Source organism: Plecotus auritus (assembly GCF_963455305.1).
Source record: "Plecotus auritus genome assembly, chromosome: 14".
Classification (NCBI taxonomy): Eukaryota; Metazoa; Chordata; class Mammalia; order Chiroptera; family Vespertilionidae; genus Plecotus; species Plecotus auritus.
In genome coordinates, this window is record NC_137780.1 from 7,857,055 (window position 1) to 8,001,233 (window position 144,179).

The 144,179-nt window shown below is 47.5% G+C and overlaps 1 protein-coding gene across 1 annotated transcript; it reads left to right on the top strand.

The window, feature by feature from the left end:
* The first annotated feature begins 39,352 nt into the window (after nt 1-39,352).
* Nucleotides 39,353-76,229, top strand: DUSP10 (dual specificity phosphatase 10). Its single transcript, XM_080651226.1, has 4 exons — nt 39,353-39,486; nt 41,659-42,512; nt 71,459-71,827; nt 74,959-76,229. The coding sequence occupies exons 2-4, from the start codon at nt 41,702-41,704 to the stop codon at nt 75,222-75,224; spliced, it is 1,446 nt and encodes a 481-aa protein (XP_080507352.1). The 5' UTR covers nt 39,353-39,486; nt 41,659-41,701; the 3' UTR covers nt 75,225-76,229.
* The last annotated feature ends 67,950 nt before the right edge of the window (nt 76,230-144,179 follow it).

Sequence of the window (144,179 nt, forward strand, 5' to 3'; positions counted from 1 at the left end):
TGGGTCCCCGGGTCAGATCCGCCGCTCCCCAGGCCCTCGTGGTGAGTGCATATTACAAAAGTGTCAGTTTCCGTCCTGGCCTCCCTCGATAGGGAGATCCATGGATCCCCGTAACTTCAGGCCTCACCCCCCTGACCAGTTTGATCTTGAGATAGAAAGTACTCAAGCGGGTTCAGTACTTGCCTTCCCCCCGCTCCCAGCAGTGGTCCCTCAGTATCGAGTCATTGTCCCAAGAGGACTGCACCAGTGACCTCCAATCACTTGAACGTGTCTCCAGGCACGAGATGCCAGTCAAAACCAGTCAGGCAGCAGAAAACCATCCATTTCAGCAAAATCCCATTACTCTGTTTCGCTCAGCATTTCTCAGACCTTGGTGTGCATCCTGGTCACCTGGGGGGGGCTTGTTACACTACGGGTTGAGTAGATCTGCGGCGGCGGGGGGGAGGGGGGGGGCAGAGCCCAAGTTCACAAGCAAGGCTGACACTGCTGGTCCAGGGGCCACACTTTGAGAACCACTGGCTAGTGGCAATATCTGAATTCTTTCTGATTATTGCACCCTGATGCCCTGCTAGTCTCAATGCAGTGTATCATTTGCTCCTATTTCATTCATTCCCTTTACAGCATCGTATCTCTTGCAAGTTGCCAGGCAACTGTGACCTATTGTTTGAACAAGCAACGTTAATATAAATCTCACCATCTTCCCATCACTTTTATTGGGGACGGTGAACTGACATGTGTCCAGGAAAACAATTCACATCCTTGCCCCCCGTAAAGTGTGTAGAGGGTGTTAAAGCCACACAGTATCCTTTAGAAACTTGGGGCCTCCCGGGGCATTTCCTGTTAGACACACAGACACATGTAATATGATTATAGATCATCTTCATTTAAGATAAAATTTGCTGGAAGAGATTAGAATTGCTCCCTGTGGGACATAAATTAGGTACAAAGCAACCAAGAAATTGGGTCTCTAGAAAATTCCATTTCAAAAAAGTTCTTGACTGTGAGCTCGTTACCAGTTACCTTCACTGTGTAGGCGCCAAACACGTCCCAGGGGGTAGGGCACGTGCACTGGATTTTTGAGACGCTTCCCCCAAGATGGAAATCCATGAAGCCTCATCTGACATCTCACAAGCATCAGATGTTTCTCCAAACTTTCTAACTCTTTCATTTATTCCCATGCCTGGAAATGGACATCTTTCCATTACTGAAAACACATACATTTGGATTTCACTTCAGACAATGGGTCAGTTGCCCATTATTAAGTACATTTGATTTCTGTCTTTTTTTTAAAAAAATATTTTTATTGATTTTAGAGAGGAAGGGAGAAGGAGAGAGAGATAGAAACATCAATGATGAGAGAGAATCATTGATTGGCTGCCTCCTGCATGCCCCCTACTGGGGATCGAGCCCGAAACCCAGGCATGTGCCCTTGACCAGAATCGAACCAGGGACCCTTCAGTCAGCAGGCTGACACCCACTGAGCCAAACCGACCAGAGCTGATTTCCGTCTTCTTCTTTCCGAGTGTGAAAACTTTCAGGGACTTTTATTGAGAACCAGTAATAGTACATCAGCTCACTAGACTTTTCTTTTCACAAAGGATGCTTCTTTGCTTGGTTTATGGTAAGAACTTTGTAAGTGTTTGTCGATCAAAACATTAATGGTTGTTGCTTCATTAGCTGTTGAATTACTAAATTCGTGAAAGTTGTTCATTGAAGAATATTCTTATTGATTTCAGAGAGGAAGGGAGAGATAGAAACATCCATGATGAGAATCATTGATCGGCTGCCTCCTACACACCCCCCCCTGGGGATCGAGCCCACAACCCGGGCATGTGCCCTTGACCGGAATTGAACTCAGGACCCTTCATTCTGCAGGCTGACACTCTATCCACTGAGCTACACCAGCTAAGGCTGAAAGTTGGTCATTTTGATATATGATTATAAAATCAATGTCATTGTTTTAAAACTTGAAAATCATAAAAATATAAATAATAAATAATCCTCTAAAATCTCACAACCTGGAACTAACTTTTAATATTAACTTTGGAAACCTTCTTCCCAGCCTATGTGTCTATAGATGTGTGTGTGTGTATATTTACTGTAATTGTAACCATATTGACTATAAAATGTTGGATTCTGTTCATTTTACTTTTGTCATGGAAATTTCAAGTCATTAGCAATTCATTGCAAGCATCTTTTTCATGGCCACCCATTAATAGTCTCGGTTTAATTGCTCCTATTGTCAGCTGTTACAGTGTGTTTAATATTATTTTTTGAATTTAGATATATATGTTTCTAGGGAAATATTTTATTTTGAATCTATTTAGAATCTGTTTACTGGAGTCGTTAGGTCAAAAGATAGGAACATTTTTAAAGCTCTTGACAACTGTTTCCTAATTGCCTTCCAGAAAGTTGTCCTGTCATAGGCTGACCTGCAGTGTGTGAAAGCATCCGCCTCCCGAAACGTGAGTATCCCCTTTTCATATGCTACGTAAAATGTGTTTGCATTTCCATCGGTTGTTGTTGCTTTCCTCCGTGAGCTTAAACACGGCAAGTTTCACTGTCATTGGCACTCTTTTCTGTAAAGTGTCTGTTCATGCCCTTTGTCCGTTTTTCAGTTGGCATCTTAGAATATTTATTATCTATCTGCATGTGCTCTTTATACATGAAGGATATAAACACATGATAGATCATGTCCCGCTGTAAAATTCTGGACAAGCGATAAGGAGCAAAGAGCAGGGCCGTTTGGGGGATGTTGTTAAATATTTTTCTAAGATATAATCTGTACAGACTATTCCATGTCCCGTGATTAACGTAACCCATTGCCTCTTAAATTATTTATTCCTATAAATGATGGTGGGATGACGCTCTATGTGTACACGTTTTCTTCCGTCACTGGGGTGAGATGGCTGGACCAACGGGGTGGGAGATCTTGAACACTGTGAATTTATTTTGCTAAAATTTCTGAAGGATTGTGGTAATGAACACTCCTGGCAGCAGGCAGAGAGGACTGATAAGTTTGTTCTTGTGACTTTCTCAGTGTGTGGCGTGTGGGGGAGGAGTAACACCTGCTGATCCTGGGTCCCTGGGAACCTGTGTGTGTGGGACATGTCGGGGAGACTCTCCAGTCTCTTTTGGGGACGTTGTTGCCCCCCAACTAGGAAGGAAGCACTGAGGACACACTAGATGTAGGCATATGAAGTACCTCTTCCATTTACATGTCAACTTTCCTCTCTTAAGACAACCAGGAAATGAACTTTGCATAGGAAATGAATCAGAAAAGAGAGCAAAGATGAGCTAATCTCTCAAAATATGCTGTCTGGGAGCTCCGGGGCAAGGACAGAGGGGTGCCCACCCAACCCGGGCATGTAATGGGGGCCAAGCCAACCTTTGCTCCGGTGAAGGTGACATACTGCTGGTCCTCTCCTCTTGAATCAGTAGCTCTCTTCCTTTCTTCATTTATTCTTTAATTCATTTGACATTAATTGAGCCCAGCCGGTGTGGCTCAGTGGTTGAGCGTCCATCTATGAAGCAGGAGGTCATGGTTCGATTCTTAGGGCACATGCCCAGGTTGCGGGCTCGATGCCCAGTAGGGGGCCTGCAGGAGGCAGCCGATCAATGATTCTCTGTCATTATTGATGTTTCTCTCTCTCCCTCTCCTTTCATCTCTGGAATCAATAAAAATAATATTTAAAAAATTAATTGAGCACATGGAGCTAAGAGCTGTAAGAGAAAAGGGGGTGCAAAGGTGAGGGGCTCCCCGTCTAGTACTGTGTCTTTGAGTGAAGGATTGGAATAGGGACAGATCTCAGACACACAAACAATCCAATATGACCTCGTATCAGCGAAGAGTAGAGCAACAATCTGGGCATGAGTCTCTGAACGTCTTCTCAGATGGGGACACTTGTAAGCTATGGAGGCCAAGTCATCTTTGTCCGGGCAGAGGAAAAGGGAAGGGCATTCCAGGAAAGGCACAAAGAAGTAGATGAGTCTCACATGTTTGGGATTGAGCAAATCTATGGTGGAGGTGGGGACGTGGGGACAGAGAAGGGCGGGCCCACAGGGACAGGGAGTGAGGCTGTGAAACGAGTCTTTGTGTTCCATTCAAAGGGCTTTCACCGATCCTGTGGGAATAGGGAAACCAGAGAATGACACGTACGTGATCTCCCCTTCTGTTATAAAAAGCTAACTGGGCGCAGAGTTAATGAGCTGAAAAACAGGAGAGCCTGGGATGGGAAGTGACTAAAACCATGACATAAAGTTATGACACAACGACATCACCATGCATAGATTTTGTGGTTAAACATATTTTTGAAACAGAAGCAGCGGGAAGAAAGCATATGGCAGAAACGACCAGAAACCACAGATGAGCTCATGGCAGACAGAGATGGAGTTTGAAGCTGTCATTGTAGAGGATGAAACGCAGCCAAGAACATTCCAAATATTAGAATAATGTCATTGTCGTCCCCTTACCTGTGACAGCTGCCGGGCCAGCGTGATCTATGATCTTTTCTGGGCCTTTCATTAAGTCTCCATCTCTGCGCTGCCTTCCCAATTCGCTGCCTCAGGGGACTTTGGAGATTTGAGTTCGAAAAGGGGAGTCACAAAATTAGACAGTCTTCCTATTTTCTTTCTTTCTCCATTTTCGAACTGACTTCAAACAAAGGGTTGTTGAAGGATGAGGTCTTGGAGCCCTTTAACCTTCAGCTACAAGATGGGCTACATTTTCATTCCCCAAACACGCAGCTCAGAAATCTGTCCCTGTTCCTTTATTATTTGCAAGTATATGTGTGTGTGTTTCTTGCAAACCCCCTGGTGGAAGGAAGAGTCTTATGCCTGCTTGGGTGAGTCTTATGCCTGGGCTCTCAGAAAGTTAAGAGAAGGGTGAGGAAGCTTTGGAGGATGTTCTGAGAGCAAAGAAATCAGTAGTCATGATGCAAGGAGAGCGTGTTGAAGTGCAATCAGGCAAGGAATATGCAGGGAGTTCACTGAGCGCTCTGGCCACGTGAAACCAGGAAGTGACCTTTAGCTCATCATCTCTGAAGATGAGAGGACAGAGATGACACCCAGAGAGAGAATAAGTGGCAAACGTCACGGTGAGAAGGGAAATTCTAGTTTCTTCTTTTCTCTTTGGATCACGTGCCCTCTCACGTTAGATCTCTGTCCCGGGGGCAACTGGGAAAAAATAGTGAAACATTTAATTCAGGACTTGAACACCTTAGGGAGATACGGGTTTTGTGTCACCTAGGTAACACATCTGATTGGCGGGAGTGAACTTTCTCCTTTTCATCGATGAAGTGACTCTGTGGCCACATGGTACCTGTGAATTGCCATCTCTGTGATTCTCTCTGCTTCCTGGCATCTGATCTTGCCCAGAAACTTGAAAACATCACGTCTCCTCACCAACCACCCTTGCCCCCAACGATGACCAGTTGTGGGCCTCTCATACCTTCATAGGTTCACTGCCTTGGACGCCAGCCCATGTGCCAGCCAGCCTGCCACTGTTCTTCATGACAGACGCCTGCTTCATCCTTGCTCACAATCTGAGCTGGCCTTCAGGTCACACGGGTGTTACCCATGCAGGGTTGCAAGGGTGGAACACTGCACCTCCGTACAGGCCCCCACGAGCAGTTCCAGGGGCCTGCCATGATGCTCACCCAGGTCCCACCATTGCATGGACGACTCCCCCAAACCAGCTAGATACCTTCTAGGACCTCAGGACATTTCGCAGGTCCCCCACTGCTGACGCTTCCAGACTTCTGCCACCCACTTAGCAGATTTCTGTGTGACCTCAGGGCTGTGTCCCGGCATGGCTTACGCTGCTCTGAGATGTCCCAAAGGCACACAGTCATGACAGAAAGAAGGGAAGGTCTGGAGACTCGGGGAACAAAATTCCCTGGGAACATTGGTTTCTCCACACCAGGGGCTCCGGAGCTGAAATCTGTTACCTCCAAATGCCTGCCCAGTGTCTCATCCAGCCTGGACGCATTTGCACAGAGGTGACCCAGTGACCCAGGGTCACTCTCCCCTCTGTTCACCACCCCATCCCCCGCTCCATGGAGCTCGCTAGGAAGCTCAAGCAGTGAGCAGTTGCTCAAAGCCTGAGAATATTCAATGGAATGACATTCCCCAAAGGGGTTAAATGACGGAATGACATGGACAGAGAGCAGTCTCTATGAAATGTACAAGAAGGAAGTTTTCATTTGAGTTTTATTTGGGAATGAATTGTTCTTTCCCAGGCCTCAGTGCATCGATCCAGCGAGGTAGGATCGATGAGACTGAACTCCCCGCAGCAAGCAAAGTCATCTTTCTGGGATTCCAGACATTTCTGGTATCAGACACCCCCCCATCCAAGGCATTGATGATATGACTGACAATTCTTTCATTGTCTTGTGGTAAAATCCGCATAACAAACTTTACTGCTTTAACTAATTTTAAGTGTACGGTTCTGCGGCATTTATTAAATTCTCATTGTTATGCAGCCATCATCACCCTCCATCTCCAGAACTTCTTCATCTTCCCAACTGAATCTCTGTACCCCTTAAACAGCAACTCTCATCTGCCCTTTTCTCAGCTCTGGCAAACACCATTCTACTTTCTGTTTCTATGAATTTGACTATTCAAGGCACCTCATAGAAGTAGAATTATACAGTGATTATCTTTCTGTAACTGACTTACGTAACTATCAATTCTTTTAAATATTATTTTTCTTTTTTAAATACATTTTTATTGGTTTCAGAGACGAAGGGAGAGGGAGAGAGAGATAGAAACATCAACGATGAGAGAGAATCATTGATTGACTGCCTCCTGCATGCCCCCTATTGGGGATCAAGCCTGGAACCCAGGCATGTGCCCTGACAGGGAATCAAACTGTGACCTTTTGGTTCATGGGTCGATGCTCAACCACTGAGCCACACCGGCAGGCATATAACTTACAATTCTTAATCAACATTTTCCTCAGTTGATTTGTTTGTGTCACATAGACCCAGATGTAGTCTTGGTGTTGTTAGAGGTCCAAACATCCCTTTTCAACAACATAGTCTACTAGTAAGCCAGTCAGGATTTATCGCATTCCTACCACATGTTTAGGAGAGGGATGGATGCCATGAGAAACAGAAGAACTCTGAAAATGTGTCACCCTTCCTGCCCTTAAGAAATTTCTAATTTAGGAGCTCTGGAGGCTAAGCGAACACATATAAAATAGCAGGAAAAAGCAAGCGTCCACATGTAGGCAGAGAAGCACACACTTTCACACAGGTGGACATCTGTCCTCAGTACCGCATCTATGTTGTAATGAGGACTTTGAAACAAGTGGTACAAAGACGATTTCTGAAAAATCGGTCCTTATTAGGCAAGTTCGAGTGCATGTAGGGACACAGCCTTCAGTGAATTAATTGGCTTTTGGAAATTTTCTACGTGGGTCAGTGGTTTGGGGAACTTTTTATTTAAAAAAAAATCTAATAAATGCTAACTATGAAAGGATTTTTTTTTAAAAAAAAGGGAAGTAGGAACTTAGCTCAGACATCTATTTCTTGATGTGTCTATTCACTTTGGATATCTCACTGCATCCTGTTACAAAGCAGTCAGCTATTTGCCATCTGGAGCGAACAGCTGTAGCTTCCTTCCTAGCCAAGCACATCATTTTATGATAGAGAAATTGGCCTATTGTGTTGGTTACTTGCTTTTGCATATCTTTGGCCGTAGCTAGACTAATCAGAGAAGGAAAAGAATTCTCCTGTCCCAGATCCTAGCTGGGTCAGGTAAATCCACGTGACAGCATGTGTCTCCTCTTCACCAAGTTAGCGGCACCTTGCCTTGCTCAGCCTTGGACACATCTTAGCGGAGACATCTGTGCACAGTGTTCTTCACGAATGGGCACAAATGTTTGAATATCCACGGGACTTCCTGTTACATGTGTCGGATTGAATGCAAATATTTATCTCTGCTCTTTTGGAAATTTTTATTTAAAATGACCGTAGAAAGAAAGAGAGCTAAACATGAACAAGAAGAAATAGAACAGGAAAGATGCTCGCAGCAAATGAGAAATGTCAACAAAATTTGGAAAGCTGGAAACGGATGGATGACTAGTACCTAATTTATTAGAGCGGAGGCAGAATGTTGAGGAGGGAGGCATAATAGTGCTCATGTTCTTCACCTTAGCAAGACAGCAAAGAGTAAGATAAGAGGGAGGTGAATGATAAGTTGAGGTGAGTAGGTTTGGGACAATTTTCAAGATTTACGGAGTCCCAGCATGCTGAAGTGTTCTAGAAACTGCTGCTAACTGAATTTTTCTGTAGTATAATTTATCCATTTAAGGAAACATTACGTGAATGCAAACACAGCAAACAATAATTAGAACTGCCTTGAGCAACCTTTTGTAGTCCTTTGCCAATAAAGCTATTTTTTTTTTTACAAGTCTGTGGTGTGGCACATTGATAATGGGTTTATTTAATGAGGTTTTACCAACCATGTTATTTTCCTCCGAAAAACCCAAACCCATAATCATTGAATCATTCCCTCATTTATTCATGGTGTATCAGCGCTTGTTTGAAAAGAAGTTGATTCGATTATGCCAGCTTTTCTAAAGTGAGTAGAAAATGGAACACTTAATGATACCTTTACATAGCTAATAATCAATTAAACTGAGCTAATATTTCAGATCTGTGTCCTTGAATCAGAAGTACTAATGGGATCATTATGGTGTGTTTTGAGTCTATCAATAGGTCATTAAAAACCACTGGTGTGCACACTTGGCCTTTGTCACCGAAGACCAATAAAACCGGCCAGAATGACCTTTTTCCTTTTCCCCTGGCTTTTTAGCCAGACCAGAATCGGACTTGTCACCTGACTCTCCAGCTGGCAAATAATCGTAAATCAGCCTCATCAAATGATATGAAAGAACAGCGCACAATCACAGAAGTGGTTCCCAAGACAACCAGTACCTGCCAGTCACTCCATTCATTGTACATTTGAGGGCTGGCTATTTCTGAGATGGTATGTCAATTAGTCTTTGCTTTTTCCCCCATGGAGTCAGGGCCTACAGTACTCTGAAGGGAGGAGGACAGAAGACAGAAAAGTGTCAGCAGAACAGGGTTAGAGGTGGTGGTGGTGGTGGTGGGGAATCTGAGCAGCTTGTGGCTTTTGATACAAATTACCTAAGTGAGTCATCCTTCTGAATCACTCCTCCCGCCTTGAGGACCTAGCCCAGCCTTCAAAGACTGTTTACAGCCAAGCAGCTACTAAACCAGGCTATGTTGGAACCCGTGTCACCCAAACCCATCATTACAGGTGTCTGTGGTTAAAATTTGGAGCTCACTCATCTGGGAGATCTTAGGAGTCTACATTCACTGAATTGCTGAGTCAGGCCCAGTTGGCATAACTCAGTGGTGGAGCATGGACCTGTGAGCCAGGAGGTCATGGTTTTGATTCCCGGTCAAGGGCACATGGCCTGGGTTACGGGCTCGATCCCCAGTGTAGGGCCTGCAGGAGGCAGCTGATCAATGGTTCTCTCATCACTGATGGTTCTTTCTCTTTCTCTTTCTCCCTCTTCCTTACTCTCTGAAATCAATAAAAATATATTAAGAAAAAAATAAATGGCGAGTCAGTTTTGATACCCAGCAGCCTTTCTGCTGAACACACCACACCGTGTTCTGTATTCAAATGAGCCCCATTCACTTTCCCCCATGCCAACACCAGCCCCCCAGTCTACCCTCCTGTCCCCTCCTGGCGACTTCTGTCTTCGGTTCCTGTTCCCCATCTGGCCTGGCAAAATGAGCCGAGGTCTCTAAGGCATAATTAGCATTCTTTTGCTGAAGCAAATCCCCAAAACAACTAAGGGAAAAAGAAAAATGTCTGGTTTCCCCCCCCATATATTGGGTTGGGAAAGAGGGAAAACAGAGCTCTATGTTATTGCATGCTTAAAATAAGTGAGCCCTGGGCTGGAGGCTTTGCTTTCGTAATGCTCTTTAATCAAACAACTATACTCCATGGCAGCCAGTGCTAACTCAGGGGCCTGAGGCTAAGGTAGGCTGAGTGGTGGCCCAAAGCCACAGCGTCTGTTGGCGACGAAGGTCTCATCCAGGTCTGCCTGACAGCCTCACAGTCCCAGACTCTGAGCGTGGACACATATGTGGCTGATGGGAACCATGGAGATAAGTTGGCATGGTTGTTATTATACATCATGCACAGCCAATGATGTAATGCATTGGGAAGGGCTGGGTCCCTCTGAAGTGCCATACAAATATTATTGCCATTATTGTGGTTATACGTATTACCTCTTTGTTGGGGGTGGGGGTGGGGGGTGGGACTTCACATATCATACAATAGGCAAATATTTAGAAATTGGCAGTCCCCCATGAAGCAGGTTAAGATTATGACAAGGCTCCTTCTCAACAGAGCAGAGACGCACACCAGAGCACAGTACAATTTGAAGAGAGGTCTGAGCTTCATGGACCGGAAATGGTCTTTTTTCTGCCCCTCACATCATTGATGTCCCCCCACGTCTCTCACTCAGCTGAGTGAGGGCCATAGACTTTGCATGTGTGCACACACAAATGCATGTCTAGGTACATGTGAAAGACAGCATCTGAAAAGATGCACAGCTTCATCTTAGCTATGGTTCCCCCAGGGAGGCAGGAGAAATGTAGGCAGAGGGGAGGAAGGCTTTCACAGCTTGTTCATGGTATGTCTGTATTGTTCAAGTTGTGTAGAAGGTGAATACATGCATGCATTATGTGTGTAATAAGAAAGCAGCAGTGAATTTTAAAATTGCAAATTAGTTTTCAAAAGAAACAATTAAAATAGTGCTATGTTTCATTGTGAAAACTGACAAAGATTATTTTTAAAACAGAAAGGCCCTAGCTGGTTTGACTCAGTGGATAGAGCATCAGCCTGCAGACTGAAGGGTCCCAGGTTTGATTCCGGTCAAGGGCACATCCCTAGTAGGGGGGCATGCAGGAGACAGCCGCTCAATAATTCTCTCTCGCCCTGACCTCTTTGGCTCAGTGGATAGAGCATTGGCCTGTGGACTGAAAGGTCCCAGGTTCAATTCCAGTCAAGGGCATGTATCTTGGTTGCGGGCACATCCCCAGTAGGAGGTGTGCAGGAGGCAGCTGATCGACGTTTCTCTCTAATCAATGTTTCTAACTCTCTATCCCTCTCCCTTCCTCTCTGTAAAAAATCAATAAAATATATTTTTTTAAATAATTCTCTCTCATCACTGATGTTCCTGTCTCTTTCTCCCGTTCCATTCCTTTCTAAAATCAATAAAAATATATTTAAAAAAACACAGAAGGGAATAAACTACAAGAAATATATATATATTTTTAGAAATACGGGAACTAAAGAACTTGAATTTCTATAATGGAAGGACCCACCAAGTGCCTAGCTGAATGGATGGATGGATAGATAGATGATAGAGAGAGAGAGAGAGAGAGAGAGAGAGAGAGAGAGAGAGAGATAAATGGATAGAACATTCCAAGGCAGGTCAACATGAAATTTTAAAATACCATCAATAAAGAGAAGATTCCAAAAGCTTCCAGAGAAGGGAACAAATGGTGACATGTACAAATTCTGGAATTAGAATGGTATTGGACTACTTACAAGAACAAAACAAAACAAAACAGAAGCTAGAAAACAGAAAGCAAGGTCTTCAGAGTTGTGAAGAATGCTATACCCAGACAACCTATCCATTGATTGCAAAGGGAAAAATAAAGATATTTTCACATATGCCATGGTTCAAAATTCTACCTTTCATGCACCTCTCTGGGAGAATATGTTTCATCTGAATGCAGGAGTAAACCAAGAAGGAGCAAGATATGAAAAGAAAACACAACAAAACAGGAGACACAAAACACGAGAGTGGCAAAGAGAATTCCCGGGGTGATTATCCTCTGGACAGAGACGTGCACGTGGCCTATAAAGCAGTCGGTGAAATTGGAACGGGACAATCGAGGACTCCAAGCAAGATGTCTTTGGAAAAAACAAACAGAACTCAGATTAGTTGATGTATTTAAGCCATGGGGGAAGTTGAAGGAAAGTTTGAGAAGAACACATGATACATACGTAGAACGCTTGAGCCAACAACTAAAACAAAAATATTCAATTAATCATATAAAAATAAAATGTTGCACATGCAAAAAATTAAATTTAATCATAGCATGCCACTTGTCTCAGCAGAGAGGAATTTTTTTATGATCATCATAATTTCCATGATGACTCTTGACTTAACCGAGTTATAATTTTATTCTAATTAGGAGAGATGGTGAAAGCTGTTGGAATAAAAGTACTATATCTGCCATCAATACAATCACTGGCTTTGGTAAAAAACAAGACAAAAAGAAAACACTGATAAATTGAGAGTGAGGGTAGAAGCACCTAATTTTGAAACATTGAGATAATTAATAAAGAGGCAGTCAAAAGGTGGACCAAGTCTGTTGCTGGGAGTAAGGGCTCTAGAGTAAGGAAGGATGGGCCAGGGGTCTTCTGTCTTTTCTGAAAAGTTCTGTATTTGTCTTTCAACTTTTTACATAACTAAAAACTTTGTACATAGTTTATATTCGTTTGGTCAAAAGAAAAGTTAGTTTTAAGCAACTGGAATCACAAAGAACAACAACAACAAAAAGTCCAACCATGGACTCTTTTTCCTCATATTTTTATAGAATAGAACATTACACTATCTTTAACAGGACTTAAGAGTTTAAATAATTTTTAATGACAAAGAAAATGCCCATGAGATAAAGTTTTATGTAATCAGGGTACAATGGTATCGTTGGCATATGATCTCACGCTAAAAAAGAAAAGGTTGGAGAGAAATACTTATAATTACCTCTTGGAGTGGGTTGATCAGCAGCCATTATTTTATTTCCTATATGTTCCTATATTTCCAAGCGTTCACACAATAGGCATGTGTTACTTTCATGGGAAAAGAGTTAACTTTTTGAAGCATCCAGTGGTTCATCATCATGTCAATGCCTGCTCTTGTGTAACTCCGCCAGGACTTACTAACGAAAGAAATTAGTCTGCAGTGTGGGCGGGGAGATTCCATTTAGACATAAGGAAACAAGTGTCACTAAATTCTGAGACTGGCTAGCTGGGAAGGTCACAAAAATATTTTTAAATGAAATAGACTATATCTTAGAATGTTAGTGTTGGAATGAAGCACCAACTGGGGATTGAGCCTGCAACCCGGGTGTGTGCCCTGGCTGGGAATGGAATCGTGACCTCCTGGGTCATGGGTTGACACTCAACCATTGAACCACATCGGCCGAGCTTAAATTTATTTTTATTTTATTTTACCACTGACAGTATTACAGATGTCCCCCAATTCCCTCCCTTTTACCCTCCTCCTTTTGTATGTTTTTTGAATGAGCACAGGTATGTCCTACCCATTCCATCCTCTACACACAAGCTCTCCCCGGCTATGGGGTCCCTAAGGGGCGCATGGTTAGCTGAGACATGGCAGCTCTAGCCTCTGTGAGCCTATAGGGAGGGTGAAGGGGGCCCTATGGGACAGGGGAACAGAAGAGTGAGGTCTGGACCCCAGGTCACCCTGCCGCTGCATCGCCCCTTCTGGGGGACCATGTCCAAGTGCCCATCACCATCTGTCCTCCTGTTGCTCTCCTTATTGGGAGAAAGGCTTTGGGAATTGCCAGAAAGCCTTTTGCTCTGATTCCCTGGCCCGATGTGAAGTGGGTGAACGGCTGTCACTGAGGATAAATAGTGTTTGTAGCCGCGCGCCTGTTCTCAGGAGGCCCCCTGGTTGGTTTTGTGATTAGGTCATCAGATAGAATTTGGATGAGCCCTGCATGTTTACCCGGACCTCTGAACTGTTAGGTCTTCTCTCCGTGTAACTTACCACGGGGGAAGAAACACATGACCGCCTCAGGAAGGTACTTGAACTTAAAAAATGAATTTGAATCCAATGACCATGATTTCCCCGAGCGCAGCTTCTATTTAAAAGGAAACTGTGTTTGGTTGAATAACAAGGTAATCATGCTTACAGTGAACTCACCTTTCCTTCCCTCCCCCCTTCCTCTGGTCTCAGTGGTTTGACTCCCATTGAAGTGGCTTGGACAGAGCTTGAAGGCCCAAATGGGGACGCTCCCCAAACAACTCCCCTCGCTGAAGCCCCTTCCCAGCGAAGGAGGTCCATGGGGTGTTCCAGAAATTTCAAAGGCCGTGCCTTAAACCCTAAATTACAACTGGGGCTTCTGTTAGTGTTTGAAGGCACTCTGGGATTTCCGTGTAGACACGTGTGTCTATGTAGGTGGGGCAGCCACAAAGCAACAAAGCGGCATGAGGGGGCCACGGAGTGCTGAAGCTCTGCGCTCCTGGTGGGGCCTCCTGGCAGGCAGGTTAAGAGTGGATAATCAGCCCTGGCCGGGGTGACTCAGTGGTTAGGGTGTTGGCCTGCCCACTGAAGGATGTGGGTTTGATTCCTGGTCTAGGGCACATACCTGGGTTGCAGGTTTGATCCCTGGCCCTGGTTGGGGCACATGCAGGAGGCAACCAATGGATATGTCTCTCTCACATCAATGTTTCTCTCTCTCTCTCTCTCTCTCTCTCTCTCTCTCTCTCTCTCTCTCTCTTTCTCTTTCTCTCTCTCTCTCTCTCGCTCCTTCTCTGTCTCCCCTGTCCCTCCCTCCCTTCCCCTTGCTCTAAAAACCAATGGAAAAAAATATCCTTGGAAAAAAAATAAAAAACAAAAACAAAACAAAAAACAAAACAAAACAAAGGCAGGGACAAAGCAAATGTCCCAGTCAGAAGGCTGTCAGGCAAGAGAAGTTCTCTCTGACTTTGGGTGGGGTCCGTCTTTTTGTTCTATTCCGTCCTTCAGTAGAAGGGATGAAGCCCACCCACATGAAAAAGGACTGAATATCAGTTTTACTCAGTTTACAGATTTAAATGTTGATCTCACCCAAAAAACACTCTCACAGAAACACCCAGAATAATGATTAACTGAATATTTGGGCACCTCATGACTTAGTCAAGTTGACACATAAAATTAGCCATCACAGTGGTATGCAAGGTTTCTACCCCTGCTTTACACGGGAGAGTAGAAACAGTTTTGAGTATCTTATTCTTAAATTCATATGGCAGAGCAAACGAACTAGAATTTTTAAAGCTTAACAGATGGATATAGATTTACAGTACCACATATCAAAACACATGATATATAGAATATGATAACATTCAAGTAAATACATATTATAATAAAGATAAACCACACCTGCAACACCCTAAATATTTTATTTATATACATATACATATGTATATAACTGTATATCCTATATAATAAAAGCCTAATATGCTAAAAAAAAAAATCCTTGGGTGAGGATTAACAACAACAAAATCGCTAATCAATATTGGAGCCCAAAGATACACTTTTGTACAGCGCAGACAGGAGGAAGGCTCTCACAACAGCTGGCATTTTAACATGGGTTCATCAAGATTGTGTCTTTTTCTTTGAAGATACTACATTTAAGGTTTGTGTCTTTTTAAAGCGATGCTGAGGGATGGGCCAGATTGGAGGGCAGCAGCTGAACAGGGCGATGGGTGGGGTTGAGAGAAAAGGAAGCCACACTTGTAGCTCTGGGGGATTTTAACTTTCTAAACACGTCAGCGATGCCTAGGAGGCCCATTTCGCTCCAACCTCTGCTTTGTTGCTGTTCGTTTGTTTGTTTGTTTGTTGACTTGTCAGCTTTTGGAGTTCTTGTGCGGAGGGGATCCTGATCTCTAGACCTCAGACACAGGGAAGTTAACAGCCATAGCTGTTCTCTGCGCGTGTGCGTGGCTCCTTATAAATAAGTCTCAATTAACCAGCATTTTGTGACCTGCAGGAAGCCAGGCTGATCCGGGCTCTGTTAATAAAGTGTGCGCCCGAGCTGGGAGTAATTACACGGGCCAGCGCCATTGTCAGAGCTCCAAGGGCCGAAATGCTATCTTAGCCAAGGCAAGAGCAATAGCCTCACCCCTTTGTTGGAAACATAATGAAAGGGACAGGCGGGAAGAAAGCCCATTGTCAGCAGCACAGATAACTTGGGGGTACCTGGGATTTGTTATAAATGCATTTTGATGGTTTATTATGTCGGGAAGCATGCTTCCTTATCTTCAGGGCTATTTAGCGGGACAAAGGAAATCATCCCAGTGTGACATTTCCTTATCTAGATGTGGGTCCCTAATAGGACCCAGGAGAGGAGAGTGTTGCATTTACACAATCTTCTTTATTGGTATTCTGAGCTTGCCCGAGCAACCTATGCAGGAGGTCGGATGGGGCTGGTCACCTTTGGACATCTTGCAGACAGACAGACAGACAGACTTGAGGACTGTCATCTGAGACTTATCCCTTTTCGGATGGAGACTTTCCATGTGACGTTTCACTTCAAACTGAAAGGGAGTGTTTTCTTCTTTGCACTTGAGATGCAATGGCAGGTGATGGGAAAATAGTTCCCAGGATGAAAGAAACCCTGGGTTCATTGAAGCTTAGAAGACTTCTTTGCTCTAGACCAGCCCAGAGCTTGGATATGCTGATGGGTGTTACAACTCTGCAAAGGGGGCAGAGTGTGCATTCAAGAGCCTTTCCTGCCCCAGATGGGTAGCTCAGTAGGTTAGCGCATCGTCCTGATGGGCCAAGGTTGCAGGTTCAATCCCTGGTCAGGGCACATACAAGAATCAACCAGTGAATGTGTAAATAAGTGAGACAACAAATCACTGTTTCTCTCTCTCTTTCTCTCTTTCCTTTCCTATCTCTCTCACATCAATAATTATATTTTTTAAAGAGCCTTTCCCAAACGTTCTTGACTATAGGCCCTTTTAAAAGATGGCACTGCTTGCAAGACTAGTGTTCCATGGGGTATACTTTGAGAAACGATGTTTTTATAGCACTCTATTTTTTTCATCGCTCTTTGCATCTTTTTCTCGAGGCTGAAGTTCTACTTTGGCCAGTTTCTTCTAAATGTAGATTTGTGAACTATTCATATCTGTTTAGACTTGGCCAGGTTGGTTACATCCCTCAGTCTCTAAAAGATTCCGCCCTGGCTGTTGCCTAGAGATGAGTGATGGTTCATGTCAATCACTGGGCCCCTTTTCCTGTTCTTACCATCCACTCAGGCTATCAGATGGCCAACTTGGTTTCCTCAATTGCATGTCATCAAAGCTGGCAGTGGGGTCTCCATGATATCTGTCATCGTCACTCTCAGAAGCTGAGAGATGCCCTTTATCATGCTGTCACGGTTCCGGTGAGGAAGATCAGAGACATGGGAACTCCCCTGGAGACAATGGTCCCCATTCTTTTTACTTTTTTCCAATTTTTCCTTTTAAATATTTCTCCTTCTCTCTTGACATGAGTGTAAGAGTCATACTCAATATATCAAACCGTGGTCTACATTTCCATTTCTGAAGCTCTAGGAGAAATGTTCTTTCTAACAATCTTGACTCCTTGAATTCTTTTCTGCTTACTACATCCATGTGGCTTACCTTTGTATTTTTAAAAAAGACAAAGGGGGAAAGACAGTGGTTTGCCCAAAGGGATGAATCCTCAGGATAGCATAGTGACATCCTCAGCTGAGGTGCTGTGAGCACTTCCTCACCTGTGCATAAGGCTACCCTTGCATGTTAAACATCTCTGGGCATGTTATGGCCACATAAACACCACTCCAAAGTTAGTGGCTTCAAATGATAATAAGTTATCATTTCTCATGGTGCTGGCTGGGCACTCATGTTGCTGTACTTAGCTGGTCACTTGGCTGGGGCGGGAACATCTGAGATGGCCACATCCATGCATTTTCAGTTGACACTGTCCATATACCGAGGTGCTTCAATTCAGCCTCAGATGGCCTCTCTACCCTCCAGTAGTCTAGACCAGTGGTTGGCAAACTGTGGCTCGTGAGCCACATGAGGCTCGTGAGCCGCGGTTTGCCGCTCTGTTGACTAATGAGTTTGCCGACCACTGGTCTAGACTGACTTCCTAAGAACATGGAGGATGCATACCAAGAGAGCAAAGATTGAATTGCTTCCACCATAGTTCATTGACCAAGCAAGTGACAAGGCCATCCCAGAGCCAAAGGCCAGGGAAACAGTCCATCCTTGATGAGAGGAGCCACATGGCCGGAGGGATAGTTTATGGGCATCTTTAAAGACCGCCCACAATGCCTATCCTGGATGGCTGAGATAACGCATGAGGAGGCCCTCAGAGCACTTCACATCTACCTGCTGCTCCCAGTTTGCTAAATTCCAGAGAAAACACTGAAGAGCTCAGACCCATCCTTGCATTCTTTTGTGAGGGCCCCGGCCTGTGGATATCTCTGAATGCATTGCCAGTGCTCTTAGTTTCATTTCTCAGAGAGTGAAAAGAGAGCTCCCTGCGTTAGGGTGAGGTCCACACTGTGTTATCCCCACAGTTCGTTCTGCCAAAGAAATCTGTGACAACAAGGCCTGGTCCCCAACATCGTAATGCTTTGGGGCAGCAGCGTTTGACAGGTTTCCTCAATGACTCTCCAGATGTTTGGAGCACAGTAAGGCCCAGCTCGCAGCTCCTATTTGCTCCTGCACAGACTCAGGGAGCCTCCTAGCATTTCCCTGGAGCCGGAGGGTGAATCAAAGATGAGAGGTCGTGGCTAAACGGAGTGAACAGACGTGTGTGCCAGAACCTGGCTAGCTCAGGTGTCACTCTTTTTGGGACAGAGCATTGTGGGTAAAAGAATAAATTCTGATACCAGCACTGGCTCCATTCCCTTTAACATATCAGATGTTCAGAAATGAGGAGTAACTGTTACATGAACTGGAATAAGTAGCAAAAAAATCTGCCCCAATTATGGAAAAGGAGATTTCTAATAGATGCCAGAAAGACTATTGTGGTATAGAAGAGTTATGTGGCCCACTTAGCAGAGCTTTAAGAATATTGCTCCCTATGTTGACTTGGTTGATGGTCTAGAAGACAGTGGTCGGCAAACTGCGGCTCGCGAGCCACATGCTGCTCTTTGGCCCCTTGAGTGTGGCTCTTCCACAAAATACCACGGCCTGGGCGAGTCTCTTTTGAAGAAGTGGCATTAGAAGAAGTTTAAGTTTAAAAAAATTGGCTCTCAAAAGAAATTTCAATCGTTGTCCTGTTGATATTTGGCTCTGTTGACTAATGAGTTTGCCGACCACTGCCTTAGGGAAAAACACTTAAAAAACATTTTAATAATGTACAAATGTCTTTAACCTGAAGTCAAAACTCCTGGGTAAGGATAATGCCTTACCGCAGTGGTCAGCAAACTCATTAGTCAACAGAGCGGCAAACCGCGGCTCACCGACCACTGGTCTAGCAGAAGTCAGAGAGATATATTCTTTGACCTTCCAAATCATGGTTTGCTCTCTGAGACCATTACTGCTCCTAGTTGTCAGGTTTTCTTACCACCGCTTTCATTAATCTGTGCGGTGCCGAGATATTTATATTTATTTGCATTTAAATTGCTTTCCCCTTTCAATTTATATAACACCTGGGGCTTTCTTAGTGAGCTCATTAGGAGTGGCTGCATGTGGAGGTGACGCTGGCATGAGAGTCAGGTCAGCCTGCACTCAAAGCATGCCCACACCTGAGCCTGGAGAGTCTGCGTGGCTTTCTCCCCAGGGGCTTTCTCAGAGACAAAGCAATAATGCATCTCAGGCCATACCTCTGTGCATGACCACAAAAGCAGATCCAGTGCCGAACGAGAATTCTCGCTAGAGGAGAGCATTCTGAATGCCCAGCTCCCTGGATTATCAAAGCTCGCGTGCAAAAAACAGAAGCTCGACTTCTACTTTTTCGGGCCAACTTCATCCAAACAGCACCACTCCTTTCCGCTCCATGATTTGGCTTGCGGGATGCCAGTTGTCAAGTTTGCATGGGGTTTTGAGCTCACCCCTTTCTGTCATGCTTGAAAAAAGCCGATAAGTGGTCCGATTCAGGGGGCCCATGGGTGTTGGGGTTTTAGAATACCTGGCATTACCACCTACTCAGGGCATTAGGATTAAGCGGGATCCAGTGGCTCTGTTCTGGGCCTGGGCTCCTGCGTGGGCGATGTCTCTGTGATGCTGGGCCTGGTTCCTGGTCACTGCAAGTCCCATCACATCCAAGGAAGTCTCTGCTCATCTTAGGTCACTGGCCTTGCCTTCGCCGCTCTGTAGAGTGGAGGTCAAGGCTATCGCTTCCCAGGCCTTTCTAACTGGCTCAGATAGGACTGCATAGGCTGTTCTGAGTTTTTGACGTTGAGTAAACCTCTTTCCTCTCAGATTCCTCCCTCTGCCCCTTCCCCCTCCCACTGTGTAACCGATGCCTGGAATTCCCTTTGTTTTAAATATGTGGAATGGGTCCTGTGGTCCTGGGTGGACCCGGGCAGATCCAGGTGCCCTGGAGGGCAAACTACCGAACTCCCTGCCCTGTGCTGCTCCCTTCTCTGCCCCCGGGAATAGCTTGGTGCAGAACATGCAGGGGGGAGGGTCTAGATGGTGGCTGTGGTCCAGCCCAGGAACCACATGAGCAGTTAAACCGTCGGGAACTTGGGCTCACATCTGTCTGTCTACCCCGAATCCATTTTGTATCCTAGATTGGGCCATTCATTCATTCATTCAGTCAGTCTTTCATTCAGCCTGTTTTGGAGAGTCTTCTGTCTGCACAAAACATTTCGAGAGACCCAATTAGGGAGAAGCAGGATGTGGGCCATGAAAAGCACAGATGCCTCTTTGGAGTCTAATGTCACAATGTCCTTCCCCAGCTGTGTTCTGAGATGAGAGGTTGGAGGAACTGGGGGCAGGGAGGCAACCAGCTGGCCTCTCCTCCCCGGGGCCCCCGGGCCACTGACTACCAGGGGTCCGTTGCTCTGCTTGGGGCTGGATGCCGGTGGATTGTTAAAACGGGCACTCCAGCCCAGGGTTGCAAAAACTAGCCTTGCCCATTCTGTCTGCTGTAAGATGGTCACACTCCGCTGTTATCGACTGAGACATAGCCCCTCCAGTCCATCAGCGGTGACCTCTGCGGGTCTCGGCACAGAATGGGCCACTGGCGAGTCCATTGTGGCGCACAAGCAATAGCTTTCAGACATCGAAACGGGGGTGGGGGAGAGGAGAAATGCACACTTCCCTCGGAACAAGAATCCTCTTCATTGATGACCTAGTAGTCGCTGCTGCTCACCAAGGCCCATCAGGAAGCCAGTGTCATGAGTTTCCCCCACGTGTGTCCCCACAGCTCTGCTTCTATTTGCCTCTTGCCTGGCTATCAATTAACTAGAGACTAGAGATCAGCTCAAGAGAGCCTTTTGGCGGGGGTGGGAGGGTGGGGTGGGGGGAGAGGAGAAGGAGCCCAGGTGACAAAATGTCTTGCTACGAAATCGATTCTTCTGTAACGTTCGGGGCTCTGGAGCTTCCTCCTGAGGTTGACATTTTACACCACGGCCGTGCGCACACCAGCGAGGGAATTGGTGATGATGCTGCATTTCTGAAGCCCTTTCGCAAGACGGCCCAGGAGACGATTTATCGTGTTTATTGATTCCAGTGCGGCCGCTGATGGTGGGGCCTGTGTCAGGGCACACACTCGGTGCTTGGCTCCAGTTGGGAGGCCTCTGCCTCGCTCGCCTTTCCCCCTGGCTCCCCCTCCTGTCCCCGGGGCTCTCCAGGCAGCATCAGGTGACGGTCCCCTGGGACTGGGACCGTGATGGATGCGCAGTCTGCGGCTGGGCTGGGGCCAGATGACATCGTGCAGTTTCACTTCACTGTTTCCCCCAAGTGAACTGGGTCAAGAGTATTGGGGCATAAAGGCCACGTGTGGCTCAATAGCAGGCTGTGGCCCTTGAAGCAGAAATTGGAGCCATGGGCAAGAACAGAGGCCCGGAGCAGCCAGTGAACCCGGGGGCCGAGCCCTCACGTAAACCAGGCTCAGCAGGGCCTACCGCACGAGCCTCCTCCACCCCCTCATCTGTAAAATGGGCACATCTGGAAATGGCATTGCTCTTTCTACCTACAGACTGCATCTGCCAAGGGACTGACAATTGGAGGGAAGCCTTTATTTATGCTTCCTGTCTCTTTAAGTTCTCGCTGGGTTCCTCCATTCTTCCCCTAAGTTCCTTGAGCATCCTTAAAAGCGTTGTTTTGAGGAGCTGTAGAATGAACCAGGTTGCTACCCAGCCAGGCACTCTGGGGAGAGCCAGAGCAGTGTGGACAGGCATGTTGGTGGGAGTGCGCACATGTCTGGGGTCCCTGCAGAGTAGCACCTGCCTTCTTTGTGGGATGGGAGGTTCGGGAGTGGACCGAGGAGGTGAAAAGCTGTCAAGTTGGACTGGCTCTTGCACCCCTGCAGTGAGGACTGGTGCATGATAACCCTCCGATGTCTGTTCGCCATGCAAGGATCTTGGGCTCCCTGGCTTCCTCCTGGCCCACTCCTGGCCCGCTTGCAGGGAAAATGATCTCACGGAGGTTGGGAAAGACCTAGCCCTCTTGGAATGTCTGCTGCGTGCCAGACACGAAAGCAGGTGCTCCCTTCGGAACACTTGTGTGGGGTGGACTCTCTTAGCACTGTGTACAGAGGAGGAGACTTGTTCCTGGAGGCAAAGTCATTTGCCCAGGACCCCACTGCTCACCAGCTCTCTGATCCTTCTGGTCACACGTTCTCCCACCACATTCGTTCACCCTCTGGGAATGGGATCTGAAGCCTTCACATGAAAGGATAGTCTACCTTCGTGTAGAAATCCGTACAAGTGTAGCAACGGAATGTTCTGGGAAGAAAATTTTGTCCCGCCATGTTGCCCTGATGCCCAGGGCAGGAGAAGGGCGGGCATCAGGGCAACTCCTGGAGGTGGTGGCCACGCAGGGAAAAGGGCCAGTGTTCCTTTAAGGCACCACAGGGTGGTCTAGTGTTTCTCGGACCTCTCGCGGTGTGGGTGAATTTTTTAAGTTATGAAAATGTGTGTATGTCTGGTTTCGGTCTCACTTGGTAATTTGCGTAGGTAACCTCTGTGCCTGCTCTTGGTGGCCCTAAGGACCGGGATTAAGAGTTTTATGAACATCCTGCTGTGTTTAGTCTTTGATATCTGGGAATATCTATTCCACGAACCCAGATGGTGCCGTTACCACACACACATCCTGCAAGACGAGGAATTGTGTGAACAAGTATAACCAGTCAAACCACAGTATTTCGCTGTGGCAAAAGGGTTTCGAACAGGAAGCAGGTAAAGCCCCTGCTGCCCACACAGCCATCATTCTGTTCTCCCTTCTACGAAGTTCGAGGCTTGGGTTCTGCCCCTGGGGGCCAAATTGGGCACAGGGGGAACCCACAGGGCTCATAGTTAGCTCCAAACACCCCTGAGCTATCTGTGGGACCCATCACTTCCTTACTGTGGGAGAAGTCGTAATTTCTCTCCTCTCTCTCCCCATCTTTTCTCTTCTTTTTCTCTGGTGTTTCCTCTTCTTCTTCCTAGAGGTACAGTCTCTCCTGGACCAGTCTTTCCCACTGGCCTTCTGATGGCCAATGGTAGGGTACCTTCCTTATGTTGCCAATCTTCGGTAAGAAGGCTTATCATTGGTTTCCCTGGAGGGTAGCATAATATTTCAAGTACTTCCATGCTTCTTCCCCCCTCCCTATTCCACCACCCTCCATAAAAATGCTGAAAAGTAATCTATTAAGCAGTTCTTTTGATTATTATTATTTTTTCTTTTTTATAGCAAGTCATTGTGGGTGAGGTGTTTCTCCCCTTGTCCCCCAAAGATGTCTGTTGACTGAAAACCTCAAACAAGCTGAGTTGGGGTCAGGCCGGAAGCTGGGCCTCTCAGCCTGTCCTTCGTCTGACCAGGGCACCCCCAGAGGGGACACACACCATCTGTGACACACAGAACTAGGCAGCGTCTGTCTGGGCCCTGACCATTTTCTCTTACCCAGCCAGGCACATTGTGGAGTGAATGAATGAACAGGACGCTAACTTCCCAAATGAACTGAAGCTGAGAATCAACATGGAACTAGGTTTCCTTTTTGATGGTTGTGGTGTTTATAGCAAGAGCAGCAAGGAAAGGAACTGATGACTTAAACCTCTTCAATCATCATTGGAAACTCGAGTTGTGAGAGAAGATAATGGGAGACCCTGGATGCTTTCTATGCACACAGTCAGACCTCCAGTCTGGGATGGGGCGGGGGGTCATGCCAGACTTGGGGCACCTCAATAAGCAAAGCTGGTAGAGTTGCTCCTGTTGCAGAGTTTGTAGCCCAGTCGCAGAAGATAATAAAATTGCAAAATAAGAGGAAAGCTGTTTGTTCTCATCAGCGAGGGGATGAAGAAAGCTGGTCAGGAAAGTTGCTCAAAACATGCAGACTCTTCCCCAAAGTTCTATTTCCTAAGTAGCTTAGAATATACCTTCCTCCTCTTACTCTTTCGTTATTTCCTCTTCTTTTGTTAATTCTTCATTTATTCTCTCTCCAATCCCCTCCTGGCCTTTCTCAGAGCCTATTTGCTTCTCATATGGAGTATCTGACCCTTTAGACTCTCTCCCATTTGCACGGCCATTCTCTGAAAATAGCTTATCATTTCTTCTTCTCCTTCTCAGACATGTAAGAATACCACCGAGCATTTATACTATGTACCAGGCATTGGGAAACTTTTCACATTTAATTTGCACTCTACCCTATGGGATAAGTTCTGGCATCTTCCCAATTTTACAAATAAGAAGCCAGTTGCAGGGAAATGAAGTCACTTGCCTGAGGTGACAGAGGAAGTAGAAGTTGCCAGACTTGACCTCGAGCCGGTTGATTCTCAAGGCAATGATGCTCTTGACTATGGGGCCATGCTGTCTTCCAGTGACAGTGCTGTACCCAGAACCTCCGGATGACCTTCACCCAGGGAGGGGGCATTTCCGACTTTGCAGGGGTCCTGGGAACTCAGCTGTGCCTGTGCATAAAGAGGGCAGCTCTGTTCCCAGTGGGCAGTGGAGAGTCAGAGGACCGGCCACCGTGGATGTGGCATTGAATGGGAACCTTCTCCCCAAGTTGAGGGATGGAGAAAATGCCCACATCCTCTAGGGCGGGCCTACGCAGGTGGCTTTCAGCAGGAAGAGGAAAACCCTCCCAGGAGGCCTAGAAAATGGTTCTAGGAGCCACAATGGAATATAGGAAGCAGGGACCCGCCCCACTGGGCTGGTGGGCTGATGACTCAGCACCCAAGAGAAGGAGGTGGCAAAGCCTGGCTGTCTTAGGCGCCAGAGCAGCAGGAAAGGGGTGGTTTGTTATATGTATTATGCACTGTATTCTTACCATAAAGCATGCTAGAGCAAAGAAGAGGTCATTACAAAAATCACAAGGAAGAGAAACTACATTTACAGAATTTATTGAAAACAATCCACATATAAGTGGACCTGTGCAGTTCAAACCCATGTTGGCCAAGGGTCAAGTGTACTTGGTCATCAGATGGCTGTTGTGTACCGCCTGTGTTCCAAGCCCGAGTCTAATACTGGGCGTTCAGAACCAAGCAAAATATAGGAGTTCCTGCCCTGGGGAGGTTTACTTGGGGCTTCTTGCAACAAAGTGAATTCATCAGTGACCAAAAGGCGCCAGATGACGATAGCGGGGCGGGCGTGCCAGTCTTGAAGACAAGAACGGTTAGAGCTGACCCAGGAATTAATCAGCCAGTGACTATTCATGGGAACAAGCTCCTTTGCTTCAGAGAAAAAATTCTATTCTGGAGTCTTTTCCAGGATGCACCAGAGAGAGATCACCGAGTAAACCCAACATGGAATCTACATCATCAGAAATTCGCCTCACGTAGATAGCAGGGTGTGCCAGGGAGCAGGTGCTGATGAGGTGGCCTACTTCCTGTGACTGGCACTCTCTGATACCTGGCAGAGTTACTACTTGCACAGGCCATGGGGTTGGTAAGGCTATTCCAGACATTGTTCATTTTGCGACTCCCCTTTCTTATGACCTTGACCGAGTCATTTCACTTTTGTAAATGTTGTGCTCTGTTCCTGGCAAAAAGAGGGGTTCATTAAACAATGTCTAAGTTCCCTTCCCATCCTGACCCGGTATTTCTGGAAGGTTCCATGAAGGAGTCCGTCATTCCAGGGGATTAGTACCTATGGAGTGTGGCTAAATGGTTGTCAGGTGCAGGAGAAAAGGCGCCAAGTCAACCAGAAGGTCCCAGGTCTGAGAGCCTGGGTCTGTATCGGGAGCATTGAACAAATGATTGTATAGATTATAGACATCGCTCTCCTGGGAGATATTTTTATCCCCTGGTCACGTGTTGTCTGTGACCAGGTATGTGAAAGCTTCGGGTACTTTTAGAGCAGCCCACACGTGCACATTACCCCTTGGAGAATGGCGGACTTTGCCTGAGGGAACGCCTGGAGCACCCCGCTTATTTTTGCAGACATCCACACTCCCTTCTCCAGCACCCCACCTATGTTCTCCCTCCCTCCCTCCCTTCCTCCCTCCCTCCCTCCTTCCCTCCTTCCCTCCCTTCCTCCCTTCCTCCCTTCCTTCCTTCCTTCCTTCCTTCCTTCCTTCCTTCCTTCCTTCCTTCCTTCCTTTTCCTTTCTTCCCTCTGCAACCCACACTCTCCTTGCCCTCGCTTTTTTGTCTTGTTTTGCATCTGTTTGCTTGGTTTATATATCACTGCCTGGTTGAGGGCCCCAAGGCTACTCCATGCTGCCCCAGAATGTATCACCTGAGCTTTGTAACAGCTTGTCCCCCAGAGTAAGGCCTTTAAAACTTTCTATCAGGATGGCAGAGCTGCAACATGATCTGTGTATGGCTACTGGGTATGAAAATCTGTATTGAGCAATGAAGAATTAATTCCTGAAGTAAGCCGCGGTTCACTTGCATGAATCTTCTGTTTCAAGTAGGGAGGCCATGGGCACGGTGGGTGGACAGGTGCTTGCTCTATGAAATGTGAGCGACCGCTTCCCTTCTTGAACTCCATGCTTTTCTATCTGCAAAATGAGAATAGGAACATGCACCACAGAGCTCTCATGAAGGTCAAAGGCAATGCAGTGTATGAAAGCATTTTGTAAAGGACAACGTGAAATACAATTGTACCCATGAGTAGGACACAGCGTTGCACTATAGTTATGTGTGGGCATATCTCGGCCTCCTAACTGAAAGCTGTTTGAGGACAGAAAGTTTGCCTGTATCTAAGGGTGATAGTCAACATACTTAACAACGGGTGAGGCATCAGCCAATCAGGTTGCGCTAATCAAGGCAGATGCTGGCCTATAACTGGCCAGAATGCCTCAGCCACTGCTCCAGTCAGCCCTGCTCACACTGTGGGACCTTCCAAAGGGCCTAGTACAGTGCCTTGTGCATAAGGGATGCTCGGTGAATGAATTTGAAACATCACCTGCTTTGGGAAACTATTTTACTCACACAATTTTTAGAGGAACTATTGGCTGCATCTCTTTCTGTTTCCCCAACATTTCTTAGGGGCATGTGATCCATCCCTGCCCTACTTGGCTCCCCTGTAAAATATTTTTTTCCCCAAACTCAGTTCTAGGTACCAATCCCTGAACACCTGAAGCCTCTTTTCTTTTACCTGAGTTACAGATTCATTAACCCAGACGTTTCAGAAATGTTATTATTAGAGCTTTAATCACCCATGTCCTCCTTTTAAGTTCTTTCTAAAATTACTTTCTGGCAGTAATAATTATGTCAATCGGGGGCCAGCCAAATATAGCTGTGGCCCTTGAGCCAAATCAAGACGGGAGTTTCCAGCCATAATCTATTTATTTGGCTCCAAACGATTGTGCTACTTTCTCCCCACCCCCACCTCCCCTCCTCTCATCTCTGTCCTACCTGTCATTCTTCTGGCAAAAAGTGACAACATAGAAAATGAAGTCCTAAAGACCAGGGAAGATGGCAGAACTGGGTCCATCTTACCATCTCTTGCTGTGCTGGGTCTGGGGCCAGACTTTGCAAGTCATGGCTTAAAAGATTGCAAAGGCAAAAAAAATGAGATGGTAAGTAACTAGGGTCTAAGTCAAGGGCAGAGCCCCAAATGGTAGTGTTTGTTGGCGGGGGTTGGAAGGACATGTGGGTTGGGAGAGAAGGAAACCAGGAAAGCCTAGACATGAATAGTGGCTGACCAAGTGCCCCGGTGATAGGTAGGGTTTTCATCTTGGGAGATGGTCTCAGCCACGGCTGCTTTGATGTGACCCAGGTCCAGGAGAACTCGCAGCGGGTACTAGCTTCAGCTGGAGAAGCCACAGCAGAAGCATTTCAGGGACGGCCCTCCTGCCTCTAGCCCCCACGCCTCCACCTCCAGGCTTAGCCCAGCCCAGGCACTGAGACGGACTTGACCATAGGCAGCATTTTATGACCCACTTTCATCACCTCTGCTCAGCATGAGGTCAACCAAGCTGTCCCTTTCTGCCTTGAGTTCATTTATTCATTCAACAAACATGGAATGGGTGCCTCTTATTTTCCATGTGCTGTGCTAGGTGTTGGTCTTACATAGAGACTCTATTCCCAGGGTAAGGAACCAAGATGACAGATGGACATAAACCAAAACTCACCTCTGAAGGGAGTGACATGGGTGAATACTCAGAGGTCAAAGAGAGGGCTAATGTCCGTAGATCAGCATGCCTGGCTGTGAGGAAGGGACCCTAAGCCATTCCAGGGTGTGTACGTGGACTATGAGGAACCACCAAAGGGTTAAGCAGGGGAGTGAGTGCTTAGATTTGGGCTTTTGACAGCTCACTGAGGCAGCAGCGAGGAGGATGGCTTGCTTGTGACCTGTGGCAGTAACGAAGCAGGATTTTGGTAGCATAGATTGAACCGGTGATGATGAGGATGGAGAGAAGAGAGGGCTTTGAAAGCTACGTATGATTGATCAAGGAAGATGAAGTTGGAGGATAAACTATCCTTCTCTGTGTTTCTGGTTGGAGACCTGGTCCAGGGAGGCACAATTCACAGAGGAAGACAGTGAAGGAGCAGAAGGTGGTTTAGGAGGTTTAGGAGGGAAGGGATGTTACGGGACACTGAGGTTGAGCTGTCAGGAGGAGAATGTATGTGGCAGTGTTACCCAAAAGTGCCCACTCTGTGCACAGTGAGAAAGGGAGCCCAGCCAGAAGGTAGATTCCTGTTCTCCTTTCAAAGAGAGGGGAAAACTCCACTGAACTAAACAGTGTGCGTAGTGCTGTGTGCTTGCCGTCGGATGCAAACCCCTTCTCTAAATTTAGACCGGCAACAGGCTGCGATGAGGCACGGGTCCCTGGACCACACTGAGAAGCCAGCGTCCGGGTTAGGCGCTTAGGAGAGTCTGGGCTGAAGTTCAGCAGGTCCTCAAATAATGTCGTTTCGTGATGACGTTGGTGAGATGCCCTCGGAACTTAACTCTAGTTTACATCAACTACAATCTTGTAGAACTGGTGTCATTATGCGTCGTTTTGCTTAAAGTCACAGAACCTATCAACGACGTTAACGACTTACTGTAATATGAAATTATTAATGATTTATTTGATCCTTATTTTTTTCCTACTGAGTCTTCAAAAGTGGGCGTGTGTTTCATACGTAGAGCAGATGTGGATTTACACCAGCCACTGTTCAAGTGCTCCCATAGCCCCAGGTGGCTAATGGCCCCCGTCTCAGATGGGGTGGGCCTCGATATGCAAAGTGTGCCCTGTGCATCAGCTGCATCCGGGCACCAGGACGTCCTAGCCCAGACCTGCCAAAGCAGAGCCAGTCCTTTGAACAAGGTCCCCTGGTGACCTGTGTCCTCAGAGGTCACAGGGGAGAAGCTCTGGTCTAGGTAACAAGCAGGGAAGTCCTGGTCCACCAGGCCCCTGGGAGGAGGAAGCCAAGAGCAGTACAGTCACCGTCAGAACTCCACACATTCCTGATACAGAGCCAGAAAACTCGAAAACATTAGGCGGCTGCAAAAATAGAGCACATTTTTGTCTCGATGTGGTTTTGTGGACTGTGACCTCTTCATTTTGAGCACTCCACTCCTTAAGTAAGCCCTTGGGCTGCGACCGTGTAATAATTCAGCCGTATGTCGATGAACTTGGAGCAGCAAAAGTAGCCGGAAATAAATAACGGCCACGAGATGTCCGCATTAATTCTGGGACCTAAATGGTGTTCCTAGTTCACGATAGGAAATTGGGAAGGCAAATCTGTACTTACTGGAAGCTCCGGATGGGCTCAACATTCAGGATGTTGAGATAAAGATTAAATGTGCATGGAGGGAAAGCAAAAATCTTCATCTCTTTCCTCCTGCAGGCTGAATGGACACAAATCGGAGGCTCGCAAACAGATTGGAGGTTTATTTTTGTCTTTCCAATCTCTAGATTGCTTTAGAATCTCCAAGCCAGAAGCCTCATTTGCAATTTTCTATTTTTTTTTTTCTTGATAAATTGGGACGGGGGGAGGATTTTTTTTCCTTCTATATCAATAATCCTATCTTAGATGTTTTAAATTAAATTTTTTTCTAGCTTTGATTGACTATCACCTTTTCAGAGGAGTTTTAAACTCTTGGACATGAAGGCACTCAAAGATGGAGACACTCATTCAGTATCTTTAGTACCACAGGACAGGAATGGAGACACGTTGTCATTGGATACAATGCTCATCTCCCAGGCTTTGCTCTGCTCTGTCCACAAATGGAAACGAAGATGCATTAGTCTGTGTTCCCCAGAGAAACAGAACCAATATGATGTATGCATAGATAGAGAGGAAGTTACTTGAGGAATTGGCTGATGGGATTATGGAGGCTGGCAAGTCTCCAATCTGCAGGATGGGCCAGCAGGCTAGAGGACTAGGAAGAGCCAGTGATGCAATGGAAGACTGAAGGCCATGTGCCAGGAAGATTCTTTCTTGCTTGGGGGAGAGCAGTCTTTGTTCTATTAAGGCCTTCAGCTGATTGGACCAGGCCCACCCACATTAAGGAGGGCAATCTGCTCTACTCCAAGTCCATGACTTTAACCATCAGTCTCATCCAAAAACAACCCTCATAGGAACATCCAGAAGAGCATTTGACCAACTGTCTAGGCACCATGGCCAGATAAGTGGACACGTGCAATTACTCATCACCGATGGAGATCCCAGGGGTTTAAACACACAGAAGGGAAAACTCTGTATCTTCCCCGGAGGGAGGCACAATCTGCTCCTCTTGCTGTGGGATCAGAGAATACAGCGACTCTGGACATGCCCTGGAACATCCCAAATGTCCTTTCTCTCAGAGGAACAGCGACGGACTTCTTTCATCTTTGAGGCCCCCTGGGCTAGCGCAAGAGCGACCGGTCGCTGTCAGTCTTGGTGCAACTGTGCGAGGGGCACTTGTGACTCAGACATCTCAGGAGTGGGGCCCAGGGGCCGTGGGGGACAGCCACACAGAGCTTCAGTGCCATCACATTTTTTTGGTTACAAAGCATTCGACAACCCCTTTCTGTGGCCAGATGCTGCCCCGGTCCACTTAGCTTGTCAAACCAAAAAAATGTCTAGAATTGTCAGCATTTCCTCTCCTTGTCCACTCCTTGTCCTCTCTCTGCCCAGCCATACCCTTCCCAAGCCTGTAGTCAAAAATACAAGCAAGAGGGTCAAGGGGGGATAAATGGTGACGGGAGTAGACTCGACTTCGGATGGTGAACACACAATACAATGCATGGGTAATGTGTTATAAAATTGTACACGTGAAGCCTATATAATTTCTTTAACCAATGTCACCTCAATAAATTCAATAAAAATTAAGAAGAAAAACATACAAAAAAGAAGACATTTGCAACAAATTCAACAAAGAGCTAATACCATTAAAACATAAAAAATACAAGCAAAAAATTATAAAGTAAAAAAAAAAAATTTCATCCATCTCTGTCTCCCTTTTGCCTGCCTTCCTTCTTTCTTTTCATTCATCCTTCTCCCATCCACAAATAATTTTGATGATTGGAGGATGGGAAGTGGGAAAGAAATTTGACCTTTAGAAAAAGCAGTCACAGATGCTAAATGGAAGCTGCCATTGGGAGAATATGCTAGAATCTAGAGACTTCAGAGTCATCTAGCAGCTAGATGACCTTGAAGTCTCTAACTTTTCTAGTCTATATGCTGGAGAACCTGTGTATGACACGAGGATTGAAAAGGAAACCAGGATCAGTTGGCCTTTCTGTTCCGCAAAGAATATACTAGAAAAAAACCACGTCCTTGAACTGGTGGTGGCCACTAATCCAATTTAAAGTTCAGAATAGCAGTGTATCAAGTAGCATCAGTTGTCCTAGCATGAAAGTGGCTAAGCATTTCCTGTGAATTATCCATCTTTGTGTGTTAATGTAGAAAGGTGACACACCTTCTCAGTCACCCACACCTGCTATGTCGCAGGCCCTGGGCATCAACAGATGAATGAATCACACTCCAGCACTTCGCTTGGACACTTTTTGATCCAACCTGTTTATCCTCTTTAAATTCTAAATTTTTTTGTGAGCTGGAAGCTTATGGCATCAGCAACATCTCCTTCTCTAAGATTCCTACTTGAGCTAAAAATGTAGTCAATTGCCATAGGGGTCTTTCTCTTACCTGTTGAATGACTTTACTTGACCTGACCTGACTTGAATTCATTTGAGCACCTACTATGTGCCAGGGGTGATCCTGTGGACTCGGTGCTCAGCACACAGTGGATGTTTAAATTCCCTTGGAAAGGGACCATAGTTGTACATCCGTGGCCCTTGCAGTCTAAGAGTATACTTCTAAAGTGGTGGCTATATTCACCCCATAAATCAGGGCCAACACTGCACAGTCCCCCTGGGTGGCATGTCTAGGGGGACGTGGGTCACCTTCACAGAACCCTAGAAATAGGACTTCTTAGGTTTTAACCAGCCCAGAATTGGACCAGCATTTCCTCTCGGAGCACATCACCCAGCTCCCAGGAACGTGAACTTGACTCCAGGCACAGGTCCTTAATGAAATGCCTCTTTCAGGAAAAAAAAAAACAACAATAAAAAAAAAAACTATTTATGGGCATCAATCACGTGCTGGATAATAAACATTGGCCCAGCCATCTGTCAGAGAGATGAGCACAAGGAAATGGGTGCCCCGAGTGTCATAAAAGGGAAGGTGTTGGGAGAAAAAGGGGGGATACCTTTATACAACTGAAAACCAGTGAGCAAGAAGGGGGCACATTTCCTCAGCATGGAAGATGATCCTCATTCAAGGGGGATGCCAGATGCAAAGATACGAACATGGTGTGGCTTGTGATGAGGTGGGTTCCAGTAAGAAAGATGCTGATGTTTCCATGGATGCCAGGGGCAAAGGAATTGGAGTGAAACTATAAACAAGGGAATGCAGTAAAAACAAACAACGTAAGTTATGGGTAAACAATGGGGTTCCTCAGAGACAGAACTTGACTAATATCTGCATTTAGAATTCAGACGAGGATTGAATTTAGCAGCGTTAGAGGTCCCTAAACCTTTAGCTATTGCAGATGGCCCAAATCAATAGCGACAAAGGTATCAGATGAGCCAGGCTATGCACCTAGGAGAAAACAATTCAAGGGTGCATATATAAAAATGCTATGTTTATTTATTTATGTATATTTATTCATTGATTCATGGATCATTCATTCATTCAATAAACTTACTGAGCTACGTGCTGGGTCCTACCCAGGAGCTAGGGATAGGATGGCAAACGAGACAAGATCTAGGCAATAGAGGTGTGTAGGCTCCTCCTTGAATCGGCCAGTCCAGCCCGCAGCAGCCACGGAAACGCTGACAAAGTGTAGAGCATTGACTGGGAGGATTCTGGAAACGACGTGGAGGTTTGATCAAATCCTAAACAGGGAGGATGCAGTAGTGAGAGTGAGACCCCGTGGGGACGTGAGGACTCGGAGACACTGGGGAGAAAGCAGAGGAGAAAACTGCGAAGTCTTCCGAAGAGGCCGTTGAGAATACCCCGCAGTCCAGAGGCCGAGAGGGGTGGGAAGAAGTTTATAAACCCGCACAGAGAATGAATTAAATAACACATACTGGTTAAAGCAGACTCTCCGGCGCCGGACGGTCTGGGTTCAGATGTCCCCTCCGCTGCTTTCTAGCTGAGTGACCTTGGCCTGATGACTTGACCTGCCTGTATTTCTGTTTCCTCATCTTTAAGGCAAGGCTACTCAGAGTTCCTCCTCATCGCTTCAATGTGGACGTGAAGATTTCTATGAATGAATGCATGTAGGTTACTTATCACAGCGCTTGGTACAGAGCAAAACACTCAAGTCGTGTTACCTGTTAACATTTTCCCAAATGCTAGGGCTTTAGAATCTGTTCAGTGTTTGATTGTAAAGATAAAACAAGGCACATTACGACACACTTGGTAATGGAAAGGGTCTTATTTTATATCCGGAAGCAGTACAGTGTTAACCTACTCCGCGATGCTGACAAGGTTGGACGAATCCCTGTAGGACCTGTTGCAGGCGGGGGTGGTGGGGGGGGAGTGGAGAGAATGCTATGCATGCGTGTTTACCTTTGTCTAGCACCCACGACATCCCTCCGCAGCACAGACACAGGGGCTGTGGATCTGACCGCATGTCCTAATGAGAAAATGATTGCTTGGCTTGGCGAAGCGGAAAATGTTAAGTCTTTGATGTCACAACGCATAATCATAATGGGCCTCCGTCTCAGAGCAAGGCCTGGTGGAGCTACGGCCCGCAGCTCGCTCTGTTTGTTATTTTCACGGAGGAAATGAGTGTGTCAGTGATGCATGCCCTTGGGCCGAGCCAGGATCCTCTCTTGACAAAGAGCAGCAGGCCTTTGTGGGGTCTCAGGTGGGGGGTGAGTGGAGAGGGAGGAGAAGCTAAATGCCAGGAAAGGGAAGGTGCCAGCTGCAGCGGAGACAGGGACCCTATCAATCCCCCAAGTGGTCAGTCACCTCCTGAACATTAAGGCTTTGCTGGTTAGTTGTACTGTGACTTTGAAATGAGGTCTGAGGTCAAGCATGGCTTTGACCATGCTGCCTTCATTATCTTGGCCTCACATTGCCTTACAGGTGAAACGATGGGCTAGGACTAAAAAAAAAACCCAAAAAAAAACCAAAATAGCCCTGCTGGTGTGGCTCAGTGGTTGAGCGGCGACCTATGAACCAGGAGGTCAGGGTTTGATTCCCAGTCAGGGGACATGCCCGGGTTGCGGGCTCGATCCCAAGTAGGGGGTGTGCAGGAGGCAGCTGACGAATGATTCTCATCGTTGATGTTTCCATCTCTCTCTCTCCCTTCTTCTCTCTGAAATCAATAAAAATATATTAAAAAACAACAACACAATATAGAATAAGAAACTAACCAGAATCCTTTCTTCAAATGAGATCTTACTTTGGAGTCTCAAGAAATATATATATATATCAGGTGAGCAAGGGTGGGGGTGGGAGTGAGGTCTCAATGCTCTCTGGATGCTCCCACATCAGTCACGTGCACAGCGTCCTGCTCCCTCCGGCTCATCCCTAACACAATTTGGAAACCACTGGCCTAGATAAGCTCTCAAGTGCCCTCCAGGCCTAACACTCTGTGGCTCTGTTGCCTTTGGCACCAGAGTGACCTCAAATCAAAGGAGCAATTCTAGGTTCCAGAACAGCTCTGCCAATAAAAACATGTAAACTGCACAAGTCATTTCAAGTCGCCTAATAGCCACCTCTAAAAAGTGAAAAGAAAAGGGGCAAAATTCATTTATTACTTGTGCCAGCACATCCGAACAGTGCAACATGTGACCTACATAAACGTGATGGCGATATTTTACGTTTTTATTTGTCGTCAAAATCCAGCATGTACTTGAAACTTAGAGCGCATCTCAGCTCATCTTTGCCACACGCCCGGTGTTCAGTGGTTACATGTGGCGGGGGCTGCCACCCCGGAAAACACAGATATGGAACCTGAAATGCTCAGAGCCTCTTCCTCAGTTACAACCACACGCTGCCCATGAATTTAAAGGGAAAGACCGACGCCTCCTATGTCCATAATCGTGGGCAGTGAGAAAGCAGATGGGCCCCCTTTGATTTCCATCACCCCACCGAATGCTGCGGTGGCTGGCCACCTCGTTAGGGGCCCGGGGTCCTTTGATCAGCCCTCTCTAGGCCTGGAAAGTGTCACACGTTTCACCAGGTTGGCCTCAATGACCTCAGCTGCGTGCCAACTCACTTTTCACTCCCCGCTTCTTGCTGACTGAACATCGCCTTTATCCTGAGATGTATTTTTTCTAAGTTTTCTCGAAGCCTTTCTCTGCCTGAATTCCAGTACCTCCAGGAGTCCACCTTGACCTTGAGGATTATTTTGAAAACCTGATTCTCACTTAGTCCCCACCTTCTGCTGTTACCCCACACATATAATCATTTGAGTGCACATGAAGGGAGTTGGTTAATGAATACGTTTGTTCAACGTTATCCCTATTATGTCTTATATGTCGGCCAAAGTTACTTTCACCTTTTGGGTTTAACATGGTACTTTGTGCTGAAAGAAACAATATTTTCCTTATGATGTCTGTTTGTAGGAACAAGGATCTGGCTGAGTATAATGGTTAGAATACTACAACACAATGAAGATGCTTTGCTGTTTCTTTGGGACTAAAATTGAACATTAAGGCTTGGCTGGTTAGTTGTACACAGTTCCGGTTCGTAGTCATTGGCTGGCTTGGTATTACAAATTTAAATCCAGCATTTTCACATTATTATTCAAAAAATAGGAACAAAATCACCTCTTTTTGTATAAAAGAAGCTTAAAAGAGTAGCGACGGGAAAAATATCCATCTGTATAATCTGATTTTTTTCTGCCACTCTATAATTGGGATATAAACTGTATACTTCAGGATGCCTGATAATACAATAAGTACATCTTTGTATATGTTAATTTCATGCTTATTTCATGTTTCAGGTTTGATAAATGATGAGAAATGTTGCCATCACTTCTAATTTTTTAGCCTGGAAGGCTTAGATTCTTAGTCAACTAGTCAATTATCATCACTAGTTTGAAACTAGAATAAAACAATCATCTCATTAGATGAGTTACATTTCTTTCTGAAGTTCCTTTCCCCTTCTGGACCTCATAGGAAAAGCTTTTAAGAGCTCTTCTGCAATTCTGTAAGTCCCTACTTTGTTTGGGCCTAGATACTAGGGTGTTAGCAATGAATTTATAATTTACTAGAGGCCTGGTGCACGAAATTCATGCAAGGGGCTTGGCCCTTGCAGCCCTGGCTTCCTCTGGAATGTCGTCTGGAAGGATGTCCAGAAAGAAGGTCGTTCGGCTGTCTGGTCTAATTAGCATATTACGCTTTTATTATTATAGATAGATCCTAAGTACCTTTAACTAGATGCACCCGGTTCCTGAAACAAGGACAGTGCTTTTTTACTGATTGCCTTTTATCAGCAATCTTTTCCCCCGCCTGAGTACTTGCACCAGAATTTTTCCCCCGTTTTTGTTTGTTTGTTTTAGTTGGGATATTCCCATTTCACAGATCAATGAATGAGCGGTGAGTCTGGATGGACAGACACAACTGATGAGAGGCAGAATCAGGACCTACATTTGGAACTCTCCAACCCCGCGTTAGTGAACATTTCCCCCCAATAATGATCCAGGGTGAGCGATGCCTTAGCTATTTAAGCTCTAAAGAGACCCAGGGTAGCCAGACCCTCCCAAAGGTTCTTTTCTGGTTTCTATGGGAAGTACCCAGAACACGACTTTCCTGGCCAGGACCTGTTGATCCCCAAAGGTGTGAGAACCAAATGGTGTGCCCCCACCACTGCGCACGTGTGTTGGTGTGTGAGTGGAGAGGGGACTGCAGAAACCCTTTCCTGCTAGAGGTGACTGTATGCATTTACTTCCATTGGAAACACTGGCCTGTGTGTATATGCATAGCCCGCGAGCTCGCCAAGGGATTTCTCTGACTAGTGCACTGAGCTCTGAGAGCTAGCAGATCTGCTCTTAAAGCATTTACATGCATGTGTCGCTACCACTTAGCTGACTTGTCAGGCCTGGAGCCTGAAGTTTGTCTCCAACACCTTCAATCGGGTAAGAGGGAAAAACCAAAGCAAACTACTCTGTCTTGCTCACAAGGGCTCACCGGCTCAGGGCATGGAACGCTTCCCACTCTTTCCCCTGCCAGGCTCTCTGAGCCGGGAAAGGGCCAAAGGAGAGGGCCCGACATCTTCAGGGCTGTGTGATGCAGGCTCTCTGCAGTCCCTCTCCGCATCTCCATGCCAGACAACTTTCTCTCCGTTTCCCTGAGATTTTCCAGAGGCGGGGCTGGGGGGGAGGGGCGGCGCTACTGTGGCCCCGCTCCTCCGCGCGCCTCGGCCAGCGACCCCCGGGCTGCGCGAGTCTGGTGATTTACACAGAGTTCAGGTTCCTTTCCGCGGCCAAGGCTACTCCGGAATTTCGGGGCGGCTGTCCTGGGCTTGCCAGGGGCCCTGCGAGGTGGCCGGGCCGGGGGTCGTGGCGGGTCCGGCCTAGCGGGTGGCACCCGTGCCATGGCTCAGGGTGCGCGCCCTGTAGCTTCCTGCCTGAGCCCAGGCCGCTGCCTCCGAGCAGCCCTCCACCCGCCGGGGTGGCGTGGTGACCGGAGCCCTGGCAAGTAGGCGGAGGAGGCGGGGGCGTGACCGGGACGCAGACGTCCGCGAGCCAGAGGGCGCCGCGCCCCACGCCGCGCGGGGCAGCAGTTGGGAAGCCTGAGGGGCAGCGACCTCTGCGGGCGGCCGGCCGACGCTTCCCGGCGGCGCGATGCCGAGCGGGGCGGCTCCCAGGACGCGGCCTCGCTCGCTTCCAGTGGCTTCCGAACCCAGGACGCGGGCGGAGAAGCGGCGATGCCCCTGGCTGCGCGCTCACGAGGGTCCCGGCGCGGGCGGCTCGGCGGCGTCCAGAATCTGGGGTTAGGGTCTGTCCATCACCTCGAGCCGCTCCAAGAACCCGGTTTCCCCTTTTGGGGACAGTGATTTGCTCTCGTTGTCTCGCCTTTAGAAAGTTACTCCGGCACTTGCATCACCGTCCAGAGTAAGAAGGAATAATAGGGAGACCGCGCGGTCTGTCCCCCGCGAGGGGCCCCAGGGGATCCCGTCAAGTTGGGCAGAGCCAGGTGGAGCCCAGCGGTGAGCCCCGCCAGTTGACACTTCAGCCCCGGAAAGGGTTAAGCGCGCCCCGCGGGCTCGGTTTACATGTAAATACAGAGCAGCTGCTCCGCGCGGCCCGGCTGGCCCTTCTTAAGTTGTTGATTGGTTGCCAATGACATCACCGCCCGCGTTCCAACACCGCGGACCCGGAGCGGCGGAGCAGCGGCCCTGGTAAGCGAGGCGAGGCCACGCCCCCGGCCCCGCCCCCTCCAGCCGCCCATTGGTCGCGGGCTGCTGTGAGGTAACGGTCAGCTTTCTCCGGATTCTTATTGGCCCAGCGCGCCGTCGGTCGGCATCCGGCCCGCCCCCCCCGAGCCGTACATTTACAGTCCTAGCAAAAGAGAAAGTAACTATGTTGTGGCTGGAGATCAATGAAGCCGAGTGAATGGGGGGCTGAGTGCGCGAGTCCACACTGAGGCGGCGCCAGATGGTGGAGGGCTGCGCTCCTGTACGAAGTAAGTGGAAGTCCCCGCGGCTGCTCCGAGAGCCCGGGAGTGTTAGGCGGGGTGCGTGTGAGTGTGTGTGTGTGTGTGTGTGTGTGTGTGTGTGTGTGAGTGTGGCGATGCTCACGGGGAGCCACGGCAGGTGAGCTGAATCGGGTTCCGGCTGTTGGCTCGCGCCGCGCTGTGCGTTTACTCTCTGCAGTCTGTTTGGATTTTGGACGAAGGGGGGAAAAATGAGGTTTGTTGGGACGCTTTGCGGCAGTTTTAAATGCCTGGGGCTCGTTAATGCGCTGTGTTGTGAAGGGGGGTGTTAGGTGCCCCAGGAGCGGGGAAGGAGCGTTCTCAAACCACTTGATTTTCTACAATGTCAGCCTGTGCCTAGAGGTGGAGGGTCCACCAGCCAGGGAAGAGGGGGGCAGGCAGCTCAGTGTCTCGGGGAGGTTTCCTGGGCCGGTCTGGCCGGTTTCGCGGGCCGTGTAGACGCCCGACCCTCTGCTGCAGGGATGCAGATCTCGCTAGACACTCCGTGCGTGTGTGAGCCGCGCACCCCGCCGGGAGGTGGGGGCCCAGCCTGGGTCCCCGCGGACACGCGCTGGCGTCCCACTCCAGGGGAAGTGGGCTGTGGATTCCGGGACGCTCCCTACCAGGTAACACAATAGCAAAGACTTGCACCGCTTGGTCCGGCTGGGAAACAGTTCTAGCTTCCGGAATAGTACTTGCTCTTCAAAAAATACTACGCAAGGGAGGGAAGAAAGCCGGGAGGGCGGGCGGGCGGGAGGGAAGGGGTTGGATCCCTCGCTCCCATCCAGAGCTGGGGGAGAGGAACCTGAGTCGGCGGGGACCTGCGGATGGGGTGCCTGCGTGCCCGTGTGTGCGTGCGTGTGCGTGTGTGTGTGTGTGTGTGTGGGGGGGGGGTTCTGCTTGTGCCACTTGGGCTCCGTGTCAGAAAACGGTGACGGTCGTGTGTAGACGGGTGATAGATGACATTTCCCCAGACACTCTTAAAGTTGTTTTAAACGAGTGACTCTCGCATGGGGGTTGGTCTCTTTCCTGTGTGCATGGCTAATAGCAGGGCCGGGTGTAGGGCGCCCCTGTGCCTTCAAGGAGGAAGGAACTGTCCCTTCGCAGGCGCCCTCTCCAGACAGCTGGCCGACCTGGTGGGCAATACTTCCCTGCCCCCTTTAGCAGGGACAGGCGAGCTGGGAAGTCATCTTTATGGAATTCATCGCCCCGAAGAGGAAGAGGGGGATTTCTTGTGCGGGATTAAAATATTATGCACGGCGCCCGCCTCCCGCCGAGAGAAGCTCTAGGATGCATAGTCCGTGCCTTTAGGGAAATGAAGTCAAAGCGGTCCTTTCCCTAAAAGCGAGAGTGGGGGTGGGGTTGGGGTGGAGGGTGGCGAGGGAGCAAAGGGGGATGGATCTGCCAGGGTTGGGGTTTCCAGACCTGGCTCCTTAGCTGGAGGCTTCATCTTAGGACACCAGTTTGTAATGAAAGGGGAAATGCAGACTAATGAATAGGCTAATGAATAGCCGCTAAGAGGAAGCACCGGGCTTTAATATGATTGTGTGTGCTTTGCAAAGGGCTCAGTCGAATGGAAAGCAAGAATAGCTCCTGGCTAAAGAGATTCACTTAGGGGGATACTTTCGTTCTGATGTGCAGAAAGTTGACATCCGCCCCCATGTATATTTAGCCGCTGTATATTTCTGTGAGCTGTGCGGTGCCCGTGGCCATTCCTCCGCCTTTGCAGTGGGCAGGGAAGGACATGGAAAGTATGCACGGGTGGACAAGTGGGTCTTTCTCAGATAGTTGCGCTAGAGTGCTGCCCAGGAGACCAGGCCCAGAATAGAGACCTCTTCAGAGCCTCCCTTTCTGTCTCCCGAGTTTCATATCTTTGTGATTTACCTTTCCTGAGGGTGAACATCGATGTAGGTCCGAGAAAGGTGGTTGATCAGCGTGCGCCTTTAACCTCAGACTCAGGGACCAAATAGATGGGCGTCCTCAGGTGGACATCCTCTTTGACCCTGTGCCCACGAGTCTCCAGCTTCAGGAGCAGCGTGAGGAAAGGGATTCAGGACCACGTTCCTCAGAGGGATGCAGTGGCCTCTCCCAGGGATTGGATGCGACTGCCTTTTGTGTCACGTGACTTGATTCTTTCTTTCCCCCCCCTCCCCTTCTTTACAGACTGTCTTGAGTTCTTCTTGAATTGCCAGTTTTCAGCCTCCTCATGCCTCCGTCTCCTTTAGACGACAGGGTAGTAGTGGCACTGTCCAGGCCCGTCCGGCCTCAGGATCTCAACCTCTGTTTAGACGCTAGCTACCTTGGCTCTGCCGCCCCGGGCAGTAACAGCCACCCTGCTGTCATCGCCACCACCGTCGTGTCCCTCAAGGCTGCGAATCTGACGTATATGCCCTCATCCAGCGGCTCTGCCCGCTCCCTGAATTGTGGATGCAGCAGTGCCAGCTGCTGCACTGTGGCAAACTACGACAAGGACACCCAGGCCCCAACCCAAGCCATCGCCGCCGGCTCCGCCACCCCTGCCATCGGCACCTCCAGCGCCTGCCCTGCCACCCAGATGGTCAACAACAATGAGAACGCAGGCTCTCTAAGTCCGGCAGGGGGGGTGGGCAGCCCTGCGGCGGGGACCCCCAAGCAGCTAGCCAGCATCAAAATAATCTACCCCAATGACTTGGCGAAGAAAATGACCAAATGCAGCAAGAGTCACGTGGCGAGCCAGGGCCCTGTCATCATTGACTGCAGGCCCTTCATGGAGTACAACAAGAGCCACATCCAAGGAGCTGTCCACATTAACTGTGCCGACAAGATCAGCCGGCGGAGACTCCAGCAGGGCAAAATCACTGTCTTAGACTTGATTTCCTGTAGGGAAGGCAAGGACTCTTTCAAGAGGATCTTTTCCAAAGAAATTATAGTTTATGATGAGAATACCAATGAGCCGAGCCGGGTGATGCCTTCCCAGCCACTCCACATAGTCCTCGAGTCCCTGAAGAGAGAAGGCAAAGAACCTCTGGTGTTGAAAGGTAACGAATGCTCCCTTCCCTGGCACACTCCTGATCAGCCTGGGGTCACGCGGGGTTGTCCCTTAGAGGTACCGGCATTCTCTTGTCTGCCCTCGCATGCCCTTTCTTAATTATTTTGGGGTGGTGAGAGGAATCCAGTAGCATTGAACTGGAAGCCAGAAGATTTGGGTTCTGGTCTGGTTTCCCCTTCTGATTTGCATTGTGCAAGTCATTTCACCTCTCTGAGACTTCCCCCCTCTTTAAAGGGGCTTTTATAACGCCAGAGGGCGGCTCAAGTCATGCCTGGTCTGGTAGCTCTCGTCCAATCCATCACTCGCTGGAAAGTTATTATCTCTCAGACTTAACCCAGGTTGGTGGAACTGAGATAGTGACCTGCAAGTAAACTCACAGGTACCAGTTCTTTTTGTGGGAAATTCTTCCTCGTTCTCACCTCTCCCATCAGCTTGGATTTTAGGTGGTTTATAAAGTGACATATAGAGGGGCAGAGATCCTTATTGCAGGGCCCCACAGTGTAAGTTCATTGAAAACATCTGTTCCTCTGCTGTAGCTCTAAGGGACAGAGTCATTCTTAGGAGGTACTCCCCACCCCATTGTTCCCTCTGGCTGCCCCTTACAATCGTTGGCATCATGGCTCCTCCCGAGATGGGGCGGGGGTCACTTGCCTCAGTACATTCAATGCAGAATAACTCGGAGGTCATGGTGGCTGAGCCCTGGCAGGAGGAATTCATTACCCACTATTCTCTGAGCTCCTTCCACCCCGTGTTGCCTAACCTAGTGGGGCCGCCCTCGTCCTTTGTCCATCTCGCCTCTTGGCCCAAAGATACCATCCTTTGAGGCACTGCGCCTCATGCTTCCTCTTCGGTGTCTTCTGTCTGGTGGTGGTGATTCTGAGAGATCATCATCTACTCTCTTCTCTTCTCTTGTGTCTGAGCCAAGGTACACAGTCTGGGCCATATCGCCAGCCAGCCTCCGGAACTGTGTTGACCATAGGGTCCCTTTGAACATCTTCCATGTTTAAATTGCAACAGGCCATGGAGGTGAGCAAGTTAGTCATTGTGTTTTTGTGAAGACAGCTCTGCCATTCTCCTTCTGGTCTTCCCAGCGATGCAGTCTGCCTTTGGCTAAGTACCATTCTTGGACATATGGTTCTGCATTCCTCTGATATAACCCGCCTGTCCACCCTCTAATGCCCCCTCCCTGGACTCAGCTACCACAAAGTCACTAGTACCCTTAGAGCTGGTGGGCTCTGATAGGAAGGATGACATCGTGGAGGTTGTATCAGTTCTGGCAGCAGCCACTCATTTTTGTTGTTGGCGTTCTTGGGTTTTCTTGGGTTTAAGGTATGTTCAGATTTCCTCTGTATGGTATGGCTTTATATTCTTATTTGGTTGGCTTTGAGTGATTCCCAGTAAGTTGACCAGCTAGTGTTTTCTTACCATGATCTTGGCTTGGCTAATCTTTTTTTGGATGAGAAAATACAACCTACACATTTCCCATTGGTGATCGTTTGTCTTGGGGAGCAGACAGAGTGGGTAGTCGACGGTCTTAATGGTCGTCTCTCTGCTCAGGCAGAGTAGATGTTGAGAAAAAGCAGGCCTTGTGCGTCTGCAGACTCTGAGGATAGGCATCAAACAGGATACACTAAGTTGACCCCGGACTTGAACATGAGGTTGACTAGAGGAGTTGGAGATCCGCCCTTCTTATTTGGCCGTGGGAATTATTGTGTATGGGGGTGGCTTGTCAATCACTGAGAAATGAGTCTCCTGGGTGCTATCGATGAAAGTGGGGTTCCTCCCCCGCTCCTGTGGATGCGGCTGAGCGTCCAGCAGCCTGGGCTGTTCCTCAGTGTCCGGGAGTGAGATTGCCTCAATGGGCGGGGCCGGACATGCTGCTGACCTCACCACTGGGCGCCCTGGGCAGCCGCCGCGAGGGCTGGTCATTTTCGGGTTGGTGAGACACGGCGGCGGTGGACCTGGGAGGCGCGCTGGTGGTAGAGGTTGGACTCGCTGGAGCTCTGGGGGGCTTTTTCTTTGATTATCTGGGAATTTGCTTGAAAAATCTGTAGTTCAGGAGCAAAAGGGTCTATAATCTACTCTTTTTATTATTATCGTCATTATCGTGTTGGTCTCTCTGTGGGGAATGGCCTAAAAGTTGGACCAAGATGGGAAAGAAGGGAGAGCAATACCAGGATGCCCTCGCTACCCCCTTCATGTGGGCAAACCAAAGGTTAATGCCAACGTACCATCGAGTGAGGACTAGGGTGGGCATCGCTCAGAAGGCATGGCCAGCACCTTCTCCCAGGCTCTTGTGTGGGTCCAGCAGACCATTCTGGCCTGGCTTCCCTGCTGAGGTTTCTTTTACGAACCCCAGCCCTGGGTGATGTAAGATTTTATTTTAGCAAGCGTGGTAGTGGTACCATTTTGGAACGAGTGAGTTTTGCAGGGAAGCCATGGTGATGGGTAGTGAGAATCTTCTAGGGTAGACATTTCTGAGGCCTCCTCAATGTATTTTCAGAGATTTCAGTCCGATCTTGGGTAATTTATGGCCAGCCCACCTGCTGCCCTGGTGTATGTTTGTAAACACTGGTTGCTACCCTCCCTGTCCAAGTGTCATGTCCCCTGTTTCAATGCCACGTTCTCCATGTTTGGTGCTGCCTGTCAAGTGGAGCGGCTGCCTGGGGACCGTTTTAGTAATGCTGTGTCAGGCTGGGAAGAAGGTGATCAGCGCCAGAGCCCCTGAGATTAAGTTACTGTTCTCATTTACAATCCCCTCCCTGTCGTGACCTGCGTCTGAATCCACGGTTTAGTCTCAGCTTCGGAAGAAAACAAGGCTTCAGACCCGCGCTTCCACCCAGCCCGGAGAGATGAAGAGATACTTAGGGATTTGCAAAAATCTTTGAACGAATTATAATTTGTTTTTACCCAAACGTGATGTTGAATGTGATTTCTAACCACACCGAATCAGAAGGCTAGATAATCCTGGGCCTCCCAGGATGAGAGCTACCATCATCGCTGTGATGTTTGTCAGGATCCCAGTGGGTTCAGGGAAACAATTTGTCATTAACCTAAAGGGGCATCACACCTCCTCCTCAAAAACAGTCTACGCCTTTAACATTTTTACTACAAGAAATTTCAAATATAGAGAAAAGTAGGAAAGAGTGGAGCGAGCACCCATATACCTGTCACCAGATTTTAAACCATTAGTACTATTTTCCCTATTTGCCTTCTCTTCTTCTTTTTTTGATTGAAAACATTTATAGAACAGTCAATATTTTAATGTATTTAAACATGTTTTGTGTTGAAACCTAATGTTTTAAAATTAAGAAGGCTGGGATATTTTATAGTAGATACGGACAACATTTTTACTCAATACTGCAGTAACAGGTGACCATTGTGGAGAATTTTTCCAAACTTGTAACTTCTGCTGTGACTCTTAAGGCGGTCAGGGCTGTGGAGAAGCAGCCCTCCTTCTGGGGGGAGGGCTCCAGGTGGTAACTGGGGGTCCAGAGCTCCCCGTTCTGCTCAGCTACGTCAGGGTCCATGCCTGTACTCGCTCTGCGCTGTCACAAAACAAAGACTGACTCAGAGGCATTTATTGGGGAGCAAGGGGAGGAGAGAGAGTTACTTCAGGAGACTGATCCCTAGAGAAGATTTGGATAACAGTCATAGGGGGTTAGGCTCTCATACTGTAAAACTTTCCTCCCTAACTCCTAATGAGCAGCATCGATTGCACGTTCGCTCTTAGTTAACAAGGATTCTGAAGTAAACCTGTGGGTGACAGCGAGCGTGATCGCAAGATCCAGAGTGGCTGTGCTCAGAAATCAGAAACCCGGGAGCATATTCTTCCTCTCCCTGCTTTGTTTTGTGGGGGTACACAATTTCCTCTTGTCTCTCGGGGATGTTATGAGGACATTTCTCGATTCACAAACGCACTGTTGTCATTCGGAACCTCTGTTTAACACCTGAACATGGCTAACATGAGCCCTGTAGCAAAGAGAGGGGAAATTCAGGCCGGACCTGGGATCTGGTCTGTCTGCGTTCTAGTCTTGATCTCCTCCCCTCGCCCCGCCTTTGCCCCCACTTCATGGCCTCCCTCCCCCCAGCTCCGCCCTTGCTGGGCCCAGTAGCTATCTCATAGTGTTAGTTAGGAATACAAGGAACTAAAGTGTGCAAAGTGTTTAAGTAGTTCCTCATGGTAACGACTCAAACATGCCGCTTAGTATCATTACTGTTGGTTGAACAGGAATGATGGTGCCAGTGAAAAAGGCAGTTTGGGCTCCTTTTCCAAAGGAGTACAGCTAACAAGCTAGGTACAGCAGCGTGTGTGTGTGTGTGTGTGTGTGTGTGTGTGTGTGTGTGTGTGTGTGTGTTGCTGTCGGCTAAAAATAACTTGGTGACTGGTCCCTAATTTAAGTAGCATACAGTTGGAGTGCCAAGTAATTACAAAAACATGTTGGGTCAAGAGGCCAGAGTAATTTGGGCCTATCCCAGAGCTATTTATTTGGAGGGGGATTTGTAAAAATGTGATGAGACATTCGTCCACGTGATGCCCCATAACTCCGTAGTGAAAGCAGAAAACGGTTAAGCTTTGCTTCTCCCGGCCCCTCCTCGGGCTGGTTTATTTTTGGAGCCGGGATTGTAGTCTGACTATAAAAGGGGAGGTGGGAGGAGGGGCAGCGCTCTCCCCGTGGAAAGTTCTGGAAGCTTTGAGACGGGAGGAGATCGCGTGTGAAGTCATGGAGAGGCCTGCTCCTTTCTGCGAGCGTGTCCTGAACCTGCTCCCTGAACCGGTCCGCAGCTGTCTGTGTCCTCTGAGCTCTTGGACACACTGCCTCCTTCTTAATTAAAATGTCAGTGGGAAGAGATGTGAGCTCTCTCCCTGCCTCCCCCTCTCCCTGTCTCTCCTTGGCTGCCCGCACTCCGGCTGCTCCTCATACGCTGGTGCACAGCGGAGTGGCGTTCAGCTCCCTTACACCTGGCTCCACTTCCAGGCTTTTCCACCCCCAACTAGAGGTGTCCTTAGGCAACTCAGGTTACCCCTCAGATCCCCAGTTTTTTCCAGTGTAGAATCGGGATAATTTCAACATCCCAGGACAAACTGATGAAGTGCCTGGCACGTAGCTCTCCACAGCTCAGGCCCCTGGGCCCTGCTCCCAACCCCCTTCCCTTTCAAAACCTCTTCATGGCATGAGTGTGTGGCTTTGGGGCGGGTGTGGCCATTGTTCTCAGTACAGCACTATGGGAGCATGTTAAGTATGAACCACGTGTACCAGTTCCGATCAGTTAACCATCTGGCTATGCAGGGAGAGGCCTCCCTGGCAGCGGCCGCTAATGATTGTAGATTCGCAAAAGCAGGGTCCGGAGCAGAAGAACCTTCGGCCACAGTCTGTGGCTCACATGCCCCAAGGAGGTGGGCGGGAGCTTTCCACCAGGAGCCCCTGCTTCCGAAGGCTCATGGTCATGAGCAGCCAGAGTCCCTGTCCCAGCGATGCTGGGCCGCGATTTGGGCCTAAAAATGCCCTGGTCTGCAGGGCACCGGCAATTTATTTCAAGTGGGAAGATAAGGATAGACGAAGGGTAGACGGTCTAATCCCACGAGAGGTCATCTTTTCAAACTCAAGAAGTCCAGTTTGGGGAACGAGAAGGAAGCTTAGAGGTCCCCTAGCCCCGTGGTGGGCAAACTGCGGCTCTTTGGCCCCTTGAGTGTGGCTCTTCCACAAAATACCACGGCCTGGGCGAGTCTATTTTGAAGAAGTGGCGTTAGAAGAAGTTTAAGTTTAAAAAATGTGGCTCTCCAAAGAAATTTCAATCATTGTACTGTTGATATTTGGCTCTGTTGACTCATGAGTTTGCCGACCCAGTGGTACAGTACAACGATTGAAATTTCTTTGGAGAGCCACATTTTTTAAACTTAAACTTCTTCTAACGCCACTTCTTCAAAATAGACTCGCCCAGGCCGTGGTATTTTGTGGAAGAGCCACACTCAAGGGGCCAAAGAGCCGCATGTGTCTCGCGAGCCGCGGTTTGCCGACCACTGCCCTAGCCCAATGGTTTTCACAGCAGGCTGCTCATTGGGATCAACTGGGACGACTTAAACCTTCGATGCTCAGTGGCCACCTCCAGAGATTCTGATTAAGTTGGCCTGGGGGCCACACCTGTGCACCAGGCGTGTTAAAGCTCCCCAGGCGATTCTGAGCGCAGCACAGTCAGAGCCATTGGTCTCGTCCCGTCTTCTCATTATGCTGCTACAGACATGGGGCCTAGGGAAGTTTATCCCTTGTTCAAGGTCACATGCATCATTAATTTGAGAGTCTTGGTCCTTAGTGCTAACATAGGTCTTGCCAAGTCAATAGATTGATGTGTGTGTGTATATTATTATCTACTGATAACAGCATCTAATGGACAGCATGCAAATATAAAAGAAGGCAATGTATTTAGTCATTTTTAAAATATGTTTGTATTGAGTTTTAGAGAGAGAAGAAGGGAAAGGGAGAGGGAGAGAGAGATAGAAACATCAATGATGAGAGAGAAACATCGACCAGCTGCCTCCTGCATGCCCCCTACTGGGGATCAAGCCTGCAACCCAGGCGTGTGCCCTGACTGGGAATTGAACCAGTGACCTCTTGGTTCATGGATCAATGCTCAACCACTGAGCCACACTGGCCGGGCTATTTAGTCAACTATTTGAGTGTTGATCTTTTTTGTTGAATTTCCAGATTTCAGTCCGGAACTATAAGGACCCAAGTCTAAGATCTCTCGAAGCCAGCAACTCATGATCCTGCAATTGACCTGGGTCCTCGAAAAATGGGGCAACTAGCAATGTTGATTTAATCCCGTCTGCTAGGGAATGTCATGGTGGTACCCAAGTGGCTCAGGTTTCTAGAGACTTTTTGGGGGGTTGGTTTCCACATAGGTAGGGCCTTGTGGGTAAAAGAGATCTATTCATTTGTTCAACCAATAGTATAAAAGCCTTTTCGGGATGGGGAAGCTGCCATCATAACTCTTATCATCTAAATCAGGGGTCCTCAAACTTTTTAAACAGGGGGCCAGTTCACTGTCCCTCAGACCGTTGGAGGGCCGGACTATAGTTTAAAAAAAAAAACTACGAACAAATTCCTATGCGCACTGCGGGCCCGGGACAAGTCGGCTGCTAAGCAGGACAGGCAGCGGCACCCGGCGGGCCGGATACATGTCCTCGGCGGGCCGCATGTGGCCTGCGGGCCGTAGTGTGAGGACGCCTGAAAATGCTAGACTGAGAGCCATATATAAACCAGACCAGTATTTCATATCCTCCCTCCTTGATGATCCATACCTGCTTGTGTTCTTCATCGTCTTCAGCCGCACGGTCTTGTTCAGGGGCCGGTTCATTTTGAGATGCCATTCTCCTGGGAGGTGCGTGTGTGTGTGGCATTTGGCTCTCCTCTTTCCCTTTCCCCTTGCAGGAGAGAGTCTGGCCTTTTCTAAGCACATCTGCACGGGCCAGCAGAATTTCTTTCATAGCCTTGATCCGAAAAGAAACGTTTCTTTAAAAAATGTGTTGGTTTTTAAGAGAAAAGGAAATACACGTTCTCTCTCCCTCTGCAGCTCAGGGCTGACAAGGGCCCCTCCGTGCGCTGGAGGGGAACTTGGTCATTTGGGCCTCCCGCGTGTTGGCCACGTCGCTGATAGGAGCAGGGCCTGTGTGTGTGTTTTCCTGCGTGCTGTCTCTGGAAAGGGGACGTGCTAAGCAAACAAGCACTGACAACGCTGTTTCACAAACAAGGCTGGCCTACTTAGGAAAAGAAAGTTTGCAAGTGCGATTAGAAACCGCTGTCGGGGCCAGGGCCGGGATGAAGACACCGGCCTGCCATTCCCAAGCTGCGTGTTCCCCGAACCTGTCCCTCTTGGGCACTTTTGAATGGGCTGTGTTTCCATATACATATATGCTCCAGTCATGTATAACCTCATCCATTCAGAAAGATGTGAGGGGAGAGGAAAGGATGAGGACAAGCCACGGCCTGAATTTTGTGGTAGAACATTAAAAACAGACGTTAGGTACAAGTTGATGTAGTGGCCTTTCTAACTGTGGATCTGACTCTTGAGCTGTTTCATCCATAAGCCAAGAGGAAGGTCTTAGCATTCTCCCCCTTGCCCCCTCCCCCACTGCCAGCTTATGTCTGTATCATCTATTATCACTTAAAAGTTGGGGAACACACACACACACACACACACACACACACACACACACACACGTATATTCATCTCACTCCCCCCAGCAAGATCCATATTTTATGGAACTTCAAGGCAACAACTGAACGTGAGCCTGTCTCTGCCTCTGGATGAGGAAATGAACATGTGCTGGCCCATTCATATAAGATAAAGGCTGTTGCCTGATGCTGAGGGTCTGGCTGGGTGGACGATCACCCCCAGGAAGCAAAGCGTCTGCAGACTCATCCAATTATCTGTGCTGCCCTGAGTGTGTTATTTGTGGTGAAGGCCTACTGGTCATTTGTTCGCCCTCGAAGACTCACATTTCATGGAAAACCAAACAAAGCCAAACTCTTTGTCTTCCCACAGAGCTGGGACCCCTGGCAGGCATCTGTTGCCCATCTCTCCCTGAAGTGAGCAGCAGATGGACCGGTCCTGTTGGGGGGCCTGTCCTCCCCTTGAGGAGCAAACCCCCTCACTGTATAACATCAGCTCAGCTCAGTGTCCCCAGGTGAGGAGGCAGTCAGCACTTTGGGCCAGAGCATCCCTGTCTAGTTCGTTATTACGTTCATGTTTATCCGGTGGAAGAAAGAGTCCCACGTTGTTTGAATCATAGCCCCAGAGTCTACTACTGCTGTGATACTGGCAAGTGAGAAGGAAAAATAAATTGGGAGCAGAGGGCGGGCGGGCAGGGGAGCAGAGAGAACAGGACAGTGGAGGGCAGAGGGTACCAGGGTCTCAGGGACAGCGTCTTCCTGCTCCTGGCCTTGAGTCCCAGCTTCCGGTGTTCAAGACTGCGAGTTATTGTCATTCATTATCACAGTGCCTGCTTCTCTCTTAAAACAATGAGAGTAGACACAGCCTTGTAAGAGGACCTTCTCTGGAGCGATCAGGGACATTTCGTGGGTCTTGTATTTCTAGTCTTATTACAATAGCACATTTTGATGATAAGACTTTTGTAAGGATGGTCTTACGATTCTCATGCAATGATATTTTAATCTGACTGCAGAATACTACTTAATCACATATGACTGCTCTGGTCTGACTTACCTATCATTCTTGATATTAGAAAATTATTTTCCAGGTAGTTTGGGGGGAAAACATGAATAGTTATTGAATGTTATGGACGAGGCACGGAGCTGTCACAGATCCCCAGTCCCACAGATGGGAATCTGAGCATCAGATTCAGTGTCTTCCCCATGCTCTCCACCAGCGAATGGAGACGAGAACTGAAACCCAGTCCTTCAGATCTCAAAGCCCAAGTTCTTTCCAGGGCAGCCCCATGCCTCTTCATAAGTGAGTTACAGGTCTGATTCCTTTCAATGATTTCAGGGAGAGAAAGGGAGAGGGAGAGAGAGATAGAAACATCAGTGATGAGAGACAATCATGGAAGGGCTGCCTCCTGCACACCCCCTACTGGAGATCCAGCCCATAACCAGGGCATGTGCCCTGACCGGGAATTGAACCGTGACCTCCTGGCTCAAGGGTCGACGCTTAACCACTGAGCCACACCAGCCACGCACAGATCTCATTCTTTTATTTTTTTTAGATAAAATGTTTTTTTTTCTTTATTGATTAAGGTATTACATATGTGTCCTTATCCCCCCATTGTCCCCCCACCCCCCACTCATGCCCTCACCCCCTGTTGTCTGTGTCCATTGGTTAGGTCAGTGGTCGTCAAACTGCGGCTTGCGAGCCACATGCAGCTCGCGAGCCGTGGTTTGCCGCTCTGTTGACTAATGAGTTTGCCGACCACTGACCTAGACTCTCGATTCCAGTAATTACAGGCTGTTGTTGTTCCTTGTGATTAAGCCCCCATCCCAGTGATCGGCAAACTCATTAGTCAACAGAGCGGCAAACCGCGGCTCGCGAGCCGCAGTTTGCCGACCACTGGGTTAGGTTTATATGTATTCATACAAGTCCTTTGGTTGATCTCTCCATCTTACCCCTCCCCTCCCCTCCCTTCCCTCTGAGGCTTGACAGTCCGATCGATGCTTCTCTGTCTCTGGATCTGGTTTTGTTCATCAGTTTATGTCGTTCATCAGATCTCATTCTTAATGGTTTCCTTCCTCCCTCAAGTGTGTGAAGGAAGAGTCTCTAGTTAGGTTATCTTACTCTTTGGGAAAGGCAATTCTCTGAGATATGTGAACGGGGATCTTTTCAAACTCTTTACTATTTATTGTTGTTCTCTTCTGCGTCTCTCTCCTTCCTGATCTTTCTCCTTCCCTTCTACAGTCTAAGCCACGTACAGCTCAGGTCATCTGGGAGTGTGGTGGGTCAGACCCTGGCAAAGGCACAGGCAACACCCTTGAAAGAGAGCAGGATGGACCTGGGGAGCCTGGGGGGAGCCACATTCGTTCAAGCAGATTGTTCAGCGTTTGTCTCATCTGTCCCATTTTATAGACGTGGAAACTGATGCCTCCCCCAAGGGCACAGAAGAAGTTGGTAGCACAGCTGGCGTAGGATCCGTGTTTCCTAACTCTCAGTCCAGTCATTTTTTAAAACTCCCAGCGGGAGTACAATCCTTAGGTTCCTGGCCAAGTTGTTATTGAACAAGCAATTCCTGTGGGCCCACGTGTTGGCCAGGTCACTCCGCGTTCTCTTTCCTTTTCCCTTTGCGAGGAGCTTGTGAAGTGAGGGACTTCTCAGCGAAGCAGCTGCTGCTTTGCGTTGGCACGCAGCCTTCCTATTCAGAATTTCCCCCTTTTCTAGCAGAAGGAGTAGAGGACGGAGGTGAACGGCACAGGTCCCAGAGCCAGACTGCCGAGGTGGAATTCTGACTCTGCCGCTCTGGAGGCAGGAACTTGAGCAGCTGAAACTTGCCGGGCCTCAGTTTTCTTATCCATAAAATGGGAGGGTAGTGGCACTTTTCTCTTGGGATCGATTGAGGATTAAATTAGATAATAAGTGTACAAGTGCTGTGAACAACGCTAGACCTTTAACAGCTAACCTTTACGAAAAATTGACCATAATTATAATATCAAATGCCTACCATAGTAATGTATCAGTATCTACTATAGCCACGAGATAGATGGGTGATGTAATTCAGTGCGATGAATTGACATTGCCACTGGTGCAATATAGGTAGGAACTCTGATACTTGGTGGATTGTTTTGTTTAAAGGTTTGGAAAAACCTGGTGTTTCTCGAGGGGTGAATAGGTTACTGCATCCGTACTTTTTCTGAATCAGGGCCATCTGGAAAATTACGTACTGTTTCTATGTAAGGAAATCTTATCAAATGAAGTCTTAGCGAAGACTCAATCGTCTACCCGTTGTTGGAATATTAAGAAAGTTTTAGAAAGAAAAAAAACACCCAGATGCTATACAAATCCCCCTGCCTGCCTTAGTTTCATTTTTACACGTCCTCTTCATTCTTTACCCATATATGTGCATCGTTTGCAGATTTCTCATCTAGAAACTGAAACCCATTCTCACTCTTCATTGCTTGTTGCTTTGGCTTCCTGTATTGTCATGTTTGAGTGTTAGACCATGCCTACTTTTATGGCAGTGTCCCATTTTACTCCACTAAATTGCCTATGAATGAGGCTAAGATGAATGCTAAAGTTTTGAGAGCGTAGGAGAAGCCTCTTAGAGGGAGTACCCTTGCTTAGAATCCGCCGCCGCCCCCCCCCCAACCCTCGCCAGCCCCCGATTTTCTTTACTTTTTATTCCTGCCTTTCCCTTCAGAACACAAGAGCCGACTACCTATTTACGTACTGGTTTTAAGAGAAGTCTTGATCCTTGATCACAGGTCTTTGCTCATGGACTCCCAGAGGAGAGTGTTGTCAGTCGGGGCTTCTCCTTTGCTGGGCAGAGTGGGAAGTGTGGGGGCCCCGCTGGGCACGTTAAAAGCAGAAGCTGCTGTGAGAGCGAATGGTGCGTGGGGCCAACACCACCTCGTGTCGAAAATATGAGTCACTCCCGTTGACACTGTCGAGAAGACGCTTTGAAAGGGACATCACAGCAGAAGGAAGTAGCCTGGGAGATGCTGTGTCATTTGTGTGTGCCTCCCACCCTCCCCCCTTTTTTAAGCCCTGGGTTTTAGGGTGATGCTGACATCGGAGTGTTGAAGAAAACACAGTCAAAAGTGTCTCAGGATGGAAAGACAATTCCCATTAGTTCCCTTTGCTAAATTGAGGTAAAATGCCCTTTAAATAGGTGCTAATTCTCCACCAGATAATTAGCTTGTCTTCCTTGATAAAGTGGACGAATTGGGTTGAATTCATTATAATTAATCTTACATATTATGTAAAAATGCATTCGTCTGCCCTTATAAGGTGAACCTCTTGTTCTTTTTTCTTTTTAAAATCTTTATTGTTGAAAGTATTTCATAGGTCCTCCTTCCTCCCCACCATTAACCTCTTCAAGCCTGTTCCTGCTTCCCCCCCACCCCCCCGCCCTCACCACCCCATTGTCTGTGTCCACTGGTTATGACATGTATATATATACACTGAGTGACCAGATTATTATGATCTCTGAATGCATAATAATCTGGCCACTCAGTGTATATCCTATATAATAATAATCCTATATAATAAAAGGCTAATATGCAAATTGTCCCCTTGACCAGGAGTTCGACCAGCAGGCAGGCCGGCCAACCGCCCATGTCCCCTCCCCCTGGCCAGGCTGGCCAGACCCCACCCATGCACGAATTCATGCACCGGGCCTCTAATATATATATATATATATATATATATATATATATATACACACACACACACACACACACACACACACACACACACACACACACACACACACACACATACTGAGTGGCCAGATTATTATGCGTTCAGAGATCATCATAATCTGGCCACTCAGTGTACATATATGCATACAAGTTCATTGGTTGATCTCTTCTCACCCAACCTCCCCCACCTTCCCTCTGAGGGTGAGCCTCTTCTTTCCTATCTTGAGGGGGACGAGGCAGCCCACCCCCCTCCACTGAGAATGAATGACTTGAATGCATGACAGCATAACGGGCCGCTCTCGCTTACACAAGTGGGGAGAAGCTGAGCTTGGCCTTGCCCATAAAAGAGACAGAGCTTTCACGTTAGCATCTGCATCACTTGAGGGAACTCTGAGAATGCTTGGAGGACTGAGACTCAGACGCCGCAGAGCTGCCTAGATAATTGCCTTGAAATCAATCTCCTGCTTGTGACTGGACATTTTTCTGGATTTACAGTGCACAGCTTTTCCCAGGGCGTGGAGAGGAGAGTCATTGGCTCGGTGCTCTAGCTGGTGGCTGGGCAGTGAGTCTGGATGGTGGCCCCGGAGGGCCAGGAGGGGGTGCTCAGGGACTCGGTGAGCCAAGCTCCTCCCTACACGTTTTCTTCCTCCCCGCGCCCCAGCCATTCAGAGCCCCCCAGGCTTCCCCATCTGGCTGCACGGTGCTTTAAGGGAAGACACTGCAAGCTATTGCGCATGGTCCCTTGATTTGGCTAGTATTAAGGTGTGTATCAGGAAGATGTGGAGGGATGGGAATAAGAGAGCCCGCTCTGGGTAATCCCTCAGAGAGCCTCTGCTCCCAGTTGAAGTGTCTTTTCCTGAGAGGAGAGGGGCTGTTGATGTTGGATGGGAGTTGACCGCCATTTGGTAGCTTACTGCCCCTTAAATTGTTGTGGGCATTGGTCACTGCTTCTGCATGCGTGCGCGCACACGCACACACACACATCTTAGTTCACACTTGTAACATGGGAATGAAATCGGCACTGGGTATTAACTCATTTAATGGGGATAACAACAGTTGTTACCTCCAGCCTCACTGTCCAGTATGGTAGCCTTGAGTCCCCCATGGCTGCTGAGCATTGGAAACAGAGCTTTCACACCGGGATGTGCTACAAGTGTACAATGCACACTGGGTCTCAAAGACTTTGATAAAAAAATATTAGTACAATATTTCACTAATAATCCAGCCTGCAACCCTTGGGGTCCCCTCCCCTAGACAGCACCACATGAGTGGTGGCGATGTACATAGGCACTGGCACCTCTTTGCTACCAGATTCTTAAATATTGATGTTGAGCTTGAGCTCCTTAGAGGAAGCTGATGGAGGGTGATCATGTGATTAAGGAGTGTTTTGTGGTGTGTGTTTAAATAGTGGTCTAGAATCTTAGCTTTGAAATGTGTGCCCTGTTACGTCTCATCGACACCGTGTTCAAATCCATTGTTGTCTCCTCTTGAGGGTCTTTCGTTTGGATTTTTAAACCATGACCCCTGTGTTTTCATTTTATTTTTGGTTTCTTTGCTCCCTGCCTGCTTAGAACAGACAATTGTCTTGCCAACCCTAATCCTTCTGCTCATGCTCAGTCCCGGTCCTTGTCCGGCAAAGGTCTCCCAGGTCAGCAGCTCCTAGAAAGTGGACTTCACAAGAGCACCTTGGCGCCACCCTGGAAGGCATTTCTAAGAAAAGACAAACTTGAACTTTGTGGCACTTGCAAGGGAAGATGTGTTTCCCAATGAACTTCAGGAACAAAACAAAGAAGGTCCTAGAGTTGTAAAAGAGGCCTCCTGAGGTGCCCACGATGACTTGATTTCTGTCTGACGGGGGCCAGCTCTGGGCACTTGCACACTCTGCCAGGCTGCTCCGCGGTGTTACGGGGGAGGACAGTTGTCCTTCAGCAGCTCTGCCTGCCACCTTAGGATTCTAGTAACCGGAGAAGTGTCAGTCCCAGTTCCTAAGAGGGACAGAACAGGTTCATGAGAACCAACTAAAGAGGCATCAGAAATCCACTCTTCTCTCCCCACGCTGTGCCCCTGAGCACCTCACCTTCCGGCCGACCAGAGGCTCGGAGGCTCCTTGTCTTTCACCTGCCCCACGATGTCACCCCTGTGACAGAGCTAGGGCTGTGACAGCCTTCATTAGATGAGGGCACTCCTGTGGTTGAAGAAAATGCTCTCAGGATATGATCATGTTCTAAAATGGCCTTAAGGCTAGTTTGCCCAACAGTGCATGGTTCATGAGAGGGACAGGAGAAACCTGGATTCCTGATGTTAGATCCAGTGCTGTGTCCCTTCACCAGGAAGCAGAAGAGATGGCCTCCAGGGTGGGGAAGACGCTCTGCATCATCCATCTGTTACCATCTCTGTGTCTAAGTGGGTGGGCCGCTAGCTTGGACAGGGCCCCACGTGATCTTGTGTCCTGTACATTCAGTACGGTGACCCCAGCCCATATTTAGTGCTTAATAAATGTGTTGGGCTGAACTGGGGGTCCCTCCTGCTGTTCCCTGACATCGCTCAGGCTGAATGCTCCCACTTAAACCTCTTTTACTCTCTCCTGGCTGCTTCCCATCCATGTCTGCCATCCATCACGTACACACAATGTCCAAGGGGAGACATGGACACGGGAGGAAGGGTTGAAGGCCACCAGGTAGGAGTTGCCATGGACCCAAGCCCTCCTCGGGCATGGCTGTCCTACAGGGTGCCTCTTCTTCATGAGGCTTGTCAGCCCTCCTTCCCACCCAAGTGGGTGATAGGCGTTCCATGTCCTCAGGCTGAAGTCACCTGGTTGGCCCTACACCTGCCTTGCATGCGTCACAGCTGATGGCATCCTTTCTGGATGATCTTCAGTGTTTCCTTTCGCTAACTTTTCCCTGACGTTTCTTCACCCCTCCTTCTTTTTCTCACTAGGTTTATCTTCAAGAAATAGATACTTTTTTATTTTTTAACCTCCCGAATCCCTAGCATTATGCCAAATAGCACATAGTAGGTGCTTTACAACTAACAGGCCTTTCTCGTTTCATTTAATCTAGAAATATTTAATGAGCAGCTACTATACAAATCATGTACATAGGTCTTGGAATAACGTCGTCTTGTTCAACGTGGTTTTGTTATAACATGGGTGAGTTGCCATAGGAACAGAATTCTTGTTTATATCCGTTAGCCTCTGGTAAAATTGGTTTTGTGATATGTTGTTTTGCTTAAAGTCACCGAACCTGTTAACAGTGTTAAATGAGGACTCACTGTATTGCTCTGGGTGCTAACCAATGAATACTTTCCATTTCTATTAATAACTAGTATTAGCTCATTAAGTTCACACAATAACTCTATTGTTGCCTGTTGGTACTATGATTAGCCCCATTTTGCAAATGAGGAAACTAGGGTATAAAAAGGCTAAGCAACTTGCCAAGATCATACCGCTGTGGTGTGGAGGCAGGCTGAACCCCACTGCAGGGAATTATACTCCATTTCCTCTAGGACCGGGGTGGGGGACGTCTGGCCCATGGGCTGTAGAAGACCAGCGAAATCCTTGGGTCTGGCCCTGCCAAGGCATTAGGGGTGAGTTAATGAAATGTTTGACCAAATATAGGAGGCTCATTTTTAAGTTGATAATTGGGTATGGCCCGCGAATGATGTTATAAATATCCAAGTGGCCCTTGGCAGAACAAAGGTTCCCTATCCTGATCTAGGACAAACAACAGCTCAGCATCCATGGGGTCCACATTTTAATAATGACAATAAACAAGTGAAGAAATAAACAGGTAGTTTCAGAGAGTAATGAGTGCTTTGAAGGTTATAAAACTTCGAAGCTCCATGATATAATGAAAGAGAGCTAAGGGAGGGCAGCTCTAAATTGGATGCTAGGGAAGACCTTTATGAGGAAATCACACTTGATCTAGGTCTGAATCACCCACGTGAGGAATAAGGGGAAGAGAGTTCCAGGAAGAGGGAACAGCAAGTGCAAAGGCCTCACACACCCTAGATCAGTGGTGGGCAAACTGTTGACTAATGAGTTTGCCGACTACTGCTGTAAGGTATTACCCTTACCCAGAAGTTTTGACTTCAGGTTAAAGACATTAGTACATTCTTAAAAAGTTTTTTAAGTGTTTTTCCCTAAGGCAGTGGTCGGCAAACTCATTAGTCAACAGAGCGGCAAACCGCAGCTCACGAGCCGCATGTGGCTCACGAGCCGCATGTGGCTCGCGAGCCGCAGTTTGCCGACCACTGCCCCAGAACATCTGGGCTCCTTCTCGCCGTTGTTTATCAATTTCAGGTTTATCAAAGCTGTGCTGACGTTGTAGAATACAGGAATTGGGAGACACTTACAGATTATGCCAACCCGGATGTTAGAGAAGTGGCAACAGAGGTCACAGAGGTAGAGCCCCGCATCACTTTAGTGTGGAAAGAGGGCTGCATTCTGAGTCCTCGAGGTCAGGACTTCTGTCACCCTGAGCAGCGTTAGGCATGGCTTCAAGGGGATGTGGCTGAGAAGGCCAATGGTGTCAGGTGTGGGGTGCATCCCAGGTCATCTCTCCATTCTCCATGTCCCAGGCTGAACTGATCATTACTTGGCTGACCCTCCACTTAGCTCCAGTCCATGTTGACAAGGTAGAATCCCAGCCCACCTCCTCAGCCCTGTACTGGCCTTCTGGTTCTTTCCCCCTTCATCTCAGAAGGTGGTCCACTGGGTGGCGACACGCTACCTGCTGACATGATTCAACGTCATGTTACCTCCCAGCACACGGAGGCCTCACCTGGCTTCAGGCTGACCTTTCCAAGCTCCGCTCTCATGGGATGGCATGCGTGTTGGGCATGGCTGGCTGGGTGAATCCTTATTCCAGGAGAGCTCATGCCTGCTCGTTCTGGCAGTCGATCGGTAATACTTAGGCTTGCCAAATACAGAATTCAGCTCAGTGACTTGAGGAAGTTGTTCCTATGCGTTTTATGAACTGAAAACATTGGTTTAGTAAAAACACAGCCCACATTTTAAGGTTGACACTGATCCCTTCCCCTACCACTTTCTCAGTTCCCCAAGCCACAGCCCTTTGACCTCCAGGTCAGATGAAAACACATCACCCTGAAAGCTGTTATTTTGGACACGTGGAGGTTTCATTCAGAGCAAGCTGAGATGCACAGGGCATTGTTCACGATACGCTTCTGTACACAACTGGGCGATGGAACCGCGGGGCTTCCCTGTGTAACCTCCCTTTGCTTCCCGCCTTCCCTCCTCTCTTCTTGTCATGGATGTTTCTAGATGACCTCCTGTGAACGTAATTTCCACTGGGAATGTTTCACAGTAGAAATATGCTCTCCCTCGAGGCTTGCTCTTGATATTTCCAGAGATTTATTTAATTGGACTCTACTTAAATCCCATTGGGAAACATACTTTTGCTGTGAAGCTGTGATGTGTTTAATTTGGGGTCTAAGATAAATGTCGGTCCTCAGGGGAGGTGGATGGTTAAGCAACAGTTTTCCCTTTGTACAGTGGGCCCGTCTAATGAATAGCTTTTCTGGGCTTCCCTCTGTTTGTTTGTTTAGCAATGCTTCATTATTTAAACCTCTGCACCGAAAAGCAAAGAATGTTTCCCTCTCTTCGGAGAATTAAACAATGATGGAGAGTGGTTGAGCTCTTGGGAAAAATACAGCTTTGTGTTTTATAGCCTTCTCCTTCTGTTAACATTCTCCCCTCTGCAGCCTTCGAGTATGAGCTCATGGATTTTTTCCCTTCCCTGAATCCATCTTGACGGACTCACCAGTATTGAGGTTTTTGGTGAACAGAGAAGGTACAGAGTAGCCTCCCAAATACACAGAAAGCCTCCGGCTAAAATATCCTTTGGCCCAGAGAGAGGCTGCAGGGAGGGCTTGGGCCAGCGCTGACGCCTAAGGAGGGTAGAGCTAGAGAGGAGGTAAGTGTCTTGGGGAAGGAGTGGCTTCTCCACTTGCAGCTGGCTAGTAGAACTAAGGATCCGGAAGGCTCCATGGTCTTGTCTCTTATGGGCTTGTGGGTCCTTTCGGCTGCATCCCATTCCATGACCTTGGACGTTCCTGGCTTGACTTTAAGATATGGTACTAACTTGGGTTGGCTCCCAGGGGCCAGGTTCTCAGGCAGTCCACGGGTTTTTGTGTTATTCCTTGAAAGTACGAACTATAATTTCTATTTTTTAAAGAAGTAAGCTATACTGAGAATCAACATTGGGTACGGTATTAGTTGGCTTGGGCTGCCATAACAACATGACACAGATTGAGTGGCTTGAACAACAACAGAAACTTAGTTCATAGAGTTCTGGAGTTTGGAATTCCAGGGTTAAGGTGTCAGCATGGTTAGGTTCTGATGAGGTCTCTCTTCCTGGCTTGCAAATGGCCACCTTCTCTCTGGGTCCTTAGGTAGTGGGGAAAGAGAGAGAGACACCAAGATTTCTGGGGTCTCTTATTATAAGGGCACTAATCTCATCATAAGGGCCCCACCCTCATGACGTCATCTCTCAAAGGCCCCATTTCCAAATACCATCACATTGGGGGTTAAGGGATTCAACACATGAATGGGGATAGTGTATAACTGAGTCCATAGCAGATGTAAAAAAAGCATTCAGGGACAGAAAGTGGACGGATTTGCCCAGGTTTTGGAGTGTAGGTATATTACACCATCTGGTCAGTCAACACCTTTTCTTCTCCCCCCCTCTCCCTCTTCCTTTCAAACATGTATTGATCATCTTGTATGGATTTCTAAACAATCAGGAGCTCCCACTGAATTTAAAGTCCCAACTGGGTAACGTGCCTAAGAGGCCTCCTGCAGACCCCCACCCCACTGTGTCCCCTGCCCCCTCATCCTGCCTCGCCGCATAGGTCCTTTGCATCACCCAGGCCTCATGTGTGGCCTGCCTTTGCCATAGTGTGGTTCTCTGGACCTTAACCGTTCCCCTGGACTCCCTCCCCTCTCCCCTTCCCCCCAAACCAGTCAGTCCCTTCTCAGCCCTTACGAGGCCTGCCCTGGACTTAGATCTAATTAGTTCGCTCTTACAGTACCCAGGAACTGGAGGGAACCCCGGGGCCCTTGTAATTAATTATTACCCTTTTATTTGTAGGTTTATGTGTTTATCATCCGTCTCCTCCCATTGGACCCTGACCAGTGGGGAGGGAGTGAGAAGGGGAGGGGGGAAGGGACATCTTCAGGATGTCACTCGGGCCCCCAGCTGTCTGGAAGGCCTTGCTCTTAGATGAAAGAGATTCTAAAAGTGAAAATAATGTGAATGCAGCTGGTCTGTCTGTTAGGAAAACCCGGAGGCTTGAGCTGAGTGTTTCTGGTGAGCGGTTCTCCCCGGGAGCTGCTGGGTCTGTCTGTGCTCACGGAGGCCAAGCTTCCACGTGGAGGCAGAAGGGAATCTGAATTGCACATTTTCAGGAACCTGGGCGTGAACTTGGCCGGCCGTCAGCCCTCTTCCCTCCGCATGCCCAGCCGGTCTGTCCACAGGCATGCTTCTTAGGAAAGCCATTCGTTTGACGAGCCTCAAAGCCGGTCCTGAATATAAAGCACGTCGACGTCCTTTCATTGGCATTTTTGTTAGTGAGAGGGAGAGTCAGATGAACCCCCGGTGACAATCATGCCCACAGGCTGGCCTTTCAACAGGGACGGTGTGTGTGTGTGTGTGTGTGTGTGTGTGTGTGTGTGTGAGAGAGAGAGAGAGAGAGAGAGAGAGAGAGAGAGAGAGAGAAGGGGGCAACAACCGGACCCACCACCAAGTCAGCTGTGGCCAGTCCAAGCGAGGCCAGAGATGCGGAGCGTCGCCCTGGCCCTCGGGCACAGGGAGTGGCTGGGGGAGCCCGTGATGCCCACCCCTGCCTTGTTGCTGGTTCTCGCTGAAACCTGTCGGAGCCTGAAAGGGAGGGTGGGTGGAAAGACAGGTTTTCTGCACTCACAGGCCTCAGGAATCATGTGTTGGGGGGAAGGGAAGGGAGCTTGGCCACTCTTCCCAAACCACCCTGGACCCTTTGACAATAGGGTTAAAAGATACTCTGGATTCTATTGGAAGGTCAAGCATCGAATGCATTCGAGGTAGAACTCCCGAATCTCGTTTCCTCCCTTACACTTCGGAAGGGTTTAGGATCGGAGAGCGGGAGGGAGGGACACGGGAGGGACACGCTGGCCCTGGTGAGGGGGGACAGAAGGGCTCTTCCTGGAAGGCACAGTGATTTCTGCAGAACCTGGGGAGTTCCTGGCGGGGAGGACTCTGAGATTTTCCCCTTTGAATCCTGCTCACATAATGTCATCTGTTCACGAAAACCACACAAAGCCGCTTGATTGTTGTCTTTGTGGAAAATTACACGACTGTCATCAGCTGTTGCTTCTGGCAGTGCTTTCTGTTCTAATGTAAACACATGAGGTAACAGATTTAAAGAAACAGGCTGCATTTACATACTGCGGAGGAACCGCCCAGATACCCTGCCTGTTAGTCAAATACACGCAAATTACACTCGCGGTGCCCTGAACACGCCACTCGTTCCAGCTCTAAGGCAGGGAGGATGGGAAGGGGGTTAGGCATCACCTCCTTCAAGGGGTCACAGATGCTGCCTTGGGGAGCCACCGAGCCACTTCCAGGCTGGGATTGAACCCCCAGTCCTTTCTGCACCAGTTCCGCAGTGGGCTCCTGTGTGCACCCCAGGCAACGTCTGAGCTGTGAGCGTGGGGTGGGCTGGGCTGGGCAGCGGGAGAGTCTTTGAGATTGGTCAAAAGCATGCTGGGTCAGCTTTTCCTGGAAGGCATACCATTAAAGCTTCATTTTTGTGTCACCATTCCGAGATCATTGCTCAGTTCACCTTTTTGAGGTAAATATTTAGACAGGAATTTTTGGAAAATTACTTCTATTGGGTGTGTGACAATGATTTTATCCATCAAAGAAGGGAGCAATATATTTTAAAACATAAGAAATAAGAGCCCCCAGACAAGTTAATGAATGAAAGCAGATGAAGTACCAAAACCAAAAATCTAGCTGAAACCATACTGTAAATTATACAGAGACTAGAGGCCTGGTGCATGAATTCATGCATGGGTGGGGTCCGGCCAGCCCGCCTACCCCCTCAATTGGGCAGTTGGGGGCAGGGTTGGCCAGGGGGAGGGGCCATGGGCCGTTGGTGGGCTGGCCCCGCCCCCTGGTTGAACTCCTGAACTTCCAGTTGAGGGGACAATTTGCATATTAGCCTTTTATTATATAGGATTAGTAAGGAACAAAAGCTGCTGTTTTTTAGTTTGGGGCATATATATATATATGTGGGGGGGGTTGTTTTGTTTGTTTTTAATACTCACTGAGAGAGGGGAAGGGAGGGGAAGAGACAGAGAAATCCAGCCGTGACCTCCTGGTGCATTGGTTGACGCTCAACCACTGAGCCACACCAGCCGGGCTCCAGAGTCCATGTTCTTGACCGCTGTCATCCAAGTGCCATTTTACTGTAAAAGACTAGTCACCCAGCAAGAAAAACGAGGCAGCAAACAGGGGTGATCAGTATGCTTGCAGCAAGCTTCTAGAAGTTTCCTTTCAGTCCCGCCACATGTCTCTGGGTGTTAATTCCACCTGCTGACCTTAGGGAGCGTTTGCCTTCCATTGCTGGAAACTGCTTGTGTGCAGCAGCGCTGCCCGACTGTGGGAGACGGAAATCTCTCACGATGCTGCACGTGGTGGTGGTTCCTTCAGTCTGCTTCCCAGGACACTGCTTCTGATTCACACCTCACGGTTCTCCTCCCTCCAGGGGCGCAGCAGCCAGAACGGCCACACGCGCCAACACACATGGACACAGACAGACAGACTGACAGGCTTCCCTCCGACCAGGGCTCCACAGGGACTGCCACCCACTGACCTCCTGGTGGAGCACACGGGCGACTGTGGACTCCGTGTTTCTCTTTAGGGGCTGGGTGTGTGTGTCTCTTTAGGGGCTGGGTGTGTATATCTCTGTAGGGGCTGGGTGTGTGTGTCTCTGTAGGGGCTGGGTGTGTGTGTCTCTTTAGGGGCTGGGTGTGTGTGTCTCTGTAGGGGCTGGGTGTGAGTGTCTCTGTAGGGGCTGGGTGTGTGTGTCTCTTTAGGGGCTGGGTGTGTATATGTCTGTAGGGGCTGGGTGTGTGTGTCTCTTTAGGGGCTGGGTGTGTGTGTCTCTGTAGGGGCTGGGTGTGTGTGTCTCTGTAGGGGCTGGGTGTGTGTGTCTCTGTAGGGGCTGGGTGTGTGTGTCTCTGTAGGGGCTGGGTGTGTGTGTCTCTGTAGGGGTTGGGTGTGTGTGTCTCTGTAGGGGCTGGGTGTGTGTGTCTCTTTAGGGGCTGGGTGTGTGTGTCTCTTTAGGGGCTGGGTGTGTGTGTCTCTTTAGGGGCTGGGTGTGTATATCTCTTTAGGGGCTGGGTGTGTGTGTCTCTGTAGGGGCTGGGTGTGTGTGTCTCTTTAGGGGCTGGGTGTGTGTGTCTCTTTAGGGGCTGGGTGTGTATATCTCTTTAGGGGCTGGGTGTGTGTGTCTCTGTAGGGGCTGGGTGTGTATGTCTCTTTAGGGGCTGGGTGTGTGTATCTCTGTAGGGGCTGGGTGTGTGTATCTCTGTAGGGGCTGGGTGTTCTTCCTTGCCACTCGGCGTCCACGTGCTGCCCACACTGGTTTTGGCAGAGACGCTAGTTCTGAGATAAGGGTTGGAAATGCGTCGCCCAGCGTTGCTGCTCGGGCCTGGAAACTATTTGCTCCGATAACTACAAGCAGTTGGTCATCCTGCCGAGGACTCTGAGGACAGACGGAGGGGAGGGGAGCAGTGTCGTTGAAGACATTCAGTCTGCCCGGCTGGCGTGGCTCAGTGATTGAGCATTGACCTAGGAACCAGGAGGTCACAGTTCGATTCCCAGTCAGGGCACATGCCCGGGTTGCGGGCTTGATCCCTAGTGCGGGGTGTGCAGGAGGCAGCCGATCAGTGATTCTCTCTCATCACTGATGTTTCCATCTCTCTCCCTCTCTGAAGTCAGTATATTTTTAAAAGTCCTATATGATTGTCTACCCACTCTGCTGTAACCTGAAACTAATACTGAAGAGCCATGAATGCGAACGGTAATTGGGAAATTTGGGAAATTTAAAGAAGATTAAAAAAATGAGATAAAACCCCCCGTCCTCCCTCCACTGGGAAAGCCGGGGTCAATCCAGGCATGCGCAGCCTCGCGGGATGCCCTGACTGGCCAAGGGGGGCGCCAAGGGGGGCCGTGCCCTGAGGAAGGAGGGAGCTGCTGCGTCCTCTCGGAGCGTCGTTTCAGCTCTCACACGGCTCGATGCCTTGGTGCCTGCTTCCTTTTGAGCAGTTTTCAGAGCAGAATCTCTAGCCGTTGGCTCACTTCTCATTTACCGTCTTTCTATGAAGCAGTCATTTTTAGGTCTTTAAAAGGGTAGTTTCCCCAGGTATTGCAAAAACACGTGCTTTAAATACGTGCTAGAGACGGTTTCGAAGGACTTGCTATTTATTGACCAGTTTAGTCCCCAAAGCGGTAGTGGGAGGCAGGTGCTGCTGTTGTCCCTGTTCCCTGTGGGGAAACGGAGGCACCGAGAGGTGGGGAAACGGAGGCACCGAGAGGGGAGAAGCCTGCGCAGGGGATGGCATGGCTGGTGTTCGGGATGCAGACCCAGGCAGCCTGGCCTCGGCGTCGCTGCCCGCACGTAGGCCCTCGGGACTGCGGTGCGCACGGGTGAACGGGAGGTGGGCGCCTGGTGCCATAGCAACAGATTCACCTGGGCTTCCGGTACCAGGCTGTGGGTAGATGGTATGACACCCACTCTGCAGATCAGTAAACTGAGGCCCAGCGGGGGAAAGTGATTGCACCAGGCCTCACGGCGCCTCTGAGGCAGAATCACCGTCACGGCCTGGTCTGTCTGCCTCTAACCCCCGCACCTGACCGCCAGCCACACCGCCTGTCAGTACTGCTTATCATGTTGTGATGTTCTCATTTAGCAAGAACGAGTATGAAATGACCCAGCCCCTCGCCGGGTATGAAATCATCACAGCTCCGCGGAACGGGGGCGGTCAGCTGGGCCTCTAGGGGATAGGATGGGGTCTGGTAGGGCCCAGGGTTTGGAAGAGAAAACCTCATTAGCCTCACTCCTTTCCTTCCCTCCTCCCCAGCTTCTAATCCCACCTCCCAAGAGAAAACAGCACTTGTCCCTCCAGACGTCGCCCTACCAACCACCCCTGCGACCCCTGCTTCCCTTTGCGCTCAGCACCACCGGGGACCGGGCTTCCTGCACTGTCCGCTGTGCACCGCCCTGCCTGGGAGACAGCTTCTTCCCTCCCTTCAGTGAGAATTTTCTTCCGCAGCGAATACGTCCGAACTCCCTCTTCCCTTTTCTGTCCACTCAGTCTCCACGTCCTCTCCGAGCCGGTTCCCACGTGGCTTAGACAACATGCCCAGAATTTTGCGCGTGAGCCCCCCTGTGATTCGGATCTTTCTGTGTCTGTCTGTCTCGAATTCTCTCCCCCTACCCCCTCGTTTCCCCCGCATTGAGCACATGGAAGGCCCATGCCACCTGTTAGCATATTACATCACTGCCTCCCCAAAGCCTTAAACAAAGTCCTTCTTCTTGCATTGTTTGCACTCAAAGAGTTGATATCATGCCAACTGATGTCATTGTGTGTCTTTGTGTAACTGCTATGGCAACTGGGCAGGTGGGGAGCCCCCAGCTGATGTCATTGGGAAAGGAGGTGTAGAGACAGAATTTTAAAAAGCTCCGTGCTGCTTTCTTCTGCGTGGGGGGTTTTCTGGCGTGCATTTTTTTTTAAACTAGCCGCTTTTGAGACAAATTACAGCTCGAGTACCCTACGTAAGACGAGAGAGTTCTTGCTTTCTCCCCCTGCCCCCTTAGAAACTTCTTTTGAATTCATTTTAGTTGTTCTTCCCTCTCATTGTTTATGGAAAAGTGTAACAACTGCCTTTTTCTTTGGGGAAAGAGTAAGTGAATGAGGTTGCAATCCCGGAATCAGTGTGGAACTGTCTGCTTGGACTTGGTAGGGGCCAGAGCTGAGCAGGCTTTAAATGACCTTTCCGTCTCTCTTGTGGAGCTGGTGCTGGGGCAGTGGGTAATTTCAGTGTCTTTAAATGTTTTCACAGGGAAGTTTTTCGGCTTTTCCATTTCTTCTACTTTAAAAATGATCTCTTTGAGCCCAGATAACCGCCCCCCGCCATGATTTCCTAGCAGAATACACTAATAATATGTAAGGGCAGCGTTTCATTCTAACAATCAATTAAAATGAAGGGATAGCTCTTGCTTTTCTTTGCAAAAAGAAGACTGGGTTTGACCCTTACAGAGGAGTGAAGTGATCCTAATATTGCGCCTTAACATATGACCTCCCTGGTGTACATGGCCAAGTCCACGTGCGCTGGCTGTCAACAGCCCCGACACTGGATCTCGGTTACAGTCTGGAGCTTCCTGCTGTGGTTGCTAAAGATGAGACTGGAAGGACATATGCGAGGTTCAGAGACTTCCTGTCCTTGTTTCACCACAGCCACATCCTGTTCGTGCTCTCGCTTCCGGCCTTACCTCCTGAAACCACGGAGGCTGCTGTACAGCCCCTACCGAGGGGGCAGAAGCTGTGTTTTGGTCGCTTTCAGCCTATGGGAGCTCTCCAGCTTCTTCCTCTTTGATCTGAATTAGAGCTGATTGGGTGCTAGTAACGTTTGATTGCATAGTCCTTACTTGTATCATCTTTTGGGCTTATCCACGCGTGTGATGCAACTAACAAATATGAGAGGAGACTTTAAGCAAACCACGATCCATAGATTTCCTAACTTAAGTGTTCTTTTTTTGCAGTCTTTCAACTTTTGATCACCATGTACGGTGGATGTTTTTGAATTGCCTTTTTCTTCATTTAATATTAAACATTCTCTTTGTTTTCCTATTTTTTCACGGAGTGGCTACATAGCATTTCATTGGGTGGTTATATTAACTCTCCCCTTAAAATGGTTTTAAACTCGGCCTTTTCTATAAAATAGACAATGCAGTAGTGAACATCTTACACATCCAGCTGACTTCCTTCAGATCCATTCCCATGGTAATGCTCCTTCGGTGGAGGCACACGCCTGCATTCTAAAAATGGGAAAACTGGTACAGTTTTCAGCTTTTTACACGAGACCCATAACATGTGGGAGGCAGCACAGAGCCTTAGGCTAGCTCAAAGGTGTGCCTCAAGCATGTCAATTCTAACACGGGCCAAATAAACAAGGTGTAAGTGTATGTGGGCCGCAAGAAAACAAAAGCTTCCATTTTCATAAAAACGTAGGTTTATTTCTATAGAGACATGCTGAATACAAAGGGCTGAAATAAATGAGTCGTCGTTAACAAAATAGAACATTTTAATAAAAACTAATATTTTTTCTTGAACATTAACTTACCAGACGCGAAATCTTTCCCGTTGTGCACACCAAACAAGTCAGCCCAAGACGAATGCCGTGGCCATCGGCTGCTGAAATATTTGCTGCTGGTATTAGCAGAGAGAAATGGTGCGCCTGCGTGTAAGGGAAATGACTGCAATACGATTACAGTAATCAGTCACTAGCGAACGTTGTAGTTTGTTATTAATAATTACATATAAGGATATTGTAAGAATTAAGTTAGGAAATTATTAAAATGTTCCTTACGTACCATTATATTGGCTGGGTCGCAGAAATACTCGTTGTGTGCCGTGAGTTTGACATGCTTGTTAGAGGTTTCCTGATGGAGAAATGGGTGCCAGGCTCTGGGCTGCCCCCACACTGCCTCCCTACTGGACATCGGGAGTGAAAACAGTCAGTGAAATACATGGAAAACATCAAAAAAGGGATAAGGAAAACTCCGCTCGCACCTCCCTGTATTTTTGTCTTTTCCAAGCATTTCTCTGCTGCCTGGGCAGTCACAGAAATAACTAATAAAAGTAGCAAACCCCTGCCAGGTGATACCATGCGCCAGGCAGCGTGCTAAGTACTTGACATGTATTCATTCATTCCAGGCTCCCAGTCACACCAAGCGGTAGATGCCATGACCCTCCCTGTACAGGGAGGGGAACTGAGGCTCGGAGAAATGAACTTCAGCAAGTGGCAGAACCAGGGAGGGGTGGGACCGGGATGAGAGCCAAGGTAAACGGGCTCTTCCCAGGTCCCCGCTCATGACCACTCCGCTGGGTCGGGAGGGAAGTGGTCATTGTGGGTGAGGTGAGCGTACGAAGGGTGCCGGTCACAAGCCTGCGGTGCCAAGATGCTGGCAGAGGTTCCTCGCCCGAGGTCATCGCGCTGTGCCTTCCCCAGCTCCCAAGGTGCAAGGTTCTATGTAGGCCACTGAGCACACGCTCCGGGAGGCAGATCCAATTAGGCGCCGATGGAACTGCCTGGTGCGCGTGGAGCCTTTTGCAGGGGAGCATGCCCCAGTTTGTACAAAAAGCACGTTTCCAAGCACCGTGCCAGTGCGAGCCTCCAAAGCTTGTCCTGAGCCTCCAAGTGGACTTTTTTTAATATTTTATTTTTCTAATATACTTATTTTTATTGCTTTCAGAGAGCAAGGCAGAGGGAGAGAGAGAAACATCAATGATGAGAGGGAATCATTGATTGTCTGCCTCTTGCATGCCCCCCATTGGGGATCAAGCATGTGTCCTTGACCTGAATCGAACCTGGGACCCTTCAGTCCGCAGGCTGACGCTCTATCCACTGAGCCAAACCAGCTAGAGCTTAAATTTTATTTTATAAAATATATATATATATACACATCTGCAAAAAACACATGCTCCTGCCTGGGCAGTGTGGCTCAGTGGTTGAGCATTGACCCATGAACCAGGAGGTCACCGGCCCAAGTTGTGGGCTTGTTCCCCATTAGTGGGGGGTGTGCAGGAGGCAGCCGATCAATGTTGATCTTTTCCTCTCATCAATGTTTCTATGTCTCTCTTCCTCTCTCTGTAAAATTAATAAAAACATATCACAAAAACAAAAAAAAATAACAAACCACACACTCCTTCCTACCGGGAAGGTGGCTGCTGCCCACTTGAAGGCCTGGGGGCATCATTCTTCTCGCTGTGTTTGCATTCTAGGTGGCCTCAGCAGTTTTAAGCAGAACCATGAAAACCTCTGTGACAACTCCCTCCAGCTCCAAGAGTGCCGGGAGGTGGGGGGCGGCGCATCCGCGGCCTCAGTGCTACCTCAGTGCATCCCCACCACCCCCGACATCGAGAACGCGGAGCTGACGCCCATCCTGCCCTTCCTGTTCCTTGGCAACGAGCAGGACGCTCAGGACCTGGACGCCATGCAGCGGCTGAACATCGGCTACATCATCAACGTCACCACACACCTGCCCCTCTATCACTACGAGAAAGGCCTGTTCAACTACAAGCGGCTGCCGGCCACCGACAGCAACAAGCAGAACCTGCGGCAGTACTTCGAAGAGGCTTTCGAGTTCATTGGTAACTGCTTTCCCCTCTGGCTTTTGCTTTGATGTCAAGTTCAAGATGAATGTCGGGGTGTTAAAGGAAAGCTGCTCAGAGTGGTTTTGGGGCTCTGCTGCCTGGCGCAGCCCGAGTTTTCTCTGAAGTCATAACCCACCGAGTGGACTGGGTCCATCAGGATGAATATAAAAGGGCAGGAATGCCACTTGGTTGGGAGGTGTTCAGCCAGAAACCCTCATCCCCCAAGTTCTCAGTGAGAAAAAGGGGCAGGGGTGAGCCGTGATGCGTTCCAGAATATAATTTCTATAAAAGAATTGGTAGAAGGCAGGACAGCGGATAGCAGCGCTGGTGCTGTGGCTTTCCGGTCTACCTCGGCTCCTTGCAGGAAATCAAATAGAGCGACTAAACTCGCCCGCACCCCCCTTACCTTGAGTTCAGTGGACTTGCAGTTGGTAGAGCCTCTTTACATGAGGTGAGGTGACGGCATGGTGAACATCTTTCCCCATCACATCAGCGCAGAGAAGAGAGTGGACCGGAGGCGGGCGAGTGTTGGTCCCTCTCCCTGCTTTGTCTGAAACATCGGGTAGCAAAGGGCAGGAATGTGAGCATTGGTGAGATGGTACTCGATTTCCTTAGTTCACCCCAGACTCACTGAAGTAGGAAGATCAAGGTGTCTAGCCTGAGGAAAATTCTAGCAACAGCGGGCCTTGATCTCCAAAAGGAAGCGATGGCCAGCCCAACCCTAATTCTGCCTTTAATTTTTGCTGCTTCTATAGCCTCAGACTGTTGTGAGGTTCAAATGATCATTGGGGTAACACCTGGCATCTAGCTGATACGCAACATCTTTTTCAAGTGACTCTAACCTTTATTGCCACAAGGGGGTGACCCCGTGCTTTTCCTAAATGTGGCGGCAGCTTGTTACTGGCCTGTGGCCCGGGCAGAATGCCCTCATGTCAGGTGCCCTGCCATTCGAAAATGGGCTCAACAGCCATTGGGTCGGGTGGTCTCGCTGTAGAGTTGGCAGCTCTGGCCACTGCCCAGCTCACTGCCCCGCTGTTTTCCTTGCTAATGTGCCTTCAGTGCAGGACCACGGAGTATTCCGTCTGGAAGGAAATTCTGAGTGGGCACCGAACTTAGAAAAGTAAAATGACTCCTCCAAGGTCATCGGAGTTTTAGTGTCAGTGGAGGGACCAGAACTCGGGGCCCTTGGCTCCAAAGCCGGGGGCCTTTCTGCAGTAAGCTGGGCAGTGTTTGCCATGCTCTGTTCATTCCAGCCTGGTAACGCGTGGTGCCAAGGGACCTTACCTTCTTTATTACCAGTATCTGAACCAGGCATTGAGCCCGGAGGAAGAAATAGTTGTCGTCAAGCAGATGAGGAACTTTCTGGTTGGTACATGATGTTACGGCTGCGATTTTTCTGACTTCATTCCAGTTGAGGGAAGTTAGGAAATTGTTTTCCTTTAGTGAGTAGCATGCAATGTACTTCCTCCAGAGGACTGCATTCAAAGCACCCTTACACGTTCCTTGTAGGGTGTTCACTTACCTGCTTTTGTAGAAGGACAACAGCCAACAGCATTTCACCTGGAACCAGTTCCGTATCCCAGCCTGTGCAGCACGGTTGTGTTTTCACTGTTACATCGTTGGGTGAGCTGGAGTCCTGGAGTCTTGATCTAGGAGAAACACAGCAAGTTTTATAAACACAGCAACACTCACTGCAAGTCCAATAGAAACTAAGGAGAGTCTAGGTTTAGGGTTTATGCCCGTTGATTGCTGAGTTGGGTGATGTTATCCCCATGTTCCCCGAGAATGGCTAGTAGGCATTATTCCCAGGGTTCAGACACAGGGATTGAGCCTCAAGGTCACTCACCTAATGTTTAGGGGAACCAGTGGTCAAAGCAGCCCAGTCGTGGTGTGGCAGTGGACACCTAGTATGTGCTAAAAAGAAGACATTGAAAGGGGAGATACTTTCTTGAAATACTACTTCTATGAGCAGTAAGCCCGATAGGATGTTTCTTTTCTTGGTGGCTGTAAGTTAAATCACGACTCTCCTTCCTCTGTTGTCCTCTCCTGCTCTTCATCTAACTGGTATCCCTTCAGGACACTTCCTTGGGATGCATTTTAGTCTAGGCCAGTGGTCGGCAAACTCATTGGTCAGCAGAGCCAAATGTCAACAGTACAACGATTGACATTTCTTTGGAGAGCCGAAAACCGACTTCTGCGCATGGGCCACGAAGTTTCAATCGCACTGTACGTGCGTGCCCATGGTATTTTGTGGAAGAGCCACACTCAAGGGGCCAAAGAGCCGCATGTGGCTCGCGAGCCGCATTTTGCCGACCACTGGTCTAGACATGTCATGAGGAATCCATTAGGCAGTGCCCACAAGTTGCTGAGCTTTTAATGTCTCTGAAACATATGAAGTATGGCCTTTCCCAGTTGCTCCGGGTTCCAAGCCATTGCTGAAACCCCTCCATGTGTCCAGTCACTGCCATGTGGGTGCAGAGGGCTCCACAGTGCAGATGTAGGTGACACTCATGCCGGGACCCACACGTCTTTTCCTAACTTGGCAACAGGGTTTTCCCATAAGCCAAACATGGTACCTTCCCAGTTGACTTTTGTCCCTTGGACCTCGGTCTGAGTTTAGTAAGACTGAAGTTCTTATTTATCAATACCAGTTCCTGTCCAGAGCAATTCTACTGCACAAAGAACTAGTTTTCTCTCTCTCCCAGGCAGGAGAGACTTTAATAACTCTAGTTTTGACAAGTCACACAGTCTGGCAATTGGAATTAAAGTCCTTGATGAGGAGGGTCTATTTGGTAGCTTGTTTAACATGGAAATTAACTGTGTTGTGGCCTTCACGTCAGTCAATGCCACCACCTGTGACGGACCCTGTTACTAGGAATAATTCCTTCACCTGCTCTTCTCTTTAAATGCAGGAATGTAGCTTCTTATTTATGAAACGATTGCTTCTCGCCCATTCTGGAGGTTGTCATTTATTATACACTCAGCTAGTAAATTGTACTTGGGTTTAAAACCATTTGAATTTATTCTTCCTCGACAAAATATGGCCTGGTCAAGTCCAGAGGAAAGTTAATTCACTTGCCATCTCTCCGTGTCCTTGCCTTCACCTCTCGCCATTCTCCCTTTTCCAGAGGAAGCTCACCAGTGTGGGAAGGGGCTCCTGATCCACTGCCAAGCCGGGGTGTCCCGCTCGGCCACCATCGTCATCGCCTACTTGATGAAGCACACACGGATGACCATGACTGATGCTTACAAATTCGTCAAAGGCAAACGACCAATTATTTCCCCAAACCTCAACTTCATGGGGCAGCTGCTGGAGTTCGAGGAAGACCTGAACAACGGGGTGACACCGCGAATCCTTACACCAAAGCTGATGGGCGTGGAGACGGTGGTGTGACAGCAGTCAGGACGGCCAGGGTCACTGTGTCACTGTTAGGAGACAAAGAGAAAGGAGAACGGATTATTTCTTTGCTTTTTCTGTCTTTTTTTTTTTTAAGCTGGGGGTAAGGTTTGTGAATGGAAACAAACTCGTTTAAAATCTTTTTATTTTTAACAAGTGTGAGAAGAATTTAACTTTTGATGCCTATTGAGATTTACTTCCCAGGAACTGATAAAGCAAAGAGGCTAAGGAAGTTTTTTTTTTTTTTTCTTTCAAGCCAACAATAAACACATAAAACTTATTTCTTCCCCTTTTCCTTTGAAGCTATTTGTAGAGTTTATGATTCTATAGTCTGTGCAGGTTCATAGACCGAATATACTACACTTTGTACCAATTTAAAAAAGAACCAAAAGCAAGTAGAAAAGACATTGGGTTGTGAAGACCCGGATCTGCCGGGTCATTCATCTAGAAAACAGACCCACCCCACCAAGCCCTGACCTGCTCATTGGTGCCGAGTGCAATCCGGGCAGCGTAAGTGGGCTACGGACCCTTCACGTTCTTGAAAGAGACAAAGATACTGTTGATTTTGTGTGTTTCCTACTCTGAATTATTATATTTTCCCCCTGTCTGGGTTTAAGAGATTTTTTTTGAACTAGCAAGGAACTGACCATTCTACCATATGCCTTCACTGTGCAATACTAGGGTGTTTGGAGTGTGCAAGCAAGTTAGAGCGGGCAGCCAAATGCTAGGCAAATAGTGCAAATTTGCCAGCGTGGAGATTAAGGAGAATTAAATGAAACCAATTACTTTTCCTTCCCACCTTTTTCCTTTAATTTTTTTTTTTTTTGGATTTGATTCTGGTTACAGTGCCATAAACCTTGTTACATATGTATATCAGAATGTTAAAAAAAAAGACAAAAATTTATTTAAAAATATTTTTCGCAAAAAAAAACTGGGTGTGTTTCTGTTGATTTGTGTAAAGGTTTATTTTCATGATATAAATGAAACTCATCTTGGGACGTGTCTCGTTTCCTCCTCTTTTCCTCAACTCCGGATCAAGCATCTCTTACCTCCGGTAACTGGTCCACGTCACATAAGTGGAAGTAAACACACGTTTTCATAGGGAAGAGGGATGAGGAGGTGAAATGCTTTCTGTTCTCAATGGGATGCAGCGGGAATGAGCAAGGAAGCAGAATAGCTCTAGGATGGGCCGCTCAGGGGATCACCCCTGTCCGCAGCCCCGCCATCTCCTCCTGCACATGCAATTCCTCTCAGGTAGGAGGCGCTCCACGTAGAGTCACGTTAGGGAATGGGGGTTTCTACACCAGCCTGTGAGCTTTGGTGACCAGTTAGGTCACGGACAGATTGGTTGGTTAGAATCCCAGGATCTCCCCAGAGGCTATTTGATAAATACTTGTGACAATCAGCCATTTAGGGTTTCTGATGGTCATCCCCACCCCTCCATCGCCACTTGCTCGCTTGACATTTTTAGTGACATTGACCATGGAGTGTGCACCACAGCCAATTTCTATTTCCCGCTTTCACCAGCAAACTGAAGTCGCTTCATCAGACACAGCTTCCTGCTCGCCCTGGGCTGAGACATGGCTTATAGTCTGTGGATTCCCGACCCATAGACAAGTGCAGGTGGACACAGGGGAGGAACGAAATCAAATGTTTTCTACGTTTTATGAAAATAGATACGTAGAGGGACTTGGCCCTGGGAGACACTCACAGCCAACTGAAACTTGCCTAACTAGTTACCTAGGTGAAGGATTCTGGTGTGTCCAATTCCACATGACTACTTTTGATATACCTTTGTGAACGTTTGCTTACAAATGTTACAATAATGCAGTATTTTTGACATTTTTTAAAAATAGCTTTTCTACTAGAAGTTACTTTACCTCTTATGAGAAAAGTAGAAATGGACATTAACAGACATTAACGGAGAGCTGTTTTGAATTATTTGCATTGAGTACAAAGTGTTAAGTGAAAAGTCAATCTCTCACATGTTGTTTTCCAGTCTTCAGACTGAGGATTGGTGGCCGAGCCTATGTAAGGAGTGGGGTTGACCTATAATTAGTGATTTAAAATATGGGATGATTTATGAGGCATTTTTTTGTTATTGTTGATTCTAAGTCCAAATGTGAAATTTCTGACAGAATGTAAGACTTACTCCCTGTCTCCTTTTTCTTTTAAAAACCAAAACAAAGAGAGAAAAATCAATACAGGTTTTCTTCTTTACTTATATGAACATGATTTATGTTTTTTGAACTTCCTGATTTTGAGAGAAAGACAGGCACCCTGCCAGCCAGCATACCAAGAATTCTGAGGGAGACTCAGAATTCAGGTCTTTTTTTGCTAATCTGCTCTGAGTCACTTAGCCTCCATTTCTTCATGAGGAATGTGAACCAGTTCATGAAAATGATATGGATTAGCAAAGACACCACTCTAGACACCTGACTCCCCAAGCTTTGGGCCTCCCTCGGTGCCTGGGGGCCTCAGGGCTGAGCTGGGAAATCGTGGAGTATTATCTCCCCGAGAAAGCGAACCTCTGACCAATGCATGCATCATGCTCAGAGCCCAGCAGGGCTGTCTCCTGCTGAATGAATAGAATGACTTAATCGAATGAGTTTATAATACATCTCACGAGGAAAAAAAAAAACAGATACAGAAGGCATTGCTGTCTCAAGTTCCACACAACAGCAGCTCTAGGTTCTCTGTATAAATTGATTTCAACAGTTAATACCTTTGCAGCGAATGCATGTTAACCAGGATGTAGAGTTCGCGTTTCACAGAAGAGTTTGGGCCAGCTACTTAGACAGGATGAGGACAGGAAGGGCACAGTGGGGAAGGTGACACGCGCAAGGCAATGGAAGGTGCCCAGCCCAGCAATCACATCTTCTGTTGATGGAAAAATGAGGAGACACAACCTTCCGAAAGGGCAATCAAACACGGGAAGTGGGAAAATGAGAGCTTACAGTAAAACAGAAGACTGTGTCAGAGTGAAGAACCAGGACCTGACTCACCCTCCAGAAGGTGTCAAAGATACGACGCTAATAAATTGCTCTCGTGAGCCCTTCTGGGAGGGAAGACGTCTGGCGAGCCGGCGTGAATAGCTACCAAGAACACGGCTGTCACCTTGTTTGTGAACAGACTCTTGTAAATAAGCCACAGCACATTGCATTTGTGTTTTAATCCCCAAACATGGAACAGCTGACCTCGGGAAAGAGGAGTGGATACTTGCTTTCAAGCGCTAATTGGAGACAGTTGTGTATGGCTGTGGGAGGGAGAGAGGGTGGAAAGAGAGTACTAAGGATGGGCGTTCATACAGTGATCAGAAAAGGTTTCCACAATAGATCTGTCGGCAGAAGACTTCCTGCCCTTTGGAGGGGCTAGACTGAATTCCAGGCTTTCCGGGGTTCCTGATTGGTCAGAAGCAGGAGCACTGAGAGAGGTGGAATGGGGTTTATTCCAGGGATTAGACAACTGGGGTCCAGAGGAGGAGTCAACGGAAGTGTGTCGCCTCCGTGTCTGCTGATGACTGATGTCTCGGTGGGTCAGCAGGGCTAATGGAGAAGAGCTGGGCGTGAAGGGGAGGAGAGCAAGGCTGATGGGGATTAGGAAAAGCTAGAATTCTGGTTTGCCTTCCACCAGCCTCCACGATGTGGGTGACTTTGGAGAAGGACCCCGTGCCCTTTGCCGTGGACCTGAACACGGACCAGGCAGAAAACGTGTGAAATTGGGGGAGGAGTTCTAGGAGGAGCTCTAAGTCAAGGCCAGCCACCAGGTCAGGGAACAGGGGCGCCAGCTGCCCGAGTGCCTGGGCCCCGGGTCAGAGTGCAATGGTTGCTGCTTCACGCAGGCCTCCCATACCTCGTGCCAATCTCTCGGGGGCCAACCTCTACCCAGGGAGAGACAGGAGGGGGACGGCTGCACAGTGCAGTTTCTGATTTAGCCAAGTCCATGCTGGACCACAGCTCTACCGTCCATCCTGGCCAACTTGGCATCCAGCTTCACTCCTGCGGGCCACGCGTAACTTCCGGACAGACATTAGGAAACGAGGTTTTCACCTAATAAGATGCAACTATCACTTCTGTGGCTGAAAACACTCCCAACACTCTCTCCCAGAGGAGGGATGTAGCCCACGTGTTACTCTTACCCACCCTTGGATGGTATTCATTTTCCTCGGGGTTGAGATCCACTCTCCCTTCAACATCCTGCAATTGAAGGCCAGGAAACACAAGGACATTTTAGACTGAACTGTGCTTGCCAGAAGGGGTGCTTTTGAAATTGTGCGCCCCAGACCTGGGCAATGTGATCTTATTTGGAAACCGGATTTCTGCAGATGGAGTGGAGTTTTAAAGAAGTTCCTATTTGGAGTAGGATGAGCCCTTATCCAGTGACTGGTGTCCTCAAAGAAAGGGAAAAAATTGGACCACACACCAAGGAATGAAGGCCCTCTGATGAGGGAGGCAGCGATCAGGGTGGCGCAGGACAAGCCAAAGACAGCAAAGGTTGCTGGGTACCGCCAGGCACGGGACAGATTCTCCCTCAGAGCCTCCAAAAGCAAGACCTGGGTCTCGGATGTCTAGCTTCCAGGTGGTAAGAGAGTCAAGTTCTGTTGTTTTAACCCACCCAGTGTGTGGGACACGAGAGTGTAAGTATGTCCTTGGCTCAGACATACTGCCTTCTCCTCTAGTGCGAAGTGACTGAATTTCACCTCCAGAGTCACCGTCAACCCAGCCAGCGCATCCCCCCGTTCTTGGCCTGCTGGTTCTTCAGCGTGAGGAACACAAAGAAGCCAGCAGGCAGTTTCAACTTCCAGTTTAAAGGAGCCATGAGGTCTCCTAGTAGAAGCATTTTTTCCCTTGGGAACTTAGACTTCTAGACAGTACCCCAAAGATTTTTTTTTTTTTTTTCCTGTCGTCAGCTTAAATCTGTCTTTCCTTGTTTGGGAGGGAAGGGGAAAATACCACTGATCGGGAGTGGTACAACGGGCAATGTCAGGATCAGTGATAGGATGGCAGCAAAAATAATTATTAGTACAATTACAACACTCTGCATTGAAATGGCACTTTCTTTCCCAAGGTCTTCTAACAGTTTTCTGAATATCTCTTTGGAATTCAAAAGCATTTACTAAAGAAGACAGAGCAAAATTTAATTACATTACATTTTTACTCTGCCATCCAATTCAATTCATACAAAGTAGACTTATTGGAAATTGAATTTTTGACCTACACACGAACATTTCTGTGGCGTATTTTTTCCTTCACCATTTATCTCCTCCATCCCCTCTTCCACCTCCCCCTGCCCCCTCAATCACCACATCGTTGTCCATGTCCACGAGTTCTCTTTTTTTCCCCTTTTTTGCCCAATGTTGTGGTGTATCTTTGACAAAGAAAATACTTTTTTTTTTCCCCTCAGCCGCTCAGCAATAGCATGAGAAAAAAAAGGAATGATTTTTTTTTAAGTTGTTCTTGTCTAATGTGAGGTTTAGACGCACCGCACCGCCTCAGTGCTGAGCCGAGCCGTCCTTTCCAGCGGCCCTGCCTTCCCGGCTCGTGAATGTCAGGATGCTTTCCTGGGGCTGCCGTGCTTCTCAGCAGTACCCAGCACCCTCTGCTGTCCTTGGCTTGTCCTGAGCCACCCCCATCTCTGCCTCCCTCATCAGAGGGCCTTCATTCCTTGGTGTGTGGTCCAATTTTTTTCCCCTTTCTTTAAGGACACCAGTCACTGGATAAGGGCTCATCCCACTCCAATGTGAACTTCTTTAAAGTGGATCTGTCAGCCCACGTGGGACTACATGGCCAGGGCACTGATTTAGCGTGCGTTAAGCATCACCCAACTCCTGTAGGTTGAAGCCAAATCCCCCTTTTCTGGCATCTGCTCTGCCAGCGGAGGGCACAGCGCATCCTCCGCCCGGCACCGAGGGGGCCTGGGCTGCTGCTCCTGTATGTACCACGGCCCGCATCACCACAGGTCTCTGAGCGAGGACGGCTGATGAGCAGTTCAAGTTCCCCGCATGGAAACAGCCCCAGAATAGTCCCCGCGTTGCTGCTAATTGCCATGGATGAGCAGACGGTCTCATTCATCCTCCCCTATCAGCGTGCACACTGGCGGCCCCAGAATAGCCCCGAGTTCAGCCAGCCCACAGCCAGCTTTGGGCGGCTGGATTTGTACATATTCGGCCATCTCTTCCCCAGGGGTGGGGGTGTGTGTGTGTTTTGGGGGTGAGGGGCAGTCTATGGGTTCTGGAATCTTAGGTTAAGGTGGAAACAGATGTGGCAGAGTAAAGAAGTGTTTGAGAAGCGTTACGTCTTAATTAAGGTGGGGGCGATGCCATGGGGAGGGGAGACGCTGGCAGAGAGACGACGCATTGGGTCTGGGCAACATTGGTTGCGAAAAGCTATGACATAGCTGAAATGTGTCCCTCAGCCGTCCCCAGGATGTTCCTGTGCCCTTTTACCTCGGTGTGCGAATGTTTACTGTGTCCAGTTCTCCTTGCTCTGCCCTTTCTTTCTCTACGCAGTGTAGGATCTGATATCAGTCATGTACACCATAGTATAAAAGTGTCACTCATAGGTTTTCACGTGTGTAAAGCTTTCCTATAGATAAAGGTTATTTTCCTTTACAATCCATCCTATTAGGCCCTCACAGCAATCTTGTGGGGTTAGCAATGGCCGGCGTTATTCTCCAGAGGAAACGGAGGCTCAACAAATAATAGTTTGTGGGCCCCCGAGGATCACACGGTTAGCGAATGACAGATCTGGGACAAAAAAAAAAAAAAACCAACACAAAACAAACAAAAAACCTGGATCTTTCCTCTGATAGTTCTGGGAAATACTGTTTCCTTGTTAGAGAAGTGTCACATCTTAATTATGGTGGGCTGATGCCACAGAGAAAGAAGACTCTGGAATCGGACAAATCGAGATTTCTATCTCTGTGACTTTAGGCATGTCTCGAGGGTTAAATCAGATCATGCACTTAAAAAAACCCCTGGTCAGCAGAGTGCAAGTAGGAAGGAAAAAAACAACTCTCATTTCACAATGCTAAGCTGATTTGTGCTTTCCCTTGGGGAGAAGGAGATAGTCCTTCTGAGCACGGGGTTCATAAAGTAATACCTGGACCAGATTTCCTGCCTTCTTCTCTCCCCCCTCCCTCCCTCCTTCCACTCCTTCTTCCTCCTTTCCCTCCCCGCCATTCAGGAAGCCTCTCCTATGTGCTAGTCATTTGGAAGTCAGGTTGCCCTTAAGTTCCAGACCAATAAATCCAATCAACTGCCTTTTATACCCAATACCTTAACAGTACAGAGGCACAGGAGAAGGAGCTAAATAGAAGAGAGGAGGATTATAAGTAAGACTTGTTTTGAGCAACTATTAGGCTCCAGGCACTGTTTGATGTTTATATAAAATATATAATATTAAAATCCTATATAATAAAAGCCGAATATGCTGTGTCTGGTCATCCAGTCGTCCATTCAATCAATCAAAGCATAATATGCTAATGATATGCTAAGGCTGCTCAACCACTCGCTATGATGTGCACTGAACACCAGGGGGAAGACGCTCAATGCAGGAGCTGCCCCCAGCCTGCAGGCCCCAGGCCAGCCAAGGCGGATGCCAGCAGGGGGCCCTCCACTGATCGCCCTGCTGGCTGCCCCACAGATTGGCCCTGATCACCTGCCAGGCCTAGGAACCCTACCCGTGCACAAATTTCATGCACTGGGCCTCTAATATATTAATAGTATATCACCTATTAATATTATATGTATATGATATATAGCTGTAGGTGTAAATTTTTATTAATTTTCACAGAACACCCATGAAGAATTTCTTCCACTACAGAGGAAAAGTTCAGAAATAATTTTACTAAAAGATGACAGGTTATTTTCTCAACTTACTATCAAGGAGGACTTTAGAATGAACATGTTAACGATGTTTACATATACTAGTAAGAGAAAGCAAATGATCCAGAGAATAATAATAGGAAATTATGAAGGAGAACAAACAACATTTGAGAAGGAACAAAATAGAAATTCTCAAAGATGGAAACAAGTCATTAAATATAATACAATGCACTGGTTAAACAGAAGGCTAGATTTACCAGGAGAGATATTAATAGGTTGGAAGAGTAGATCTATTTGGAGTCAATCACTTAAAATGTATTACATGAAGATAAATAAGTAGAAAACTTGGAGGAGAAATTGAAAAGATATCAAGAACAGGAGAGGTTCCAACAAATGTCTAATAGAAATTCTAGAAAAAGGGACTAAAGACAATGGGGACAGGTAATATTCAAAAAGATGGTAGGAGAGAGTCCATGAATTGAGAGGAGACATTGGATGCAGATTGAAAACAATCAAGGAGTACCAAGAAGGATACATTTTTAAAAGCATACTTTACTGATTTCAGAGAGGAAGGGAGAAGGGGAGAGAGAGAGAAACATCAATGATGACAGAGAATCATCGATCAGCTGCCTCCTGCACACTCCACACTGGGGATGGAGCCCACATCCCGGGCATGTGCCTTGACTGGGAACTGAACCATGACCTCTTGGTTCATAGGTTGATGCTCAACCACTGAGCCACGCCGGCTGGGCAAGAAGGATAAATTTTAAAAACGTTAATACTTAGATACACCATAGAGAAACTACAGAATATCCAGGGAAATTAGAAAACCTTAGAAGCTTGCAGAGAAGGTCTGGCTTTTGGAAGGACCAGTGATTGGCCAATTCCTAGGCTGGAAATTATTAGCAAATCTGGACAAAGCATAAACAAGTGTCTGAAAACACCAGAGAACTGAGCAGGTCACGCTGAATCATGGAAACGAACTCCGGGAGAAGAAGGAAACCCAGAGGCGAGCTTCCCTGCGGGGGTGCCTCCACCCGAAGCCATCTTCCAGTTCTGGAAGAGGCAGCGAGAGGCTGGAAAGTTGAGCGAAGCTTTGGGCAGGCTGAGGAGACCAAGGGAAAGATTGCAGTTCAGAGACCCTCGAGGCGGGAAGGACACTGGTAAGCCTCCCATGTTTTGGATGCAAACAAGGGGGATTAAGAAAGGGAAGGGCCCTGGCGCAGTGGATAGAGCATCAGCCTGCAGACTGAAGGGTCCCAGGTTCGATTCTAGTCAAGGGCACTTGCCCGGGTTGTGGGCTTGATCCCCAGTAGAGTAGGGGGCGTGCAGGAGGCAGCTGATCAATGGTTCTCTCTCATTGCTGATGTTTCTATCTCTCTCTCCCTCTCCCTTCCTCTCTGAAATCAAGAAAAATATATTGAAAAACAAAAAAGAAAGGGAAGGGACAGATGACCCACTATCCTTCCTTCTGGCTGATAACTATCAAAAGGACTATAATTGATTGGCAATCGCCTATTACTTGATCGCCAATGGGTTCTTCCAGCTTAATGAGGAAAAGGAATGTGCAGTAGAAAGTGTGAGTCTGGGCCACACATGAATGGGCATGAAGTAATTACAGGATAACCTACCAGGCTAATCTAGTCCGAAGGGCGTGGGTAACAGCTATAAGGCATTTCCAGGCACTCATGGTTCTGCACAACGCGAGGATTTCACCAATCTGAGAGTTTCTCTTCTCATTATAGGGAGCATAATAAAGTATATCTACTTAGACACTAGAGTTTCAAAAGGTGATTAAGGCAACCAGCTAGAAATAATAGCATATTCCCAGTGAAGAGAGAGAGAGAGAGAGAGAGAGAGAGAGAGAGAGAGAGAGCGCGAGCGCGCTACAGTGTTATCCAAATGGGAGAAAAAAGGCGTTCTCAAATAAGAAAGAGGTGGCAGCCCCGGTTGGTGTGGCTCAGTTGGTTGAGTGTTGTCCTGTGCACTGAAAGGTTGCTGGTTCGATTCCCGATCAGGGTGCAAACTGGCTGGAGTCAGCCAATCGATGTTTAACACCCACATTGATGTTTTTTCCTCTCTCTCTCTCTATCCCTTCTTCTCACTCTAAAAAGCAATTAAAAATCTGAAGAGAAAAGAAAAACACATCCAGAAACAGAGAAGCATCGATCAGGCCGTCAAACCTCAGAGGGAAGGCAGGGGAGGGTGGGGGTAAGGGGGAGAGATCAACCAAAGGACTTGTATGCATGCATATAAGCCTAACCAATGGACACAGACACCGGGGGGAGGGTGGTGTGAGGGCATAAGTTGGGGGGGGGGCGTGGAGAAGCAATGGGGGGATAAGGACACATATGTAATACCTTAATCAATAAAGAAAAAAAAAGAGCTTAGAACTCATGGTTTACCAAGTTTGTTGACAGAGAGAATCATTGATCGCTGCCTCCTGCACACCCCACACTGGGGATCAAGCCTGCAACCCAGGCATGTGCCTTGACTGGGGAATCGAACTGTGACCTCCTGGTTTCTAGGTGGATGCTCAACCACTAAGCCATCCCAGCTGGTCCTCATATTTTATTTTTTAAATTTGTTTTTGAGAGAGAGATTTATTATTCCACTGTATGTAGGGATGGAACCCACAACCTTGGCAGAGGGGGACGACGCTGACCTGGTCCGGGCAGTGAACGCTTATCTTAAAGCGCAGTGGTCTGTTACTGTGCTTGGTACGGCCAGCTCTCTGCCTTGCAACAAGCACAGTTTTCCGGGGGCGCCTCTCCCCCCAAATCACATGGCGACAGTGCTGTGAGCCAGGAGCCATCTGGAACTTGGAACCGTACTTTGGGTCGCTGGTCACTGGATAGGGAATGGGGAATTGGGCAAGCTGGGCTATGTGGGGCCACGTCTCCAGGAACTTAGAATTAGGCAAGAGATGAGAAGCCATTTTCCCTCTGGGTAGCCGGGCGTGCACTCTGTCAATGTGGGAGACGCTGGTGTGTCTGACATGTGGGAGGGAAAAGCGAAAACAGATCTTCTGGGAGAACGGAGCAGAGAGGGGTAGACCTGACTGCCTGGATGGCTTACAACTTGCTGACTCTCGTTTCTTTCCTGGGGGCCCGCTTCTTTTTCCTGGCTTCCCTGAGCTGGTGGACCCGGACAGGACTATTTTTCTCTCGTGTCGCTTCAACTTGGCCCAGGTGGTTCGTGTCATTTGCACCTTCAGATGCTCTCACTGGGAAAGTGGCTCAAAAATGTTCGTAATCCTGAGAAACTTGAACATCTGACGTCTGAGGAGCAGACTCTCTGTCCTATGTCCTAATGTCCACTCGCTTCCCCACCGGGGTGTGCCAGTCGTTGTCTTTGTTCGAGTCTCCGTGGATTTGGTCATCATCATTCATAGTGAAGTCCTCATTTTCGAGCACATAGGTTGAAGGCGAATTAAGTACACTAAACTCATTATTACTAATGAGTAACTTTACACTGTGAGAATGTGTATATTCAAAGTCCTTGTGCGTCACCAGCGAGCAGGGGCGACGTGGCATTGGACATGTATTATGAAGCTCTCCGCGAGTCTTCAATCTTAAGAGAAAACAAGAGACTCCATCATGTCCCTCTCCTCACCCCAGGTCTCTCTGACAGCCATCTAGCGAAGTGGTTAGCAAATCCCTCAAGTGGAGAAAAGGAGGCCTAGAGAGGTGTGTGCTGGAAATCTATTAAGAGTAGAATGTCCATGCCCTAACCGGTTTGGCTCAGTGGATAGAGCGTCAGCCTGCAGACTCAAGGGTCCCAGGTTCGATTCCGGTCAAGGGCATGTACCTTGGTTGCGGGCACATCCCCAGTGGGGAGTGTGCAGAAGGCAGATGATCGATGTTTCTCTTTCATCGATGTTTCTAACTTTCTATCCCTCTCCCTTCCTCTCTGTAAAATATCAATAAAATATATTTTTAAAAAAAGAGTAGAATGTCTGAGTAGTGACCGATTCTCTTGAGAAGACTGTGCTAATCCACAGTTTTAATTAAAAATATATGCTCATTAAACATGATTTCGAAAATAGAAGAAAAAAGACCTTTTCTTTACAGTAGAAACATTCTTGTTTCTTTCCTAACACATGTTTTCTGGGCTTTTTTTTTTTTTTTAATACAGTTGTCTTCATTCTGTAGGTACAATTACGTACTTACTCTTGTTGCATAGCATGATGTAAAAGTATATCTCGACTTACTCTTTTTACTGAGAGACAACCATGTGTCAAGTGTGTTTTTTAATTGCCTCTTCCTTAATGTCCCAGCCTTTCTAGGAAGCAAGTATTGATTCCACGTCTGGGAAATCAAGGCTCAGAGGTCAGTGTCTTGCTCCAGGTCTCACAGCTGGTAATTAGCAGAGTTGCGATTCATGTTTGTGTGTCTCCCTCTAAGGTTCCTACTTATGCTAATCTATCTCCTTTGTGATATAATAATTCACCTTTAAAGAGAAAAATATCCATAAATAATGAGGACATAACCAACTCCTGAGCCATAAAAAGTACTTTATTCAAGAACAATGCCAAGCAAATTAATGATTGTTGCTCTTTGATGACAAGATTAATGCCCGGGGAGGCAGTGGCTGTAATAAATCCTTATATGAAAATGGTGCTCTCTTTCCTTTGACATGTAATGCAATTATTTCAATTGATCTAGAATCGACCCTTTAGATTCTCCAGGAAGCTCTTACGATTGACAGGGTGAAAGTCCAATTTCCTTGAGTATCTTCTGCAAGAGGCTGACCCCAGCCCATGCGAGCTGTTCTCTAGGCAGGCCTGGGTCTCTTCAGCGCTGTGGTGTGGGGAGAGGATTCCTGAGCCAGGACAGGGGACCCTGCGTAGTCTCTGCTCCGGGCCAGCCTGTGCCTCTTCACCCGCCCCCTCCTAAGGACTGGCATCTCCACCTTCCTCTTCTGTCTACTCACACCGGGCTGGGTTCAAGCTTCTCTCCATAATGCCTTACTCAAAAATAACCCACCCCAAACATTCAACACTGAGCTTCTCTCTTCCAAAATTCTCAAGCGTGCATTGCTGGAGTCATTCCGGTTGGCACTTAGTCATTTGCTATCTTCTACTGTTGTCCTTGATGTCACCAATATCGACTCTACGATGAGACTTAAAGGGCCTTAAGGGCGAGCGGCCTTCAAAACCACACTGAGCTTGAAGGAGGGTGCTCATGAACACTAGTCCAGTAACACAAGTTATTGACTTGAATCCCTGCCTGTTTAGAAACAAATCAGGAGCTGGTCTGGGAGAGGCTCTGGCAGTTTGAGAAAATCTACGCCTGGCAATATGGTGCCAGGTTAGAGCCAAAGCACCCTGGGTATGACTCTCTTAGCCCTTCCCGGACCTTCGTTAGCAGCCAAGTAGGCGCGGAGTTTCAAGCCAGGCAAGTTCCGCCCTGAGCTACAGCGTGGCCTATTTCTTTCAAAAGACCCACAGCTCAGCGCCCAGCAGCTCTCCGCTTCTCCACCTCCACTGGTAGAGTGGCCAGAACATTTCGGGAGCCCTCGTTGTAACAGGATATGTCCTCTGGGAGAAACAGCAGCCCAATTTCCATCACGCTGTGGGGAGGGAGGAGACGTGAGCGGAGTGGGGCCGCTGCCCGGAACGGGTACCCACCTGTGACTGGGTGAGATCAAGCGAAGCTGGGGCACGCCCGACAGAGGCTGTTGTGTAGCAGGGGTTCCGGAAGCATCTCTTTCTCCTCTGTTCTCAGCACTGGAATCAGGGCAAACCTGGGCACAGTGTAGGCCGTCTCCAATTCCGGGGAGCAGCTGGCAGGGGCTTGGGGGTCACAGGTGCTATTTCAGAGAAAACTGTGCAAATCACAGCATGTCATTTGGGGGCACTGGCATTGCAATGTCTTGGAAGGCTGTGAGTGAGAAACATACTGGGGGCTTGGAGACTTAGCTTGTTTCGAGTCCAACCTGTGTCGCAAAATGGTTGCGTGACCGTGGTCCACGCCGGCTCCTTGTCTGAGCAGCAGTCCTGCCCGTCTCGGGGTGAACAGGGACGTGGGAGCCAGTCCCTCTGAACCAGAGTTTCCGCTGGGCTCATTATTTGGCTTCTCGATGTGCCAGATGCATAGTAGCGGCTCAACTAAAAGTGGGTATTTGCTTTGCTGATGGGTTTGTGTGGCTTTAAAACTGACGACGGGAATCGTACAAGTAGCAGGCGCTCCTCTCCTCAAGCATAAGTCTGGAGAGCACTTGCCCAGTGTGACAGCAGCCCGTGTCCCGCAGCGAATAACAAGTCGGTGTGGCTGGAGCGAGAACGGAACTTGAGCGTCCTGGGTTCGTGAGGACCCGCCCGCTGGAGGTGCAGCCGCTGGTCCTCTGGGGTGGACCAGGGTGGAGGCTGCTGAGAGTCCTCCTCCCTCCCGTTCAGGCTGCAGGTTTGGAATCCATGTCCCAACCCGCTCCCATCACAGAAACAGGCTGGACAGAACCAAGTGAAATGAGAGAATCAAATCCATCCCCCAGCCACCAAAGAGGCCATCCAAAATGCAAGAACAATGAAAATAAAACCCCGTGCCCGAGCTGAGAGAAGAAGGGCTGCAATATAAAGGGGACTGAAATTACTTTTAATATATATATATATATGTATATATATATATATATACACACACACACACACACACACACACATACACACACATATATACACACATATATACACACATATATACATATATACACACATATATACACACATATATATACATATATACACACATATATATACATATATACACACATATATACACATATACACACATATACACACATATACACATATATACACACATATATATACATATATACACATATATATACATATATATATACACATATATATACATATATATATACACATATATATATACATATATACATATATATCTTTATTGATTTCAGAGAAGAAGGGAGAGGGAGAGAGAGATAGAAACATCAGTGATGAAAGAGATTCATGGATCGGCTGTCTCCTGCACGCCCCCTACTGGGGATCAAGCCCGCAACCCAGGCATGTGCCCTGACCAGGAATTGAACCAGGGACCCCTCAGTCCCCAGGCCAACGCTCTACCCACGGAGCCAAACCAGCCAGGGCTGAAAGTACTTTGAGTAGATCTGGGTAACGCTGCCGAGAGGCCTCAGTCTCTCAGCCTTCCCTATTACTTACTGACTGGGCCGGGTCCTTGCTGAACCTGGAGAGCTTTACAGCATTACACGAGCTGGGCATGGGGAGTGCAGCCAGGGAGAGGGAATCTGGGTCTGGAGCTGTGTCTCCCTCAGCTCTGTGAGAGCTGCTTTGGCTCCTGCCTCGGTGTCCTTCTCTGCGGAATGCGTTGATGCACGCAGGCCTTGGTCAGCTCGCTCTTCCTCGGCGCTACGGGCTAGGCAGCCACCGAGCGGCGATAAGCTTATGCATCTCTCAGGTTTAATTCTGCGCTCCTCCAGGGTTTCTAACTTGTAGTTCCCGAGTCAATGAACCCGGAGAAAGAGAGCCCCTAAGTGTTCTTCCCCTCGATTGCAAGCCAGTCTGCGGCTGCAGGGCAACTCGGATGAACCCCGATGTCCCGAGCGGAGGAGCGGCAGAACGACAGAATGTGGGTTCCCTCTGGCTGCGTCGCCGGCTTGTTATCAAGTCTGGGACAAGTTCGTTGTTTATTTTTTTCTCATCTGTAAAATGAGGGGCTTGGACGCAGTGCCTTTTAACGTTCCTGCCAGCTCTGACAGCTATATTATAGTAATGAAAGGTGTAACATTGCTTCTCTTTCAAGAAGAAAAAAAAATTGGCTTAAAAGATACCGAAGAAAACTTTTGTCTTTCTTTCACTCCATTAAGGACGACCCTTGTTGCCAAATTGGTGGCACAGTAGAATGGGGTTATAGGACTCAGTGTCTCACCTTGGACGGCACACGCTGGGAATCGATCCTGGCTCAGCGAGATCGAGCATTCTCTTAAAGGGCCGCCGGTTATCGTGAGAATAATGCAAATGCAGAAGAGATGGCAGCTTTTATTTTGCCTACATTTGCTGTTAAGTAAGTATGATTTCCGTTGGAAGTGAAAGAAGGAATACGTGTCAGGTAGTAGCCATTGTCTGCCTGTCTGCTCACCGGTCTGTCTGTATTTCGTTTGTTTCTTTTCATTTACTTGGGGGTAATTCGCTTTTGCCAATAGTAAGAAGACCTAAAATAAGAACCCAAAATTCAAGAGGAAGGCACACTTCCAAGCTCTTTCTATGAAGCCAGCATAACCCTAATCCCAAAACCAGATAAAGATACTACAAAGGAAGAGAATTACAGGCCAATATCCCAGATGAACATAGATGCTAAAATCCTCAACAAAATTCTAGCAATTCAGATCCAGCGTTACATTAGAAATATCACACACCATGACTTGCATCCCTGGAATAAGGCTTCCAGGAGGCCTAGTCTCTCAGCCCGGGGATGCAAGGCTGGTACAATATTTGCAAATCAACAAACGTGATACATCACATAAACAAATTGAGAGACAAAAATCACATAATCATATCAATTGATGCAGAAAAGGTATTTAACAAAATCCAACACCCTTTCCTGATAATAACTCTCAGCAAAGTGGGAATAGATGGATCATACCTCAACTTAATAAAAAAGCCCTATATGAAAAACCTACAGCAACATTATACTCAATGGGCAAAAACTAAAACCATTTCCCCTAAGACTGTGGTCAGCAAACTCATTAGTCAACAGAGCGGCAAACCGCGATTCACAAGCCACAGTTTGCCGACCACTGCCCTAAGAACAGGACAAGACAAAGATGCCCACTTTGACCACTCCAGTTTGACATATACTGGAAGTGCTAGCCATATTGATCAGACAAGAAGAAATAAAAGGCATTGAATTGCAAAAGAAGTGAAATTGTCATTATTCAAAGATGACATGATATTGTACATAGAAGACTTCATTAAAGACTCCATTAAAACTACTAGACTTACTAAATGAATTTGGCAATGTATCAGGATAAAAAATTAACACCCGGAAATCTATGGCTATTTTTATGCACCAATAATGAACTCATAGAAAGAGAAACAAACAAACAACAACAAAAAAAAAACAACACAAAACCATTTACCTTTGCAACAAAAAAAATTAAGATACCTAGGAATAAACTTAACCAAGGAGGTAAAGGACCTGTAATCAGAAAATTACAGGACACTGAAAAAAGAGATAGAGGAGGACATAAACAAATGGAAGAATATACCATGTTCATGGATTGGTAGAATCAACATCATTAAAATGTCCATGCTACCCAAAGCAATCTATAGATTCAATCCAATCCCCATTAAGATACCAATAGCATATTTCAAAGTCCTAGAACAAACTTTCCAAAAATTGATCTGGAATAATAATAATAATAATAATAATAATAATAATAAAAAAGACCCCAAAGAGCTGCAGCAATCTTGAGAAAGAACAAAGTTGGAGGGATAACAATACCAAATATCAAGCTATATTACAACGTCACTGTTCTCAAAACTGCCTGGTACTGGCGCAACAACAGAAATATAGACCAACGGAACAGAACAGAGAACCCAGAAATCAACCCAAACCACTATGCTCAATTAATATTTGACAAAGGAGGCAAGAGCATACAATGGAGTCAAGACAGTCTCTTCAATAAATGGTGTTGGAAAATTGGTCAGATACATGCAGAAAAAAAAAAAAAAAAAAAAACCCACAAAAAACAAAAAAAAAAAACAAAGAAAGAAAGAAACTAGACCACCAACTTACACCATTCACAAAAATAAACTCAAAATGAATAAAGGACTTAAATATAAGAAGACGATAAAATATTAGAAGAATCCATAGACAGCAAAATATCAGACACATGTCGTAGCAATATCTTTACTGATATAGCTCCCAGGGCAATGGAAACTTAGAGGAGAAAATAAGCAAATGGGACTAGAGCAAAATAAAAGGCTTCTTCACAGCAAAAGAAACCACCAACAAAACAACAAGAAAACCCACTGCATGGTAGAATGTATTTGCCAATGTTATGTCCCAAAATTTATGGGGAACTCATACAACTTAACAAAAGGAAGATAAACAATCCAATCAAAAAATGGGCAAAGGACCTAAATAGACACTTTTCCAAAGAGGACATTCAGAAAGCCAAGAGACATATGAAAACATGCTCAAAGTGGCAAAACAACAATGAGGTGCCATCTCACACCTGTCAGAATGGCTATCATTATCATCAACAAATCAACAAATGACAAGTGCTGGACAGGATGGGGAGAAAAAGGAACCCTTCTTCACTGCTGGCGGGAATGCAGACTGGTGCAGCCACTGTGGAAAACAGTGTGGAGTTTCCTCAAAAAGTTAATAATGGAACTCCCATTCGACACAGTAATGCACTTCTAGGACTATATCCCAAGAAATCAGAAACACCAATCAGAAAGGACATATGCACCCCTATGTTTATAGCAGCACAATTGACCTTAGCTAAGATTTGGAAACAGCCTAAGTGCCCATCAGCAGATGAGTGGATTAAAAAGCCGTTGTACATCTACACAATGGAATACTATCCTATCTAATAAAAGAGTAATATGCAAATTAACCATCACTCTGCTACACCCACCAGCCACGCCCACCAGCCAATCAGGAGCGAATATGCAAATAAACCCAACCTAGATGGCTACTACCACAGAGAGCAGAAGGGAGGCTTGGGTTTCCCCGGCAATGGAGGAAGCCAAGCTTTCCACCTGCCCTTGCCCGCCTAGGCCTCCACTCAAGGCTACAAAGTTTCAATGATAGAAGAAACATAAAACCAAACAGAAATGGAGGCAGCCATGGAGCTGGAAAGAGCAGGAGGCTAGGGTTGCCCCTGGTGATGGAGGAAGCCAAGCTTTCTGCACACCCTGGCCGGCCCAGGCCTCCACTTAAGGCTACAAAGTTTCAATTATAGAAGATACATAAATCCAAAAAAAAATGGCTGCCGCCACGCAACAAGCAGAAGGCTTGGCTCTGCTCCAGGCTACAAAGTTTCGATTGTAGAAGATAAATAAACCCCAGATCCCAGGGCCTCTGCTTGGATTACCAGGGGGCGTGGCCGGCCTGCAAACCACCACAGGCCCCTCGCCCAGGCCGCCCCATGCCCCGAGGGAACCCCCACCCTGATCCGGGACATCCTTCAGGGCAAACCAGCTGGCCCCCACCCATGCACCAGGCCTCTATCCCATCTAATAAAAGAGTAATATGCAGATTGACCATCACTCCAACACACAAGATGGCTGCCCCCATGTGGTCAAAGATCCTGCCCCCATGTGGACACAAGATGGCCACCACAAGATGGCCAGCAGGGGAGGGCAGTTGGGAGGGACCAGGCCTGCAAGGGAGGGCAGTTGGGGGCAATGAAGTCTCCAGGGGAGGGCAGTTAGGGGTAACCAGGCCTGCAGGGGAGGGCAGTTAGGGGTGACCAGGCCAGCAGGGGAGGGCAGTAAGGGGGGACCAGGCCTGCAGGGGAGGGCAGTTAGGGGTGACCAGGCCTGCAGGGGAGGGCATTTAGGGGTGACCAGGCCTGCAGGGGAGGACAGTTAGGGGTGACCAGGCCTGCAGGGGAGCAATTAGGCATCAATCAGGCTTGCAGGGGAGTGGTTAGGGGGTGATCAGGCTGGCAGGCAGAAGTGGTTAGGGGCAATCAGGAAGGTATGCAGGCGAGGAGTTGGGAGCTAGCAGTCCTAGATTGTGAGAGAGATGTCTGACTGCCCGTTTAGACCCGATCCCACAGGATCGGGTCTAAACGGGCAGTCGGACATCCCTCAAGGGGTCCCAGATTGGAGTGGGTGCAGGTTGGGCTGAGGGACACCCCCCCCCCAGTGCATGAATTTCGTGCACCGCACCTCTAGTGCAGCTATAAAAAAGAAGGAACTATTACCATTTGCAACACCATGGATGGTCGTGGATAGAATTATGCTAAGCAAAATAAGCCAGTCAGAGAAAGATAAATATCACATGATCTCACTCATATGTGGAATATGATGAACAGCATAGACTGATGAACAAAAATGGATCCAGAGACAGAAGCAACGAACGGACTGTCAAACCTCAGAGGGAAGGCAGGGGAGGGTGGGGGGTGGAGGGGATATCAGAGATCAACCAAAGGACTTGTATGCATGCATATATTAGCATAACCAATGAACACGGACACTGGGGCGGTGGGGGCTTGTCCTGGAGGTTGGGAGTGGCCAGGGAGTGGTCAATGGGGGTTGAGGGAAGGGACACATATGTAATACTTTAAACAATAAGAAATAAAAAAAACACCTACTAGACGTAATAAATGAATTCGGCAATGTAGCAGGATACAAAATTGACACCCAGAAATCTATGGCTTTTTTATACACCGATAATGATCTCACAGAAAGAGAAACTAAAAAAACAACAATCCCATTTACCATTGCAACAAAAAAATTAAGGTACCCAGGAATAAACTTAACCAAGGAGGTAAAGAACCTGTAATCAGAAAATTACAGGACGCTGAAGAAAGAGATAGAGGAAGACATAAACAAATGGAAGAATATACCATGTTGGTGGATTGGTAGAATCAACATCATTAAAATGTCCATGGTACCCAAAGCAATCTATAGATTCAATGCAATCCCCATTAAGATACCAACAGCATATTTCAAAGACCTAGAACAAACTCTCTAAAAATTGATCTGGAATAATAATAATAATAATAATAATAATAATAATAGCTGCAGCAATCTTGAGAAAGAAGAACAAACTTGGAGGGAACACAATACCAGATATCAAGCTATATTACAAAGTCACTGTTCTCAATATTGCCTGGTACTGGCACAAGAACAGACATATAGACCAATGGAACAGAACAGAGAACCCAGAAATCAACCCAAACCACAACGCTCAATTAATATTTGACAAAGGAGGCAAGAGCATACAATGGAGTCAAGACAGTCTCTTCAATAAATGGTGTTGGGAAAATTGTTCAAATACATGGAAAAAAAAATGAAACTAGAGCACCAACTTACACCATTCACAAAAATAATCTCAAAATGAATAAAGAACTTAAACGTAACACAGAAAACCATAAAAATATTAGAAGAATCCATAGACAGCAAAATATCAGACACATGTCGTAGCAATATCTTTACTGATATAGCTCCAAGGGCAATGGAAACTTAGGAGAAAATAAGCAAATGGGACTAGAGCAAAATAAAAGGCTTCTTCACAGCAAAGGAAACCATCAACAAAACAATAAGAAAGGCCACTGCACGGTACAATGTATTTGCCAATGTTATCTCCAAAATGTATTGAAAACTCATACAACTTACCAAAAGGAAGATAAACAATCCAATCAAAAAATGGGCAAAGGACCTAAATAGACACTTTTCAAAAGGGGACATACAGAAGGCCAAGAGACACACAAAAACATGCTCAAAGTCACTAATCATCCGAGAGATGCAAATCAAAATGACAATGAGGTCCCATCTCACACCTGTCAGAATGGCTATCATCAACAAATCAACAAAGGACAAGTGCTGGAGAGGATGGGGAGAAAAAGGAACCCTTCTTCACTGCTGGCAGGAATGCATACTGGTGCAGCCACTGTGGAAAACAGTATGGAGTTTCCTCAAAAAGTTAATAATGGGACTCCCATTCGACCCAGTAATCTATTTCTAGGACCATATCCCAAGAAATCAGAAACAACAATCAGAAAGGACATATGCACCCCTATGTTTATAGCAGCACAATTGACTATAGCTAACATTTGGAAACAGCCTAAGTGCCCATCAGCATATGAGTGGATAAAAAAATTGTGGTACATCTACACAATGGAATACTACGCTGCTATAAAAAAGAAGGAACTCTTACCAATAGCAACAGCATGGATGGACGTGGAGAGCATTATGCTAAGCAAAGTAAGCCAGTCGGAGAAAGATAAATATCACATGATCTCACTCATATGTGGAATATGATGAACAGCATAGACTGATGAACAAAAATGGATCCAGAGACAGAAGCAGCGAACGGACTGACAAACCTCAGAAGGAAGGCAGGGGAGGGTGAGAGTTGGAGGAAATATCAGAGATCAACCAAAGCACTTGTATACATGCATATATTAACATAACCAATGGACACGGACACTGGGCCGGTGGGGGCTTGTCCTGGAGGTTGCGAGTGGCCAGGGAGTGGTCAATAGGGGTCAGGGGAAGGGAAACATATGTAATACTTTAAACAATAAGAAATAAAAAAAACTACTAGACGTGATAAATGAATTTGGCAATGTAGCAGGATACAAAATTAACACCCAGAAATCTATGGCTATTTTTATGCACCAATAATGAACTCACAGAAAGAGAAACCAAAAAAAAAAAAAAATCCCATTTACCACTGCAACAAAAAAATTAAGATACCTAGCAATAAACTTAACCAAGGAGGTAAAGGACCTGTAATCAGAAAATTACAGGACACTGAAAAAAGAGATAGAGGAAGACATAAACAAATGGAAGAATATACCATGTTGGTGGATTGGTAGAATCAACATCATTAAAATGTCCATGGTACCCAAAGCAATCTATAGAAGCAATGCAATTCCCCATTAAGATACAAACAGCATGTTTCAAAGACCTAGAACAAACTCTCCAAAAATTGATCTGGAATAATAATAAATAATAATAATAATAATAATAATAATAATAAAGACCCCAAATAGCTGCAGCAATCTTGAGAAAGAAGAACAAAGTTGGAAGGATCACAATACCAGATATCAAGCTATATTACAAAGTCTCTGTTCTCAAAATTGCCTGGTACTGGCACAAGAACAGACATATAGACCAATGGAACAGAACAGAGAACCCAGAAATCAACCCAAACCACTACGCTCAATTAATATTTGACAAAGGAGGCAAGAGCATACAATGGAGTCAAGACAGTCTCTTCAATAAATGGTGTTGGGAAAATTGGTCAGATACAAGGAAAAAAAATGAAACTAGAGCACCATCTTACACCATTCACAAAAATAATCTCAAAATGAATAAAGAACTTATTTAAACGTAAGACGGAAAACCATAAAAATATTAGAAGAATTGATAGCATAATATCAGACACTTGTCATAGCAATATCTTTACTGATACAGCTCCAAGGGCAATGGAAACTTAGAAAATAAACAAATGGGACTAGAGCAAAATAAAAGGCTTCTTCACAGCAAAAGAAACCATCAACAAAACAACAAGAAAGCCCACTGCACGGTAGAATGTATTTGTCAATGTTATCTCCAAAATTTATAGGGAACTCATACAACTTAACAAAAGGAAGATAAACAATCCAATCAAAAAATGGGCAAAGGACCTAAATAGACACTTTTCAAAAGGGGACATACAGAAGGCCAAGAGACACACAAAAACATGCTCAAAGTCACTAATCATCCGAGAGATGCAAATCAAAATGACAATGAGGTCCCATCTCACACCTGTCAGAATGGCTATCATCAACAAATCAACAAATGACAGGTACTGGTGAGGATGTGGAGAAAAAGGAACCCTTCTTCACTGCTGGCAGGAATGCAGACTGGTGCAGCCACTGTGGAAAACAGTATGGAGTTTCCTCAAAAAGTTACTAATGGAACTCCCATTCTACCCAGTAATCCACTTCTAGGACTATATCCCAAGAAATCAGAAACACCAATCAAAAAGCACATATGCACCCCTATGTTTATAGCAGCACAATTGACCTTAGCTAAGATTTGGAAACAGCCTAAGTGCCCATCAGCAGATGAGTGGATTAAAAACCGTGGTACATCTACACAATGGAATACTATGCTGCTATAAAAAAGGAACTCTTACCATTTGCAAGAGCATGGATGGACCTGGAGAGCATTATGCTAAGCAAAATAAGCAAATCGGAGAAAGATAAATATCACATGATCTCACTCATATGTGGAATATGATGAACAGCATAGACTGATGAACAAAAGTGGATCCAGAGACAGAAGCAGCGAATGGACTGTCAAACCTCAGAAGGAAGGCAGGGGAGGGTGGGGGGTGGAGGGGATATCAGAGATCAACCAAAGGACTTGTATGCATGCATATATTAGCATAACCAATGGACATGGACACTGGGGCGGTGGGGGCTTGTCCTGGAGGTTGGGAGTGGCCAGGGAGCGGTCAATGGGGGACGGGGGAAGGGACACATATGTAATACTTTAAACAATAAGAAATAATTAAAAAAAACACTACTAGACATAATAAATGAATTTGTCAATGTAGCAAGATACAAAATTAACACCCAGAAATCTATGGCTATTTTTATGCACCAATAATGAACTCATGGAAGGAGAAACTAAAAAAAAATAAAATAAAAAAAACCCATTTACCACTGCAACAAAAATATTAAGATACCTGGCAATAAACTTAACCAAGGAGGTAAAGGACATGTAATAAAAAAATTACAGGATGCTGGAAAAAGAGATAGAGGAAGACATAAACAAATGGAAGAATATACCATGTTCATGGACTGGTAGAATCAACATCATTAAAATGTCCATGCTACCCAAAGCAATCTATAGATTCAATGTGATCCCCATTCTTAATACCAACAGCATATTTCAAAGTCCTAGAACAAACTCTCCAAAAATTGATCTATAATAATAATAATAATAATAATAACCCCAAATAGCTGCAGCAATCTTGAGAAAGAAGAACAAAGTTGGAGGGATCACAATACCAGATATCAAGCTATATTACAATGTCACTGTTCTCAAAACTGCCTGGTACTGGCACAACAACAGAAATATAGACCAACGGAACAGAACAGAGAACCCAGAAATCAACCTAAACCACTACGCTCAATTAATATTTGACAAAGGAGGCAAGACAGTCTCTTCAATAAATGGTGTTGGAAAAATTGGTCAGATACATGCAAAAAAAATGAAACTAGATCACCAACTTACACCATTCACAAAAATAATCTCAAAATGAATAAAGAACTTACTTAAATGTAAGAGGGAAAACCATAAAAATCTTAGAAGAATCGATTGACAGCAAAATATCAGACACATGTCATAGCAATATCTTTACTGATACAGCTCCCAGGGCAATGGAAACTTAGAAAATAAACAAATGGGACTAGAGCAAAATAAAAGTCTTCTTCACAGCAAAAGAAACCATCAACAAAACAACAAGAAAGCCCACTGCACGGTAGAATGTATTTGCCAATGTTATCTCCAAAATTTATAGGGAACTCATACAACTTAACAAAAGGAAGAAAAACAATCCAATCAAAAAATGGGCAAAGGACCTAAATAGACACTTTTCAAAAGGGGACATACAGAAGGCCAAGAGACACACAAAAACATGCTCAAAGTCACTAATCATCCGAGAGATGGAAATCAAAATGACAATGAGGTCCCATCTCGCACCTGTCGGAATGGCTATCATCAACAAATCAACAAATGACAGGTACTGGTGAGGATGTGGAGAAAAAGGAACCCTTCTTCACTGCTGGTGGGAATGCAGACTGGTACAGCCACTGTGGAAAACAGTATGGAGTTTCCTCAAAAAGTTTAAAATGGAACTGCCATTCGACCCAGTAATCCACTTCTAGGACTATATCCCAAGAAATCAGAAACACCAATCAGAAAGGACATGTGCACTCCTATGTTTATAGCAGCACAATTGACCATAGCTAAGATTTGGAAACAGCCTAAGTGCCCATCAGCAGTTGAGTGGTTTAAAAAGCTGTGGTACATCTATACAATGGAATACCACAGAGCTATAAAAAAGAAGGAACTAATACCATTTGCAACAGCATGGATGGGACTGGAGAGCATTATGCTAAGCAAAATATGATCTCACTCATTTGTTGAATATGATGAATAGCATAGACTGATGAACAAAAATGGATCCACAGAGAAGTAGCAAACCGACTTTCAAACCTCAGAGGGGAGGACAGGGTGGGGGGGTTAGAGATCAACCAAAGGTCTTGTATGCATGCATATTAGCATAACCAATGGACACGGATAGTAGGGGGGTGAGGGCATGTGCTGGATTGGGGGTAACGGTTGGGGAGGGGTTCATGGGGGAAAAGGGAGACTCATGTAATACTTTAAACAATAAAGAATTTAAATTTAAAAAAAGTACGATCCCATCAAATGACGATACTGTTTCATTTTATACTGGTAAGTTATAGGATTATTTTACTTTAAAATTGAATTGAGTGAGCTGATGCCCAAAAACCCATTACTTGGAGGAAATGTTTTAACTACTCATGGTTGCATAGATTTGGGTGAATGGCAAGGAACGGGGACAAGCAGAGATCAAGGTGACATGGACTAGGGAGGTTTCGAGAGCCTATGTCACTTGTCCAAGGTCACATAACTCATAGCTAATAGATCCAGTCCTTGAACCGAGGTCGACCTTGTTCAAAACTGTGTGCTCTTAACCTCAGTGCTCCAACATACAGAGAGCAGCTGGAAAAGAGAGCATCTTACTTTGTACCCTCTCTGGTCCCTCCATGGGGGTTTCTGCTCCAGGGTAGCAGACATCATGGGCATCTTGCTTACTTCTGTGTCCCCGGCTCAGCACAGTGTCTTAACACATAACGAGTACTTGACAGATCATTGTTGAAAAGTAAGTCGTGTGTTTGGGAAGTTTTTCTCCTTATCTCTTGGTCTCTAATGCTATTACCAACAAGTAAATAAAATTGAAAGTGGGAATTTAAAACAGTCCTCTTATCATCTTCCTTGTTAAGTCACATAAGAAAAAATATAGGTACCAAACTTAGGGACCTGGGTGGTAGAGAACACCTTATGGACTTGACCCCCACGGCAAGGGAGGTGAAGGCAAAAATAAACGAATGGGACTATATCAAACCGAAGAGCTTCTGCCCAGCAAAAGAAACGGACAACGAAACAGAGAGCTAACCAGATGGGAGATGATATTTGCAAGCAGTAGCTCCGACAAAAGTTTAATTTCCAAAATATAGAAAGAACTCGTAAAACTCAACACCAAACAAACAATCCAATCAAAAAGTGGGCAGAGGACCTGAAAATACACCTCTCCCAAGAAGACATACAAAACAGCCAGTAGCTATATGGAAAGATGTTCAACCTCCCTGGCAATCAGGGAAATGCAAATTAAAACTACAATGAGATACCACCTCACACCAATTAGAGCGGCCATTATCAACAAGACAAGCAACAACAAGTGTGGGAGAGGTTGTGGGAAAAGGGAACCCTCAGTCCCTGTTGGTGGGAATGCAGACTGGTACAACCACTGCGGAAAGCAGGCTGGCGATGCCTCACAAACTTAAAAACAGAGCTGCCATACGACCCAACAACCCCACTCCTGGGTAGATTCCCAAAAAACTCGAAATCATTTATACGCAAAGATATGTGCACGCCTATGTTGATTGCAGCATTGTTCACGGTGGCCAATGCTGTTGGAGACAGCCGAAGTGCATGTGATAGAGGACTGGGTAACGAAGATGTGGTGCATATGCACAATGGTGTACTACACGGCCATACAAAGGGTGCAATAGCGTCATTTACAACAGCATGGAGGGACCTTGAGAACGTTATGCGAAGTGAAATAAGTCAAGCAGAGAAAGCTAAGATCCATATGCTTTCACTCATGTGGGATATAAAACTGAAACTCCTGAACACAAACAGCAGAGTGGTGGTCGCCAGGGGGAAGGGGGTGGGCGGAGAAAGGGGTCCTAATATGAGGCGACAGGAGAAGATTTGACTTTGGGTGGTGGCACCAGGTCCTATATACAGATTTTGTAAATTAGTAATCCACACGTGAAACCTATATGTTCACATTAATGAATGTCACCCCAATAAAATTAAAAAAAAATGAAATTTATACCAGATCCTCAACCCCCAACTAGAACTAATTGTGTGGCGCTTGTTTGTTTGTTTGTTGCCAGATTTGATTGACATTATCGACGTAAGACCATCCAAACCTATAGACAATTCTTACCAAGATCTGAGTCAAACGGAAAACACTCCTGAACAAGATCTCAACAGACTGAGAAAAATGCTCCCGGGAATAACAGTTTGCAGCTTCTCTTATGCCTTTGGAATTAAGGGAGAAGACCAGGAAGATTCCATGAGGGTGGGAGAAAGCAAGGAGGGATGGGATCGCTGGGTAGTTAAGGTCATGTGCTCTCTCAGGAGTGGTCACACTTGGAAGGAGGGGTTTGAAAGAGGGCTTTGCAAAGATGTCTGAAGCACAGAAACAACGGACAGGCCCTGCTGAAGACAGAGATAAGCCTTTTACTGAAGAAGTTGTATGCCTGGGGCGTGACTACCTCCCCACCCCCATAACCTGCTTGGTTAGGGATTTATGATCAGGTGAGCCCTGTGAGCTCACTTTCCGCAGAACCCCTTTGTTGTCCGAAGTATAACATGCGTCCAGAAAAGTGAGAAAACCGTAAGTTACAGTTTGACAATATTCAAGATGTGAACACACCCGCATCTCCAGCACTCAGATCTGGAGGCGGAAAACTCAGGAGCTCCCCAGAAGTCTCTGGTGCCCCTCAGGGTCACTAACCCCAGCAAGGATACCCACTCCCCACTCTCTAGACCAGGGGTCCTCAAATGTTTTAAACAGGGGGCCAGTTCGCTGTCCCTCAGACCGTGGGAGGGCCGGACTATAGTTTAAAAAAAAAACTATGAACAAATTCCTATGCGCACTGCGGGCCCGGGACGAGTCGGCTGCTAAGCAGGACAGGCAGCGGCACCCGGCGGGCCGGATACATGTCCTCGGCGGGCCGCATGTGGCCCGTGGGCTGTAGTTTGAGGACGCCTGCACTAGACTCCTCAGAGCGCAGAGGAGTTCGACCTGGTCTTGAAACTGCGATACGAAAGGAACAGAACGGTGCACACTCACGTGTCTGCCTTCTCCTGCTCGCTCGGCGTTGTGTTCGTGGCATTTCCCCGAGCTCCAAGTGTGGCGTTTACAATCCTTCTCGTTTTGTCTGCTTGGCAAGACCCGGCCTCCTGCTTTCTCATCCGTAGACCCTCATGCGCCGGGCTTTGAGCCAGGGAGATGTGCTGTAGGCGGTTAGACAGACAGGAGCAGAGCAAGGACGGTGGGCCAGGTCAGGAGGTCACCAGGGTGGACACCCCCAGGTGCCTAGCAACTGGACAATCCATTGTAGGGTGGGACCTCGCCCCTGGGGTGACCTTTCCTCCGCTCGCATATTGCTAGTCATGCAGTTTGGACCCCCCTGACCTTTCCTCCCGAGAGAGAACATCTAGGCCTCAGTTGTGTTTCAGCGCCAGGCCCAGGAAAGCAGCAAAACCCGCCACGTCTAACCTGGCGGCTGACGTCCGGACCAGCTGCATGGACTAATGAGCCCTTGCCCTCGTGCCCGCCAACCAATCAGTGGAGACCACGACCCTGAAAGGTCACACCTGGAAAGCTGCTGAATGTTCTATTGAGATCTTCCCCTGGGTCCTCCCCCAAAGTCTCCACCCTTAAAGCCCTCAGGAAGGAGGACCTCGTTCTCGCTCCCTAGCTTTTCCTTTCCCCTCCCTTCACCCCATCCCAGACACATTACCATTAGCTCTGAGGGCCCTGCCTCTACCTCTATAACTTGTTCCTTAAGCCCATTTCTTCTAGGAATTACTTTTCCTACCTCTGTAATTTACCCAGTCAATGTTCTCTTACAGTTTGGGTCCTGGCTCTGAATTCTCTCCCAGGGAGAACCCAAGTGCCCAGGTTGCTGAACCCAGGTTTGGTCTGGCCCCACCGGTCAGACACCTGGGGCTGCTCCTGCCGCCTACACCAGATGCATCTGCTCAAATTCCCTTGGTGTTGTTCCCATCCCTCTATGGGAAGCAAGGAAACCCTCTTAAACTGCTTCTCGGGCCTTCCGCGCCGCTAACACGGAAAGCTGAGCAGCTTCAAGAATGGTGGTCTAGTTTATTGGCCAATAATTCGATGTGCAATCGGTGAAGTCAGGCTCAAAGAACTACTTACCCCATTTTCCAGGACAGGAGCCAGCCCTCGGAGGCCCCTTGGCCGCAGCTCTGATGAATAAGTTAAGGGTATTCTTTGATTCGCAGCCTCTCTCCAGCTGCCACAAGAGTTCCCGGCCCATCCGCACTCCCGGGAGGAAACGCCAGGATTTTGTCTGAATGACCGGGGGGATGGCCATGCCGTCATTGCAAGGAGTTGATGTTGTGGTAGTTGATGGAGAAAGGCCACGTGCACTATTTTATATCTCAGTGCACCGAGTTCCCCCGAGCTGCCTACTTGTAAACTTGGGGGAGATGGTATAACTTCTCTGCACCCCTGGGTTCTTGTCCTGTTTTTGTCACTAACTCCGTAAACATTTGGGCAAAGTCCTCCTGAAAGAAAACGTCAGGAGGGAACACTCTGTGGTCTCCGGAGCTCTGTCTTTTGTTGTTCGTCTCCTTGGTGGCTGTAACCCCACTTCTCTGCCTTTCCTTGGGTCACTCCAGCTTCCTGGCTATTTATTAATCCCCATCCACCAAGCTTGTCTGCAAAGTCTCTCTTCGACGGAACCTTCTAGAATGAGCCTCCCTGCATGCTGCCCACGCTCATGTGGAGAGCTGTCAGCATCCGCATGTGAGGCTGCTGCACCCTCGGGGGAGGATGTTACTCATTTCACCGGGGCTCACAAATGAGATAGAGAGACCGCCAGAGGGACCAGTACCTGGACAGACACGTGGACAGCGCACAAGGTCGGCAGTAAGGGTGTGTTGTCTATATAAAATAACAAAGCAGCCCTAACCGGTTTGGCTCAGTGGATAGAGCGTCAGCCTGCAGACTCAAGGGTCCCAGGTTCGGTTCCAGTCAAGGGCATGTACCTTGGTTGTGGGCACATCCCCAGTGGGGGGTGTGCAGGAGGCAGCTGATGGATGTTTTTCTCTCATCAATGTTTCTAACTCTCTCTCCCTCTCCCTTCCTCTCTGTAAAAAATTAATAAAATGTTTAAAAATAAAATAAAATAACAAAGCAATAAGAAAACAGACTCAACATTGGTCTGTCTTTTATTATCACCGAATGCAGGCAATTCTAAAACATGGTGGTGATCAAATGTCAGTGTCCTTCCTAAATAAGATTTTTTTTCTGAGTTCAAAACTATTGGATCAGTTATTGTCTTACTTTTATAATACATAGGAAAGATTTAAGTTAGTTCATTTTTCTTATTTATGCATTTAAAAACAGTGCATTCTTTTAAAAAGAGTTCTAGAGTCCCGGTGCATGGAATTTGTGCATGGATAGGGTTTCTAGGCCTGGCTGGTGATCAGGGCCGATCTGTGGGGCAACTGGCGAGGCAACTGGGGGGGCCCCCCACTGGCACCCACCTTAGCTGGCCTGGGGCCTGTGGGCTGGGGGCAGCTCCTGTGTTGAGCATCTGTCCCCTGGTGGTCAGTGCGTATCATAGCGACTGGTCATTCCCCTGTTTGGTTGATTTGCATATTAGGCTTTTATTATATAGGAGGATTATTTTCTGAAGTAACCTAGAAGTAACTTTGGAGAATCCTCCATTGTACAGTCAGTGCCCCACCAAACTATTGGCCATCTCGTTCGTAGGTCTTCTTTGATTCTAACTCCCATATTTTTAAATCTTTTAATTTATTTATTGGTTTGTCATTGTTTTACAAAGATAGATAGATAGAAACATTGATCTGTTGTTCCACCCATCTATGCATTCATTGTTGTTTCTTGTATGTGTCCTGACTGGGGATTGAACCCCCAACCTTGGTGTATTGGGACAATGTGCACTAACCCACTGAACTACCTGGCTAGGGCTCCTGTGGTTTTAAAACACTAAATCAAAATTATTTTTACATCTGAACTAGTCACCTAAGAAGAAAAGGCTGGAGCACATGTTTTCCAATCTTCTCTCCTCCAATTTTGGAATTTCAATTTCTGCCCATGGAGTGCCTGATAGTTACCCTTCCCTAACCCAAAAGGTTTTATAAATACAGTCGCCTGAGAGTGTACACAGCCACACGGTGGTCTACAATCTTAGGACAGCAGAAGCTGGCCTGTGAGATTAGCAACAGCTGGCACCGCATGAAGGAAAAAATTATTTTCTTTTATCTTTCAAAGCTGAGGGCATCGGTTAGAGGGCAGGACAGAGGATGGAGCGGGTCCCCGGGGGCAGATTTAGGAGCTGGTTCATTCTTGTCGGTAAGGAAGCGTGGCCGGTGCCACAGGGGCCTCCTGTGGTGACTCGCAGCGCCCTGAAATGAGATTTGTTTATTCTGGGGCCCCTTTCATCATTCTAGCCCTGGGGTTACTTGAGCTCTTTAAAGCCGGTAGGTAAGATAGTCGGTGGTTTGAGCTGCCAGGAAAAGTAATTGGATCAATGCACTTCTAGCTCAGATTACTGCCAAATTCATGTGTGGGGCGTGGGCTTTCTATGTGATTCTGAGTGAAGACTGCTCCCTTTGGCTCACAGGTGCACACCTCCCTACCAGAAGATGAGTCCCGTGGCAGGGGCAGGGGAGACTGTGTTATGCCTCATTGTAGCCTCAGCATTTAGGACGCGTCTGGCACATAGTAGCTGCTCAATAAATACTCGTGGAATCAAATGAATGAACGTGGGGAAGCTAGCGAGGAGTAAGGAGGAGTCACAAGAACTCTTTTCCCCGCAAAGATCCCATGTCCGTCGTCCAGCAGCCTGGTGTACTGAAGAGATGCCAAATCCAGAAATGCATGCGCTTGCATGCTTTCCCTCACACACAGGCCACCTCGGGACACCCAGGGTGGCCTCGCATTGCCCTGCGGTTGGCCCTGCCCCAGGCCGAGTGAAGCCAGCTCCCTCCTCCGTTATTGGAAGCCCTGGAAATAGTACCGGTCATTCCTGGACCGGCGCCCATCCCAGCGTCTCTCCACCGGATCGGGTTCCCTCGTACAGAACGGATAGGGCAGCTCCACTACACCCACCTGTTACGTTCAAACCCACATTCTTGATGGAATAATTCGCTCCCTATTCCCCAAAATGTTCCCGGTGAAAAAAGCGTGACAAATTGGACTCTTATCGTCCTTGTTAAAAATGTCCCTTTGTTGATAACAAACCAGCTTCCGATTCGGTTTTCAGCTGCCCTGTCTGAGAGGGTACCTAAAATCACAGCAGGCCAGGACTCTCCTGTAAAATCCACTCTGGCATCAAACATAAGGAGACATTTAATAAGTGCTTAGTGGTGATAATGATTTACATGCGGGACCAAAAGGGAATGTTGCGGTAGCAATTGTGGAGCCGGGCCTGACTCCCTCACACGTGCAACGCTTGGGCAGCCAGGCCAGGAAGGGGGTGTGTGTCTGGGGACCAGGAGTCACAAGGTCCCACAGAAAATGTTCTTCTTTGCACTTGGCCTCTGCTGTCCACAGGAATTATGGGCGCAATAACTTGCCCTCCATGTATTGGAGAGAGCAGAAGTTCTTTCCGGTAATTGTCAACTAGAGGCCTGGTGCACAAAATTCGTGCACTGGGGGGGGGGGCGTCCCTCAGCCCAACCTGCACCCTCTCGCAGTCCAGGACCCCTTGCTCCTTACCACCCGCCTGCTCCCTGCTCCTTAGTGCTGCCACAGAGGCAGGAGAGGCTCCCGCCATCACCGCTTCTGGCTGAGCGGCGCTCCCCCTGTGGGAGCACACTGACCACCAGGGGCCAGCTCCTGCATTGAGTGTCTGCCCCCTGGTGGTCAGTGTGCATCATAGCGACCGGTTGTTCTGGTCATTCCGGCTTTTCTTATATAGATACCACACAATAGCCTGTGAGAGTAACTGGAATTCTAGGGCATAAAGAATCAGGTGGCTCACTTAATGGTGGGTACAAAAAACACTACCTTAACCTCACTCTTCAAGTTTGCCACACCGTGTCTAATTTCCTATGAAAGTCATTCAAGATATCACTCAGCCATTTCCTCAGAGAATAAGTCTCTATTTACACATTGCTCTGTAGTTCACACTTCGGGAGACATATATGAAGCAGGAACTAAGGTCTCTGGACAACGCAGAATAAGAGAAACACGTATGCTAGGATTCAAATATGTAAGCTACCAATAGACAGTGGTTGACAGGTAATATTAGAGTGAGTGTAAAGCAAGATTAAATAGTTTAATTTGGCAGCATTGCAGGCATTCTGATCGCGCTCACTGCCATTTTTCCATGGATGTGCACAAATCCCACTTATGTCTGACCCATCTGTCTACTGCAGGCTGCTTGAAGGCACCCTGAGCATGTTCCGGATAGATACCCTCGCACACCTGTATTCCAGGTGTAGGTGTTCCTGCTCCCGATGAAATGGAGTTCTCCCTCCCGGGTTCCTTCCTGCTTCTTTCCTCCATCCTTCCCTCCTTCTGTTTTTTTTAAATACATTTTTATTGATTTTAGAGAGGAAGGGAGAGGGAGAGAGAGATAGAAACATCAATGATGAGAGAGAATCATCTATCGGCTGCCTCCTGCACGCCCCCCACTGGGGATCGAGCCCGCAACCTGGACATGTGCCCCTGGCAGGAATCAAACCTGGGACCCTTCAGTCTGCAGGCCGACGCTCTATCCACTGAGCCAAACAAGCCAGGGCTCCCTTCTTCTATTTTTATGAAGAGCCTGGTTGCTTTAAAGGCACAAGACTTGGTGCGAGGGATTCAGAGACATATAAATGGTCCTTGCCCCGGATAGCCAGTGACCGGTTACAGGAAACGACAAGGAAAGAGATGGTGGCAGTGAATGCGTGCGGGTCTGGCATTTGAACTGAATGCTCTAAGAGTTCAGGGGGGAAGCTATTTATTTAAGGAAAAGACAGGGAGGTTTTATGATTTTCAGGGAAAGGGTTTGATAGTCTGCATGGTCATTGGTCAATGCTTGGCCAAGGACCAAGACTGTCAGGGTACCTGTTGCCGTCACGGAGCACAAAAGACAGATGCTCTATTACTATGGATCTACTTCTTTTTAAAGCGGTTTTATTGAGATGTAATTCACATAGCACACAATTCACTCATTTTAAGTGTACAATTTAATGGGTTTTAGTTTATTCAATAATATGTACAATTGTCACCACCAAAATGTTCAGAACATTTTCATCGCCTTGAAAAGAAACCCCATACTCTTTGGTGATGACTCCCTAACCCCCATCCCTTCTCCCTCACATCACGAAAAACTGTAGCTCTCCTTTCTGGCCCTGTAGATTTCCCTGCTCTGTGTTTTTCATATCAGTGGACTCAGGCAATAAATACGTGGTCTTTTAGGACTCTCTTCTTCCACTTAGCATAATGCTTTCAAGGTTCACCTATGTCAGCTTCATCCTTTTCTGTGGTAAAATGTAACAGTCTCTGTATGATAAACCACATTTTGTTTATCTGTTCATTGGTTGAACAGATACTACTTATGGTAGTTTGTTCTCAAAACGTAATACAATCTGCCCTGGCTGGTTTGGCTCAGTGGATAGAGCATCGGCCTGCGGACTGAAGGGTCCTGGGTTTGATTCTGGTCAAAGGCACATGCCTGGGTTGTGGGCTTGATCCCCAATTGGGGGCATGCAGGAGGCAGCCAATCAATGAATCTCTCTCATCCTTGATGTTTCTAGCTCCCTCTCTCTCTCCCTTCCTCTCTGAAATCAATAAACATATATTTAAAAATAATAACTCCCTAGCGCCAGCAATAACTTCTCCATTGCTCTTCCTCCCCATCCCACCTCCCTCCTCTGTGTGATGGACATGTGGATTGTTTCAATATAAATCTACTTCTGACCATGACCCTGGGTGGAAGAATCCACTAAGAAAGCAAGCCAGCCACGCCCTGCCCTGGTGCTGTCAGAAATCCAGCTATAGAGTGCAAAGCCTCCCCGCCCAGGACACACCCCGATCCCAGGAAGGGCATATGGTCCACTTGTTCATTTCTCCAGCCGTGGTGAGATTTTAGTCTTATTCACTCATCCATCTCCTGTGTTTACCAATTAAGTCCAAGGAGGTAGACTCAATAAATATTTGTAAAATGAATAAAAGATTGGGTAAACAAGTGAATAAATAAATACTGCCAGCTGATATAATGAATGTGAAGGACTATGCTTGAACTTCTAATTGCTGGAACATGAGCAAAAAATACACACACACACACACACACACACACACACACACACACACACTACTTATGGTAGTTTGTTCTCAAAACGTAATACAATCTGCCCTGGCTGGTTTGGCTCAGTGGATAGAGTGTCGGCCTGCGGACTGAAGGGTCCTGGGTTTGATTCTGGTCAAAGGCATATGCCTGGGTGTGGGCTTGATCCCCAATTGGAGGCGTGCAGGAGGCAGCCGATCAATGATTCTCTCTCATCGTTGATGTTTCTATCTCTCTCTCTCTCTCCCTTCCTCTCTGAAATCAATAAAAAATATATTTAAAAAGTAATAAAATCTAAAACTATTATGAAACAGCTTAACAGGAAAAAAAAAAAAACACAGGAAAAAGACTGTCATGTAGCATTCCACTTTCAGCAAAATTTAGAAATACAAACTGTCCATCATTTGAGGAAGCAGAGGGAGATAAGGGTCCGACCTCAGCCAAACAGCTTTTAAAAACACTCGCAACTGAGCGCCACGTGCGCGCCAGTTTCCCTGCGATTCCAATTAAGATCACATCAATTAAGCGAACGGATCGCCTCGCATCACGGAGCTCTTGAAAACTGCATGAAACTCGAGTTGGCATTTTCTCCCTTCCCTGATAAGGAAGGAACATCGTGGCATCACACTGATTGCATATTTATTTAGCTCTCCGAGCAGCTGCATAAACATTACAAGCAACAGAGCAAAACAGGAAAAGAGAGAGAGAGAATGAACGAGTGGATGCTCAAATCACAGGCCGCATTTCGGAAACAGAGCGTGCTATGGGCGGTTAATTCTAATGGAGAGATGACTAAGAACTAGGGGTCCAGAGGAGGAGTGGGCACCACAGGAGAGAATGAGATGATTATAACCACCCCCCACCCCCCACCCCGCACACACACGCACACAAAGTCATCGTCTTTGTTCCTAGAACCTTAAATGACCTTCTTTAGTGACAGTATCACTGCCACCAACAAGATGGACCAATGTCCCAATGCCGGGACACCCTGGACAGCAAGCATCTCTGGGATGGAGGGCTGGGAGGGGATGGGCAACTGCCTGTTAAGCATCCCTCAGATGAGGTCAGATCTCTGCTATCTCCCTACCCGTTAGAAAACCTCCAACAACTGCCAGATGATCTCCAAAATAACCTAGCAAAACTCCCTGGCGCCAGCAATAACTTCTCCATTGCTCTTCCTCCCCATCCCACCTCCCTCCTCTGCGTGATGGCGCGTTACTGTCTCCCTTCAAAATGCAGTCTCAGAGTGACAAAGGACCGTGGAAGGGAAGTCACAGCCAGGCCGGCTGCGGTTTTCTTGGAGAGGTTACGTTACTGAGGGCAGGGATTTTCTTCTTTGTGCTCTTTTATATTTTCCAAACTTTCTGCAGTGAATGTCTTACAGGAGACAGTGAGCAGATTATTATTATTTTTTAGTTCTGCTCAAAATCCAACCATTCCATCAAGCCTTTCTAAACTAATCACATTTTCTCTAACCACCCCTTCATTCAGAGCCCATGGATTGGACTCTTGATAATTTGTACATATTCTCTCTTTCCCGTTTCTGCTCCTTTCCTTCCTTCTCTCCTCTCCCCCTCCTCCTCCCCACCCCACTTTCTCTTTCTTTTTTCCCTTTAAGATCATTATAGGCTTCTGTGCAAAGGATTTAAAAAATTACACAAGTGCTGACGAAAACCTTCTAGATCAGGCGTCCTCAAACTACGGCCCGCGGGCCACATGCGGCCCGCCGAGGACATGTATCCGGCCCGCCGGGTGCCGCTGCCTGTCCTGCGTAGCAGCCGACTCCTCCCGGGCCCGCAGTGCGCATAGGAATTTGTTCATAGTTTTTTTTTTTAAACCATAGTCCGGCCCTCCAATGGTCTGAGGGACAGTGAACTGGCCCCCCGTTTAAAAAGTTTGAGGACCCCTGTCTAGATGTTAAGAATTCAAACAATCCCAAGGCTCAAGGGATTGAAATTAAAATATTCCTTCATAACTTCTTCCTCTCTCCCCAAATCCCATTCTCCTCCACCTTCAGGTTGCAGCTATTAAATCTGATACATAACTTTAAATCTTTCACATGTAAGTACGTATTAAATATGTAGGTGGCTACGTATTTGTATGTATGCATGTTGTGTGTTTTTGAACACACCTGGACCCCAAATTATTTTCCTCCCTGCAAATCAACTGTGATGACAGCGTTGGGATGTTAGTGTTTGACTCTGAGTCAGGTGCCTACAGGTAAGACGGTGGTGGTTTCTAAGAGGGTCCTTGTCTGAAGGCCGTGGCCATGGTGACCTTCACACAACCGCAGCCCCTGTCCAGGCCTCACCAGGTGGCCACCCGTACAGTAACAGCATAAATGGGCCGCTGGCGGTTGAGCCCTCTGATGACAGGTGCAAGTGCGCATGCATAGCATGAGCTCTCGCTAAAAATAGGACTGCGAAAGGGTCCCGTGCGCAGCCTTCTGCACAGCCTACGATAAAATGTTCACCGCATTAATGCTTCGTAATATCACCTGTATCAACACAATACCGCCTGTATCCGTATGACAGTTGCATGGAGCACTTCGAAAAATCAGCTAGTGCGCTGGATCAAAATGGTCAATTCTCTTAAACAGCTGGAGTCACCTGTATGCATATATGCATAACCCATGGACACAGAAAATAGTGGGGTGAAGGCCTAGGACAGGGGGTGGGGACGGGCTAGGAGGGGTCAATGGTGGGGGGAAGGGGACATATGTAATACTTTCAACAATAAAGATTTTACTTATTTATTTATTTTAAAATGTATTTTTATGGAGAGAGAGGCAGGGAGAGGGAGAGAGAGGCAGGGAGAGGGAGAGAGAGGCAGGGAGAGGGAGAGAGAGGCAGGGAGAGGGAGAGAGAGGCAGGGAGAGGGAGAGAGAGGCAGGGAGAGGGAGAGAGAGGCAGGGAGAGGGAGAGAGAGGCAGAAACATCCATGAGAGAGGAACATCATGGAGCGGCTGCCTCCTCACACCCTCTACTATGCACCAGGCCCAGAACCTGGGCATGTGCCCTGACCAGGAATTGAACTGGTGACCTCTTGGTTCATGGGCCCACTCTCAACCACTGAGCCACACCGGCCGGGCAACAATAAAGATTTTCTTTTAAAGGTGAAAAGGTGAGAAGACGGCATGTGTTTTGCAGGACGAGATCTGCTTCTCTCGATTTTCCGAGGCAGGTTTTGCCTAAGATTCTCCCCTCTCCTCGCAGCCTCTGTTTGCTGTGGCTTTCCCATCATTTGCAGACCTTCTGCAAAGCGAAGGGATTCTTGCCCATCATCTTCAAGGTTCTGAATAAAACCCTAGACCAGGGGTGGGCAAACTTTTTGACTCGAGGGCCACAATGGGTTCTTAAACTGGACCGGAGGGCTGGAACAAAAGCATGGATGGAGTGTTTGTGTGAACTAATATAAATTCAAAGTAAAGGAGCGGAGGGGAGAGCAAGAGAACCCTCTGCTCTTTCGGCTCTGCGGGCCGGATAGAACAGCCGAACGGGCTGGATCCGGCCCGCGGGCCGTAGTTTGCCCATGGCTGCCCTAGACACTGCTTCCTGCACCCCATTTTCACAACAAAAGAGAGGAACAGGCTGCTTCTACAGGAGCTGATTGGGGGGTGGGTTCTATAACCAGAACCCCTAAACCAGAATTCATATGTCCCATGTAGGTTGAGGTAAGCACCTCACTGTGGCGTGAGTACAGAGGACCCAGGAACTGAGGCTGATCACCAAGCAAGCATTTAGCTGACCTCCTCCTGTGTGCGATCTGCCACACTGAACCCCGCCACACTGAACCCCGCCACACTGAACCCCGTGGCAAGTCCCCACCAGGAAGTGGTGTGCAGGGGCCCAGGGGCTGAGACAGGCAGCACTTCTGAGAAGACACTTCATATTATTCCACTGGGAGAAGCTGGGATTGTCTGGATTCCTGGGGAAGAGGCAGATTTCCAGGCATGAGCCTCACTATAAATGACCCACAAAACCGTCCTCAGTAATTCAGATCCGGTTCTGAACTCTCCGGTCTGAACTCCACCGCTTTAATTGTGTCCTGTGCTGCCCTGTGATTTTGTTGAGTTGTGTTTATGTCTTGTCTCCCCAATGAACGTCTAAGTTCGTAAGGACAGGCACTGTACCTGACTTGCAGAGAAGCACGGGGTGAGGGTGGCTCTGAGCATGCGCAGTCTCCCTGCCCTCACCCACACCCACACCCACACCCACACTCACACCCACGCTGTGCGGCTCTCCCACGCTGTGCCCTTACCTCTAGGGGGCAGCATTCCTTGATGGGAAGGCAAATCCACGGGATCTGTGTTCACCCGTCTGGTCTGCCACCTGTGCCTCCAAACTTCCCAGTTCCCCTTCTGTGGTCGGCGGTTAGACAGACAGGAGCAGAGCGAGGACGGTGGGCCAGGTCAGAAGGTCACCAGGGCGGACACCCCCAGGTGCCTAGCAACAGACAATCCATTGTAGGGTGGGACCTCGCCCCCCCCCCCCCCCCCCGCTCCGGTGACTTTTCCTCCCCTCGCATATCACTGGTCATGCGGTTTGGACCCCCCTGACCTTTCCTCCCGAGAGATAACATCTAGGCCTCAGTTGTATTTCAGTGCCAGGCCCAGGAAAGCAGCAAAACCCACCATGGCTGATGGATAATGACCCTCTGCCCTCGTGCCCGCCAATCCATCAATAGAGACCACAACCCTGAAAGGGCACACCTGGAAAGCGGCTGAATGTTCTGAGATCTTCCCCTGGGACCGCCCCTAAAATCTCTGCCCTTAAAACGCTTAGAACCTGAGGACCCAGCGCCTCTCCCACCCAGGAGCATGCCCATGCCTTCCCTTGCCCTTCCCTCCCCTCCCCCTTCCCGGCCCCGGTCATGTTCCCATCAGCGTCCTCACTCCGCAGCTCCGAGGGCCCTTCCTTTACCTCCATAACGCGTTTCCCAAGCCCATCTCTTCTAGCAATTACTTTTCCTACCTCTGTAATTTACCCAGTAAATGTTCTCTTACAGTTTGGGTCCTGGCTCTGAATTCTCTCCTAGGGAGAACCCAAGGACCGAGGTTGCTGAACCAGGTTTGGCCTGGCCCCACCGGTCAGACACCTGGTGCCCTCCTGCCGCCTACAACACTTCCAACTCACAACCAGTTTCCTGAGTCGGGAATTGCCCCCCAGGCTGGGAGCACAGGGCCCTGGGCCCATATTCCTGGATGCCCCAGTTACTACTCGCCATCTGTGCGCGGAGCGTGGGCGCCTGGAACATCTGGGCTGCCTTTGGACCAAACACGTCTCTGTCATGGGCCCAGCCTCCCTCAAGTGACCTCCCCGCGGGGCCGGGCCAGGCCAGGCCAGGCCAGGTCACGGGTGAACTGGACCTATTTTTGAAAAGGCCTCTGGAAGAGGTCTTCTCATCCACTGCCCAAGTACCCCACATTCTGCATTCTTCACGCCAAGACTTTGTAGAGCCGTTGAAACAGGAGTAAGAGAGGGCGGGAGGCCAACGGGGGAGGGAGAGCAGCAAAGGGCACATGGTGCAGTCAGGAGCCAGGGACTCTCTTCCTGGTGCGAATAAGGACCCCGGGTGTCTTCAGAGACCTTCTGGCTGGGCCTGGGCTGAGCCTGCACCTGTCACATGGAGGGGGCAACTGCTCTTACCTTCCTCATTGGAAAGCGGGGGGTGGGGGTGGGGTGGGAGGACAGTTGAAAGAATACGAAAACGCACAGGTAGAGTGTTTCCTACATTAAAAAAAATTACTAGTCGGATAGGTGTGGCTCAGTGGTTAAGCCTCCCACCAATGAACCAGGAGGTCCTGGTCCGATTCCCAGCCAGGGCACATGCCCGGATTTTGGGCTCGATCCCCTGTAGGGGGCGTGCAGGAGGCAGCTGATCAATGATTCTCTCTCATCATCGATGTTTCTCTCTCTCTCTCCCCCCTCCCTTCCTCTCTGAGGGGGGTCACTTTGTAGATTATATAACTGTCCAGCCCCATATGCTGTACGCCTGAAACTAATCTAAAATGATATTGAATGTCAACTGTGATTGAAAAATAAAATTTTTTTTAAATATATTTTATTGATTTTTTTACAGAGAGGAAGAGAGAGGGATAGAGAGTTAGAAACATCGATGAGAGAGACATCGATCAGCTGCCTCCTGCACGCCCCCTACTGGGGATGTACCTGCAACCCAGGTACATGCCCTTGACCGGAATCGAACCTGGGACCCTTCAGTCCGCAGGCCGACGCTCTATCCACTGAGCCAAACCAGTTAGGGCGAAAAATAAAATTGTTAAAAAAAGGAAAGAAACAGGGATGCCAGCTTGGACCAAGAGCCAGGAGAGACAACACTCTGGAGACACCCCCCACTCCACCCCCACCCCCAATAAGTCAGCACTGGAGTGACTCTCCCACCCAGCTGACCCCAAGGATGTGCCCGGGCCAGCAAAGCAAAGGGATCAATTGCTTCTGTTTTTGAAGGCCAGTGAGTCACGCCCCACGTGACCGTCATGAGTGATTTCTGTGTGCGGCGGCTTTCAATCAGGCCGCCTGTCTTCTGTCTAATTGGAGGCACCTGGAGTTGGGAAGCAGGCTGCTTCTTGGATCACCCAGCTCCGGATCCACTACCTCACAGCCTCGGCAGATGCCCGGCTTTCTGAGGATTTTTATTTCTCTATGTGGCGGCTTGGATGAGTTTTGCTGGCCTCTTGGGTGGCCTCCCGTTCCAGCATTTTCTAATCCTTGGGACCTCAGCTTTAGGCTGCTGCTTCTCCAGCTCACTTAGTCCAACCCTGACTCAGGAGAAAAGATCCATGTGACTAAAGGCGAATGTCTGTAGCTTTTAACAGTCCTCCTTCTCCACCTGCACATTTCACTTCTCCCCTGATGATTAACTACACCTGAATACCGCTGAAACCGACCCATGACATGTCCTGATCCACAACCTAACACGGGTGCACTTCATGGTTCATTCACATGGGGTCCCATCTCCCCCTCCTGTGAATCGGGAAGAAAATTAATTTAAAAACCCATCTGGAGGAAAGTGCCTTTGCACGCCAGCTGCTGACCCTAGTGCAGAAATTCAATTAAATTAGGAGAGATCACGATTAAGATGCAATTGAATCATTCCTCATTTTATGTCGATGAGATTTCTGATCGCAAAGAATCAATAAACGTTGTTGAAGCAGCTCATCCGTTGCCTCAGTGCTGTTTCGTCCCTTCTCTGCTAAGTCCCGTATCTCACAAGCCAAAGGGAAGAAATGTTCCTAGAAATTTGAAGGCTGAAATAACGAGCCGCTCAGCGTGCCCCCAGAACGCCACAGATAGTACTGGGCACCAATGGTTTCCTGATTCAGAGATTGTAGCATTTCAAAGCCCCACGTGCAATAAAGGCCACTCTTACTCAAATGCCCAAAAGAATTATGAAGTGGCTGGAAAGACCTTTCTACAACCTGTGGAAACTAACCTTGCAGATTTATTTTAGACATTCATATATCTTACAACGGGATCCCCAATAAGTCTTGTAGCCACCTGGCACTGTACATAGTTATGACAATATTACGGACTGCATTTCCTCTGCTGTAGTTACTTCCTCATGACTGGTTTGTAACCGCCAATTTGTACTTCTTAATCCCTTCACCTTTTTCACCCGGCTCAACCACCACCTCCCACCTGGCAACATCAGTTTGTTCTCAGTACCTATGAGTTTGTTTCTGTTCTGTTTGTTTCTTCGATTCCACATATAAGTGGGATCATATGGTATGTGTCTTTCTTTCTGACTTATTTCACTTAGCAATATATATATATATATATATATATATATATATATATATATATATATATATATATTATTGATTTCTCTTGAGAGAAGACAGGAGGAGAGAGAAGCATCAATGATGAGAATCATGGATCAGCTGTCTCCTGCACGCCCCCTACAGGGGATCGAGCCCAAAACCCCAGGCATGTGCCCTGACTGGGAATTGAACCCTGACCTTCTGGTTCATAGGTTGACATTCAACCACTGAGCAACACTGCCCGGGTAGTAATATATACATTTTAAATGTGAGTGCACAGCCCCTGAAAGTTTGCTTGGACTTCTGGGGGGAAAACAGAGTTGTGAGGCAGTGAGAGACTATAATGAAGAATTTAACTATTTCTCAGCTGCTTCTGAAACAGTCTCCCTTTATGGAGAAGGCTACAGGAACTTCAAACAATGACTATTAACACGACAGTGCAGGGCTGCTGCTTTCCTGGCCTCGGCTGCACTCAGCACTCAGCACAAAGGTAGATGTTTAGTAAAATGGCTGAAGGTGTGTTTGCTCCTGAGCACTGGCTTCAATATCAAAGTTGGACAGAAATGGGGAGATTTCTGGCAGCGTGGCTAATCTGTGCAAATCCAACCACCCCCAAAATACCCACTTTACCCAGAGCAACCCCTGATCAAGATACAAGTCTTCAGTTGCTTGAACTCATGAGGAATGAGCAATTTTCTGCCAGTATATGTACAATAAATGTGGATTTTAATCAACTCTGCTTTTACACTTTTCAACCTCTTGAAAGTACTGACCACCTATGAAGCCAAGTCCCATCGATTTTCCAAATTGCCCAGGGAATATTCATCCAATTAAAATTAATGTTAAGCATAAGCACACTGAAAGATGACATTATTCAGCAAGGCTCCTGAAGGCCCCAGATTCTTTGAAGTGATCCATTTCTCTCCAAGATTCATGAGCTGCCTGTCAACAAATTTAATTGGATATTTATTGAAATTAATGGCAACTTCAGCTGATTGAGCAGGCCTTAAGTTCTGCTTTTATTTTTTATGCTTGTTTTCCCTCGCCTTGACTTCCCACGTTGCATGCTGATGAAGCCAGGAGCAAAATGGATGGGAGAACTCGGCATGGAATTGAGGAAGGACCCTCCCCACCATCCCCCTCAAAATGGGAAAATATTGCCGACAAGAGATGACCTCCTATCGCCAGCTCATCGCTGTTCAGGTGTTTTCTAAAAGCTCATTTTCATGGGGAGTGATTTACAGTCTTGAGGGTAAAGGGCAGACGCTCTGGAGGCACAGCCCCATCAAATGCCCATCATCCATGTGTTTCTTCTGTTATCCCAGACAAGTTCCTCAACAATTGCCTCAGTTTCCCCACTTGTAGAGTAAACCTGATCAGAGTATCCATACGCTTAGAAACTGCTTAGCACAAGACCTGGTATTTACAATAGCTCAGTAAGAATTAGTTATTATTTGGTGCTCTACTGAGAAAATCCAATTCTATGGTTATAATATAGTCATATACTTTTAAAATATCGTAACCGTCTATTTCTGCCCCACTGGTGTGGCTCGGTAGTTGAATCTTGACCCGTGAATGAAGAGGTCATGGTTGGATTGTGGGTCTGGGCACATGCCTGGATTTGGGGCTTGATCCCCAGCGGGGGGCATGCAGGAGACAGCCGATCAATGATTCTCTCTCATTGATGCTTCTATCTCTCTCTCCCTCTCCCTTCCTCTCTGTCATCAATAAAAACATAGATTTTTTAAAAAAGTTTATTTCTATTTTAACTAGCCACAGACTCAATTCTTTGGGAGCTGAGCTGATTTCTTCCTAGCACATGGCCTACTTATGGTATATTTCATTCCTCTTGAGATTGACAACAACTCTACTTTTAAAACTGCAATGACAGTACTTTAATGCGATGAATAAAAGCCTAGAGAAGTGGAAGTCCCTACAATAAAGAATTGTAGGGATAATTTTTTGTTGTTTCTTCTTTCTTGTCTAGAGAGAGGGGGGAAGGGGTTGGGAGAGACCAGGGAGGACTCCACACACCCACACACACCCCCCCATGCCAAAGCCCCCCGTCTGAATTAAATTTTTTAAAAAGAATTTGGACAGTTTAACTTCAAGTATTTTATATTGGGCCTTCCAGACCACATGTCAAACATTGTCCCTATTATATGCCCCCAAACGACGCAGAGGCACCGCCATTGCTCATGGGAAAGCTCTCCCTCTCTTCATTGTCATTCAGCACTGAACCTGGATCCCTTCCATTTGCCATAAATTGGGGAATCAATGCTGACTAAAAGTCTAGAGGAGAAGATGGATTGTTAAGTAATTGCAAATATTATACTACTTCAGGGGAAGGAGAGAGAGGAAGAGAGAGGGTCCTGAGTTAGTTTAAACCAGTGGTCGGCAAACTGCGGCTCTTTGGCCCCTTGAGTGTGGCTCTTCCACAAAATACCACGACCTGGGCGAGTCTATTTTGAAGAAGTGGCATTAGAAGAAGTTTAAGTTTAAAAAATTTGGCTCTCCAAAGAAATTTCAATCGTTGTACTGTTGATATTTGGCTCTGTTGACTAATGAGTTTGCCGACCACTGGTCTAAACCATCCAGCAGAGACTCCTGGACCAAGCAATTTTTACATTAGGAGATTAAAGCACAAATGCATCTTATTTAGGGGAAAGGATGGGCAAAGGGGAGTGTTCCTGGCAGAAGGAAGAGGGTGTGCAAAGGCCTGGAGGCGAGGGAGCTGAGACGAAGCCTGGAGCAGCTGGAGCTGGCCCAGCAGAGCTGCAGCGTCTGCAGCACAAAGGGAACGTCTACAAAGAACCCGGAAAACGTTAGTGAAGGCTGGATCGTCCAAGGCTGGGGCTCAAGTTCACGGCGGTGGGTGATTAATTAGAGGGAGGAAGTCAAGGACTGCCATCAGACAGCGTGGCGGTTAATGAGGTTATTGACTGAACTAAAGGACAGTGAAGGTGAGGTTTCAGGGGGGTGGGGGAGGAGAGATGATCATTTCCGCTCTGGCCATGCTCATTTGGGAGTTCTGACGGGATCTATGGGCTCTGGCGTCATCTGCCTTCGGAAGAATTTTTTTCTTTTTTTGACCATGAAATTTAACACTCCATGTTATTTCTTTAGCCACTTTGAATTTACAGTCAAACTCAGTGCCCATTTAAATATATTTTTATTGATTTCAGAGAGGAAGGGGGAGAGAGCGAGATAGAAATATCAATGATGAGAGAGAGTCATTGATTGGCTGCCTCCTGCACGCCCCACACTGGGGATCGAGCCCACAATCCGGGCATGTGCCCTTGACCAGAATCAAACCTGGGACCCTTCAGTCTGTAGGCTGACGCTCTATCCACTGAGCCAAACCGACTAGGGCTGGATTTAAAAAAAATTTTTTTATTGAATTTCTTGGGGTGAGATTGGTTAATAAAATGACATGGGTTTCAGGTGTACAATTCTGCCTGTGGATGAATTGAAGCTACAGGTGTAAATGTGCTCTCACAGGAGTGTGTAGAGTAAGAAGCCAAAGAACCGGGCAAAACCCAAACATGTAAAGGATGGGTCCAGAGGAAAACGCGGAGAGGGGAAAGAGTGAAGAGGTAGGAGAGAGGGGCAGATGGAGAAGTGCCATGGGGTGAAGTAAGAGATAAAGTCATCTGCTGAGAATGTGGGTAAAGGGTCATCACCCCAACCCACCCGGGGCTCTGGGCCAGAGGAGGGAGAGTGGCATTAATTACAATCTGTCCTGGAAGCTCACAACTTGCAGTGTCTTCACATTCCAGCAGGAGGGGAAGAGCCTCCACCATACAGATATCCCCTCTCATCCTGACAGTTCTGCCCCGAGGAGTAAAGGGGTTCATATGGACCCACTTTGGGGAAAAGGATATGTACTTTCACCCTGGCCGGTTTGTCTCCTTGGTTAGTGTTGGCCCTCGGACTGAAGGGTTGAGGGTTCAATTCCTGGTTAGGAATGTACCGGGGTTGCAGGTTCCCCAGCCCCAGTAGGGGCACATGTGGGAGGCAACCAATAGATGTGTTTCTCTCACATCAATGTTTCTCTCTTTCTCTCTCTCTCTCTCTCTCTCTCTCTCTCTCTCTCTCTCTCTATCTCTATCTCTATCTCTCCACTCCCTTCCACTCTCTCTGGAAATCAATGGAAACAATATCCTCGAGTGAGGATTAAAAAAAAAAAAAAAAGATTATGTACTTTCTAGTCTGACTATTATGGCAGTAACAGCCTGCAAGATGCTTCTAAGATCATCACATCTCTATAACGTTTTAGCGAAGGGGAGTATTTCTGGCTGAAGTAAGACGCTCGAGTTTATTTTTTACTCATTGGCTCGTGAAGATGTTCCCATCAGTGACTCACTTAGTACAGCATGGAATACGTTTGCAAAATGCACAACTGACTAAAGTACTGTGAACGTAGACCTACAAAACCTGACATCAGACAGTATTAAAAGGAGGACTGGCTAAAACAAGTTCGAGCTGTCTTTGATCTCATCTCAAAAGCCCAGGAAGACCCTTCGTTTTATTTTTTTCTAATCACACACAGAATGTATTCTGGCATTTTTGGCAGAAGCCATTTTTAGGAGTTTTCTATTGACCCAAGAAACTTTGGGGCAAGACACTCAAATGATAATAAAATAAAATGAAAGAAAGCTAAAGGTAGTAAACTTATGATTTATAATAGAAAAATTTTAGATCTAAAGTGGTTAAGCAATGCATATCCTCTGAAATGGTTAAGTAATGCATGGCTTGTTGATTTATTCAGCAAATATTTATTGAGTGCAAGTTATGTTCCAGCCTGGACTAAATATTAGCTAAAACTCTCCACTGGGTTTCATGGCACTTACAATAACAAAATTCCGTACCCGGGCCTGTGAAACCTCACACATTCTGTCCCTGTTTTACTTTTTGGACCTCCTCTGTGTCTGCCTCCTTAACACTCAAACCTTCTAGCCACTCTGGTCTTCTATTTTGTTCGCAGCCACACCCAACTTCCTCTGGCTTCGGAACACTGTCCCTTTCTCTCCTACCAGTCCATAAATTTCTCCCCCTGAGTCCTTCATCATTCCTGTCTCAGCTCAAATTTCACAGCCTCCAGGAGGCCTTCCCGGTTCTCAATAAACAACCCAATCTAAACGAATCTTCATCATCGTCATCTGTTTATTCGATAGAGACACTGAGCGTTCTCTGAAACAATATTGTTCACTGGATTACTGATTCTTTGTCTTCAAAGGGAAGGTCAGCGACCTAAGAGCAGGAATTGGGCGCTCTTGTTCACGGCTCTGTCCTAATCTGAAGCTCTGTAGAAAGATGCAGGAATCTGAATTTTCAGCAAACCCCAGGAATTCTGATACAGGTCATCTAGGGAAAGACACCGTTGGCGTGATTCCTCTGTGCTCTCGTGTTTCTCCAGCTAAGCCCCGAGCTCCCTAAAGGGAGAAGCTGTGTTCTCTATTTTGTGTTTGTCCCAGGCACTGGCATACCGCTGGGCATTCAGTGAACTTTCAACCAAGTGACTTACAGCAAGAGCCATCCTGCAAATGGGAATTGACTGCAGGCTTGTTTACATTCTGCCAAGTGTCCCATGACTAGAACAGGAGTGGATGGGGCAGCTCCCGCTCTTAAGGAACTCACAGGGCAAGGAGACAAGAGAAAGGCCCAGCAGACAACAGTGAATAAGGCCAGACAGGACTTAGATGTGATTTTTATTGCTTTTGGTTTGTTTGTGTCTAGAAAGAGAAAGTAAGGGAGAGGGGGAAAAAGAGAAACATTGATCGGCTGGGATTCAAGCCCACAAACCCAACATGTGCCTTGACTGGGAATCGAACCAGTGACCTTTCCGTGCACGGGACGATGCTTAACCAAGTGAGCCACACCAGCCAGGGCGAGTCCAGTCATAACTTAGATGACTTGCTATGTCATCAGGCACAGGCTACGCCTATTTTTAGAGGCATTGAAGAGACTAATGAAGTCAGAAACGCTTCATGCAGAAGCAACATCACCAAGAACGCTGAACTGGCAATTGGGAGAAGCCTGGATGCTGGTCCCATTTATTTTAACAGCCAAGTGCCTTCAAGCCAGGGCTTCATTTGTCTGGGCTTCATTTTACTCTTGTATAAGGTCAGAGTGGTCTGTTACAATCACAGTTTTCAAACTGTCCTGCCTTGTCCCAAGGGGATTGCAGGGAGAGAGAGAGAGAGAGAGAGAGAGAGAGAGAGAGAGAGAGAGAGAGAGAGAGAGAGAGAGATGACAGCCAGTATGACTATGAGTCTTGTGTCCCTGGTTTAATCTGTCCAATAGATTGGAGTTCCATGAAAGTCTTAGTGTGACAAAAAATTCTACTAAGACAACAACAATGGCAAGGAGGTGAACACATCAGATACTGATTTCTAAGGACGCTTCATAAGTCAGAAGAGGAGGATAGAGAAGAGAAGGAAGGCCCTGAAGATGGGGAAAGGCATCTCCTCCAACATTTCTGACTCTAACCTCTCTTACTGTCACCAGCCATGGGGTTTCTTGACTTTGTTAAGGGTGCAGCTGCCTCATTAAAGTCCCTTCTAAGGCCAGGAGAGTTGACAAGGAGAGGTGGCCTTAACAAGCTGGCATCAATCCTCCAGTTACCCCCAATTATTTTCTAGGACACGCTCTCCAATTGCATGGAAATTGTCAACGGCTGTACCTCCAGTCACAGGGAAGAGCTGTGGTGTCGGCCACTTGCCGCATTTAAATTCATTAGAACTGAGTAAAATTGGAAACTCGCTTCCTTAGCTGTCCTAACCACATTTTATGTGCTCAGTGGCTACATGTGGCTAGTGGCTACCTGATTGGACAGCATGCCTAGCACATTTTCATCATCGCAGATCGTTTTGTTGGCCACACTGAAACTAGAACTACGCCAAGAAAAGAGGCCCAGTTGCCTTCTGGCTGAGTCCTGAGTCAGTTCTGTTTCTCAGACAAAACTGAAGGTCTCCCTCAAGAAAATCAATAAAGGATGGGACAACATCCAGGGCTGCTGGTGGTGTTCATTTATTTAAGTGTCAGCCAGAGAGACCAAGACATTTAAGGTATTCAAGGCAAGAGGCGACAAAGCCAAGCTGAAAAAACAATTGAAAGCAGTGCTTCATGAAAAAAAAAAATGGAGTTGGAGATATGCCATGGAGGATGGTCCCCACAAACAAACACTCCCGGGTCTCCGCTGGGAACCTGGTGGCTGCATCCCAAGTGTAGGGTAGACCAGCAGTCCAAAGAGCCTTACTAGGTCTAGAACCAGACTTGAATCAGCCCAACAGCTGATGGCTGTTGTCAGGAGGTAGAACCACTTCCCATAGAAACATGTTATTTAGAGCCTCCACAGATTGAAGTTGAGGGGACGGCTGATCTATTTCCTGCTTTTCGATTGAGCCACAGTATTTCCTGCTTTTCGATTGAACATTATATTGTGGCTCCTGATGCTTGTAATTCAATGTTTTTAACATTTTAGTCATAATACACATCCATCAGTGTCTCAAACACCCTACAGTCATTACCTTAAAGCATCTTTTCAATAAGTTTATGAACCCACTCTCCAAGCCCTATCCCCTGAGACCAGGATGTGAAGCTGGGTCACCCGTTTCTAGAATCTGCACTTTAAACGCCACCAAGAACTGGGATTGTTCCAATCTCACAAACTCCTCCCTGGTGTGAGGGGGAAGAGAGGCATAAACCACATTTTCAAATAAAGAGATTTCTACTTACATTTTCTTTTATGCTGACTATTGACTATAAGTTTAAGAATGCAAACTTTGCATTCAAGTTGAAGAAATTAATTTCATTATGATTCATGGATCATCACTCTGCTATGACAAATATGGATTTTCCCCCTTGAAGTTTAAGTAGAAAGTGGCCCTACTGTTTGTGTAGAGACTGCATTCATGAATGAGGGTTTTGAGGTTTGGGGTCTTTGAGGTAGTGACTCAATAATGAAGAAGATGACTAAAAAAATGAAGAGTGCGCATCACTGAAGTAGAAATGCGGCCATGGGAAATCCATATTTGACTATCAAAGCTTCAAGTGACATTCGTTTTCAGGGATTAAACCTGTAGAGACCTGTCTTGTACCAGGCAACATCTTTCCAATGCACTTTCGCAACATCGTTGAACGAAAGAAAGGAAAACTCTGCACCTGAGCGGCATGGCCATGGACTTCTCTAGTGAAGCCTTCTGGGCCACCCTGACTCACTAACGCCCTTGCTCTGCCTGTTACCCATACTTCACTCTGTTCTCGCCCCAGGCATCCGTCACCTCCTAGTGGCTCCCTCTGGTTCACGTGCACTCATGCCTGCTGGCCCCCCTGGTCTCTCCCCCGTGAATCATGGACCACGTTCAAGGCTTTCCCACTGATTCCTTGTTTGAATTCTGTCAAATTACATATCACGTGGGATATATAACTTCCATGGGAGGAAAAATGGGCTGCCTATTGAAGGAAGTGATCATTGACTTCCTCTTATTTAGAGAGAACTTCTCTCTATCCTGGATATCCTCCAAACGAGTCATTCTTTCTTTTTTTTTTTTAAATTCCCTCCCTTTGCTCTTGGAGCCAAAATCCCTATAGCAAAGGTTTTAGTTATTGTAGAACTATCTTAAGATTGGATCTCAGCTGTCAAGTAAAGAAATAGGGACAGAGGAACAGATCGCCCCTTCCACACCAACAACGACGTATCTGATGTTTCATTTCTCCAAAACTGGTCGATTGTCACATTAGTATGAATCGTGCTACCAGCCTGGTCAAAGTCAATTCTCTATGGATCACCTGTGTTCCTCCATGTCTTACTAATAAGGCATAACGTACCCCCCCCTTTTTTTCTGGACTCTGGTTTCAAGCACATTTAAAACTGTCTTAGAAGATAGAAATAGTATCTCTCTTTCGAACAAAAAGCAGATCTGCGCAGAGCCTGGCATGAGAGAGGTAAACTGCGAGCATGTTTATTGCCCGCTATAAAAAATCCAGTTCCATAAACTCACGGTCCTCTGCGGCAATACAACCCGCTACGGACGTAGACATCAGCTGGCCCTGTCTGTGTCGCCCCGTGGAAACGGGCGCTCGAGGAATCAGCTCTGGCTACGGCTGTCGCAGTGATCAATACACTGTCCTTTGTCTCTGACTCCGGAGTCTCATGAACTCTACCCTGCTTCACGGAGCTGTGGCAGCTAACTACTAGCTTGCAGGGAGCGTAAAAGCAAAAGTCTTCAACAGGACGGCTGCGATCCGATGTAAACGGAAAACTAAATGGATTCTATTGGGCATATCGTGTCTGTTTGACAATTATTCATGCTGAAGAGGCCAAAGAAAGAGACAGCTCAGCGGGTTGGCTGGGATCCAGCTTCATTCTGGATTAGGGGAGGTGGCCAGTTTCTGTGCGGCTGGCCTGCAGGAGATTTTGATATTTTTAAAAGGGTGTAAAACACAAACAAATAATATGCCCTGGAAACCATCCGTGGTTTGCGAAAAGCTGAAGGCTCGACTCTCTGGACCTTCACAGAAGAGGAACGTGGTTGCCACCTCCTGCTCTAATACAGACCCTTTCTGCGATCCCCAGAACGTACGTGTCATTGCAGCAGCGCTCTGAGCAGAGGGGTGTCCTTTCACCCTGCCAGGCTGCATGCTTAGGAGAGTCCATGTGTTGGAACCCACAAGACCTAGAGAGGTGCAGAGACATGGCACTGCGCTCAGGTTCTCATACTTGCAAAGATGGGGGGCAAAGACCACCCCCAACTTTGCGGGTGTGCCTGAGCAGACAGGGCATTCCCCCTGAGTGAGGAGAGCTGGAGCAGGGTTCTAGGTGTCTGGCCTAGAACCCTGGCCCGTGGATGACATAGGGAAAAGCTTCATTGTTTTACTAACGCAGCTGATATGGCTCATGCCCTCCACAGCGCCCCCTGCAGGTCAGAATATGAGAGCCAGGCAAGGACCAGAGTATTTATTCCTACTGTCACTGTGACCCAGGCTTGGATGACCCCTCTGCCTCAGAAATAACCCTCAGCAAGCATTTAACAGGCTTAGCTGAAAGGGAGCAGGTGCATTTAAACAAACCAGGTCTCTTACAGGGTTTCTTTTATGACCCCGCAGAGGTCCCCACGGTGGTCGTTGGTGAGTGTCCAGAGACACTTTATAAAGCTCTGTCATTGCATTTTTTCTTTTAATTTCCCCACATCGCCTTGTTGTAAACAACACACACCCTTCTCTTCTCCTCCTTGAGCTTTCACACTCGCTCCTCCCCTTGGCCTGGAGTCTTACCGACATCCCAGGATCCAGTGTCACCTCAACATCCTTTCCTTGGGGTGGCTCCGCCAGCTCCCCAGAGTAAGTTACCACTTCCTGTTTCCTGCTTCTGCCCCGTGGGGTGCTTTCCCGTCTTCACCCTCACCACATTCGTAATGCACGTGCGGCATTTCTCTGTTCAACAAACTACTAAACTCCATGGGAGCAGAAACAGAGGGTCCCTGGCCACGCTGTGTCCCTGGTGTGTGGGGCACAGTGCGTGGCACAGAAGAAGAACCCAGACTGCGTAGAGTGGATAACAGGGGCGGGCATCCGTGCTCCCACTTTACAGATGGGAAGAATGAGGAGAGGTTCACTCAGAGAGATAAACAACCAGCCCAGGGCCCGGACGTTGCTATGTGACCCACCTGGGTTCAGACTCCGGCCTTCTGGAAATAACAGGCCTTGTTCGGCCTTTCTGTTGAGTGGAGCAGCACTCGGGTAGGTAAAAGCTATCTCTGTGAGCCCGCATTGGGATCCCCAGGCCTCTGGGATCCTAAGACTTGTAAGAGGTGCTTAGGCGATGACTAAATACAAGTTGTATGTCTATTTTTAAAGCGATTGTCCGCTCACACCGAAGAGTGAGTGATGGCGTAGCTCAGAATGGACTCTGGCTTGGTCCCAGGTCCCTGTTGGGGAGGGCCCATGACTTTGATAAATGCCAGTGAAGTTGGGGGTGGATGACTGGATGACGCCTCTCCGATTCATGGGTTCAGAGCACACGGCAGTTTAATGATCCCATAAATACTTGGTGCTGTCTGTCCTCTGCTCAGAAAGCTCCCGAATCCATTCATCTCAAGCTTTGCTGCCTCCTCAGGCACACGGCAGGTTTTTCCAGAGATGTCTTCTGGTTCATTTGAGTTGCCACTCACGTCCACAGGCGGGGCTGGGGGAAGGGAAGAGAGACTAGGGGGGCCACCCATGAAGAGTGTCCAGAATACCTGTGTTCTTCCACCTACATCGCTGAGGCCCCGCCTCCTCTCCTTCCTTCCTGAGTTGCTCCCAAATTGGAACAGGTGCTCAACAATGTATGTTAACTCTTCCAGATCACTTAAAGTCCAGAAAATGTGAGGGCCACATTGCTCAGAGAGGAAAACAGAAATTAGAATATACATATTTTTAAAATATTTTTGACTCATTTCAGAGAGGAAGGGAGAGGGAGAGAGATAGAAGCATCAATGATGAGAAAGAATCATTGATTGGCTGCCTCCTGCACGCCCCACAGCCCGAACATGTGCCCTGACCGGGAATTGAACCGTAACCTGATTCATAGGTCAAAGCTCAACCACTGAGCCACACCGGCCGGCAGAAATTAGGATGTTTTGAGTAGAGTGCTCCTCTTTGGAGAGAAAATGACCTCAGATTTCCTACAGAGGCATCACAAGTCCCTCAGACCAAGAGTTAGCTCAGGGCCTAGCCACCGCTACAAATTAGGGCTTGACAAGATTCTGTCAGAGAAAAAGTAAATAAAACGAATCCAGACTCCACAGGATACTTTAGCAAACTTTTCCCCGGCACCAGGCCTGGACATCGCTCAGCTCCCGACAGCTGCCTCACCAGTAGCCCTTCCAGGCTTCCTTGCAGCGAGAATCCAAGAGCCTTCTGAAAGATCACATATAAAAATACGGACTTCAGTCTAACGCTCTCCCAACTTTACACATTTGGAGTCGAATGAAATGTGCCCCTGTTACATGGCATAGACTTGATGTGTATGTCTGGCCTTCTATAAAAAGCTTAGCGCCGCCCAGCCAGGTGTAGCTCAGCGGTTGAGCGTCGACCCAGGGACCAAGAGGTCACCGGTTTGATTCCCGGTCAGGGCATATGCCCAGGTTGCGGGCTCGGTCCCCAGTGGGGGGCGTGCAGGAGGCAGCCAATCAATGATTCTCTCTCATCACTGATGTTTTTATCTCTCTCTCCCTCTCCGTTCCTCTCTGAAATCAATAAATATATATATATATAAAAAAAAAGCTTAGCGCCTACTCTCAACTTTAGCGAAATAAAAACGTAACTATCTGTGGCTGAATAGATTAGGTGACTCTTCAGAAGGCAAGTTTTATTATTTCAAAGGTAAAAAATAAATAAATGAAAGCAAATAAAAATATTTAGGAACTCATGACAGTGTAAGAAAGAAGTGACTACTTCATGGGAATCATGCTTAAATGTAGCCTATTTATTGGGTACTAGAGGCCCGATGCACGAAATTCGTCCAAGAGTAGGCCTTCCTTCCCCCGGCTGCCGGCACCGGCTTCCCTCTGGCACCCGGGACCCGGCCTTTCCTCACAGCCCCAGCTTCGTCCGGAAGGTCGTCCGGAAGGATGTCCGGCCTAATTAGCATATTACACGTTTATTATTATAGATTGTGACAATGCTGGTGTGGATTGTGGTAGCATTTGTAAAATGCTTCTCTATTGGATGCCAGTTAATCCAGAGCTGCTTTCTATGGAAAGGCCACTGTCTGTAGGAGCTGGCAGTGAAAACTGCAAAAAAAAAAAGAAAAAAAAAAAAGAAGCACCTCTTTAATGAGCGGACTACGCGATTTTCCATCTTTGAAGAAGATCGCAAATGCTCTCGCATCTTTCCTCTTCCAGTAAGATTAGAGGTGTCTCCGGATGCCTGCCTTAAGGATCAAAGGCACCCAAAGAAGGGCTTAGGGAAAAGGTGACCCGGTGTTATGCTTTCGCAGGTGTTGGGTGATGGTGAGGCGTGTGCGGGCTTTGAAGTCATGCCTGGCCAAAGTGCACCGGCGTGAATTCCTGGAGGGCAAGCGCGCCTCCCCGCACCCTCCACCCACAGGCGGGACCGCCACAGCCAGAGCGGGGACACGCTGATGAGAGGGTTGCCATGGAACAGGACCTGCCAATCACATTCAAAATATGTCTTTCTCCAGGACTAACACGAGGAACGGTAACAAGGAGGAAATAGAAACTTGTCTTGAAGGTTTAACCAACAAAGTGTGTTTGAACATGCAACCTCAGGCTTTCATTCGCTAATTGGATTTGCAGGAAAACAGCCACATAATACCACAGCTCATGACCTCTTCTCCATGGAGATGAGAAAGAGGTAAAATGGCAAAAAAAATAAAAAAAAAAATAAAAAAATAGGAAGGTTATTTTCATTCAAGAGCCATTCATTGAGCTTTCTTTTCTTCCTTTCTTTCTTTCTTTCTTTCTTTCTTTCTCTCTTTCTTTCTTTCTTTCTTTCTTTCTTTCTTTCTTTCTTTCTTTCTTTCTTTCTTTCATGTCAAGGCATTTGCTACTTTGTTGGATGGATGGATGGATGGATGGGTGAACAAACAGTAAAACAATGGACAGCAGTCAGTGCCACATGATACAGAGATGAAGTACTATGAAAGTTCCAGGGGGCAGTGCCCACTCCCAGTCCCATCTCCTGTAGGGAGATCACATCCGATGGCCTCACGGGTGAGCGAGGGGTAACAGTTCACCGCTGGCGGGCAGTGCTCCAGGTAAAAGAGCATGAGCGAGCCGCATCGCACTGAAGCATGGCAGGAATAAAGGATGCCTAAGGGGCTCGGCCTGGGTGGCTCAGGGGTTGAGCATTGACCGATGAACCAGGAGGTCAAGGTTTGATTCCTGATCAGGGAACATGGCCGGGTTGGGGCTTGATCCCCAGTGGGAGGTGTGCAGGAGGCAGCCTATCCATGATTCTCTCTCATCATTGATGTTTCTCTCTCTTTCTCCCTCTCCTTTCCTCTCTGCAATCAATAAAAATAAATTCTTTAAAAAAAAGACCAAGGGTTTTGGAGCGATGAGGCAGTGTCACCAGGATCACCAGGGCCTCAGAGACCAGGCTGAGGGTTTGATCTTTACTCTTTGGCCCTGGGGAGCCTTTAAGGGCCTCTGAGCAGGGGCGTGACACCCGCAGGGCCCTGTTTTAAGAAGATTTATCTGGCAGCAGTGGGTGAGATAAACGGGAGGCAGAAGAAATGAGCTGCAAAAGAAGATCAATTAGGAGGCGGTTAGTAAGGCCAAGATTAGAGATAATGAGGACCTACAGTGGGACCAGAGGTAGGGGATGAAAGAGAAATATTTCACTGCCAGGCCCGTCCGATTCACAATGGAGCAGGTGTCTTGGACAAGGAAGGGGCAGGAATGAGACTGATCTGAAGCCATTCAGCCTCTAACAGAAATGGGGGAAGGTGTCCGGCTTGGAATTTCCTGTGGACTTGGAGGGGTCCGCAGGAGACGTAGACAGCGATACACATGGCCGTGCAGAACACAGCTGTGAAGCTCAGCAGAGAGGCGAAGGCTAAAGGGAAGATCCCTGGGATCTGTTCTTCTCCCTCTTCCTCAAGCAGTCAAGTTCCTAAGTATTTTGCTGACATGAGTGCTGGGTCAGCAATATTTTTCACATCATGTTCACTGAGTGGCCAGATTATGATGATCTCTGAACGCATAATAATCTGGCCACTCAGTGTATATCCTATATAATAAAAGGCTAATATGCATATTGTCCCCTTGACCAGGAGTTCGACCAGCAGGCAGGCCGGCCAACCGCCCATGTCCCCTCCCCCTGGCCAGGCTGGCCGGACCCCACCCCTGCACGAATTCATGAACCGGGCCTCTAATACACAAACACTGAGTGACTGAGTGGCCAGATTATTATGCATTCAGAGATCATAATAATCTGGCCACTCAGTGTATATCTGTATCTACAGCTGACTGCCATGTAATACTTTCAACAATAAAGAATTATTTTAAAAAACACCAAAAAAAAAACTCATAGAAAAGGGGGGGGGGGATGTCAACCAATGAATGACTAGGTGGAACAGAAGAAGAAGAGGAAGAGGAGGAGGAGGAGGAGGAGAAAGGGTCTAAAAGCGATTTTGAAGCCAACTGCATTGAATTGGAGAGCATGGTGTTTCGTTTTGTAGAAAAGCAAGGGTGTGCTCCTGTGTGGGTTCTGGCCCATGGGTTCTTGGTTGGCCTCTGGCTGTTTTTGCTTTTGGGGCAGAAGTTAAAGGAGAGGAAAATGGATCTTTCCAAGCTTGTCTGAAAGAAAGTGGGAAATACATCATTGTCTCTCAGAGCCCCAGTGCGATGGAGGCCCGGGGAGGAGGGCTGGTTGACAGCACGTGAAATTGATGAGGGGCCCTTTGCAGTGGGCGGCGCAGGGAGCTGTGGTCCGCAGCTGGGCCTACAGACAGAGGACAGCGCTGCAGTCCCCCTCCCTTCTGGTGCCGGCTGTGGGCTTTCGGGGGGCCAGGAGCTAGGAGGACGCACTTGTGCTGGGGGTGCCTCTGTGCCCAGCACTTGGTAACACAAGGCAGTGGCAAAGGGTGGGGCCAGCAGAACAAGGAAGAGGTAGCATTTTGCTGCCCAGGAAGGAGAGCAACCTTGAGGTACTCCTTTACCACGAAGAAAATCAGTGGCTACACACCTATCTTGCCTCATAGTAGATGTTCAATAAACATTTGTATTTTTAGATTTTATTTATTTTTCAAATATCTTTATTGATTTCAGAGAGGAAGAGAGAGGAAGAGAGAGAAGCATCAATGATGAGAGAGAATCATTGACCCGCTGCCTTCTGCATGCCCCCCACTGGGGATCGAGCCCGCTACCGGGCATGTGCCCTGACCTGGAATCGAACGTGACCTCCTGGTTCATAGGTCAACACTCAACCACTGAGCCATGCTGGCCGGGCCACATTTGTATTTTTAAAGAAAAGCTATGAATATATGACTCTATTTAGTATGACCCTCTGTCAGTGCCACGGGATCTTTTACAAATACCGAATGCCAGTGAAACAGGACGATGCCACAGGCAATGACATAGGACATGCACTGATTCATGTTTCATCATGTTGTAAACCATTCTTTAGGAGCAGAAGCTGGAAAATTAAGGAAAGATTGCTTATGAAAGCTGCTATGCCAAGATTAAATGCAAGACAGACTTAGGCCGTCTTCTTTGAACTGTTCAAAGACATGAGTATGAGATATGTTAGCATATTTGGTCACATTGCTTTGAGGCTCCCACAGTCTTTCCTTGCTAATAATCACATACACAGAAGCTGAGCCACCCAAGTATTGATAGTTAAACAATACAGATCAAATATCATTTGCATATATGCTAATGCCTTTGGAGTTGCCCGGTATGTCCCAGGCAGGGAGGCAAGGGTACATTTGAGACAGATGGACAGGAGGGAAAATCGATCGCCCCCTGCCCCACCTATGTCAGGTGCTCCTCGCTTAGAAGTGACAGGGTTTGTTTGCATCACCAACATTCCAGAATACATATTGTTTCTAACAGCATCGTCCCCAGTAATGGAAACTCCAGCGTGTTATGGGGGCTCACCAACCCGCTACTATCTGTGCTCACAAAGGAAAAACACGCCGTGCAATGATGGCGAGTGATGGATGAGTACCACAAAGTAATCATGGGACTGCCATCCCACAGGTGTATGAACATTTGTGACGGGAAATTTCCAGATCAGAAAAATGCAGTTGTTAACAGGAAACATCCTGGGTCGCCCAGCACCTGGCCACTTACTATGGATGATAAGTCTGTATTCTTTTATTTCACGGCCAGTTTTCTTCTTCTGGGCACTTAATTATTTCATGCACACTGCTCCCGGCAGAGGCAAGAGAGACACACAGCAGTCTCATTTAATCTATTAGATTTCTCTTCTGCACTCCCGCAAGGTACAGAAGCAAATTCCAATTTAGTAATCAAGCCTGAGTCATCGAATAAATAACTCAATTTCTCATCCTTGTTCACTGAGCCAGTTGTATGAACAAACACAATGTTTTTATGCCAAGTGCGAATGGGCTTACCGGGACATTGCATTCAGAAATTGCATAGAGAGACGGAACATCATTCAGAGTGCAAGAGCAGGGTGAGTGGTGGATAGCCAGAAATACATGTCTAAAGATGGATGTTTTCCCCCATGCAGATACAGCTGATTAGCTCTTAAAGGACTAGGACCCATTAACTGACAGATAAACCAACCTTAAAGGTCTAGGCGAGCACATAGGAGACAAGGGTAGAAACTGTTTTGTTGTAGGAAGATAATATCTGTCGGATAGAAATGCTTGGACCATTCGTTCATTCATTCATTCATTCATTCATTCATCGAACTAAACATTTTTGAGTGCTTAGGATGTTCTAGCCAAACTGCCAATAATCTATAATAATAATCTACAATAATAAAAGGGTAATATGCTAATTAGACCAGATGTCCTTCCGGACGAAGCTGGGGCTGGAGGGAAGCTGCTGGGTGCCGGGTGCCGGAATGAAGCCAGTGCCAGCAGCCGGGGGAAGGAAGGCCTACTCTTGCACAAATTTTTGTGCATTGGGCCTCTAGTAGAGATATAAAGATCAATACATCATAGTCCTTGCCCTAATCTGCTCATATAAACAGTTACAAATAGTCCAGTTAGGTAATGATGCAACTTGACTTGATCATGGAGTGTCCAGATATTTGGTCACACATTACTCTGGATGTGTTCATGTGGGTGTTTCCGGATGAGATTAACATTTGCATTGATAGGCTGAGGAGAGCAGATTGCCCTCCCCTGGGTGGGTGGGCCTCCTCCAATCAGTTGAAGGCCCACAAATGACCAAAATGCTGAGAAGGGAGAAGTCCTTCTCTCTACTTGACTTCCTTTGAGCTGGGACATCACTCTTCCCTGCCTTTGGTCTCAGACTCAGACTGGAACTTATACCATTGGCTCCCCTGGATCTCCAACTTGCCAACGACAGATTTTGGACTTCTCAGCGTCCATATAGCATGAGCCAATTCCTTATAATAAACTAGAGGCCCAGTGTACGAAATTCATGCATGGGTAGGGTCCCTAGGCCTGGCTGGCGACCAGGGCCGATTGGGGCCTTCCTTCCCCTGGCTGCCGGCTGCCAGCTGCCAGCCAGGTCCTTCCTTCATTCCGCACCGTCCCCTGGTGGTCAAGTGCACGTCATAGCAAGCAGTCAAACTCCCGGTCGCCAAACTTCGGAGGGGACAATTTGCATATTCGTCTTTTATTATATAGTATATCTATCTATATATCTCCATCTCTATCTATCCATCTATCTACCTACCCACCTATATCTGCCATTGGTTTTCTGGAAAGTCTCTGAAAATATAATACTTGTGCTGAGCTATAGAAAATGAGGGGAGAAGACAGGCATAACAAGAACCAGAAAAAAAGTAATTCAAATAGAATGAAATATAAGAGCAAAAGCCTAAGGCTGAAAAAAGCCCAAAAGAAGGCCGTTGTCATGAGATTATATCGGCCAGAGAAGCTTGGACCAGATTGTTGGTTCTGATTGGTAGGAAAGGGCTTTGAATTTTTTCCTAAAAGCATTAAAAAGCTGAATAACCGGCCCTTAATAAATACTTGTGTGACAAATGAATTCATGGATAAGTAGTTATTTCCCAAATAGTGAAAGCAACTTGAAAACTCTTTAAAAAAAAAAAAGAAAAGACACTGTTTTTGTCCTTATTTCTTGACAATTTCCATTTCGAGGGCCTTGCGGATGGGGTCAAAGGGGAGAGTGCAGCTAAAAGTTGGCAATGTCATATCAGAACAGCAGAGGCGATGGATGTGCAGCCTGGACACAAATGAGTTTCCTGACGTTTTTGCAGCCCGGGGCTTTGTTCTGCGGCTGCAGACTACATGTGCGTGATCCAGACTGCGCTTACCGAGGATCATAAGCAATGAATCATGCTCGGCAGTGAGTAAGGAGACTTCGCCTCCTCGCAGGAAGCCAGCCGCAGCTTTGCACAAGAGCACCCTCTTCTGTGCACTCCCGGCCCAGACCGCCCAGAGCCAGACCCAATGCCTGCAGTCCCACTGCGAGCCCAGCGGGAGGGAGCCACAGCTAAGGGACAGCGAGTCCCCACAGGCTCCGTCCTTTCCTCACCCTCCCAAAGGCCAGATAATGCGGCATTCATTCCGAGTAACGGCCTACATTGGGGCAAGACAGGGAGCCGAGTTCGAAGCACTCTTTTAAAAGAGGAACGGCTCCTGGCTGCTTTGGCTCAGTGGGTAGTGTTGACCCGTGGACTAAAGGGTTGTGGGTTCTATTCAGGCCAAGGGGATGGTCAAGGGCATTGACTTCGGTTGCAAGCTCGATCCCCGGCCCCGATCGGGGCACGTGTGGAAGACAACCAATCGATGTCTCTTCCTCACATTGACGTATCTCTCTCGGTGTCTCTCCCCCTCACTTCTACTCTCTCTAAAACAAAAATCAATGGAAAAATATCCTTAGGTGAGGATTAAACAAAAAATAAAAAGGGGGGGGAGGCAAGAGAATAGCTTTCCATCTAATAAAATTCCAATTCATCACTCAAAATTTGGGGGCTTTTCCAGGGTGCTCCTGGGAACAGAGGGAACAAAGCTATGCCCAGAGTCCCCAAGGCAGAGGGATGTCAAGAGATCAAAGGACAGGAACCAGCACAAGTCCAGCCCGTGTAGCAGATAGTGCTGCGCTCTGGGTGTAATGACTTAAAGATGAGGAATTGGGCTCTAGGATAATTTTCTGCGGCTTTAAGTAGCTTTTTTCAGAGAAGAGTCCCCCGTACAAGGGAGGAGTAACTACTGTCGGGCACCTGGCACAAGTACTCACTTAAATATTTATTGAACAAATAAAAGCACTGGCTCCCCGTGTCGTTCGGAGGAGGGAAACGTGAAACCGTGTCAGCGTTTATGTATCAGTTTACTGCCTGTTTCCGATAGCTATGGCCACAATCATACTGCACATAAAACAGCCACCAAAACCCCTGAAACACACAAAGAAAGCTTTTCTGTATCTCCCAAGGTGCTGGTTGGCAGGGCAGTGCTATGGGTCTCAGCTGGGCTCACTCATGTATCTGCGGCTGTGTGGTGTCGGCTGAGACCTGCTGATCTGGGCTGGCTTCCGCTGGGGTGATTCACCTGTGCTCCCATCACTCTCCTCCTCCTCCGGGGATGATCCGTCTGTCCTGGGCATATTGTCCTCATGGGAATGGCAGAGGCTCAAGAGTGTCAGCTCTTAGAAGACACTTTTCAAGACTCTACTGCTTCCTGGTTGCTGACACCCCATTGGCCGGAACAACTCACGGGGCCAAGTTCACCATCGATGGGGGTGGGGAATGAAATTCTTCCCATGGAGGTTATGAGGAGGGAGTGAATATTTCTGATCATGAATCTAATCTACTAATCTACCATGTAGAATCTTTCTGGACACATAAGGAGAGGCAGGATAAGTTAACACATGCAGAGGAAAGACCCCAGGACACAAAGTCTGCACCTAGGACTGGCCACTTGAGGGCGTCCCAAGGGCCATGCCTCAGGTTAGCCTTATCGTATGTAGATTTCAGAACCAGGCAAAGCCCTCCATAAAGGGCTGATATGTTGGAAAGGGAGCTAAGGTTCAAGAAGGCAGAGCTAGTACTAAAGGGTAGAAGTTAAGGAGTTCTATTCCACTTGATAATCAGAGCATAAAAGAATAGAGCTGTCCATATGTGGCCCCAATTTCCTTGGAGCACAGTCAATCTTCCTGAAGTTTCAGGCAAAGGGTGGACAATTATTTCATAAAGAAATGGTCAAAAAGATTGGAATGGGAGGACAAATGGGACTAGGTGAAATTTAGGATCTCTTCCAAATTTGGAAAGTCCATAAAATCCAAAGAAATAGCTTTTTATTACAACAACAACAGCGATAATTCATTGTTCTACTGTGCTTTGCAGTTTGGAACCTACCACCATCCCTCAGAACAATTCTGCGAGGCGGTAGAATCGGTATTTGCTTCCATCGTACACAAGAAAGCAAGGCTCAAAATGTTGAGTGATTTCCCTGCGGACACACAGCAAATAGAAGAATAAAGATTCTTCTAAGAGGCGCCTGGTTACTGCCAAATCTGATCATGAGGAGAAAGTCAGTGACCAGTCGGGACGTTGCTGGAGAAAGGAAAAGCCGCTTCCAGAAAGGTCTACCAAGACTCCGCGTCTGGAGGTCGGGCCATTTCCCCTTCATCATCTAGCTGGGATACAACAGCGAGCTCCCTCAACAAGCCAGCAAGCGTGCTGTTCAGTCCCCCCGCCCTGCCCCCCGTCTTTGCAAGAGCCTTGCTTTCAGTCTTCCCCACATCATTGCAAACAACAGACTTCCCTGTGACACAGCAAGATTCCAGACAGGAAAATCAGTCAACATTTTCTTAGCTGAACTTAGAGCTTTGATTTGCTTTACTCAGTTTCCCCTGTTCTCACTTTAGAGGGTGGGGATCCCCAAGTCTTTTGTATCTTTTATTTCTGCATCCTCACGTTAGCCCAGATGGAAGCCTCCACAGAGATTTACCCCCTCGTTTCTCCTTTCCCCCGCCCTACCTTCCCAAGGCTCCCACAGGTCTCCATGAGGGGCAAGGGGGGAAGGACCGATTCAGCTCCCCCCACACCCTCCTGACAGCCTTGAAACCAAGCAGAATCCTCCCTTTCTGAGTGGAGGGCTGGTCACGCACCCCTCCCCACCCCCAGTGACCCGCACTCTCAAGCCAGGACCCTGAGCCTCATTCTGGACACTCGTTCTCAGGTGATTTTTCAGCTCCCTATCAGCACTTAACAAGCTTGACTTTTCCACTGAAAGAAGACTAATGAAAATGACAAAGCTCGCATTGATTTATTATTACATGGTGAAAACAATAAACAACCATGACATTGCTAAGGTGTTTGGTTCTCTCTCCCATCCCTACCCCCCATTCCCACACCTGTTCGGAGGCAATGGTGGGGACGGTGGCAATGACTTGGTATGTCTTCCCCATGCTTCCCACCCATTCAGGTCCCTTCACTTCTCCCCAACCCTATTCCCCTATCCCCCCCCAGAATTCGGGACCCCTAGCAAGGGTGCAACAGGTAGACTTGCCTAAGGCCTCCTCACCTCCTCTCTCATCTAGTTCCAAAGCCAACACAGGGCGGCACTTGTTATCATCTGCATTTCTCAGAGAGAAAATCGAGGTCCCAAGAGGTTAAGTGATTAGCTCAAGCTCACGTAGCTGCTAGACAGATTATTAATTAGACTCCGACACTTGAAAGGACCGGGAATTCTTTGTTCTCTGAAAGCGTTTGCTTTTCAATAATTAAAGTACTTGAGCTACAGCGATTGAGCAAACATTTATTGGACATTAGCTACATGCAAAGTGCTGCTGCCGGGGCTGGGAGAGAAGTGAAATGACAGAAGCGAGTCCCTCCTTCAAGGAAGGAGCTAGGCCACTCAGAGGGCAATCCTTGGGTGTGACTGTAGATTACAGCAACACAACAGACAGAAAGAGGCCAGTGTGGCTGGGAAGGCCACCCAGGTTTTTGGAGGGGGAGATGGGTAGTGATGTCACTGGACTATTATCCAAAAGACCCAAACCTTTCTCACTATCTAAACTATGTCATGTGCTATGCTTGCTTCCAGGAACTGAAAAGGATTCCCACAGCAACATGAAGGGTGCCCAGTGCAGAGACCAAGGTGCCGAGTGCAAAGACCAAGGTGCCGAGTGCAAAGACCAAGGTGCCGAGTGCAAAAACCAAGATGGCAGTGGGGTGTCGTGTGCAAAAAGGACCGTGAGCAAAAGGGCCAAGTGCAACAGAATGACTCAGCATGTCTGAAGCATTTAGTCATCACCCATCACCACAGCCTGTGAACACAGGAGGCTCCTCCCATTGGGGAGGTGTCCCTGGGGCATGAGCTCACCCTTCCCCATTCCTTGGTCAAAGAATAAAGTTTCTGCTCTGCTTGGCCAAACTCAGTCTCATTCTATTGGCGTGAACAGCACTGGGCTGAAGGACCTTGGTTTGGGTCCCCGACCCAGAAGGGTCGCTAACAGTGACTTTTAACAACTTCAAGAATGATAATGAGTTAGTGCTCAAAGAAACAACGATTAAACGGAGCCTGGCCCTGGCCAGGTGAGTCAGTTGGTTAGAGCATCATCCTGGCACCCCAAGGCTTTGGATTCAATCCGGGGTCTGGGCACATAAACCAATCAACTGATGAATGCATCAACAGTGGGACAATAAACCAATCTCTCTCTCTCTCTCTCTCTCTCTCTCTCTCTCTCTCTCTCTCTTTCCCTCTCCTTCCCTTCCTCTCTCCTTCCCTTCCTCTTTCTCTCGAAAATTAATAACAAATTATTTTTAAAAAACCAACTAAGCCTACATTCTCCCTTCTTTTTATGAACAAAGCCACTTCCTTTTCTAGGCCCTTAGGATTGAAACAGAGGTCATGACCGCTTTTCCCTGACCCCCACCAGAGTCTTGGTTCTTTCCAGAAGCCCTTCCAGAAGGTTCGGAACTGAGGAACCCAGCAGCCCGTCAGGTCCCAGCCCCGGCAGGTCCCGCAAGTCCTGCATTTCATTCCGGGCGCACAGAACCCGGTGCCCTTAAAAGCCTCGGCGCAGGAGGGAGGCAGTAAGCCTCTCCCTTGTTCAGTTTCTCCCCTGAAGTCACTGAAGCTCCTTCTCACCGTTACCTGAGTCCAATGGCCCTGTGTCTCGGGGCCTCTGCGCGTGGACCAGTCACCCCCAGCCCCTCCTGGCAACGGCTCCGTGTAGTGTAGACAGAAGCTACCCCTCCCTCCGTTTACAGAAAAGACTTGCTTTCTAAACGGCACCCTCCTAAGTCTGGGTTTGTTTGTGTAAGAAAAACCTAATAGCTCATTTGCTTTCTCAGAAGCTTACATGGGGTTATTTTCTCATTGGCCTTTGAACAAATGTAGTCTGAACCACAAATTCCTTGGAAACATTTTCTCTCCCAGTACACTGAAAATAAAATCCGTCGGACAGATTTAATGTAAAATTATTTAGCACTGTTTATAAATAAGTAATCAAAAACCACAGTTTCAAAAAAAGAGAAAAATGAATGATATGATTTTCATATTAATACTTCCTACCACAAAAAAAAAACACAAAAAAAAACAACAACACCAAAACCACTACATATCAGCTCTTTTTTTTTTCTTTTCCTTTTTTTTTTTAATATTATTTTTTAAATCCTCACCTGAGGACATGTTCATTGATTTATAGACAGAGGGGAAGGGAGGGAGAGAGAGAGAGACAGAGAGAAACATCGATTTGTTGACCCACTTATTGATGCATTCATTGGTTGCTTCTTGTATGTGCCCTGACCGGAGACTGAACCTACAACTTGGGGCATCGGGACGATGCTCTAACCCAGTGGTTGGCAAACTGTGGCTCCCGAGCCACATGAGGCTCTTTGGCCCCTTGAGTGTGGCTCTTCCACAAAATACCACGTGCGGGCGCGCACGTACAGTGCGATTGAAACTTCGTGGCCCATGCGCAGAAGTCGGTTTTCGGCTCTCAAAAGAAATTTCAATCGTTGTACTGTTGATATTTGGCTCTGTTGACTAATGAGTTTGCCGACCACTGCTCTACCCAACTGAGCCACCGGGCCAGGGCCCAGGACCTCTCTTCACTTCACCCACCAAGGGGTAGCAGGGCCAGAGGGAGAACAGAGTCATTATACTTTTTAGTTTGTTGCAACTAAATCTTCATTCAGGCCATTTATTAGAAATTCAGCAACAATAACCTTCTGATCTTAACGGATCTTGGATGATCGCTACTAGCGAATGGGCTCCTACCTTCTTCACCTAGATTCTTGGCAGGTGACCAAATACAAGGTCTCGGGAGATCACTGTTACTCCTTTACACTGTCATTTTCCTGAACAATTTATAAACTATTTTCATGTCTATAGGTTTTTCTGAATAAACATAAAAGAGATGAAGGAGCACTGGTGGTCAGAGCATCAGCCTGCAGACCAAAGGGTCATGGGTTCGATTCCCCATCAAGGGTACGTACCTCGGTTGCAGACTCCCCAGCCCCAGTAGGGGTGTGTGTGGGAGGCAACCAATTGATGTGTCTCTCTCACATCAACGTTTCTCTCTCCCTCTCTCTCTCCCTCTCTCTTTCTTCTCCTCTTCCTCCTCCCTCCCTT

Excerpts from the sequence above, each read along its gene's own strand:
- DUSP10 (XM_080651226.1), top strand. The coding sequence starts at position 41,702 with ATGCCTCCGTCTCCTTTAGACGACAGGGTAGTAGTGGCACTGTCCAGG. Across the intron at positions 42,513-71,458 it reads AGAACCTCTGGTGTTGAAAG|GTGGCCTCAGCAGTTTTAAG; the intron begins GTAACGAATGCT and ends TTTGCATTCTAG. Across the intron at positions 71,828-74,958 it reads AGAGGCTTTCGAGTTCATTG|AGGAAGCTCACCAGTGTGGG; the intron begins GTAACTGCTTTC and ends TCCCTTTTCCAG.